The sequence below is a fragment of the Podarcis pityusensis genome (assembly GCF_964106645.2).
Source record: "Podarcis pityusensis genome assembly, chromosome: 2".
Taxonomy (NCBI): domain Eukaryota; kingdom Metazoa; phylum Chordata; class Lepidosauria; order Squamata; family Lacertidae; genus Podarcis; species Podarcis pityusensis.
In genome coordinates this window covers 125,250,417-125,366,632 of record NC_138029.1, presented here as the reverse complement: position 1 = coordinate 125,366,632, position 116,216 = coordinate 125,250,417, and the positions used below count along the sequence as shown (strand labels likewise).

General features: G+C 46.3%; 5 protein-coding genes and 1 long non-coding RNA gene across 16 annotated transcripts; 4 read left to right on the top strand and 2 right to left on the bottom strand.

Moving 5' to 3' along the window:
* Window positions 1-8,004: 8,004 nt before the first annotated feature.
* Window positions 8,005-58,454, top strand: LOC308471938 (uncharacterized protein; the record flags this gene model as incomplete). The annotated part of the gene is made up of 7 exons (XM_080996256.1): window positions 8,005-9,245; window positions 13,718-13,897; window positions 14,024-14,150; window positions 15,311-15,394; window positions 42,142-42,900; window positions 56,949-57,242; window positions 58,420-58,454. The coding sequence occupies exons 2-7, from the start codon at window positions 13,823-13,825 to the stop codon at window positions 58,452-58,454; spliced, it is 1,374 nt and encodes a 457-aa protein (XP_080852382.1). The 5' UTR covers window positions 8,005-9,245; window positions 13,718-13,822.
* On the top strand, window positions 49,366-94,330 carry LOC308469763 (uncharacterized protein). Of its 3 annotated transcripts, none has more exons than XM_080992683.1 (5): window positions 49,366-49,534; window positions 90,589-90,766; window positions 90,926-91,052; window positions 92,193-92,276; window positions 92,875-94,330. In XM_080992683.1, exons 2-5 carry the CDS (start codon window positions 90,692-90,694, stop codon window positions 94,071-94,073), a joined length of 1,485 nt encoding a protein of 494 aa, XP_080848809.1. In that variant the 5' UTR covers window positions 49,366-49,534; window positions 90,589-90,691; the 3' UTR covers window positions 94,074-94,330. The 3 variants fall into 3 exon arrangements, with proteins under 3 accessions (XP_080848809.1, XP_080848810.1, XP_080848808.1); XM_080992684.1 differs by lacking the exon at window positions 49,366-49,534 and adding an exon at window positions 86,531-86,719 and having other exon boundaries at window positions 92,196-92,276; XM_080992682.1 differs by lacking the exon at window positions 49,366-49,534 and adding an exon at window positions 86,531-86,719.
* On the top strand, window positions 63,198-103,318 carry LOC308469846 (uncharacterized protein). Of its 5 annotated transcripts, none has more exons than XM_080992866.1 (4): window positions 63,198-63,237; window positions 100,262-100,442; window positions 100,572-100,698; window positions 101,885-103,318. In XM_080992866.1, the coding sequence occupies exons 2-4, from the start codon at window positions 100,368-100,370 to the stop codon at window positions 103,054-103,056; spliced, it is 1,374 nt and encodes a 457-aa protein (XP_080848992.1). In that variant the 5' UTR covers window positions 63,198-63,237; window positions 100,262-100,367; the 3' UTR covers window positions 103,057-103,318. The 5 variants fall into 5 exon arrangements, with proteins under 5 accessions (XP_080848992.1, XP_080848996.1, XP_080848994.1 ...); XM_080992870.1 differs by lacking the exon at window positions 63,198-63,237 and adding an exon at window positions 64,332-64,351; XM_080992868.1 differs by lacking the exon at window positions 63,198-63,237 and adding an exon at window positions 76,729-76,743.
* On the top strand, window positions 65,415-80,829 carry LOC308469960 (uncharacterized protein). Of its 2 annotated transcripts, none has more exons than XM_080993113.1 (3): window positions 65,415-65,534; window positions 78,849-78,975; window positions 79,795-80,829. In XM_080993113.1, the coding sequence occupies exons 1-3, from the start codon at window positions 65,460-65,462 to the stop codon at window positions 80,649-80,651; spliced, it is 1,059 nt and encodes a 352-aa protein (XP_080849239.1). In that variant the 5' UTR covers window positions 65,415-65,459; the 3' UTR covers window positions 80,652-80,829. The 2 variants fall into 2 exon arrangements, with proteins under 2 accessions (XP_080849239.1, XP_080849238.1); XM_080993112.1 differs by lacking the exon at window positions 65,415-65,534 and adding an exon at window positions 77,854-78,011.
* On the bottom strand, window positions 80,974-83,576 carry LOC308470235. Its single transcript, XR_013982288.1, has 3 exons — window positions 82,961-83,576; window positions 81,905-82,872; window positions 80,974-81,729 (listed from the first exon to the last, which is right to left on the bottom strand). It is a non-coding gene; the product is annotated as an uncharacterized lncRNA (long non-coding RNA).
* A 3,901-nt stretch (window positions 103,319-107,219) lies between the features above and the next one.
* LOC308469788 (zinc finger and SCAN domain-containing protein 23-like) lies at window positions 107,220-114,936 on the bottom strand. 4 transcript variants are annotated; one of them, XM_080992732.1, is made up of 6 exons: window positions 114,816-114,936; window positions 112,446-113,008; window positions 110,651-110,777; window positions 110,128-110,231; window positions 109,785-109,911; window positions 107,220-108,102 (listed from the first exon to the last, which is right to left on the bottom strand). In XM_080992732.1, exons 2-6 carry the CDS (start codon window positions 112,815-112,817, stop codon window positions 107,375-107,377), a joined length of 1,458 nt encoding a protein of 485 aa, XP_080848858.1. In that variant the 5' UTR covers window positions 112,818-113,008; window positions 114,816-114,936; the 3' UTR covers window positions 107,220-107,374. The 4 variants fall into 4 exon arrangements, with proteins under 4 accessions (XP_080848858.1, XP_080848861.1, XP_080848860.1 ...); XM_080992735.1 differs by having other exon boundaries at window positions 107,220-108,090; XM_080992734.1 differs by lacking the exon at window positions 114,816-114,936 and adding an exon at window positions 114,778-114,797.
* Window positions 114,937-116,216: the final 1,280 nt, after the last annotated feature.

Genomic DNA, 116,216 nt, shown 5'->3' with positions numbered 1-116,216 from the left:
ACTGGGCGATGGGCTTCGTGGGGTGGTGAATGCTTCCCTCCGTGAGGGAGCCTTCCCAGACCCGCTGAAAGAGGCGGTTATTAAACCGCTTCTTAAAAAACCATCTTTAGATGCGGCCACGATGGCCAACTATCGCCCAGTCTCAAATCTTCCATTCCTGGGCAAGGTGATTGAGCGAGCGGTTGCCGAACAACTCCAGGCACGCCTGGAAGAAGCGGACCATTTGGATCCCTTCCAGTCGGGATTCAGGCCTCATCATGGGACTGAAACTGCCTTGGTCGCACTGGTTGATGATCTCCGGCGGGCTAGGGACAAAGGTGAGAGCTGTTTCCTAGTTCTGCTGGATCTCTCAGCGGCGTTTGATACCATCGACCATAGCATCCTTCTGGACCGTCTTGAGGGGCTGGGAGCTGGGGGCACTGTTATACAGTGGTTCCGCTCCTTCCTCCTGGGCCGTGTTCAGAAAGTGGTGGTGGGGGATGAGTGTTCAGACCCCTGGGCTCTCACTTGTGGGGTGCCTCAGGGTTCTGTCCTCTCCCCCATGCTTTTCAACATTTACATGCAGCCGCTGGGAGAGATCATCAGGAGGTTTGGGCTGGGTGTTCATCAGTATGCGGATGATACCCAGCTCTACCTCTCTTTTAAATCAGAACCAGTGAAGGCGGTGAAGGTCCTGCGTGAGTGTCTGGAGGCGGTTGGAAGATGGATGGCGGCTAACAGATTGAGGTTGAATCCTGACAAGACAGAAATACTGTTTTTGGGGGACAGGAGGCGGGCAGGTGTGGAGGATTCCCTGGTCCTGAATGGGGTAACTGTGCCCCTGAAGGACCAGGTGCGCAGCCTGGGAGTCATTTTGGACTCACAGCTGTCCATGGAGGCACAGGTTAAATCTGTGTCCAGGGCAGCTGTTTACCAGCTCCATCTGGTACGTAGGCTGAGACCCTATCTGCCTGCGGACTGTCTCGCCAGAGTGGTGCATGCTCTGGTTATCTCCCGCTTGGACTACTGCAATGCACTCTACGTGGGGCTACCTTTGAAGGTGACTCGGAAACTACAATTAATCCAGAATGCGGCAGCTAGACTGGTGACTGGGGGCGGCCGCCGAGACCATATAACACCGGTCTTGAAAGACCTACATTGGCTCCCAGTACGTTTCCGAGCACAATTCAAAGTGTTGGTGCTGACCTTTAAAGCCCTAAACGGCCTCGGTCCAGTATACCTGAAGGAGCGTCTCCACCCCCATCGTTCTGCCCGGACGCTGAGGTCCAGCGCCGAGGGCCTTCTGGCGGTTTCCTCATTGCGAGAAGCAAAGCTACAGGGAACCAGGCAGAGGGCCTTCTCGGTAGTGGCGCCCGCCCTGTGGAACGCCCTTCCAGCAGATGTCAAAACGATAAACAACTACCTGACATTCAGAAGACATCTTAAGGCAGCCCTGTTCAGGGAAGTTTTTAACGTGTGATATTTTACTGTATTTTTGGTTTTTATGGAAGCCGCCCAGAGTGGCTGGGGACACCCAGCCAGATGGGCGGGGTATAAATAATAAATTATTATTATTATTATTATTAGAGTCCAACCACATCTGGAGGGCCATAGATACCTAACCTCAGCACAGAAGATTTCTCTTGGTGCTCAGTGTTACATGGGAGTTGAAGGTAGAACTGGATACTAAGGGTTCTTCAGGCTATTTTTAGATTTCCTTTCCTTTCCGAAAACTTTAGTACATACGAGAGGGAGGGATGCTGGAAGTGCTAAAATCAGAGAAGGTCTGATTGGTCTTGCTGTGTGTTAAGTCCTCTGGTTCTCTTCCTTGAAGACCTAACAATATTTTATTATCTCCCACTTTAAACCAGGTGATGGAGGAGGCAATCAGAATTTTGAGGGGCCATCTGTGAAGTACTTCAGTTTGAGTGAACACCTTAGCACACAAAATTACACAGGGGAGAAACACTTTAAATGCATGGAGTGCGGAAAGAGCTTCAGTAAAAATGGAAACTTTACTAGACATCAACTAATTCACACAGGGGATAAACCATTTAAATGTTTGGAGTGCGGAAAGAGCTTCAGTTTAAAAGAAAGACTTACTGTACATCAACGAATTCACACCGGGGAGAAACCATTTAAATGTATGCAGTGTGGGAAGAGCTTCAGAAAGTGTTCACACCTTAATATACATCAACGTATTCACACAGGGGAGAAACCATTTAAATGTATGGAGTGTGGGAAGAGCTTCAGTGAAAATGGAAGTCTTACCGTACATCAACGAATTCACACTGGGGAGAAACCATTTAGATGTGTGGATTGTGGGAAGAGCTTCACTCAGTGTTCACACCTTAGTATACATCAACGTATTCACACAGGGGAGAAACCATATAAATGTATGGAGTGTGGAAAGTGCTTCATGTGTAGTTGGGAACTCAGTGTGCACCATCAAAGTCACACTGGGGAGAAACCATTTAATTGTAAGGATTGTGGGAAGGGTTTCAGTAAAGGTACAAAACTTACAATACATCAACGAATTCACACAGGGGAGAAACCATTTAGATGTATGGAGTGTGGAAAGAGCTTCAGTCAGTGTTCACACCTTAGTAGACATCAACGAACTCACACAGGTGAGAAACCATATAAATGTATGGATTGTGGGAAGGGTTTCAGTGAGAGTGGATCTCTTAGAAGACATCAAAGATCTCACAGAGAAGCAGCTGTTTAAATGAAAGGAGTGCGGAAAGTATTTCAATTATAATGAAGTTCTTAAATAACATCTGCTGACGGTCACGGGAGAGAACCCATTTAGTTTTATGGAGTGTGCCATGTTTTTCCCAGAGAGTTCACTTTGTCCCTCATATCAGCAAACTCATATAGGGAAAAATCAATTCTAAATGCATGGAGTAATTTTGATTTTCTGATGTTTGTATGGAAAGGTGTACATATATGTATTAAGGCAATGAAGGTAATGTCTCATAACAGTAAGCATATGAAAGATGCAATGTACTGTTAGACATGTGCAGAATGTGACTCTCGAGGGCTCACTGAGTGTGAACATGTGCTGAGAGTCTGTTGATATTTGGTCTTTGGCAAAGAGAATTGGGAATCCAGAGTTGGGAAAAGTGGAGCACAACTGTGGTGTTTAGGAAGCAGGATTGGCTCTGGAATCCTAGAACTGTGGAGTTGAAAGGGAGTCCAAGGTCTTCTAGTCCAACTCCCAGTTATAAGAAGAGCATAAATTCCATTTTTATAGTTGCCATAAATGGACACTGATAACACAGAAAGACTGGAAAGTAATCCTTAAACTATTCGACCTTGTTTATATTTTATAAATTCATTGTTTTACAATAGCTTCTCTTTTTTATATGTTATTAATTTTTCAAAAATAAGAAAATGAAAACAACCACCATACAAATTCATAAATAAAAATAGAAAAAATGACATTCCCCATGTCCCTTCCCTGGTTCCATTATTTATCATCATCCCACATGTCCATTGTAAATTTTAAAAACCATTGAAATTACTTATTGTCCATTCATAATATCATTACTAGTTCTAGAATCCTGCTGATGTATTAACCTGTGTCCATTGCTTCTGCATATATGCAGTGAAGTCCTTCCAATCTTCCTTAAATTCATTGTCATCTCTTCTTCTTATTTTCAATGTCAGTTTTGCCATTTCAGCTATTCCATTAGCTTGACTTTCCAATCTTCTTTGGCTGAGACATGGATGCCAACAGGGGTCTCTTTGTCTGCCAGGATTGCACCTGGGACCTCCTGCATGCAAAGCATTGAATTCGAGACCTTTTTAAAAAATATATCATTTTTTCAAATACAGTATTTGCCATAATATTACAGGATGATCACTCCAATCCTCAGTCCCACATCACGGTCATGTTGGCTCCCCCAGTCCCCTCAATAGGAACCCAACTACCCATCTGCTTGGCTAGACATTTCCAATCATTATATACCCTCCACAAATACCTCTGTGGTGATGATGATGGTGGTGGTGGCATTAAAGTATTCTGCCCTTCTTCATTCAAGGGAGACCAGATTGTGCCAAAAGTATATTTTTTGGAGATGTCTTTGTTTAGACACAGATGGAGTGTGAGGCGTTCTGTATGGTTCTCCACCTCCTTTTTCATCCTCTCAACCACCATCCTGTGAGGTGGGCTGGGCTGAGATGCAGGGACTGGCCCAAGGTCTCCAGTGACGGGATCTGAACACAGGTCTCCCAGGTGCAACACAGGAGCCACTGCAGCACCTAAGACGTTTTGATGGGCTTCCCAAGTCCAACCTTTTCCTGAAAAGCACACAAAAGCGGCCCGAGTGCACAGGAAGGCGCTTTCTAGTGCTGTCAGATAGATCTTTGGTCCACTGAGGTCAGGTTTGTCCTCACTGACAAACATGAACTTTGCTCTGGTTTTGGGGACAACCCATATTTGTAATGATTTTGGGTGGTCTCTCAGTTACCACGTCTGAAGTTTTAAAAGGGCTCCTGTCCTCCTTCGCTTTTCAGTGAAAAGCGAAACCTTACCTCTGTTCTTATCCTAAAACTGTTCTTAACCTGTGCCGCTGGAGCACGATTTCTGTTCTCATCCCGAAGCAAAGTTCTTAACCTGAGGTACTATTTCTGGGTTAGCAGAGTCTGTAACCTGAAGCGTATTGTTGCTGGAGACCCCCCCCCTCTCTCTCTTACACACTCACACGTGTTGCATAAACACTACACCCATACACGCACACACCTTCCCCTCCCCTACCCTAGAGACGTCTCTTTAGAGGGTCGTCTCCTATGTAGAAAAGCCTTCCGTAGATAAGGAAGCGCTGCCATATAACTTGCCCAGGAGACGGGGTTCCCCGTTTTTGGGTATTCTTATTATGGGTAGATCGGGCGTCCGAACTCTGGGTCACCCGGCTGCCGTCTCAACCAATCAGTATTACCAAACAGCGCCCCTAGCGGCAGCTACACAGGTACTGCAGCCGGCATCCACTACTTTCCCGCTTTGACAGCTCGCTGATACAATGTTTCCGAATTAAATCGACCGTGACTGATTTAATCAAGTCTTGCTACATTGTTTCCGAAGCTTCGAAATACTTCAGACTTCAAAGCCCTTTTCTTTAGAAATTCACCAAAAACCAGCCGTTGCTCGGATTTTCATCGGACCACTTTTATTTCGCTCCATGGAACAAGGACTATCAAAGGGGGGTGACCTGGCACCAACCAGCCATAATCCCCTAACCGAGCAAGCACGTACTCAGCGCCTCCTCCCAACTAACCTGTTTACCCTGATGACCTGCTTGATGGGTCCAGACAGCAAACGGCAGTGGACACAATAGACTGCACGAGATAGTGTATTCTGACTCGACCAGGACAAAAGGAACTGTGACCAGATTTCCCCAGGGGGCAGGAAACTGCGCCCTTTCCCTTTGTCTCCCAAGATGACTCACAGGATGGCAGGAGAGAGGCACTGACCAGGTGTTGGGGTATTCGAATTACCTGCCCAATCCCTCCCCTAACTCCTCCTGTTTATAATATAATCATGATGTAAATATGATGTAATTCTGAGGGTGTAGCTAAGGGGATTAGCAACTAATAAAAGTTAGGGTCTTCTTTTGTTCGGGGCTTCCATTTTGCTTCACTTCGTGGGCGGTGGGAGTCCTGTCGCGACAGTCTTTTCCTAAATAAAGACCAAGCCTACTGGCTGCTGTTTTGCTCTGAATTGCTCTGGTTGGTGTCTTTGTTTCGTCCAAGGGAGCCCTCGGATTTTCCGGTAACAGTTTGTAACCTGAAGCGTATGTAACCCGAGGTACCACTGTAATAGTATCCCTTCTCATGTAACCAAGCCAGCCGAAATACAGCCCCACTTAGGCTCTTTTCTGCTCCAAAGGAAATTTCCAGTCATGCCTCACTGTACACATGCAGGCACATTATAGAGGGTCACCCCCCCCCCCAATTTCAGTGTACATTAAACAATTAACAGGAAAGAGACCTTTCTTGGTCTCTTTCCTGTAGCAAAATATCTTCGCCCTGCTTTCTCCCACCCAATGTGAGGCTGGTTGATTTCCTTGCTTCAAAGAGGATCTTGAAATGCAAATGTTTAGAGGAGGGGGAGACACCCCCCCCCCCCGTCTGCAGCTGGATTCCCTGGATCCACCTGCCCAACACTGCAGATCCCCAGAGGTAAGGTGTGGGGAGGGGAGACTTTTCATGTCTTCATCTCATCCCCCCCTCCCAACCAAATCCTTTCCTTTCCTCCCCTTCCTTCTGGTGGTTGAATGCTGTGAAACTTTACACCCCTCCCCTCTTTATCATTGCACCCAGAGGCCCTCCCACCCCCCTTTCGCCTCTGCTGTGGGGAGGAAGCCACTGTGAATTATTAATAGCAGCAGCAGTTCCCTCTCTGAACTGGCCGGCAGAGACTCTTTGCCTCATAGTGGGGGGGGGGGGGCTCTCCAATTTCTGGTAACGCGGTGGATTTCTTAATAAAAACTATAAAGGAAACATGCACTATGTAGCAAAATATTTAAATAGCTACCTTTCTACTGGCAGGACAGGGGGCGGGGAGCACAGGTCGGGAGGTTGCCATGGTCGGAAAAAGGCTGAGGGACATTGGGCTCCTTGGGGGGGTGGGTCCCTTCCCACTATATTTCTAGGTCTCTGCTTGCAGGGAGGGGGCAATCTCCTGCCCCACCCCCGTCCCCCTCGGTCAATGAACTCGCTTCCTAGAGAGGCAGGAAGGGACGGAGGAGGGGGGGTAGAGGCAATGTTGGAGGGGGCGGGGTCTCCATGCACGTCCCGGAAGAATCATAGAATCATAGAGTTGGAAGAGACCACAAGGGCCATCGAGTCCAGCCCCCTGCCAAGCAGGAAACACCATCAGAGCACTCCTGACATATGGTTGTCAAGCCTCTGCTTAAAGACCTCCAAAGAAGGAGACTCCACCACACTCCTTGGCAGCAAATTCCACTGTCGAGGGAAGAGAAGGAGGCCTGCAAAGGAGGAGGAAAAAGGTACAACATTTCGGGAGGGGGGGTGATTTGGGGTGCAGGGAGGGAGAAGAATTTGCTTTCCCTCCCCCTGAACCTACAAACAGGGCAGCAGGGAGGGGGGAAGGATGAAGGGGGGTGAAAGAAGGAAGGGCTCCCCCTTTCCCTCTGCAAGTGGCTGTGGGGGTGGGGTCCTCTCCCCCAAACAAGGTTTGCATTGGAGGATGAACCCCAGAATCCTAATCTGCCGCCCCCTGCCTCAGTCGGGATCATGAAAGAATAGGAGCCAACTCATAGGGGCCCAAGGGGTCTTCTCCCCCGCCCCCATAAGGTGTTTGGACGAGCTGCCCCCATTATTTTATTCAAGTTGGCATCCGTGTATGGGGAGGGGGGAGATATGGAGGGTGGGAGGGAGTCTAACTTGGTGCAGGGGAAGCAGCTGTGAAGCCTTATTGCCCCAGGGAATCGTTTGCCCACGTCCCCAGGACCGAAGAAAGAGTAAAATAACACCAGGAAAGTTTCTTCTTTGGAGAAAAGGGTTTAATCTGTGCACAGAGACAGCCAGCAGAATAGTTTCTGAAATCTGGCTGCAAAGCAATACACATCAGCAAACTTTCTTATACTTTGAGAACATTCACCCACCTCCCAGACCTCCCCCAAACTTCCCCAATCAGCTGGCAAGTTTTCACTTATTCCCTTTTAGGGCATATCTATATTGCTGGCTAAGCACTGCTGGCTAAGCACTCCCTCCTCTTACCCCTGTACGTGTGCCTTTCTGCTGGCTAAGCACTCCCTCCCCTCTCCTTCGTACACGTGTCTTTTCTTATCTTGCATTACTGAAGCAGGAAGCGCAAGGCAGGAAACGACCCCTCAGCCTGTCTGGTAGCTGGCTTAACCACAATTGCAGAAGTAAGCTTAGTGCAAAGACTCACTATGTACAGATAATATGAAGATTAACCCTTCAGCTGGAGAACAGAGTCGCCTCTGGAGTGGGAGAGAGGGGGGAGATTTCGAATTGGGTGTGGGGGGGTGAGAGATGGACAGTGTCAAGGGAAAATTGGCCTCCGGAGCTTCCTGAGTAAGAAAGAGGCTGATGGGAGAAGGAAGGGGGCAGACCCCCAGCTCCCCTTTCAGAAATCCCAGTCTGGCTGGCTGAGGTTGCTTTGGCACAAAGGAAAGAGCCTTGTTGGGTTTCCCATGTTGGGGGTGGGGGTTGCTGTGCTGCTTTTGTGCCCCAAAACTGGAGGGAAGAGGCGCATTTTCCATTTCCTGAAGCATGAAAAAGCACCTTGTCAGTTGCCCTCCTGCTTGGCAAGGGAAATGGGCCCATGGATGGCAGGATTTGAAAGTGATCAAGGTCTCAGGAGCCCTTTAAATATGTTTATGGCAAAGATTGGAGGAATTAAATAAATGCCCCCTCCCCAGCTGGACTTGGGGAAAGGAGAAGGGAGAACAGTTTTTCATGCTTTTTCTTTCCAAAGAGAGGCTTCTCCAGATATCCTCTTGGGACTGTAATGCTTTCTGCAAAGCTTCATTAAGAGTTTGGGATTTGATCCTAGAACTTTACAAACCCCTAAAGACTGAGGCAACTTACTATTATAAAGTTCCTGTAGAAAGAATTACATCCTTCCAGTTCCCTGCCTTTGTAATTAGAATTTATGAGCATTAGTTTATGAGTATTGATATTGAATGAATGGGTTTATGTGCAGTCAGTTTGAAACTAACCCAAAATCCCCATTTTTCCTCCCCCATTTCTAAAATGCTCTAACTTGAGCTCTTCAGCCAAAACCCAGCTGTATAAACAAGTGCTCAAAGAGCTCTCCTTTATCAGTCTGTGGCAGCCTTGGCTGTTCCAGTGTCTATCTTATCTTACATCCTTGCCACACTCTGACGCACAGACTTAGTCCGGGAATGGTGCCAGGAGTTGGTGACCTCTTGCTCCGAGATAAGAGATTAGGAACAGGAATAGGAACACCCTTTTATGGTCAAGAGTACTGGAGCAGGAACATCTGTGATGTATAAGCTGACGTGGCTGGATTCCTGCGGAAGGGGGGGCAGGGTGCCTGGAGGATATATTTACTGCATGAAATGTCTCATTTCTTTGGACTTGCTGTGGACTGACCACGCAAGTGCCTTCTGCTATCCGGAAAGCAGAATAAACTCTTTCTCTGAATCAACCTCAGTGTCATTTGATTTCCTCCCTCCCTCCCGGGAGCAACGCAAACCCCACCAGTTGGTGAAGTATAATAAGGCTACAATATTTATAATTTGTAAAAGGTATGCTATCTGTGTTTTAAAATGTCCTCAAGCAGTCGGTGGCATTTTAAATTTTTATTTCTTTTTATCCTTTTTTCCTTTGTTGGGGGTGGGTGGAATGGATATTTGGTTGGGGATTAATTTTACTATAATTGTTCTGTTTTTGTTTTTTGTTGTTTTATGGGTTGTGTATAGTTTGTGTTTTATTTTTAAGGGGTGGGATCAGGGCTGCCTGGGAGTGGGGCCCCAGCCAACACAATGGCTTGGACAAGTTCCACGGGGGGGCGGGGGGAGCACTGGGACATCCTATCTTGGTGATCATGGGCAGGAGAAGGAGTTACGCTAAGACCAGACCATGTCATTATCAATGAGGCAGGTTTACTCGTTGTTTGAAGACTATCCCTGCCTCCAGGTTTGGCCTTGACCGGATGGATACTGGAATCAACAGGGGAAACCCACATGACCTGAAGGTGTTGCTGTGTAATGCCAGGTCAATGATGAATAAAACCACTGCCATCCACGACTTGATTGTGGATGGAGGATTTGACCTGGCATGTGTGACAGAGACGTGGTTGGATGAAGCAGATGGGCCTGTCCTTGCCGCTGCTTGCCCACCGGGTTTCTCTTACGCACAGCAACCCAGGTCATGTGGGTGGGGAGGGGGGGTTGCAGTGATTTTTAGGAAGTCATTAGCTTGCATCAGGCGTCCTACTGGGAAGACCCAGTTCTCTGAGTGCATGTTCTGGAAGTTGGGCAATAGGGGCGGTACAGGATTCCTTTTGGTGTACCGACCTCCCCACTGCACCAAGGATTCCCTGTCTGAGCTGCTTCAGGTCATGGCGGATGTTCTCCTGGAGACACCTAGTTTGGTTGTCCTAGGGGATTTTAACATCCATGCCGACATGACCTTACAGGGGGCCGCTCGGGACTTCGTGGAAAGCATGGCCTCCATGGGGCTGTCCCTGAATAGGTTTGGCCCAACTCAAAGTCATGGACATGCCTTAGACCTGGTGTTCACCTCTAGTAACGTGGGTGATCTGACACTAAGTAAAAGTGAAACAAAAGAAGTGCCATGGTCAGATCACCTCCTGGTGCAACTGGACTTCTCCGCGACCCTTCCCCTCTGCAGGGTGGTGGGACCAATTTGGATGGTCCGCCCCCGCCACTTAATGGGTCCAAATGGTTTCCAGAGAGTGGTAGGGGATGCTTTATCCCATGTTGATGATTCCCTGGTGGCCCACTGCAATGCGAAGTTAACCAGGGCTATTGACTGTCTGGCTCCGAAGCGCCCTATCTGATTGCATGGAGCCCAGGCAGCCCCGTGGTTTTCTTTGGAGCTGAGGGCAATGAAACAATCGCTGAGATGGCTAGAGCATCGGTGCCAGAAAACTCATTCCAAATCTGACCGGACACAGGTTAGAGCTCAACGTTGAGCCTACCAAGTGGCGATAGCGACGGCGAAGAAGACTTTCTTCACCGCCTCTGTTGCATCTGCAGAAAATAGTAGCAGGAGACTCTTTCAGGTGGTTTGCAATTTAACGGAACCACCTTTACCACCGGGGCCTTGTAAAGAACCCAAGATCTCCTGCAACGATTTTGCAAAGTTTTTTGCAGATAAAATCACTCATATTTGGAAGGAACTAGACACCACCATGGGAGCAGGGCTGGGGCCGGAGAGTGCTAGAGCCTTCTCTGGTTAAGTTGCATGGAATCAGTTTCAATTCATTACCCCTGAGGATGTGGACAGGCTGCTTGGACGCATGAAACCAACCACCTGTCTCCTTGATCCTTGCCCATCCTGGCTAATAAAAGCAAGCTGGGAAGGAGTGGGCGATGGGCTTTGTGGGGTGGTGAATGCTTCCCTCTGTGAGGGAGCCTTCCCAGACCCGCTGAAAGAGGCGGTTATTAAACCGCTTCTTAAAAAACCATCTTTAGATGCGGCCACAATGGCCAACTATCGCCCAGTCTCAAATCTTCCATTCTTGGGTAAGGTGATTGAGCGAGTGGTTGCTGAACAACTCCAGGCATGCCTGGAGGATGCGGACCATTTGGATCCCTTCCAGTCGGGATTCAGGCCTCATCATGGGACTAAAACTGCCTTGGTCGCGCTGGGTGATGATCTCCAGCGAGCTAGGGACAAAGGTGAGAGCTGTTTCCTAGTTCTGCTGGATCTCTCAGCGGCCTTCGATACAATCGACCATAACATCCTTTTGGACCGTCTAAAGGGGCTGGAAGCTGGGGGCACTGTTATACAGTGGTTTCGCTCCTTCCTCCTGGGCCGTGTTCAGAAAGTGGGGGGGGGGGATGAGTGTTCAGACCCCTGGGTCCTCATTTGTGGGGTGCCTCAGGGTTCCGTCCTCTCCCCCATGCTTTTTAACATCTACAGTGGTACCCTGCAAGACGAATGCCTCGCAAGACGGAAAACCCGCAAGACGAAAGGGTTTTCTGTTTTGGAGGCGCTTCGCAAGACGAATTTCCCTATGGGCTTGCTTCGCAAGACGAAAGCCCATAGGGAAATCTCCGGGGACCTCTTTTAAATGCTGGTGGTGGGGAGCAAAGCCTTTCCCCCCCTCCGGCCTTCAGAAGAGGTCCAGGAAGGCCGGCAGGGGGCCGAAAGGCTTTGCTCCCCACCGCCAGCATTTTAAAAGCAGTCCGGGATAGCAGGGAAGAGCTTCCCGCTATCGCGGACGGCTTTTGAAGGCAGGCGGGGGGGGCAAAGACTTTCGCCCCCCGCCCGCCTTCAGAAGAGGTCCAGGACCTCTTCTGAAGGCGGGCGGGGGGCGAAAGTCTTTGCTCCCCCCTGCCTGCCTTCCCGGGAGAGCGGAGAAAGGCAGCGCCTTTCTCCGCTGTTCCGGACGGCTTTTGAAGGCAGGCGGGGGGGCAAAGACTTTCGCCCCCCGCCCGCCTTCAGAAGAGGTCCAGGACCTCTTCTGAAGGCGGGCGGGGGGCAAAAGTCTTTGTCCCCCCTGCCTGCCTTCCCAGGGGCTTTTACATCGCCCCGGACAGCGGAGAAGTCCTCCGCTGTCCCGGGCGATTTTAAAATGCCGCCCGCCAGCATTTTAAGATCGCCCCGGACAGCGGAGAAGTCCTCCGCTGTCCCGGGGTTTTTTAAAATGCTGGGGGTGGGAAGAAAAGCCCTTGTTTCCCCCCCCCCAGCCTTCAGAAGAGGTCGGGGGACAGACTGTCCCCGGACCTGGTCTGAAGGCGGTTTCCCTAGGAACGCATTAATTGATTTTCAATGCATTCCTATGGGAAACCATGCATCGCAAGACGAAAAACTCGCAAGAAGAAAAAACTTGCGGAACGAATTAATTTCGTCTTGCGAGGCACCACTGTATATGAAGCCGCTGGGAGAGATCATCAGGGGGTTTGGACTGGGTGTCCATCAATATGCAGATGATACCCAGCTCTACCTCTCTTTCAAATCAGAACCAGTGAAGGCGGTGAAGGTCCTGTGTGAGTGCCTGGAGGCGGTTGGAGGTTGGATGGCGGCTAATGGATTGAGGTTGAATCCTGACAAGACAGAAGTACTGTTTTGGGGGGACAGGGGGCGGGCTGGTGTGGAGGACTCCCTGGTCCCGCATGGGGTAACTGTGCCCCTGAAGGACCAGGTGCACAGCGTGGGAGTCATTTTGGACTCACAGCTGTCCATGGAGGTGCAGGTCAATTCTGTATCCAGGGCAGCTGTCTACCAACTCCACCTGGTACGCAGGCTGAGACCCTACCTGCTCGTGGACTGTCTCTCCAGAGTGGTGCATGCTCTAGTTATCTCCCGCTTGGACTACTGCAATGCGCTCTACATGGGGCTACCTTTGAAGGTGACCCGGAAACTACAACTAATCCAGAATGCGACAGCTAGACTGGTGACTGGGGGCGGCCGCCGAGACCACATAACACAGGTCTTGAAAGACCTACATTGGCTCCCAGTACGTTTCCGAGCACAATTCAAAGTGTTGGTGTTGACCTTTAAACCCCTAAACAGCCTCGGCCCAGTATACCTGAAGGAACGTCTCCACCCCCATCGTTCTGCCCGGGCGCTGAGGTCCAGCGCCGAGGGCCTTATGGCAGTTCCCTCCCTGCGAAAAGCAAAGTTACAGGGAACCAGGCAGAGGGCCTTCTCGGTAGTGGCGCCCGCTCTATGGAACACCCTCCCATCAGATGTCAAAGCGATAAACAACTACCTAACATTCAGAAGACATCTTAAGGCAGCCCTGTTCAGGGAAGTTTTTAATATGTGACATTTTAGTGTATTTTTGGTCTCTGTGGAAGCCGCCCAGAGTGTCTGGGGAAACCCAGCCAGATGGGCGGGGTACAAATAATTTATTATTGTTGTTGTTGTTGTTGTTGTTGTTGTTGTTGTTGTTGTTTTATTATAAATGTCTCCCTAAAAAAATTCACTTTTCTGTGAACTGCCCATAGACCTCCTGGAATAGGGCGGTATATAGATTAAATCAATAATAATAATAATAATTTCTGCATTGTTCTCCTTAAAGAGCTGCTCCCTGCTTTGAAGTGCATCTTGGCAACAGCTGAGAGAGTCCCAGAAGTGCCCGGTTTATGATTCCTCCTCCTCCTCCGTCTTTTCCACTGGCAGCGCAATGGCCTCTGAGACCCCCTCTGAACGGTCTCTTCTTAAAGGTGGAGTGGAAAGAGGAGCCAGGCAGCTTCCTCAGGTAGGGAAAGAGCAATGGGAGCAGGGAGGAGGAAAGAGGCACAGATGGGACCACCCAGCCTCCCTCTGTGTTGAGTGGGGATGATGGGGATCTAAGAGAAGATCTGTTTTCTTCCTCTTCTTCCAGGCTCTGGTGACCTTTGAGGATGTTGCTGTCTTTTTCACGGAGGAGGAGTGGGCTCTGCTGGATCCAGGCCAAAGAGCTCTGCACAAGGAAGTCATGGAGGAGAATTATGAGATGGTGGCCTCTCTAGGTAAGGGCAGGTTTTTATTCCTCCTGGCTGTTAGACATTGAAGGTGTGAATCTCCTGTTTGAGCCATTTGTTCATGTCATGTCTTCCTCTTTGGTGACCACTCATAGCCGAGTAAGATTGTCTTCCATGAACATGATCTTAATGGTGTGTCCGTGAGTCCAATTCTGGATCCGCACATCATTCCGCAGTGGGGACACAGGTTTCCGGTCAGGAATTAATCACTGCGAGAGTTTGCCAAACATGCTTTCCTCTTAGCTTGTTTCTCCCTTTTGGCCTGAGTTTGTGTTTCTTCAAAGTCCATTACACCTTTGGTAAAGGGTGGTTGGCGCTGTGGGTTAAACCACAGAGCCTAGGACTTGCCGATCAGACAGTCGGCGGTTCGAATCCCCTCAACGGGGTGAGGTCCCGTTGTTCGGTCCCTGCTCCTGCCAACCTAGCAGTTCTAAAGGACGTCAAAGTGCAAGTAGATAAATAGGTACCGCTCCGGCGGGAAGGTAAATGGCGTTTCCGTGTGCTGCTCTGATTTGCCAGAAGCAGCTTAGTCATGCTGGTCACATGGCCCGGAAGCTGTACGCCGGCTCCCTCAGCCAATAAAGCGAGATGTGCGCCGCAGCCCCAGAGTCAGCCACGACTGGACCTAATGGTCAGGCTTCCCTTTACCTTTACCTTTATTCTCCAATGGGAGCGCTCGCAGGCCAATGTTTCCCAATTTTATGAGATTATACTGCATTTTTTAAAATTTCCTTTGAGAGCGTCTTGAAACCTCTTTTGTTGTACTCCGTTATTTCTCTTTCCATTCTTAAATTGGGAATAGAGTGGTTTCTTTTGAAGGCAATAATCAGGCATCCGAACAACATGACCAGCCCAATGAAGTTGATGTTGAAGATTGTAGTTTATAGCAACACTGTACTTTTGTCAGTAGGTAACTCTTCGTAAGCTGATATTGTGGTATGAATTTCCGCACAAAACCTATGTAAAAACTACAAAGAGGCTCACAGGGTAATAATGGTGGCATGAGGTTTGCTGGTCAGTGTCGTTTATCAACTTTTAATGGGCCACCAGATACTTTGCTGTCTTTGTTTCACAAGATTAATATTTTTGAATATTTTTACAGTCACATATGACATAAACAGCTCTTCTGATTTTCTTATTCCACATAGCAGAGACTCTGACACTCAGGTCTGAGCTCATCTTGTCGCTTGGAACTGAAAAATACAGGGATGTTGTCCTGGACCAATTGAGAGGTACATACTTCCACTTTGCTGTGAGGCTGTACCTTTGTATTCTCCTTTCAGTGTGTACAAATATAAAAAGAGCCCTTTTGGATCAGAGCAAGGGACCATTTTTTCCAGCATCCTGGTGCAGGTGTAGGTGATGTGTACAGCTGGTTGGAATGTATCAGTGAGATATTACAGATCATGGAGGAAGGAGAAAACTGAATACAGAGGCATAGCATTTTCACAGGAGGGGGGAAGATGTGTCCCTCCAGAGGTTGCTGCACTACAACTCCCATCATCCCTGATCATTGGCCATCTTTCCTTGGGTTGAGGGTACTTAGAGTCCAACCACAACTGAAGGGCCATAGATGCCTCGCCTCAGCACAGAAGGTTCTCTTGGTGCTCAGTGTTACATGGGGGAGTTGAAGGTAGAACTGGATACTAAGGGTTATTGAGATTATTTTCAGATTTCCTTTCCTTTCCAAAAACTTTAGTACATAGGAGAGGGAGGGATGCTGGAAGTGTTAAAATCAGAGAAGGTCTGATTGGTCTTGCTGTGTGTTAAGTCCTCTGGTTCTATTCCTTGAAGACCTAACAATATTTTCTTATCTCCCACTTTAAACCAGGTGATGGAGGAGGCAATCAGAATTTTGAGGGGCCATCTGTGAAGTGCTTCATTTTGACTGAACACCTTAGCACACATATACAAAACACAGAGGAGAAACCCTTTAAATGTATGGAGAATGGAAAGAGCTTCAGTAAAAATGGAAACTTTACTAGACATCAACGAATTCACACAGGGGATAAACCATTTAAATGTATGGAGTGTGGGAAAAGTTTCGCTTATAGTAGCAGCCTTAGAATTCATCAACGGACTCACACAGGGGAAAAACCATATAAATGTATAAAGTGTGGAAAGAGCTTCAGACAGTGTTCACACCTTACTGTACATCTACGAACTCACACACGGGAGAAACCTTTTAAATGTATGGAGTGTGGAAAGAGCTTTAGGGATAGGGAAATACTTACTGTACATCAACGAATTCACACTGGGGAGAAACCATTTAGATGCAAGGATTGTGGGAAAGGTTTCAGTGAAGGTAGAAAACTTACAATACATCTACGAACTCACACAGGGGAGAAACCATTTAAATGCATGGAGTGTGGAAAGAGCTTCAGTAAAAATGGAAACTTTACTAGACATCAACTAATTCACACAGGGGAGGAACCATTTAAATGTCTGGAGTGTGGGAAAAGTTTCGCTAATAGTAGCAGACTTAGAATTCATCAACGGACTCACACAGGGGAAAAACCATATAAATGTTTGGAGTGTGGAAAGTGCTTCATGTGTAGTTGGCAACTCAATGTGCACCATCAAAGTCACACAGGGGAGAAACCATTTAAATGCATGGAGTGTGGAAAGAGCTTCAGCAATAATGGAAACTTTACTAGACATCAACGAATTCACACAGGGGAGAAACCATTTAAATGTTTGGAGTGCGGAAAGAGCTTCAGTTTAAATGAAAGACTTACTGTACATCAACGAATTCACACCGGGGAGAAACCATTTAAATGTCTGGAGTGTGGGAAGAGCTTCAGTGAAAAGCGAAACCTTACCTCACATCAACGAAGTCACACCGGGGAGAAACCATTTAAATGTATGGAATGTGGGAAGAGCTTCAGTGAAAAGCGAAACCTTACCTCACATCAACGTATTCACACAGGGGAGAAACCTTTTAAATGTCTGGAGTGCGGAAAGAGCTTCAGTACAAATGGAAATTTTACTATACATCAACGTATTCACACAGGGGAGAAACCATATAAATGTTTGGAGTGCGGAAAGAGCTTCAGTTTAAATGAAAGACTTACTGTACATCAACGAATTCACACCGGGGAGAAACCATTTAAATGTATGGAGTGTGGGAAGAGCTTCAGTGAAAAGCGAAACCTTACCTCACATCAACGAAGTCACACCGGGGAGAAACCATTTAAATGTATGGAATGTGGGAAGAGCTTCAGTGAAAAGCGAAACCTTACCTCACATCAACGTATTCACACAGGGGAGAAACCTTTTAAATGTCTGGAGTGCGGAAAGAGCTTCAGTACAAATGGAAATTTTACTATACATCAACGTATTCACACAGGGGAGAAACCATATAAATGTTTGGAGTGCGGAAAGAGCTTCAGTTTAAATGAAAGACTTACTGTACATCAACGAATTCACACCGGGGAGAAACCATTTAAATGTATGGAATGTGGGAAGAGCTTCAGTGAAAAGCGAAACCTTACCTCACATCAACGTATTCACACAGGAGAAACTATATAAATGTTTGGAGTGTGGAAAGTGCTTCATGTGTAGTTGGCAACTCAATGTGCACCATCAAAGTCACACCGGGGAGAAACCATTTAATTGTAAGGATTGTGGGAAGGGTTTCAGTGATTGTATAAAACTTACAGTACATCAACGAATTCACACAGGGGAGAAATCATTTAGATGTATGGAGTGTGGAAAGACCTTCATTCAGAGTTCACACCTTAGTAGACATCAACGAACTCACACAGGGGAGAAACCATATAAGTGTATGGAGTGTGGGAAGGGTTTCAGTCAGAGTGGATCTCTTAGAAAACATCAAAAATCTCACAGAGAAGCAATTGCTTAAATGAAAGGCATGTGAAACGTGTTTCAATTACAGTGGAGTTCTTAAATAACACCTGCTGACAGTCACGGGGGAGAACCCATTTAGTTTTACGGAGTATGCCACGTTTTCCCCACAGAGTTCACTTTGTACCTCATATCGACAAACTCATAGGGAACAATAAATTGTAAATGCATGGAGTGTATTTGATGTTCTGGTGTTTGTATGGAAAGTTGTACATACATGTATTAAAGCAAATAAAATGTCTCATAATAGTAAGTATGATGAAAGCTATAATGTACCAGTTACAGATAGGTAGCCGTGTTGGTCTGCCATAGTCAAAATAAAAAAATTCCTTCCAGTAGCACCTTAAAGACCAACTAAGTTAGTTCTTGGTATGAGCTTTCGTGTGCATGCACACTTCTTCAGATACACTGAAACAGAAGTTGCCAGATCCTTCTCTATAGTGAGAAGGTGGGGAGGGGTATTACTCAGAAGGGTGGTGGGAATGGGTGATTGGCAGATAGCTGAGATGAGCCTATTGACGGCTCTTAACGACTGCAATAGGTCTTACAGGAAAAGGCAAGGGGTGAGAAGGTGAAAAATGGCTTAGTCATGTATAATGAGATAAGAATCCAATAGTCAAAAATAAAAAAACTCCTTCCAGTAGCACCTTAAAGACCAACTAAGTTAGTTCTTGGTATGAGCTTTCGTGTGCATGCACACTTCTCACACGATGAGCAATTAAATAGTCCCGAGATGGTATGTGTGATGTTGTTGGGGCCAGTAATGGTGTTGTCCGGGTGTATGTGGCAGCAAAGTTGGCATCTGGGTTTATTGCAGGCTCTGGTGCCAGTGTCCGTGTTAAGTCTGGTTGTAATCTTAAACAACTCCTAAACCACAATAATACTACAATTATTGCTCATTTAATTTAATTGCTCATCGTCTAACATTGTGTATGCCATCAAATGCCAACAGTGTCCTTCAGCTCTCTATATTGGACAAACAGGCCAAACCTTACGCCAAAGAATAAACGGACATAAATCTGAGTCCAGTTGGTGGCACTGGCTCAAGGGCGATGTTGACATCGGTTATGGGCCCAGTCATTGTTCCAGTCGTCTGACCAGTCATTGTTCCCGTCGTACCAGTCGTCCCAGTCGCCAGAGGTTTCTGTTGCTGATTGCCGGACGGTGGAACGGAGGCTGCATGCTGGACTGATTTGTGGTGCCCAGAAGCAGAGCTGTTTTGGAGCAGAGTGTTCAAGCTGCCGCTGTTGTTGTTGCTGCTGCTTGATTTATGGTGGTATGTTGCTGACTGCCAAAGAGAAGAAGATAGCATCCCTGTTTGCCTGTTAATTGCGCTTTGAGTGGGAGAGAGAGTGGCTGAAGGAGTCCAAGGCTCTATCTGTGTTGCACGAGGGAAGTGTCTTGCTCTAAGTAATATCAGACATGGCCTGTGCACATTCTGGCCAGATGGCTCTGTCCTTCCCTCTCCTCACGCCTGAGACCTATGCAGTTTGGCAAGTTAAGATGAAAGTGCTTTTACAGAGGGAAAAGCTATTTCACACGATAGAAGATGACCCTCCCGAGAAGGATGATGATGATTGGGCTGAGTGGCATGCTGCAGATATGAAAGCCCGAGGGACAATTGTTTTGAGTGTTTCAGACCACTTGTTGGTGAATTTAGAGGGTCAAGAGACTGCACAAGCTGTTTGGCATAAGTTGAGAGATATGCATTTGAGGCAGAATGCCGGTTCCAGTGTGATTTTCTTCAAGAAGCTGTGCAGGCTGCAGTTGGAGAAAGGTGGTGATTTGCCTAGCCATCTATCTCAGTTAAAGCGTCTCAGACAGGACCTTGTTCAGCGAGACCTGGCTATTTCAGAGGCTGTGTTTGCAATGCTAATGATCAATAGCCTAGATGAGTCTTATGATGGAGTAGCTGCCCAGATTTCTATGATGCCTTCAGACCGACTAACAGAAGATTATGTGTCTAGCGTGCTCTTGAATGAGTGGGATCGCAGACAGGCTGTTAGAGAAAGCCGGGACAATGGTGCTGTTAAAAATGTGCTTGAAAATGTGCCTAAGTCTTCAGCAGGGGAAAGTGAAAGTGAAACTGCTGCTGTTAAAGCACTAAAGTTGAGACGGTGCTTTTCGTGTGGAGCACAAGGTCATTTGAGTTTCCAGTGCAATAAATCTTCAAAGAAGAAGGGAAACTTCAGAGGCAGAGGAGGAGGAGGACAAAATCCCCAAGCACCTGCTACTTCAAAGGCTTTGATCTCTCGCTGCTCCAATCAACATGGGCGGAGTTTCTTCGTGATCGACTCTGGCTGTACCAATCACATGACCAATGATAAGGATCTCTTTGTTCAGCTTGAGAAGCAAGAGAAAGCAATTAATCAAGCAGATGGGACTGTTCTCACTAGTTTGGCTAAGGGAACTGTGTTTTTAAAGAGCCTGAATGCAACAATTAAGAATGTCCTGTATGCACCTGATATTCAGGACAATTTGTTGAGTGTTTCCCAGCTTGATCGTCAAGGGTTTAAGGTGGTGTTTGCTAAATCTCGCTGTGAAATTCGTCGAGATGGCAAGCTCATTCTATATGCAAAATGTGTTAATGGTTTGTCCCAATTGCCTTTTGTTTCAGGTACAGGTACTGCAGAAGCAACTGAGAAAGAGTGTTGCAATTTATCTGTTGAAAAGAATGAGAAGTTGCATGACCAATGTATCCATTATTACCACCGTGTTTATGGTCATTTGAATTTCCAGGCTGTGGCAAAAATGCCTGATTTGGTTCAGGGTATGAAGTTGAAAGAATGTCCCTACCACATGAAATGTGTATCTTGTGCTGAGAGTAAGGCAAGTCAAGCTCCCAAAGGTACAGAGTCTGGGAGAGAGGCCAAGAAACCATACGAAGTCATTTATGCAGACTTAGTGGGGCCTCTAGCGCTCTCTAGAGGCAATTCAAGGTTTTTTATGGTTTTGATAGATGCCTATTCTAGATATGTATGGGTCTATATGCTGCAGAAAAAGTCTGAAGCCTTTACCAAGTTTCGCCAATTTTGTAAATGGCTCAGAAATGTACATGAGAATGTACGTTGTATTTTCACTGACAGGGGTGGAGAGTTTTGTTCAGAGGAGTTTGAGGCTTTTCTTTCTGAACAGGGCATTGAGCATAGGACGGCCACGCCCAGATCACCCTGGCAGAATGGTTTATGTGAGAGAGTAAGCCAGACCCTGCAGCAAGGAATCAGAACACTATTACATGATTCGGGGCTGCCCAATCCCTATTGGGCCGAAGCTCTTTCGTTTTTCTGTCACGTGTATAGCAGGAGGTACCAGTCTGCAGTAAATTGCACCCCGTATGAGATGCTTCATGGAAGGAAGCCATGTGTGAAGCACTTTAAAATTTTTGGGTCAGAGGTTTGGGTGCACACCTCGCAGGGTGACTAAGCAAGTGTGGAGAACATGGTGTTTTCCTAGGATATGAGAAAGGGTCTTATCGTGTCCTGATCACAGACACAAAAACAATCAGGCTGACCAGGAGTATTGAGGACAATCCACAATGGGACAGAGTTGGCGTTTTTCAGTGCTATCCCATTTGTGATGATGGTGCAAAAGGGGCAAAGACAGTTAAGAGGGAGGCAAGTTCTGATGTGATTGATAATCCTGATGCCGATGTAGATCCAGATGATGGCACAGATTATCAGAGCCCAAAAACCTCTGAAGAGTCTGACGCAGATTCAGATTTAGCAGCTTCATATACTTTAGCTCCCCATTCTCCCAAAGAGGAGGAAGCACCAGAACAAGAAGATCAGAGAGTTTTGCGCAGATCCGAGAGAACAACCAAGGGTGTACCACCGAAAAGGTTTTCTGAAGAGTTTGCAAAGACTGCGGTCACATGCAACTCTGGTGGGGGTTTTAAACCAGGCATGAAGTGTGCTGATAGTAGTAGCACAAAATGCTGCATTTATTTCCTTACCTGATATTTGAAGGAAAGCGTGTGTTTGAGTATTGAAAATGGTTTGTTCAAATCTGCCCAATGAGCAATGTCAATTTGTATCTGAGAGGAAGAAACATGTATGAAGATTTTTCTAGAAGCTGCTTATTCATTTGTATTGTCACAATGTGTATTTTGTGTGAGTTACAGGTTGAGGTTTATGTTTTAACTCTTTCCTAATGGACACAGAGTGGTTACAGTGATTGTTTAATGGTATTGTTAAAGTGTCTTAGATAAAGGGGGAGAGAGATACCTGCATATGTAAACCAAGGTTGTAAGCAGAGAACAACTTTTGGAGTGTGTGTGTGTAAATTGCAGTTATGTAAAAGATTCTTGAAATGGTCGGATGAAATGGGGGAGGATGAGGAGATTTCACCCCTCCCATATCCAAGAATCTCCTGATGATCTCTGCTGACTCTCAGAGAGGAGGCGGCGTGTTCTGCTATCTACTTATTCTACTCCAGCAAAGAGTCAGTCAGTCAGTCAGTGTGTCGGAGAGAAAGAGAGACTGAGTGCTACAGATCGTGTCTAGAGATAAGGTTGCTGCTAAGAGCAGCTGCAGACACTCAGTGTAGTGTAGCATTCTTTATGCTTAGAGAACCCATTAAGCTCTGTGTATAGTTGTATAGTAGTTGTAGATAGAATAAAGAAGATATTCTACAGAGCTGCTCTCCGAGTCATTTATAGACTCTGCTAGACTCTGCTATACTCTGCTGTGCGACGACTGTCTTCTTGTGGAAGTGAATCCGGTGCTCACAACTCTAAGCTGTGAGTCCACAGCACTTTGACCTGTTCCTGTCCAGAAGGTGGTCTCTGGAAGTGCTACCCAGCTCGCCTAGCCCAGTCGGGGCTGAAGTGTATGAGTCCAGTTGGTGGCACTGGCTCAAGGGCGATGCTGACAGGGGTCTCCATCCTCATTCCCGGAAAGAGAAGCGGACTTGGAGAAGAGGAGAAAGAGGTGCCGCATATTTGGGGGTTATTTGGGGAGGGGGGGTGGGAGAAGGATTTGCTTTGCCTCTCCCTGAATCTACAAACAGGGCAGCTGGGAAAGGAGGCGGGAGGATTGGGCAGGGGTGTAGGAAGGAAAGCAGGGAGGGGCTCCGTCCTTTCCCTGTGGGAATCATGGGGGGGGGGCTGGATGCAGGACATCCTGTGGGTTCCCCCTCCCCCAACATGGTTTGCATTGCTAGATCCTTTTTGAAGTGCAGAGATCAAGCCGGGCTCCCATGGTGTGGGGAGGGGAGGGGGGCGAAGACACTTGAGACGAACCACAAAAAGGTGCCCCCACCAGAGCAACTTAACTACAACGGGATTTGCAGCCCCACCCTGTGCATATTGACTCAGAAGTCAGTCCTCCGTTCAGAGGGGTGTCAGCCCCATTCCACCTAATGATGCTCCTATCTGTTTAACACCCTCCATCTCCCTTCTCACTGCTGCCCCCCCATCGCTTCCCCCAGGCTCTGCCTCCTGCGTCAGGGGAGGGCTGAGCTCCTCCAGACCCTGATCTGCCCCCCCCAAATCTGCCGCTGAAGCCCCTGCCTCAGTGGGGCGGAGATGGGGGGCAAGCAGGGGAGAGGAAGTGAAGCAGCTGGAGAATAGAGTCGCCTCTGGATTGGGGGAGATTTTGAGTTGGACAGTGTCAAGGGAAATCGGCCTGCAGCTTCCTGAAATTGGCCATGGATGACAGGATTTAAATCTAATCAAGGTCTTAAGAAGCCTTTAAAAATCTTCAAGGCAAGGATTGGAGGAATTAAAGAAATGCCCCCTCCCCAGCTGGACTTGGGCGGGGGGGTGGGTGAGTTTTTGATGCTGTTTCTTTCCAACAAAAAGCTTCTCCAGATATCCTCTTGGGACTTTGTCGGGAAGGAGAATCAAAGCTCCAAGCGGTGGGAGATCTGGTCTGTCCTGCAGGATTGGCCCAGCGCAGAGGTGCTGAGGGACTTTCTCTGCCGGTGCTGCCAGCCTGACTCCTGCCTGGCCTCGTCCCCTTCCAGGTTGCCAGGAGGGCCTTCTAACACTAAAGGTCTTCTAAAGCCCACCACCTGGGCAATGCTCACACAAGAACCCTGCAAGGCGGGCCAGGATGACAGCCAGATTGATGGGCGGGACAGAGGACAGAGTTGGTGGGGCTATGGGGCTGACTCTGAGCTTTGTCCAGGAGCTGCCTGCCTTCCAGGGATTTTTTCAACCCACACAAAAGCCCCCCAGGAGGCAGCTGGGAAGTGATGGAAAGAGGGTGTGGCGCTGGGGAAATTCCTGAGGGCCAGAGAGAGAGACAGAGGTGACTTGAGGGCCAATTCAGCCCTTGGGTCTGAGGTTCCCCACCCTGCAGTTTGGGTGCTGGGCTTCCACCAGGGAGACCCTGTCTCCCATCCCCCTGCTCAGGAGGGATGCCCTGTGCCCAGTTTGGACCCCCTGATTATTTCTCCTCCTGTCCTTCCTCACAGTGTAGGGAAGATAAAAGGGGACACACACACACACACACAGAGAGAGAGAGAGAGAGAGAGAGAGAGAGAGGTTCCTAAGAGGAAGGACTAGGGGGCCATAAGCCACTGAACTCTCCGGCAATATCTCTGTCCCCTAAACTACAATCCATGTTAGCGCATAGAGGGCTCTACATATTTCCATCTGCTCCGCTTGGATGGAGCTTTTTCACCCTGGTTTCCCTTATTTTCTTCATTCTAAATGTATCAAAGGGTCAGAAAGTAGTTTCCTGGATGGCTGTTTGGAGGAAAGGAAAAGTTAGGTCTATTGACCATAATGCTTTTTGCGAAGCTTCATTAAGAGTTTTGGATTTGATCCTAGAACTTTCCAAACCAAAGCTGAATGTCCCCTAAAGACTGAGGCAGCTTATAGTATTATAAAGTTCCTGTAGAAAGGATTACATCCTTCCAGTTCCCTGCCTTTGTAGTTAGAATTTATGAGTATTACTTTATGAGTATTGATATTTGTAATTTGTAACAGGTATGCTATCTGTGTAAATGTATCCCGCCCTAATTAAATCCATCTTTCTGTGAACCGCCCTGGGACCTCCGGGTATAGGGCGGTATATAAATTCAAATACTTCTTCATTGTTCTCCTAAAAGAGCTTCTCCCTGCATTGAAGTGCATCGTGGCAACAGCTGAGAGAGTCCCAGAAGTGGCCCAGTTTACGCCTCCTCCAAATCGCCTACAGACAGCGTAATGGCCTCTGAGGCACTGCTTGGACCGTCTCTTCTTAGAGGTGGAGTGGAAAGAGGAGCCATGCAGCTTCCTCAGGTAGGGAAAGAGCATGGGAAATCAGGGAGGAGGGAAGAGGCACAGATGGGATCACCCAGCCTCCCTCTGTGTTGAGTGGGGATGATGGGGATCTAAGAGAAGCTCTGTTTTCTTCTTCTTCCAGGTCCTCTTGATCTTTGAGGAGGTGGCTGTGTTTTTCACGGAGGAGGAGTGGGCTCTGCTGGATCCAGGCCAAAGAGCTCTGCACAAGGAAGTCATGGAGGAGTTGACCTTCTTCGGACTTCCGGAACGCCGCAGCCACGGGAAGGAGCGCGAGCCTGCCCTCCGGGGGAGTCTCGAGCAACACGGAGGTCTAGAGGGGTCACGAAGGCTCCTTGAACCTCGTAACCCCAGGAGGATTATCCTGAGGGTCAAGGTACCCAGCGACGCTGCTCAAGCTCCCCTGTATTGTCGGCGTTTAGCAGGGTTTGAGCTGCAGCACGAAGGGGATGTAACAGACACCGTGTTGTGAAGCCTCAGGCTCCGTGTGAAAGCGGTGATCCTCCGACAACAGTCATAAAACTGGGAAAAAGCAAACCAACTAAGCTGATGGAAAGATTAACTAAAGAACCCAGCGTAAAAGGATTACGAGAGGCAAAAGGCGAAGGAATCCACTACCGGCGGTAAGAGAAAATGGAGTACAACGTAAGGCTGGGAGAGAGGGAAAAATAAAAAAAGCTGCCGCTAAGTGGTTGTAGAAGAGAGACCTCAGATACAAACTATAAGGACTCTGAGGCAAAGTAACAAATGAAAATATCTTAAGGGACTAGAAAGAAGTGAAAGGAACTTTTCTGTTCAACTTGGCGAGATAGCAGCACTAACGACCGGGAGGAGATTGCAGGGGCGGTTTCTTGGCAATTAACCCCTTTGCATGCCGTCTGTGAACATGGTCTGAGTCAAGCAGCATACGCTTAGAGATTTTTATTATTTACACCTCTTTGTTACTCACACCTCTCATATTGGAAAAAAGGATAGAAACTGCTATTTTACTCGGAGCAGTTAAAAGAGTGAAAAACAGATCGGCAGCAGGAGGAGGGAAGACGCGGAGAGGCAGCGCCCTTCCAGTGACGTTTGGGAGGAAAAAGAGATTTGTTTGTTTGGAGAAAGCACTGAGCTTCCGTACCAGCACCTCACTTCTTGTTCTTCTCCCCGACATAAAGAGCTATAACCTAATATTTTGGCTGAAGAAGAGGGGGTTTACTTTCTAGATTAATTTACTGCTACAGCGGAAAGAGACTGAGAACTTTTGGAAAGGTGGAAAGTGTAATCAGGACGGTGGGTCAGGACTTTTTGCTATATATAAAAGCTTCTTCCCTCAGGAGACGTCCTAATTTGGTCCTGCCCCACACCCATGTGCCTGCTTTTGGATGAAGACTCTCCCCACACTCTGTTTAAGTTCCAGGGACTATTGGTCGCTGGGATTCAAGCCAATGGTTTCAGCAACTTTGGCGGTTATTTCTGTGTCTCTTATACAGCTCTTCTATGAACTCTGCAAGTTCTTTTTTTTTGCTCTGTGCCACTTGCTGATATTTTGGTCACCCTCTGCCTCTCCCCATTGTTTGATTACCTTCTTTACCTTGATCGCTTTTCCCTATCCTCCCAATAGGCTTCTTCCTTTTCTTTGGTACGGTACCTCCTTATTCTTAGCCCCCCCCCAACAGCTGATAACCAGTAACCTATGAGAACAGTTGTTGTGTGGCGCGGGGAGAGAGACAACTGGCCGTGAGACCCTACGGAAGATAATAGATCTAGGACTTGGAAAGTTTACAAGGCGCCACCCTGTGAGAGCGGTGGGGACTATTTCGGAAGGAATCTACGGGAAGAACAGAGAAAGCCCTCCCTGCCAGGGGAGGGAGAGTTTTCAACATGAAAAAGGGGGTGGGAACACCATCAGAAAGGAGGCCATCCAGACAAGAAGATGGGAAGGAGGGGAGGGAAATTAAGGACTATGACAGTTTAATGGTTGAGATAAGGAAGGAATTTAAGCATAATGAGCAATATATTGAAAGAAAACTACTGGAAGTACAAGATACATTGGACAAAAGATTGGAGGGGGTGGTGGGAAAATTAACAGGAAAAGTTAAAGATCTATCAGTAAGAGCCAAGGTGCTTGAGGACTCAATGAAAAGGGTGCAAAAAGACACAAAGGATAGTAAGAGGGACTTGGACAGGATTAAAGTAGAAGTTAAGGAGATAGGTAAAGTACAGGAAGAATTGTTGGATAGTATGGCAATGACCCAGATGAGACAGAATCAAGTAAACTTGAAATTTAGAGGAATCCCAGAGGAGACAAATGAGAACATAAGATTTAAAATGGTGAAAGAGCTGGCAATCTGGTTAGATAGAAAGGAAGAAGAGATAAGCTACTCGTTGGCAAATATTTTTCGGATAAAAACAAAATCAGCTAAAGCCAAGGGGAAAAGACTGCCAGGAGATGTATTAGTTATGTTCAATTCGATGGATATGAGAAACGAAATACTGAAACAGAATTATAACAAAAGGTTATATATTGGAGGAAATCCAATTATCATATACAAAGAGATTCCTTCGAGGTTTCTTCGAAGGAGAGATGCCTACAAAAAATTAACTAACCAACTGAAGAAAAATGGGATCCTATATAGATGGGAATTTCCGGAAGGAATTTCATTCTATTTTAAGGAAAAAAGATTCAAACTGTCCAACCCTTCAGAATTAGAAAAATTTGCAAGAAGATATGAGAAAGAACTTGGAAAGATGGTGGGGGGGGGAGGAGGATGGTGAACAATCGGGGAGTGGGGATGGAGGCAGAGAGAGTGGAGAAGGAGAGAGGGAGACAAATTCAGGAGAAGAGAGGGAAGGAGAAGAGATAGACGATAAAAAACAGTAGATTTAATCTAGACTTGTTATCTTATTATTTGCATACAAGTGTGTTGCTGCCAAGAGGGCCAAATGGAGTCCTGCAGGCTTCCGTGTGCGACCCTGCTCCCTCCGTTCCGGCAACGCTTCTGACCTCCTTGGCTGGCTTAGCAGAGTAATCGCAGCGGCAGAAACAAATGCAGTGTGTGGGTAAATAAAGGTCAGACTTGACTCAGCCTGTCTTGCTTATCTCCAAGTCTTTATTCGTGTAGTAAAACAGCTCATAAATCTCCTGGTGAGACAGCGCACATTTTTCTCTCTCGCCTTTCTTCCGAGCAAAACACAGACTGAAACACCCAGAGCAAAACCACTCCCCGAATGTGTCTGTAACCACGCCTCTGGAATGTGAGACATCATTCAGAACTCTTTAACCCTGTAAGTTCTGAATCCCTTAACAAAGTGATGGCTCTAAAAGTTCTGACTTGGAACGTGAACGGACTCAACAATAAAAATAAAAGGAACCAGATTGCACATATTTTACTAAAAAAGAACCTCTACTTAATTTGCCTACAAGAGACTCATGTAATAAGAAAGCATAAGGGAATTTTAAGCAATAAGAGATTAGGATTGGATTTTGTGGCTTCAGATAGAGTTAAGAAACGAGGAGTGGTGCTATATATAAAGGAAAAACCTGATCCAAAATTATTGTATAAAGATGAACAAGGGAGAATGATTGTAGTACAGATTATGTTTCAAGGAGTAAAGATTATTGTCGTCAGACTATACGCACCTAATGACAGAAAAGCAGTCTTTTTCTCTGAATTAGGTATTAAGTTAACAGAGTGGATGGATCAAAAAATGATAGTGATGGGTGACTTTAATGGGGTGGTGTCACCAAACCTGGATAGATCAACAAGAAAACAAGAGATTAAGGAAGGCAAGTTACCGCGGACATTTTTTGATTTGGTTGATAATATGGGACTAATTGATGCGTGGAGATTCAAAAACCCTACTGTAAAACAATACACTTTCTTCTCAAACCCTAACCAGAGTTGGGGGAGAATAGATAGTATCTGGATTACTAAGGAATTGATACAGAACTTAATCAAATCGGAAATTCTCCCACAGACTATATCGGATCATAACCCAGTATATCTAGAGTTAAAGGGTAAAGAGGTTAGAGTACTTAGATGGAGAATGAACGAACCTCTATTTAATGATCAAAAGATAGTGATTAAGGCAAAAGAAACAATTGAAGAGTGCTTCAAGTGGAATTTAAATAAAGGGACAGCTTTAGAAACGGTTTGGGACGCAGGGAAAGCCGTCATGAGGGGCTTTCTAATTCAGAAAAACAGCCATCAAAGAAAAGAAAAAGAGAAAAAGAAGGAGGAGATTTTAGTACAGTTAATGGAGAATGAAAGACAATTAACTATTAAGCCAGGTGATGAGACTATAAAACAAAAGATAAAGTTATTACAAGCCCAATTTTCTATGATAGTAAACCAGGAGATTGAGTGGAAAGTTAAAATGTTGAAACAGAAGAGTTTTGAATCTGCTAATAAAATAGGGAAATATTTGGCCTGGCAACTAAGAGAAAGGAAAAAACAAAATACGATCTGTAGGATAAGGGATGGAGACAAGATAGTGGAAGACCCAAATGAAATAAAAAGGTTGTTTCAGAAATACTATAAGGATTTATATAAAAGAGGTAAGGAGACAGGCTATGATATAGAACGCTATCTGAAAGAACATCATTTACAACAGATACCAACCGAAGAAAAAGAATTACTAAATCAGCTGATTACAGAGGAGGAGGTAAGGAAGGCAATATCAAAGATGAAAATTGGTAAAGCGCCGGGGCCAGATGGTCTGTCAGCCAAATATTATAAAGTATTAAGTGATCAAATAAGCCCAACCCTATGTGAAGTGATGAACAATATTTTAAAAGGGAAGACCCCGAACACCTGGAAGGAAGCCTATATTACATTAATTCCTAAAAAAGATGTGGATGCCTTAGAGGTGAAAAATTATAGGCCGATTTCGTTATTAAATAACGACTATAAACTGTTTGCGGATGTAATGGCAGAAAGATTAAATAAAAAGTATTAAATAACAGAATCCATAAAGATCAAACGGGCTTCCTTCCAGGTTGACAATTGAAGGACAACGTAAGAAATGTGATAGATATCATAGAATATTTGGAAACCAGAATAGACAAACAAGCCGCTTTGATTTTCATTGATGCCGAAAAGGCCTTCGATAACGTTTCTTGGTGCTTCCTGAAAGAAAATCTAAAAACGATGGGGCTGGGTGAAAGATTTAGAAAAGGTATAGAAGCTATCTATAATGAACAAAAAGCTAAGCTAATAATAAATAACTCGACATCAGAATTTTTTGACATATCTAAAGGGACTAGACAAGGCTGCCCTCTGTTCCCTCTGTTATTTATAACAGTACTTGAAGTACTTACTAAGAGACTGAGAGAGGCAGCGGAAGTGAAAGGGATTAAGGTAGGGACTAAAGAACATAAGATAAAAGCTTTCGCAGATGATATTGTATTAACTCTATTTTTTAAAAAAATATATTAATTGAAATTTTCCGCTTTAATACATTAAAACAACAAAAAAAATTAAAAACACATAGTTTGCAATCCTTATTTTCCTGTAACATATTTCCTTGACTTCCCCACACCTCCCCTTCTTATATTCCAATTCAAATTTGTTAATTCAACAAGTTCTTATCCCAATTTTTAACCTTTTTATATTTAATTCATTTAAAAAAACCAATTTTATCTTATAAACCTCAATGTTTGTACATCAGTTCTCAATCTTAAAACTTTTTTCTAAAGTCGACCCAAATTCCCTTCCACGAATTCCCCAATTTTCATACTAATAACATGACAAAAATAAAAAGAAAGAAAAAAAAAGAAAAAAACAGATTATAATTATACACCCTTTGGATTCCCAAACCCCACCCCTCCCCTTTCCCGGTTTCAATCCCCAACAAATGTCCATCAGTCTTAGTCTACTATCAGCCTGGAGATCTCACGTCCGAGGCTCTTAATTCTCTCTCAATTCCTCTCTGCCGGTTTTTTTGATAGTCCTTAGTATTAAGCACCAGATCTCGGAGGAGCTCTGGCCCTATAGGATCCATGTTTCGACTTCCGGGTTAGCGCGATCGGTTAATGGCGGATTCCCTCTGAGCTCCGGAGGGAATCGGCTCTACTGAGGACGGGTCCTGCCGCCGCGGCGACGCGGGGACCCTCAGAAACCACAGGCGCGGAAGCCTGTGGACTTGGTGACTCGGTGGGCACCATTTGCGCCCCCCGACCCACAAAGAAGCCTTTTTAAAGGCTTTGGAGAGGGTGCGGAGAGCGGCGTGGTGCTGTGAGTAGACCGCTACTTCAGTGGAGTGAAGCCGCGAGCCATGGCCGGAGAGTGCTGACTTTTTTCCTTGAACATTTGGGCTGAAAAAGAAATAACCCGTGAGTAGTACGGAATTTGGATTTAAAAATCTTCTTTTCTTTGAATTTGGAACGATCGGGGGAGTGCTAAAAGGAAGTCCGCCCCCCTTTCATGCAGACACTTAAAGCAAGAATTGGATAACTAAGGTGGAGAGACCATCTCTCTCTTTGTGAGACAAAAGTTATTAATTTCACGATTGGCATAAGAAGTTTTGTGCTGGAGGATGAGAACTGAATCTTAGAAGTTGATGTGAAACCCCCCCCCCCCGATCCGGGAGCAATCCGTGAGCGAGCCTGCTGAGGAGACATAAGGAGTTTGACAGCTGTCAAAGGAGCTGTCAAACGAGCTTTCAACGCTAGAAAGATTTGTTATCTACTATCTTTGAGGACTAGATGAGTTACATTTGATCTCAAGTTGTTGGAAACAAAGAAGAAATAAATAAATAAATAAAGTTACCGACTGTTGGAGAAGGACTACTAAGTAACCAGAATCCCTCTAGGGGGGATTCTGAGACATTACAATGGCTGCAGATGGAAAATTACGGGCCGAGCTAGAAAAAATGTTTCTTCTCGTGGGAATGTTACAAGACCAGAGCACAGCTATGGCTACAAAGCTTGCGACCTTGAATCTTAAAGTAAATAATCCTGTTGACTGTGTTAAGGACTTGACAAAAAAATAATTCTGCAGCTGAGTCAGAAGAGATATTTTCAGAACTAGAGGAGAGAGAAGGAGGAGCGGAAATATTGCTGGTGGAAAGGGCCAACCAGAAGCCTACAATTGTGGAATATAAAGAAAACAAGGAAATTGTGGATTACAAAGAAAACAAGATTCGGATTATGGGAATCTGGACTGAAATTAAGAATGAAGTAGGGAGTGATCCCTTTATGGGAGGATCGGAAGAATTACGGATTGCAAATTTGTTCAAGATGAAAGGGGAAGCCTTTGGGACACTTGGAACATTTGGACTTAAAAGAAGCAAGAAATATGATTGGGGCTCCGTTTTGGAATATGGAGGACTGGCTGGAAGAAACTTGGATTTTACTGGGATAGAGCTCCTTCGAGACCCGATGCCCAACATAAAGGACTATCAACAAAACCGGCGGAGAGGGACTGATGGAGATTTGAAGGCCTCGGACGTGAGAAATCCAGGCTAAGAACTGATATTGTGGATATTTTCTGTTCTGGGGGATCGAAACCGGGAAAGAGGGGGGGTGAGCTTTGGAATCCAAAAGGAGGACAATTGTATGATTTTTAAGTTTAGGTAGTGTGTTCAGTAACTAATATTTAAAATTGGGAAATTTGTGGAAGGGAACTTAGGTCGACCTTAGAAAAGGATGTAAAGTTTATAATTGATGTAAAAGTTAAAATTGGTTAATTAAGAAGAACTAAATTAAAAAAGGATTACAATAATATTGTGAAGATGAGAGTAAGAACTTGCTGAGCCAACTATTGGAATTAGGATGTATGAAGGGGTGGTGCGGGGAAGTCAGAGAATGTGGTTAAGAAAGTAAGGATTTGAAATTATACATGTTTGTCTTTGTCTTTGTGTGTTTGTGATGTCACTATAAAATGTGAAAACCCAATAATTTTTTTTTAAAAAAAAATATAGGATCCATGTTTCTTCCAGCCATACCTCCATACTTAAAAGTGGAGCCCAAATCTTGTTTCTTGCTCCTTTCAAATCCAAATGTCCCCAAAGCTCCAACTTCCACCTTAATCAATTTTATAATCCTTGGGTCTTCAGATCCGCACTTGATGAGATCTCTCCATTCTTCAATCTCCAATTCAAACCAGATTTTCATCAACAAGTTCTTATTTTCCTTTATAGCCATCATGTCAGACCCCTGGCTCTCCTTTGTCATCTGCGACATTACGTCTCCTCCTTCCTTTTCCTCAGAAACAACATATATCTCTTTTTCCACACTCTCAAAGCTCTCGTTTCTCCTCTTGTCCAGCTGCATGAACTTCCTGAATCAAGTCCTTATCAAATTCAATGAGTTTGTTTACTGTTAAGTCCAGAGTTGTAACATTAGTAGCCAAAACATCAATTTGGCCTTGTAACTTTCCCAAGAGAAGAAAAACTCTGTCCAGTTTAGCTTGAATTTCCCCTCCTTCAGCCATTGTTGTAATGTCCCAAAAACCCCTCTAGAGGGATTTTGGTTACTTAGTGTTCCTTCCAGTTCAAATCTAAAAATCAAGTTAGTTTGTATCAGTTCTTCCTTGTTTTCAACAAATTGTAACAAAAATTGTAACAGATATAACCAGCAGAAGCAGCAGAAACAAAGTTCTCTTTTCCCGTCTTGACAGCTAATTTGACAGCTGTCAAACTCTTTAGTACCTCTTCAACAGGCTCTCTCACGGATCACCGGGTCCGGGGGGGTGGCACTTCAGCTCCCAAAATTAACTCTTATCCTCTAGTAGAATTACTTATACTGCCAAATCGTGAAATTAATATCTTTTACCCAATAAAAGGAAAAAAGTTCTCTCGACCTTAGTTAGCTGGTCCTTGCTTTAGATTATTTATAAGACGGGGAGACGGACTTCCTATTTGCGCCTTCCCCGATCGTGCCTGATTCAAAAAATTTTTTTCTTTACAAGTCCAATTTCCGTACTACTCACGGGTTGTTGCTTTAGAGTCCAATTGTTCACAAGAAGATGTCAGCGCTCTCCGACCATGGCATGCGGCTTCACTCCGTAGGAGAAGCAGTCGACTCTCAGCACCGCGCTGCTCACCCCGTCCCCCGTTCCGAAGCCTTTAAAAAGGCTCCTTCGCAGGTTGGGGGGGCGCAAATGGTGCCCGTTGAGTAACCAGGTTCACAGGCTTCCCTGCCTGTGATTTTTGAGGGTCGCCGCGTCGCCGCAGCGGCAAGACCCAAATCCTACGAAGCTGATTCCCTCCGGAGCTCAGAGGAAATCCGCCATTAGCCGATGGCGCTAACCCGGAAGTCCGATATTGTATTAACTCTAGAAGACCCGAAAAATAGTATGAAAGAAGCCTTGCAAAAATTTGAAGAGTTTGGAGCGGTGTCAGGCCTCAAGATTAATAAAAATAAGACTAAAATGTTGACTAAAAATCTAACTAAGGAAGATATTGTAGAACTAGAACAAAAGACGGGAATTATGACAGCAAAGAAAGTGAAATACCTTGGAGTGTGGATATCAGCGAAAAATATTAACCTATATAAGGATAATTATGAAGTCACTTGGAAGAATATTAAGAAAGATCTTGAAATCTGGGAGAGATTGAGGTTATCTTTTCTGGGGAGGATAGCAGTTATCAAAATGAACGTTCTCCCCAGAATGTTATTTTTGTTCCAAACCATTCTGGTACTAAAAGGTCTAAAGCAGTGTAAAGAGTGGCAAAGAGCCTTAGCGAGATACATCTGGCAAGGCAAAAGACCACGAATAAAAATGAAAATATTGGTAGACAAAAAAGAAAGAGGGGGATTCTCTCTACCGGATCTAAGTTTATATTATGAAGCGGCGTGTTTATTGTGGCTGAAGGATTGGATAAGATTGGAAAATAGGGACATCTTGGACTTGGAAGGTTTCGATAACAGGTACGGGTGGCACTCGTACCTGTGGTACGAAAAGGTGAAAGTTCATAGAGGCTTTCTAAATCATATTTTTAGGGGACCACTATTCCAAGTATGGGAAAGAAATAAAAATATATTGGAAAGGAAGACACCTTGGTGGATTTCACCAATAGATGTGTTAACTATAAAAAAAATAAACATGGAAGGGAAGAATGCCACCTATGAAGAACTAACTTGGAAGACAGATCAAGGGATTAAACTTAGACCATATGAAGAGATCAAAAATTTATTTACAGGGTGGTTGCAATACCACCAAGTAAATGACCTGCTAAAAGAAGACAAAAAGAAAGTAGGATTTGAAGATAAAAAATCTAAATTTAATGTAGAAGTTATAGAAGGTAAGAACAAAACACTGTCAAGGATGTATGATATTTTGCTGGAGTGGTATACAAAAGATGAGGAGGTGAAGGAGGCCATGACTAAGTGGGCGATAGACATTGGATATAACATCGACTTTGAGAGGTGGTTAGAACTATGGAACAAGAATATGAGATTTACGGCATGCACGGCACTAAAGGAAAACCTGTGGAAAATGATCTACAGGTGGTATCACACACCAGTGAAATTAGTGAAGATTTATAAGTTGAAGGATAAAAGATGCTGGAAATGTAGAGAGGTAGAAGGTGACCTCTACCATATGTGGTGGTCGTGTAGCAAAGTGAGAGGCTTTTGGGAATTGGTTTATAATGAACTTAAAAAAATCTTGAAATATACATTTCCCAAAAAGCCAGAAGCTTTTTTGTTAGGAATGGTCGGTAAAGAAATTAAAAAAGAAGACAAGATCTTGTTTCTATATGCTACGACAGCTGCAAGAATTATGTTAGCACAAAATTGGAAATTAGAAGTAATACCCAACATAAGTGATTGGCAGGTTAAAATGATAAATTATGCTGAGCTTGATAGAATATCAGGAAGATTAAGGGACCAAGACGAACAGAAATTTCATGATAATTGGAAGAAATATTTAATGTATATGGAATCTAAATCTCAGGTGACACTGGCGGGGTTGAAATAACTCTAACAGCAGGAAAGGCCTATGTAAAAGAGTTAAAAAGTATGCGACTATATAATTTATTCAATACTTACCAAAGGAGTGGAGGGAAGTCAAAGGCTCAGTTGAGACTAACTCAGTTATATATTTTATTTATGATTTGTGAAGTGGATATAATTTGTATAAGGTATGTGGTGGATTTTTTGTTTATGTTTTTCCTGTATATATGTGCAAATATGAATAAAAATTTACAAAGGAAAAAAAAAAGGAGAGGCAACGTGCAATCGGTTGCAGATGGAAGGGGCGTCCTCTCCCCCAAACAAGGATTGCATTGCAGGATCCTCTTGGAAGCGGAGATCAACCAGACTCCGAAGTGGGGGAGACATTTTGCTTCCCGAGACGAACTAGAGAAGGGCTCTCCCCCCACCCAGCCTGATTGGAACAGGGAACCAGTTGTGCCAGTTTCACCCCACGACCGTGGGTCCCCGGGGCTGTGGGTGCCATTCAGTATGCATGGCCCTGGCACCGAAATTTGTGGGTGCCCGGCCCCTTCATGGGGAAATGGGTGGGTGCTCAGGGACCCAGGGAGCTGGCACCTATGCACTGTAAGGCACCAGGTGACATTCCCCTCCCCCATTTTAGACCCAGCCTCCTAACCCGTTTTTACGTATTTCTTCACACTCAGCCTGGAACACCCCCCTCCCTTAGCCTCCTGCGTCAGGGAGCCAGTCTGCCCCCCTCCCCAGCTCCCCTTTCAGAAATCCTAGTCTGAGAGGCTGAGGTTGATTTGGCACAAAGGAAAGAGCCTTGTTGGGTTTCCCATGTTGGGGGTGGGGGTTGCTGTGCTGCTTTTGTGTCCCAAAACTGGAGGGAAGAGGCGCATTTTTCATTTCCTGAAGCATGAAAAAGCACCTGTCAGTTTTCCTCCTGCTTGGCAAGGGAAATGGGCCCATGGATGGCAGGATTTGAAACTGATCGAGGTCTGAGAAGCCCTTCAAATATGTTCAAGGCAAAGACTGGAGGAATTAAAGAAATGCCCCCTCCCCAGCTGGACTTGGGGAAAGGAGAAGGGAGAACAGTTTTTCATGCTTTTTCTTTCCAAAGAGAGGCTTCTCCTGATTTCCTCTTGGGACTGTAATGCTTTCTGCAAAGCTTCATTAAGAGTTTGGGATTTGATCCTATAACTTTACAAACCAAAGACTGAGGCAGCTTACAGTATTATAAAGTTCCTGTCAGTTCCTGCCTTTGTAATTAGAATTTATGAGTACTGTATTAATTTATTGGTATTAATATTTGCAGTTTGTAACAGGTATGCTATCTGTGTAAATGTATCCCACCCTAATTAAATCCATCTGTCTGTGCACCGCCCTGAGACCTCCAGGTATAGGGCAGTATATAAATTCAATTTATTATTATTACTATTATTATTTCTTCATTGTTCTCCTAAAAGAGCTGCTCCCTGCATTGAAGTGCATCGTGGCAACAGCTGAGAGGGTCGCAGAAGTGGCAGCGCAATGGCCTCAGGGGCACCATCGTTTGCACTGTCTCTTCTTAAAGGTGGAGTGGAAAGAGGAGCCATGCAGCTTCCTCAGGTAGGGAAAGAGCAACGGGAGCAGGGAGGAGGGAAGAGGCACAGATCATAGAATCATAGAGTTGGAAGAGACCACAAGGGCCATCGAGTCCAACCCCCTGCCAAGCAGGAAACACCATCAGAGCACTCCTGACATATGGTTGTCAAGCCTCTGCTTAAAGACCTCCAAAGAAGGAGACTCCACCACACTCCTTGGCAGCAAATTCCACTGTCGAACAGCTCTTACTGTCAGGAAGTTCTTCTTAATGTTTAGGTGGAATCTTCTTTCTTGTAGTTTGGAACCATTGCTCCGTGTCCGCTTCTCTGGAGCAGCAGAAAACAACCTTTCTCCCTCCTCTATGTGACATCCTTTTATATATTTGAACATGGCTATCATATCACCCCTTAACCTCCTCTTCTCCAGGCTAAACATGCCCAGCTCCCTTAGTCATTCCTCATAAGGCATCGTTTCCAGGCCTTTGACCATTTTGGTTACCCTCCTCTGGACACGTTCCAGTTTGTCAATGTCCTTCTTGAACTGTGGTGCCCAGAACTGGACACAGTACTCCAGGTGAGGTTTGACCAGAGCAGAATACAGTGGCACTATTACTTCCCTTGATCTAGATGCTATACTCCTATTGATGCAGCCCAGAATTGCATTGGCTTTTTTAGCTGCCGCGTCACACTGTTGGCTCATGTCAAGTTTGTGGTCAACCAAGACTCCTAGATCCTTTTCACATGTACTGCTCTCAAGCCAGGTGTCACCCATCTTGTATGGGACCACCCAGCTTCCCTCTGTGTTGAGTGGGGATGATGGGGATCTAAGAGCAGCTCTGTCTTCTTCCTCCTCTTCTTCCAGGCCCTCTTGACCTTTGAGGAGGTGGCTGTGTTTTTCACGGAGGAGGAGTGGGCTCTGCTGGATCCTGGCCAACGAGCTCTGCACAAGGAAGTCATGGAGGAGAATTATGAGATGGTGGCCTCTCTAGGTAAGGGCAGATTTTTATTCCTCCTGGCTGTTCAATGTTGTGAATCTCCTGTTTGAGCCATTTATTCATGTTGTGTCTTCTTCTTTGGCGATTCCTCGTAGCCGAGTAAGATTGTCTTCCATGAACATGATCTTACCAGTGTGTCCGTAAGGGACACTGGAGTTCAGTTCTAGATCCACACATCCTTCCACAGTGGGGACATAGGTTTCCGAGGAGATGTTAATCACAGCGAGGGTTTGCCAAACGTGTTTTCCTCTTAGCTTGTTTCTCCCTTTTGGCCTGAGTTTGTGCTTCTTCAAAGTCCATAATGCCTTTGGTAAAGGTTATTCTCCAATTGGAGTTCGCGCTGGCCAGTGTTTCCCAATTTTCTATGCTTATACTGCATTTTTTTAGATTTGCCTTGAGAGCATTCTGAAACCTCATTTTTGTCCTCCGGTATTTCTCTTTCCATTCTTAAGTTGGGAATAGAGTAGTTGCTTTCAAAGACGATAATCAGGCATCTGATACTTGGCCATCCTGTCTTGAGGATACCCTCCCCGCTGCACCAAGGATTCCCTGCCCGAGCTGCTTCAGGTCGTGGCAGATGTTCTCCTGGAGACACCTAGCTTGGTCGTCCTAGGGGATTTTAACATCCATGCCGACACGACCTTACAAGGGGCCGCTTGGGACTTCGTGGAAAGCATGGCATGCATGGGGCTGTCCCTGAATAAGTCTGGCCCAACCCATAGCCGTGGACATGCCTTGGACCTGGTGTTTACCTCTATGGATGTTGGTGATCTGACACTAAGTAAAAGCGAAACGAAAGAAGTGCCATGGTCAGATCACTTCCTGGTGCAACTGGACTTCTCTGCGACCCATCCCCTCTGCAGGGAGGTGGGACCAATTCGGATGGTCCGCCCCCGCCACTTAATGGATCCAAATGGTTTCCAGAGAGTGGTAGGGGATGCTTTATCCCATGTTGATGGCCTTTCAGCTGATTCCCTGGTGGCCCGCTGGAATGTGGAGTTAACCAGGGCTATTGACTGTTTGGCTCCGAAGCGCCCTCTCCGATTGCATGGAGCCCGGACAGCCCCGTGGTTTTCCACGGATCTGAGGGCAATGAAACAATCGTTGAGACGGCTAGAGCGCCGGTGGCGGATAACTCATTCCGAATCTGACCGGACACAGGTTAGAGCTCAACGTCGAGCCTACCAAGTGGCGATAGCGACGGCGAAGAAGAATTTCTTCACCGCCTCTATTGCATCTGCAGAAAACAGCAGCAGGAGACTTTTCCAGGTGGTTCACAATTTAGCAGAACCACCTGCAACATCGGGGCCCAGTACGGGCCACATGTTCTCCTGCAATGATTTTGCAAAGTTTTTTGCAGATAAAATCGCTCAGATTCGGGAAGAAGTAGACTCCACCGTGGGAGCAGGACCGGGGCGGGAGAGTGCTAGAGTTCTGTCTAGTCAAGTTGAGTGGGATCAATTCCAATCTGTTACCTCCGAGGATGTGGACAGGCTGCTTGGACGAGTGAAACCAACCACCTGTCTCTTGGATCCTTGCCCATCCTGGCTTATAAAAGCTAGCCGGGAAGGACTGGGCGATGGGCTTCGTGGGGTGGTGAATGCTTCCCTCCGTGAGGGAGCCTTCCCAGACCCGCTGAAAGAGGCGGTTATTAAACCGCTTCTTAAAAAACCATCTTTAGATGCGGCCACGATGGCCAACTATCGCCCAGTCTCAAATCTTCCATTCCTGGGCAAGGTGATTGAGCGAGCGGTTGCCGAACAACTCCAGGCACGCCTGGAAGAAGCGGACCATTTGGATCCCTTCCAGTCGGGATTCAGGCCTCATCATGGGACTGAAACTGCCTTGGTCGCACTGGTTGATGATCTCCGGCGGGCTAGGGACAAAGGTGAGAGCTGTTTCCTAGTTCTGCTGGATCTCTCAGCGGCGTTTGATACCATCGACCATAGCATCCTTCTGGACCGTCTTGAGGGGCTGGGAGCTGGGGGCACTGTTATACAGTGGTTCCGCTCCTTCCTCCTGGGCCGTGTTCAGAAAGTGGTGGTGGGGGATGAGTGTTCAGACCCCTGGGCTCTCACTTGTGGGGTGCCTCAGGGTTCTGTCCTCTCCCCCATGCTTTTCAACATTTACATGCAGCCGCTGGGAGAGATCATCAGGAGGTTTGGGCTGGGTGTTCATCAGTATGCGGATGATACCCAGCTCTACCTCTCTTTTAAATCAGAACCAGTGAAGGCGGTGAAGGTCCTGCGTGAGTGTCTGGAGGCGGTTGGAAGATGGATGGCGGCTAACAGATTGAGGTTGAATCCTGACAAGACAGAAATACTGTTTTTGGGGGACAGGAGGCGGGCAGGTGTGGAGGATTCCCTGGTCCTGAATGGGGTAACTGTGCCCCTGAAGGACCAGGTGCGCAGCCTGGGAGTCATTTTGGACTCACAGCTGTCCATGGAGGCACAGGTTAAATCTGTGTCCAGGGCAGCTGTTTACCAGCTCCATCTGGTACGTAGGCTGAGACCCTATCTGCCTGCGGACTGTCTCGCCAGAGTGGTGCATGCTCTGGTTATCTCCCGCTTGGACTACTGCAATGCACTCTACGTGGGGCTACCTTTGAAGGTGACTCGGAAACTACAATTAATCCAGAATGCGGCAGCTAGACTGGTGACTGGGGGCGGCCGCCGAGACCATATAACACCGGTCTTGAAAGACCTACATTGGCTCCCAGTACGTTTCCGAGCACAATTCAAAGTGTTGGTGCTGACCTTTAAAGCCCTAAACGGCCTCGGTCCAGTATACCTGAAGGAGCGTCTCCACCCCCATCGTTCTGCCCGGACGCTGAGGTCCAGCGCCGAGGGCCTTCTGGCGGTTCCCTCATTGCGAGAAGCAAAGCTACAGGGAACCAGGCAGAGGGCCTTCTCGGTAGTGGCGCCCGCCCTGTGGAACGCCCTTCCAGCAGATGTCAAAACGATAAACAACTACCTGACATTCAGAAGACATCTTAAGGCAGCCCTGTTCAGGGAAGTTTTTAACGTGTGATATTTTACTGTATTTTTGGTTTTTATGGAAGCCGCCCAGAGTGGCTGGGGACACCCAGCCAGATGGGCGGGGTATAAATAATAAATTATTATTATTATTATTATTATTATTATTATTATTAGAGTCCAACCACATCTGGAGGGCCATAGATACCTAACCTCAGCACAGAAGATTTCTCTTGGTGCTCAGTGTTACATGGGAGTTGAAGGTAGAACTGGATACTAAGGGTTCTTCAGGCTATTTTTAGATTTCCTTTCCTTTCCGAAAACTTTAGTACATACGAGAGGGAGGGATGCTGGAAGTGCTAAAATCAGAGAAGGTCTGATTGGTCTTGCTGTGTGTTAAGTCCTCTGGTTCTCTTCCTTGAAGACCTAACAATATTTTATTATCTCCCACTTTAAACCAGGTGATGGAGGAGGCAATCAGAATTTTGAGGGGCCATCTGTGAAGTACTTCAGTTTGAGTGAACACCTTAGCACGCAAAATTACACAGGGGAGAAACACTTTAAATGCATGGAGTGCGGAAAGAGCTTCAGTAAAAATGGAAACTTTACTAGACATCAACTAATTCACACAGGGGATAAACCATTTAAATGTTTGGAGTGCGGAAAGAGCTTCAGTTTAAAAGAAAGACTTACTGTACATCAACGAATTCACACCGGGGAGAAACCATTTAAATGTATGCAGTGTGGGAAGAGCTTCAGAAAGTGTTCACACCTTAATATACATCAACGTATTCACACAGGGGAGAAACCATTTAAATGTATGGAGTGTGGGAAGAGCTTCAGTGAAAATGGAAGTCTTACCGTACATCAACGAATTCACACTGGGGAGAAACCATTTAGATGTGTGGATTGTGGGAAGAGCTTCACTCAGTGTTCACACCTTAGTATACATCAACGTATTCACACAGGGGAGAAACCATATAAATGTATGGAGTGTGGAAAGTGCTTCATGTGTAGTTGGGAACTCAGTGTGCACCATCAAAGTCACACTGGGGAGAAACCATTTAATTGTAAGGATTGTGGGAAGGGTTTCAGTAAAGGTACAAAACTTACAATACATCAACGAATTCACACAGGGGAGAAACCATTTAGATGTATGGAGTGTGGAAAGAGCTTCAGTCAGTGTTCACACCTTAGTAGACATCAACGAACTCACACAGGTGAGAAACCATATAAATGTATGGATTGTGGGAAGGGTTTCAGTGAGAGTGGATCTCTTAGAAGACATCAAAGATCTCACAGAGAAGCAGCTGTTTAAATGAAATGAGTGCGGAAAGTATTTCAATTATAATGAAGTTCTTAAATAACATCTGCTGACGGTCACGGGAGAGTACCCATTTAGTTTTATGGAGTGTGCCATGTTTTTCCCAGAGAGTTCACTTTGTCCCTCATATCAGCAAACTCATATAGGGAAAAATCAATTCTAAATGCATGGAGTAATTTTGATTTTCTGATGTTTGTATGGAAAGGTGTACATATATGTATTAAGGCAATGAAGGTAATGTCTCATAACAGTAAGTATATGAAAGATGCAATGTACTGTTAGACATGTGCAGAATGTGACTCTCGAGGGCTCACTGAGTGTGAACATGTGCTGAGAGTCTGTTGATATTTGGTCTTTGGCAGAGAGAATTGGGAATCCAGAGTTGGGAAAAGTGGAGCACAACTGTGGTGTTTAGGAAGCAGGATTGGCTCTGGAATCCTAGAACTGTGGAGTTGAAAGGGAGTCCAAGGTCTTCTAGTCCAACTCCCAGTTATAAGAAGAGCATAAATTCCATTTTTATAGTTGCCATAAATGGACACTGATAACACAGAAAGACTGGAAAGTAATCCTTAAACTATTCGACCTTGTTTATATTTTATAAATTCATTGTTTTACAATAGCTTCTCTTTTTTATATGTTATTAATTTTTCAAAAATAAGAAAATGAAAACAACCACCATACAAATTCATAAATAAAAATAGAAAAAATGACATTCCCCATGTCCCTTCCCTGGTTCCATTATTTATCATCATCCCACATGTCCATTGTAAATTTTAAAAACCATTGAAATTACTTATTGTCCGTTCATAATATCATTACTAGTTCTAGAATCCTGCTGATGTATTAACCTGTGTCCATTGCTTCTGCATATATGCAGTGAAGTCCTTCCAATCTTCCTTAAATTCATTGTCATCTCTTCTTCTTATTTTCAATGTCAGTTTTGCCATTTCAGCTATTCCATTAGCTTGACTTTCCAATCTTCTTTGGCTGAGACATGGATGCCAACAGGGGTCTCTTTGTCTGCCAGGATTGCACCTGGGACCTCCTGCATGCAAAGCATTGAATTCGAGACCTTTTTAAAAAATATATCATTTTTTCAAATACAGTATTTGCCATAATATTACAGGATGATCACTCCAATCCTCAGTCCCACATCACGGTCATGTTGGCTCCCCCAGTCCCCTCAATAGGAACCCAACTACCCATCTGCTTGGCTAGACATTTCCAATCATTATATACCCTCCACAAATACCTCTGTGGTGATGATGATGGTGGTGGTGGCATTAAAGTATTCTGCCCTTCTTCATTCAAGGGAGACCAGATTGTGCCAAAAGTATATTTTTTGGAGATGTCTTTGTTTAGACACAGATGGAGTGTGAGGCGTTCTGTATGGTTCTCCACCTCCTTTTTCATCCTCTCAACCACCATCCTGTGAGGTGGGCTGGGCTGAGATGCAGGGACTGGCCCAAGGTCTCCAGTGACGGGATCTGAACACAGGTCTCCCAGGTGCAACACAGGAGCCACTGCAGCACCTAAGACGTTTTGATGGGCTTCCCAAGTCCAACCTTTTCCTGAAAAGCACACAAAAGCGGCCCGAGTGCACAGGAAGGCGCTTTCTAGTGCTGTCAGATAGATCTTTGGTCCACTGAGGTCAGGTTTGTCCTCACTGACAAACATGAACTTTGCTCTGGTTTTGGGGACAACCCATATTTGTAATGATTTTGGGTGGTCTCTCAGTTACCACGTCTGAAGCTTTAAAAGGGCTCCTGTCCTCCTTCGCTTTTCAGTGAAAAGCGAAACCTTACCTCTGTTCTTATCCTAAAACTGTTCTTAACCTGTGCCGCTGGAGCACGATTTCTGTTCTCATCCCGAAGCAAAGTTCTTAACCTGAGGTACTATTTCTGGGTTAGCAGAGTCTGTAACCTGAAGCGTATTGTTGCTGGAGACCCCCCCCCTCTCTCTCTTACACACTCACACGTGTTGCATAAACACTACACCCATACACGCACACACCTTCCCCTCCCCTACCCTAGAGACGTCTCTTTAGAGGGTCGTCTCCTATGTAGAAAAGCCTTCCGTAGATAAGGAAGCGCTGCCATATAACTTGCCCAGGAGACGGGGTTCCCCGTTTTTGGGTATTCTTATTATGGGTAGATCGGGCGTCCGAACTCTGGGTCACCCGGCTGCCGTCTCAACCAATCAGTATTACCAAACAGCGCCCCTAGCGGCAGCTACACAGGTACTGCAGCCGGCATCCACTACTTTCCCGCTTTGACAGCTCGCTGATACAATGTTTCCGAATTAAATCGACCGTGACTGATTTAATCAAGTCTTGCTACATTGTTTCCGAAGCTTCGAAATACTTCAGACTTCAAAGCCCTTTTCTTTAGAAATTCACCAAAAACCAGCCGTTGCTCGGATTTTCATCGGACCACTTTTATTTCGCTCCATGGAACAAGGACTATCAAAGGGGGGTGACCTGGCACCAACCAGCCATAATCCCCTAACCGAGCAAGCACGTACTCAGCGCCTCCTCCCAACTAACCTGTTTACCCTGATGACCTGCTTGATGGGTCCAGACAGCAAACGGCAGTGGACGCAATAGACTGCACGAGATAGTGTATTCTGACTCGACCAGGACAAAAGGAACTGTGACCAGATTTCCCCAGGGGGCAGGAAACTGCGCCCTTTCCCTTTGTCTCCCAAGATGACTCACAGGATGGCAGGAGAGGGGCACTGACCAGGTGTTGGGGTATTCGAATTACCTGCCCAATCCCTCCCCTAACTCCTCCTGTTTATAATATAATCATGATGTAAATATGATGTAATTCTGAGGGTGTAGCTAAGGGGATTAGCAACTAATAAAAGTTAGGGTCTTCTTTTGTTCGGGGCTTCCATTTTGCTTCACTTCGTGGGCGGTGGGAGTCCTGTCGCGACAGTCTTTTCCTAAATAAAGACCAAGCCTACTGGCTGCTGTTTTGCTCTGAATTGCTCTGGTTGGTGTCTTTGTTTCGTCCAAGGGAGCCCTCGGATTTTCCGGTAACAGTTTGTAACCTGAAGCGTATGTAACCCGAGGTACCACTGTAATAGTATCCCTTCTCATGTAACCAAGCCAGCCGAAATACAGCCCCACTTAGGCTCTTTTCTGCTCCAAAGGAAATTTCCAGTCATGCCTCACTGTACACATGCAGGCACATTATAGAGGGTCACCCCCCCCCCCCAATTTCAGTGTACATTAAACAATTAACAGGAAAGAGACCTTTCTTGGTCTCTTTCCTGTAGCAAAATATCTTCGCCCTGCTTTCTCCCACCCAATGTGAGGCTGGTTGATTTCCTTGCTTCAAAGAGGATCTTGAAATGCAAATGTTTAGAGGAGGGGGAGACACCCCCCCCCCGTCTGCAGCTGGATTCCCTGGATCCACCTGCCCAACACTGCAGATCCCCAGAGGTAAGGTGTGGGGAGGGGAGACTTTTCATGTCTTCATCTCATCCCCCCCCTCCCAACCAAATCCTTTCCTTTCCTCCCCTTCCTTCTGGTGGTTGAATGCTGTGAAACTTTACACCCCTCCCCTCTTTATCATTGCACCCAGAGGCCCTCCCACCCCCCTTTCGCCTCTGCTGTGGGGAGGAAGCCACTGTGAATTATTAATAGCAGCAGCAGTTCCCTCTCTGAACTGGCCGGCAGAGACTCTTTGCCTCATAGTGGGGGGGGGGGGCTCTCCAATTTCTGGTAACGCGGTGGATTTCTTAATAAAAACTATAAAGGAAACATGCACTATGTAGCAAAATATTTAAATAGCTACCTTTCTACTGGCAGGACAGGGGGCGGGGAGCACAGGTCGGGAGGTTGCCATGGTCGGAAAAAGGCTGAGGGACATTGGGCTCCTTGGGGGGGTGGGTCCCTTCCCACTATATTTCTAGGTCTCTGCTTGCAGGGAGGGGGCAATCTCCTGCCCCACCCCCGTCCCCCTCGGTCAATGAACTCGCTTCCTAGAGAGGCAGGAAGGGACGGAGGAGGGGGGGTAGAGGCAATGTTGGAGGGGGCGGGGTCTCCATGCACGTCCCGGAAGAATCATAGAATCATAGAGTTGGAAGAGACCACAAGGGCCATCGAGTCCAGCCCCCTGCCAAGCAGGAAACACCATCAGAGCACTCCTGACATATGGTTGTCAAGCCTCTGCTTAAAGACCTCCAAAGAAGGAGACTCCACCACACTCCTTGGCAGCAAATTCCACTGTCGAGGGAAGAGAAGGAGGCCTGCAAAGGAGGAGGAAAAAGGTACAACATTTCGGGAGGGGGGGTGATTTGGGGTGCAGGGAGGGAGAAGAATTTGCTTTCCCTCCCCCTGAACCTACAAACAGGGCAGCAGGGAGGGGGGAAGGATGAAGGGGGGTGAAAGAAGGAAGGGCTCCCCCTTTCCCTCTGCAAGTGGCTGTGGGGGTGGGGTCCTCTCCCCCAAACAAGGTTTGCATTGGAGGATGAACCCCAGAATCCTAATCTGCCGCCCCCTGCCTCAGTCGGGATCATGAAAGAATAGGAGCCAACTCATAGGGGCCCAAGGGGTCTTCTCCCCCGCCCCCATAAGATGTTTGGACGAGCTGCCCCCATTATTTTATTCAAGTTGGCATCCGTGTATGGGGAGGGGAGAGATATGGAGGGTGGGAGGGAGTCTAACTTGGTGCAGGGGAAGCAGCTGTGAAGCCTTATTGCCCCAGGGAATCGTTTGCCCGCGTCCCCAGGACCGAAGAAAGAGTAAAATAACACCAGGAAAGTTTCTTCTTTGGAGAAAAGGGTTTAATCTGTGCACAGAGACAGCCAGCAGAATAGTTTCTGAAATCTGGCTGCAAAGCAATACACATCAGCAAACTTTCTTATACTTTGAGAACATTCACCCACCTCCCAGACCTCCCCCAAACTTCCCCAATCAGCTGGCAAGTTTTCACTTATTCCCTTTTAGGGCATATCTATATTGCTGGCTAAGCACTGCTGGCTAAGCACTCCCTCCTCTTACCCCTGTACGTGTGCCTTTCTGCTGGCTAAGCACTCCCTCCCCTCTCCTTCGTACACGTGTCTTTTCTTATCTTGCATTACTGAAGCAGGAAGCGCAAGGCAGGAAACGACCCCTCAGCCTGTCTGGTAGCTGGCTTAACCACAATTGCAGAAGTAAGCTTAGTGCAAAGACTCACTATGTACAGATAATATGAAGATTAACCCTTCAGCTGGAGAACAGAGTCGCCTCTGGAGTGGGAGAGAGGGGGGAGATTTCGAATTGGGTGGGGGGGGTGAGAGATGGACAGTGTCAAGGGAAAATTGGCCTCCGGAGCTTCCTGAGTAAGAAAGAGGCTGATGGGAGAAGGAAGGGGGCAGACCCCCAGCTCCCCTTTCAGAAATCCCAGTCTGGCTGGCTGAGGTTGCTTTGGCACAAAGGAAAGAGCCTTGTTGGGTTTCCCATGTTGGGGGTGGGGGTTGCTGTGCTGCTTTTGTGCCCCAAAACTGGAGGGAAGAGGCGCATTTTCCATTTCCTGAAGCATGAAAAAGCACCTTGTCAGTTGCCCTCCTGCTTGGCAAGGGAAATGGGCCCATGGATGGCAGGATTTGAAAGTGATCAAGGTCTCAGGAGCCCTTTAAATATGTTTATGGCAAAGATTGGAGGAATTAAATAAATGCCCCCTCCCCAGCTGGACTTGGGGAAAGGAGAAGGGAGAACAGTTTTTCATGCTTTTTCTTTCCAAAGAGAGGCTTCTCCAGATATCCTCTTGGGACTGTAATGCTTTCTGCAAAGCTTCATTAAGAGTTTGGGATTTGATCCTAGAACTTTACAAACCCCTAAAGACTGAGGCAACTTACTATTATAAAGTTCCTGTAGAAAGAATTACATCCTTCCAGTTCCCTGCCTTTGTAATTAGAATTTATGAGCATTAGTTTATGAGTATTGATATTGAATGAATGGGTTTATGTGCAGTCAGTTTGAAACTAACCCAAAATCCCCATTTTTCCTCCCCCATTTCTAAAATGCTCTAACTTGAGCTCTTCAGCCAAAACCCAGCTGTATAAACAAGTGCTCAAAGAGCTCTCCTTTATCAGTCTGTGGCAGCCTTGGCTGTTCCAGTGTCTATCTTATCTTACATCCTTGCCACACTCTGACGCACAGACTTAGTCCGGGAATGGTGCCAGGAGTTGGTGACCTCTTGCTCCGAGATAAGAGATTAGGAACAGGAATAGGAACACCCTTTTATGGTCAAGAGTACTGGAGCAGGAACATCTGTGATGTATAAGCTGACGTGGCTGGATTCCTGCGGAAGGGGGGGCAGGGTGCCTGGAGGATATATTTACTGCATGAAATGTCTCATTTCTTTGGACTTGCTGTGGACTGACCACGCAAGTGCCTTCTGCTATCCGGAAAGCAGAATAAACTCTTTCTCTGAATCAACCTCAGTGTCATTTGATTTCCTCCCTCCCTCCCGGGAGCAACGCAAACCCCACCAGTTGGTGAAGTATAATAAGGCTACAATATTTATAATTTGTAAAAGGTATGCTATCTGTGTTTTAAAATGTCCTCAAGCAGTCGGTGGCATTTTAAATTTTTATTTCTTTTTATCCTTTTTTCCTTTGTTGGGGGTGGGTGGAATGGATATTTGGTTGGGGATTAATTTTAGTATAATTGTTCTGTTTTTGTTTTTTGTTGTTTTATGGGTTGTGTATAGTTTGTGTTTTATTTTTAAGGGGTGGGATCAGGGCTGCCTGGGAGTGGGGCCCCAGCCAACACAATGGCTTGGACAAGTTCCACGGGGGGGCGGGGGGAGCACTGGGACATCCTATCTTGGTGATCATGGGCAGGAGAAGGAGTTACGCTAAGACCAGACCATGTCATTATCAATGAGGCAGGTTTACTCGTTGTTTGAAGACTATCCCTGCCTCCAGGTTTGGCCTTGACCGGATGGATACTGGAATCAACAGGGGAAACCCACATGACCTGAAGGTGTTGCTGTGTAATGCCAGGTCAATGATGAATAAAACCACTGCCATCCACGACTTGATTGTGGATGGAGGATTTGACCTGGCATGTGTGACAGAGACGTGGTTGGATGAAGCAGATGGGCCTGTCCTTGCCGCTGCTTGCCCACTGGGTTTCTCTTACGCACAGCAACCCAGGTCATGTGGGTGGGGAGGGGGGGTTGCAGTGATTTTTAGGAAGTCATTAGCTTGCATCAGGCGTCCTACTGGGAAGACCCAGTTCTCTGAGTGCATGTTCTGGAAGTTGGGCAATAGGGGCGGTACAGGATTCCTTTTGGTGTACCGACCTCCCCACTGCACCAAGGATTCCCTGTCTGAGCTGCTTCAGGTCATGGCGGATGTTCTCCTGGAGACACCTAGTTTGGTTGTCCTAGGGGATTTTAACATCCATGCCGACATGACCTTACAGGGGGCCGCTCGGGACTTCGTGGAAAGCATGGCCTCCATGGGGCTGTCCCTGAATAGGTTTGGCCCAACTCAAAGTCATGGACATGCCTTAGACCTGGTGTTCACCTCTAGTAACGTGGGTGATCTGACACTAAGTAAAAGTGAAACAAAAGAAGTGCCATGGTCAGATCACCTCCTGGTGCAACTGGACTTCTCCGCGACCCTTCCCCTCTGCAGGGTGGTGGGACCAATTTGGATGGTCCGCCCCCGCCACTTAATGGGTCCAAATGGTTTCCAGAGAGTGGTAGGGGATGCTTTATCCCATGTTGATGATTCCCTGGTGGCCCACTGCAATGCGAAGTTAACCAGGGCTATTGACTGTCTGGCTCCGAAGCGCCCTATCTGATTGCATGGAGCCCAGACAGCCCCGTGGTTTTCTTTGGAGCTGAGGGCAATGAAACAATCGCTGAGATGGCTAGAGCATCGGTGCCAGAAAACTCATTCCAAATCTGACCGGACACAGGTTAGAGCTCAACGTTGAGCCTACCAAGTGGCGATAGCGACGGCGAAGAAGACTTTCTTCACCGCCTCTGTTGCATCTGCAGAAAATAGTAGCAGGAGACTCTTTCAGGTGGTTTGCAATTTAACGGAACCACCTTTACCACCGGGGCCTTGTAAAGAACCCAAGATCTCCTGCAACAATTTTGCAAAGTTTTTTGCAGATAAAATCACTCATATTTGGAAGGAACTAGACACCACCATGGGAGCAGGGCTGGGGCCGGAGAGTGCTAGAGCCTTCTCTGGTTAAGTTGCATGGAATCAGTTTCAATTCATTACCCCTGAGGATGTGGACAGGCTGCTTGGACGCATGAAACCAACCACCTGTCTCCTTGATCCTTGCCCATCCTGGCTAATAAAAGCAAGCTGGGAAGGAGTGGGCGATGGGCTTTGTGGGGTGGTGAATGCTTCCCTCTGTGAGGGAGCCTTCCCAGACCCGCTGAAAGAGGCGGTTATTAAACCGCTTCTTAAAAAACCATCTTTAGATGCGGCCACAATGGCCAACTATCGCCCAGTCTCAAATCTTCCATTCTTGGGTAAGGTGACTGAGCGAGTGGTTGCTGAACAACTCCAGGCATGCCTGGAGGATGCGGACCATTTGGATCCCTTCCAGTCGGGATTCAGGCCTCATCATGGGACTAAAACTGCCTTGGTCGCGCTGGGTGATGATATCCGGCGAGCTAGGGACAAAGGTGAGAGCTGTTTCCTAGTTCTGGATCTCTCAGCGGCCTTCGATACAATCGACCATAACATCCTTTTGGACCGTCTAAAGGGGCTGGAAGCTGGGGGCACTGTTATACAGTGGTTTCGCTCCTTCCTCCTGGGCCGTGTTCAGAAAGTGGGGGGGGGATGAGTGTTCAGACCCCTGGGTCCTCATTTGTGGGGTGCCTCAGGGTTCCGTCCTCTCCCCCATGCTTTTTAACATCTACAGTGGTACCCTGCAAGACGAATGCCTCGCAAGACGGAAAACCCGCAAGACGAAAGGGTTTTCTGTTTTGGAGGCGCTTCGCAAGACGAATTTCCCTATGGGCTTGCTTCGCAAGACGAAAGCCCATAGGGAAATCTCCGGGGACCTCTTTTAAATGCTGGTGGTGGGGAGCAAAGCCTTTCCCCCCCTCCGGCCTTCAGAAGAGGTCCAGGAAGGCCGGCAGGGGGCCGAAAGGCTTTGCTCCCCACCGCCAGCATTTTAAAAGCAGTCCGGGATAGCAGGGAAGAGCTTCCCGCTATCGCGGACGGCTTTTGAAGGCAGGCGGGGGGGGCAAAGACTTTCGCCCCCCGCCCGCCTTCAGAAGAGGTCCAGGACCTCTTCTGAAGGCGGGCGGGGGGCGAAAGTCTTTGCTCCCCCCTGCCTGCCTTCCCGGGAGAGCGGAGAAAGGCAGTGCCTTTCTCCGCTGTTCCGGACGGCTTTTGAAGGCAGGCGGGGGGGCAAAGACTTTCGCCCCCCGCCCGCCTTCAGAAGAGGTCCAGGACCTCTTCTGAAGGCGGGCGGGGGGCAAAAGTCTTTGTCCCCCCTGCCTGCCTTCCCAGGGGCTTTTACATCGCCCCGGACAGCGGAGAAGTCCTCCGCTGTCCCGGGCGATTTTAAAATGCCGCCCGCCAGCATTTTAAGATCGCCCCGGACAGCGGAGAAGTCCTCCGCTGTCCCGGGGTTTTTTAAAATGCTGGGGGTGGGAAGAAAAGCCCTTGTTTCCCCCCCCCCCCAGCCTTCAGAAGAGGTCGGGGGACAGACTGTCCCCGGACCTGGTCTGAAGGCGGTTTCCCTAGGAACGCATTAATTGATTTTCAATGCATTCCTATGGGAAACCGTGCATCGCAAGACGAAAAACTCGCAAGAAGAAAAAACTTGCGGAACGAATTAATTTCGTCTTGCGAGGCACCACTGTATATGAAGCCGCTGGGAGAGATCATCAGGGGGTTTGGACTGGGTGTCCATCAATATGCAGATGATACCCAGCTCTACCTCTCTTTCAAATCAGAACCAGTGAAGGCGGTGAAGGTCCTGTGTGAGTGCCTGGAGGCGGTTGGAGGTTGGATGGTGGCTAATGGATTGAGGTTGAATCCTGACAAGACAGAAGTACTGTTTTGGGGGGACAGGGGGCGGGCTGGTGTGGAGGACTCCCTGGTCCCGCATGGGGTAACTGTGCCCCTGAAGGACCAGGTGCACAGCGTGGGAGTCATTTTGGACTCACAGCTGTCCATGGAGGTGCAGGTCAATTCTGTATCCAGGGCAGCTGTCTACCAACTCCACCTGGTACGCAGGCTGAGACCCTACCTGCTCGTGGACTGTCTCTCCAGAGTGGTGCATGCTCTAGTTATCTCCCGCTTGGACTACTGCAATGCGCTCTACATGGGGCTACCTTTGAAGGTGACCCGGAAACTACAACTAATCCAGAATGCGACAGCTAGACTGGTGACTGGGGGCGGCCGCCGAGACCACATAACACAGGTCTTGAAAGACCTACATTGGCTCCCAGTACGTTTCCGAGCACAATTCAAAGTGTTGGTGTTGACCTTTAAACCCCTAAACAGCCTCGGCCCAGTATACCTGAAGGAACGTCTCCACCCCCATCGTTCTGCCCGGGCGCTGAGGTCCAGCGCCGAGGGCCTTATGGCAGTTCCCTCCCTGCGAAAAGCAAAGTTACAGGGAACCAGGCAGAGGGCCTTCTCGGTAGTGGCGCCCGCTCTATGGAACACCCTCCCATCAGATGTCAAAGCGATAAACAACTACCTAACATTCAGAAGACATCTTAAGGCAGCCCTGTTCAGGGAAGTTTTTAATATGTGACATTTTAGTGTATTTTTGGTCTCTGTGGAAGCCGCCTAGAGTGTCTGGGGAAACCCAGCCAGATGGGCGGGGTACAAATAATTTATTATTGTTGTTGTTGTTGTTGTTGTTGTTGTTGTTTTATTATAAATGTCTCCCTAAAAAAATTCACTTTTCTGTGAACTGCCCATAGACCTCCTGGAATAGGGCGGTATATAGATTAAATCAATAATAATAATAATAATTTCTGCATTGTTCTCCTTAAAGAGCTGCTCCCTGCTTTGAAGTGCATCTTGGCAACAGCTGAGAGAGTCCCAGAAGTGCCCGGTTTATGATTCCTCCTCCTCCTCCGTCTTTTCCACTGGCAGCGCAATGGCCTCTGAGACCCCCTCTGAACGGTCTCTTCTTAAAGGTGGAGTGGAAAGAGGAGCCAGGCAGCTTCCTCAGGTAGGGAAAGAGCAATGGGAGCAGGGAGGAGGAAAGAGGCACAGATGGGACCACCCAGCCTCCCTCTGTGTTGAGTGGGGATGATGGGGATCTAAGAGAAGATCTGTTTTCTTCCTCTTCTTCCAGGCTCTGGTGACCTTTGAGGATGTTGCTGTCTTTTTCACGGAGGAGGAGTGGGCTCTGCTGGATCCAGGCCAAAGAGCTCTGCACAAGGAAGTCATGGAGGAGAATTATGAGATGGTGGCCTCTCTAGGTAAGGGCAGGTTTTTATTCCTCCTGGCTGTTAGACATTGAAGGTGTGAATCTCCTGTTTGAGCCATTTGTTCATGTCATGTCTTCCTCTTTGGTGACCACTCATAGCCGAGTAAGATTGTCTTCCATGAACATGATCTTAATGGTGTGTCCGTGAGTCCAATTCTGGATCCGCACATCATTCCGCAGTGGGGACACAGGTTTCCGGTCAGGAATTAATCACTGCGAGAGTTTGCCAAACATGCTTTCCTCTTAGCTTGTTTCTCCCTTTTGGCCTGAGTTTGTGTTTCTTCAAAGTCCATTACACCTTTGGTAAAGGGTGGTTGGCGCTGTGGGTTAAACCACAGAGCCTAGGACTTGCCGATCAGACAGTCGGCGGTTCGAATCCCCTCAACGGGGTGAGGTCCCGTTGTTCGGTCCCTGCTCCTGCCAACCTAGCAGTTCTAAAGGACGTCAAAGTGCAAGTAGATAAATAGGTACCGCTCCGGCGGGAAGGTAAATGGCGTTTCCGTGTGCTGCTCTGATTTGCCAGAAGCAGCTTAGTCATGCTGGTCACATGGCCCGGAAGCTGTACGCCGGCTCCCTCAGCCAATAAAGCGAGATGTGCGCCGCAGCCCCAGAGTCAGCCACGACTGGACCTAATGGTCAGGCTTCCCTTTACCTTTACCTTTATTCTCCAATGGGAGCGCTCGCAGGCCAATGTTTCCCAATTTTATGAGATTATACTGCATTTTTTAAAATTTCCTTTGAGAGCGTCTTGAAACCTCTTTTGTTGTACTCCGTTATTTCTCTTTCCATTCTTAAATTGGGAATAGAGTGGTTTCTTTTGAAGGCAATAATCAGGCATCCGAACAACATGACCAGCCCAATGAAGTTGATGTTGAAGATTGTAGTTTATAGCAACACTGTACTTTTGTCAGTAGGTAACTCTTCGTAAGCTGATATTGTGGTATGAATTTCCGCACAAAACCTATGTAAAAACTACAAAGAGGCTCACAGGGTAATAATGGTGGCATGAGGTTTGCTGGTCAGTGTCGTTTATCAACTTTTAATGGGCCACCAGATACTTTGCTGTCTTTGTTTCACAAGATTAATATTTTTGAATATTTTTACAGTCACATATGACATAAACAGCTCTTCTGATTTTCTTATTCCACATAGCAGAGACTCTGACACTCAGGTCTGAGCTCATCTTGTCGCTTGGAACTGAAAAATACAGGGATGTTGTCCTGGACCAATTGAGAGGTACATACTTCCACTTTGCTGTGAGGCTGTACCTTTGTATTCTCCTTTCAGTGTGTACAAATATAAAAAGAGCCCTTTTGGATCAGAGCAAGGGACCATTTTTTCCAGCATCCTGGTGCAGGTGTAGGTGATGTGTACAGCTGGTTGGAATGTATCAGTGAGATATTACAGATCATGGAGGAAGGAGAAAACTGAATACAGAGGCATAGCATTTTCACAGGAGGGGGGAAGATGTGTCCCTCCAGAGGTTGCTGCACTACAACTCCCATCATCCCTGATCATTGGCCATCTTTCCTTGGGTTGAGGGTACTTAGAGTCCAACCACAACTGAAGGGCCATAGATGCCTCGCCTCAGCACAGAAGGTTCTCTTGGTGCTCAGTGTTACATGGGGGAGTTGAAGGTAGAACTGGATACTAAGGGTTATTGAGATTATTTTCAGATTTCCTTTCCTTTCCAAAAACTTTAGTACATAGGAGAGGGAGGGATGCTGGAAGTGTTAAAATCAGAGAAGGTCTGATTGGTCTTGCTGTGTGTTAAGTCCTCTGGTTCTATTCCTTGAAGACCTAACAATATTTTCTTATCTCCCACTTTAAACCAGGTGATGGAGGAGGCAATCAGAATTTTGAGGGGCCATCTGTGAAGTGCTTCATTTTGACTGAACACCTTAGCACACATATACAAAACACAGAGGAGAAACCCTTTAAATGTATGGAGAATGGAAAGAGCTTCAGTAAAAATGGAAACTTTACTAGACATCAACGAATTCACACAGGGGATAAACCATTTAAATGTATGGAGTGTGGGAAAAGTTTCGCTTATAGTAGCAGCCTTAGAATTCATCAACGGACTCACACAGGGGAAAAACCATATAAATGTATAAAGTGTGGAAAGAGCTTCAGACAGTGTTCACACCTTACTGTACATCTACGAACTCACACACGGGAGAAACCTTTTAAATGTATGGAGTGTGGAAAGAGCTTTAGGGATAGGGAAATACTTACTGTACATCAACGAATTCACACTGGGGAGAAACCATTTAGATGCAAGGATTGTGGGAAAGGTTTCAGTGAAGGTAGAAAACTTACAATACATCTACGAACTCACACAGGGGAGAAACCATTTAAATGCATGGAGTGTGGAAAGAGCTTCAGTAAAAATGGAAACTTTACTAGACATCAACTAATTCACACAGGGGAGGAACCATTTAAATGTCTGGAGTGTGGGAAAAGTTTCGCTAATAGTAGCAGACTTAGAATTCATCAACGGACTCACACAGGGGAAAAACCATATAAATGTTTGGAGTGTGGAAAGTGCTTCATGTGTAGTTGGCAACTCAATGTGCACCATCAAAGTCACACAGGGGAGAAACCATTTAAATGCATGGAGTGTGGAAAGAGCTTCAGCAATAATGGAAACTTTACTAGACATCAACGAATTCACACAGGGGAGAAACCATTTAAATGTTTGGAGTGCGGAAAGAGCTTCAGTTTAAATGAAAGACTTACTGTACATCAACGAATTCACACCGGGGAGAAACCATTTAAATGTCTGGAGTGTGGGAAGAGCTTCAGTGAAAAGCGAAACCTTACCTCACATCAACGAAGTCACACCGGGGAGAAACCATTTAAATGTATGGAATGTGGGAAGAGCTTCAGTGAAAAGCGAAACCTTACCTCACATCAACGTATTCACACAGGGGAGAAACCTTTTAAATGTCTGGAGTGCGGAAAGAGCTTCAGTACAAATGGAAATTTTACTATACATCAACGTATTCACACAGGGGAGAAACCATATAAATGTTTGGAGTGCGGAAAGAGCTTCAGTTTAAATGAAAGACTTACTGTACATCAACGAATTCACACCGGGGAGAAACCATTTAAATGTATGGAGTGTGGGAAGAGCTTCAGTGAAAAGCGAAACCTTACCTCACATCAACGAAGTCACACCGGGGAGAAACCATTTAAATGTATGGAATGTGGGAAGAGCTTCAGTGAAAAGCGAAACCTTACCTCACATCAACGTATTCACACAGGGGAGAAACCTTTTAAATGTCTGGAGTGCGGAAAGAGCTTCAGTACAAATGGAAATTTTACTATACATCAACGTATTCACACAGGGGAGAAACCATATAAATGTTTGGAGTGCGGAAAGAGCTTCAGTTTAAATGAAAGACTTACTGTACATCAACGAATTCACACCGGGGAGAAACCATTTAAATGTATGGAATGTGGGAAGAGCTTCAGTGAAAAGCGAAACCTTACCTCACATCAACGTATTCACACAGGAGAAACTATATAAATGTTTGGAGTGTGGAAAGTGCTTCATGTGTAGTTGGCAACTCAATGTGCACCATCAAAGTCACACCGGGGAGAAACCATTTAATTGTAAGGATTGTGGGAAGGGTTTCAGTGATTGTATAAAACTTACAGTACATCAACGAATTCACACAGGGGAGAAATCATTTAGATGTATGGAGTGTGGAAAGACCTTCATTCAGAGTTCACACCTTAGTAGACATCAACGAACTCACACAGGGGAGAAACCATATAAGTGTATGGAGTGTGGGAAGGGTTTCAGTCAGAGTGGATCTCTTAGAAAACATCAAAAATCTCACAGAGAAGCAATTGCTTAAATGAAAGGCATGTGAAACGTGTTTCAATTACAGTGGAGTTCTTAAATAACACCTGCTGACAGTCACGGGGGAGAACCCATTTAGTTTTACGGAGTATGCCACGTTTTCCCCACAGAGTTCACTTTGTACCTCATATCGACAAACTCATAGGGAACAATAAATTGTAAATGCATGGAGTGTATTTGATGTTCTGGTGTTTGTATGGAAAGTTGTACATACATGTATTAAAGCAAATAAAATGTCTCATAATAGTAAGTATGATGAAAGCTATAATGTACCAGTTACAGATAGGTAGCCGTGTTGGTCTGCCATAGTCAAAATAAAAAAATTCCTTCCAGTAGCACCTTAAAGACCAACTAAGTTAGTTCTTGGTATGAGCTTTCGTGTGCATGCACACTTCTTCAGATACACTGAAACAGAAGTTGCCAGATCCTTCTCTATAGTGAGAAGGTGGGGAGGGGTATTACTCAGAAGGGTGGTGGGAATGGGTGATTGGCAGATAGCTGAGATGAGCCTATTGACGGCTCTTAACGACTGCAATAGGTCTTACAGGAAAAGGCAAGGGGTGAGAAGGTGAAAAATGGCTTAGTCATGTATAATGAGATAAGAATCCAATAGTCAAAAATAAAAAAACTCCTTCCAGTAGCACCTTAAAGACCAACTAAGTTAGTTCTTGGTATGAGCTTTCGTGTGCATGCACACTTCTCACACGATGAGCAATTAAATAGTCCCGAGATGGTATGTGTGATGTTGTTGGGGCCAGTAATGGTGTTGTCCGGGTGTATGTGGCAGCAAAGTTGGCATCTGGGTTTATTGCAGGCTCTGGTGCCAGTGTCCGTGTTAAGTCTGGTTGTAATCTTAAACAACTCCTAAACCACAATAATACTACAATTATTGCTCATTTAATTTAATTGCTCATCGTCTAACATTGTGTATGCCATCAAATGCCAACAGTGTCCTTCAGCTCTCTATATTGGACAAACAGGCCAAACCTTACGCCAAAGAATAAACGGACATAAATCTGAGTCCAGTTGGTGGCACTGGCTCAAGGGCGATGTTGACATCGGTTATGGGCCCAGTCATTGTTCCAGTCGTCTGACCAGTCATTGTTCCTGTCGTACCAGTCGTCCCAGTCGCCAGAGGTTTCTGTTGCTGATTGCCGGACGGTGGAACGGAGGCTGCATGCTGGACTGATTTGTGGTGCCCAGAAGCAGAGCTGTTTTGGAGCAGAGTGTTCAAGCTGCCGCTGTTGTTGTTGCTGCTGCTTGATTTATGGTGGTATGTTGCTGACTGCCAAAGAGAAGAAGATAGCATCCCTGTTTGCCTGTTAATTGCGCTTTGAGTGGGAGAGAGAGTGGCTGAAGGAGTCCAAGGCTCTATCTGTGTTGCACGAGGGAAGTGTCTTGCTCTAAGTAATATCAGACATGGCCTGTGCACATTCTGGCCAGATGGCTCTGTCCTTCCCTCTCCTCACGCCTGAGACCTATGCAGTTTGGCAAGTTAAGATGAAAGTGCTTTTACAGAGGGAAAAGCTATTTCACACGATAGAAGATGACCCTCCCGAGAAGGATGATGATGATTGGGCTGAGTGGCATGCTGCAGATATGAAAGCCCGAGGGACAATTGTTTTGAGTGTTTCAGACCACTTGTTGGTGAATTTAGAGGGTCAAGAGACTGCACAAGCTGTTTGGCATAAGTTGAGAGATATGCATTTGAGGCAGAATGCCGGTTCCAGTGTGATTTTCTTCAAGAAGCTGTGCAGGCTGCAGTTGGAGAAAGGTGGTGATTTGCCTAGCCATCTATCTCAGTTAAAGCGTCTCAGACAGGACCTTGTTCAGCGAGACCTGGCTATTTCAGAGGCTGTGTTTGCAATGCTAATGATCAATAGCCTAGATGAGTCTTATGATGGAGTAGCTGCCCAGATTTCTATGATGCCTTCAGACCGACTAACAGAAGATTATGTGTCTAGCGTGCTCTTGAATGAGTGGGATCGCAGACAGGCTGTTAGAGAAAGCCGGGACAATGGTGCTGTTAAAAATGTGCTTGAAAATGTGCCTAAGTCTTCAGCAGGGGAAAGTGAAAGTGAAACTGCTGCTGTTAAAGCACTAAAGTTGAGACGGTGCTTTTCGTGTGGAGCACAAGGTCATTTGAGTTTCCAGTGCAATAAATCTTCAAAGAAGAAGGGAAACTTCAGAGGCAGAGGAGGAGGAGGACAAAATCCCCAAGCACCTGCTACTTCAAAGGCTTTGATCTCTCGCTGCTCCAATCAACATGGGCGGAGTTTCTTCGTGATCGACTCTGGCTGTACCAATCACATGACCAATGATAAGGATCTCTTTGTTCAGCTTGAGAAGCAAGAGAAAGCAATTAATCAAGCAGATGGGACTGTTCTCACTAGTTTGGCTAAGGGAACTGTGTTTTTAAAGAGCCTGAATGCAACAATTAAGAATGTCCTGTATGCACCTGATATTCAGGACAATTTGTTGAGTGTTTCCCAGCTTGATCGTCAAGGGTTTAAGGTGGTGTTTGCTAAATCTCGCTGTGAAATTCGTCGAGATGGCAAGCTCATTCTATATGCAAAATGTGTTAATGGTTTGTCCCAATTGCCTTTTGTTTCAGGTACAGGTACTGCAGAAGCAACTGAGAAAGAGTGTTGCAATTTATCTGTTGAAAAGAATGAGAAGTTGCATGACCAATGTATCCATTATTACCACCGTGTTTATGGTCATTTGAATTTCCAGGCTGCGGCAAAAATGCCTGATTTGGTTCAGGGTATGAAGTTGAAAGAATGTCCCTACCACATGAAATGTGTATCTTGTGCTGAGAGTAAGGCAAGTCAAGCTCCCAAAGGTACAGAGTCTGGGAGAGAGGCCAAGAAACCATACGAAGTCATTTATGCAGACTTAGTGGGGCCTCTAGCGCTCTCTAGAGGCAATTCAAGGTTTTTTATGGTTTTGATAGATGCCTATTCTAGATATGTATGGGTCTATATGCTGCAGAAAAAGTCTGAAGCCTTTACCAAGTTTCGCCAATTTTGTAAATGGCTCAGAAATGTACATAATGAGAATGTACGTTGTATTTTCACTGACAGGGGTGGAGAGTTTTGTTCAGAGGAGTTTGAGGCTTTTCTTTCTGAACAGGGCATTGAGCATAGGACGGCCACGCCCAGATCACCCTGGCAGAATGGTTTATGTGAGAGAGTAAGCCAGACCCTGCAGCAAGGAATCAGAACACTATTACATGATTCGGGGCTGCCCAATCCCTATTGGGCCGAAGCTCTTTCGTTTTTCTGTCACGTGTATAGCAGGAGGTACCAGTCTGCAGTAAATTGCACCCCGTATGAGATGCTTCATGGAAGGAAGCCATGTGTGAAGCACTTTAAAATTTTTGGGTCAGAGGTTTGGGTGCACACCTCGCAGGGTGACTAAGCAAGTGTGGAGAACATGGTGTTTTCCTAGGATATGAGAAAGGGTCTTATCGTGTCCTGATCACAGACACAAAAACAATCAGGCTGACCAGGAGTATTGAGGACAATCCACAATGGGACAGAGTTGGCGTTTTTCAGTGCTATCCCATTTGTGATGATGGTGCAAAAGGGGCAAAGACAGTTAAGAGGGAGGCAAGTTCTGATGTGATTGATAATCCTGATGCCGATGTAGATCCAGATGATGGCACAGATTATCAGAGCCCAAAAACCTCTGAAGAGTCTGACGCAGATTCAGATTTAGCAGCTTCATATACTTTAGCTCCCCATTCTCCCAAAGAGGAGGAAGCACCAGAACAAGAAGATCAGAGAGTTTTGCGCAGATCCGAGAGAACAACCAAGGGTGTACCACCGAAAAGGTTTTCTGAAGAGTTTGCAAAGACTGCGGTCACATGCAACTCTGGTGGGGGTTTTAAACCAGGCATGAAGTGTGCTGATAGTAGTAGCACAAAATGCTGCATTTATTTCCTTACCTGATATTTGAAGGAAAGCGTGTGTTTGAGTATTGAAAATGGTTTGTTCAAATCTGCCCAATGAGCAATGTCAATTTGTATCTGAGAGGAAGAAACATGTATGAAGATTTTTCTAGAAGCTGCTTATTCATTTGTATTGTCACAATGTGTATTTTGTGTGAGTTACAGGTTGAGGTTTATGTTTTAACTCTTTCCTAATGGACACAGAGTGGTTACAGTGATTGTTTAATGGTATTGTTAAAGTGTCTTAGATAAAGGGGGAGAGAGATACCTGCATATGTAAACCAAGGTTGTAAGCAGAGAACAACTTTTGGAGTGTGTGTGTGTAAATTGCAGTTATGTAAAAGATTCTTGAAATGGTCGGATGAAATGGGGGAGGATGAGGAGATTTCACCCCTCCCATATCCAAGAATCTCCTGATGATCTCTGCTGACTCTCAGAGAGGAGGCGGCGTGTTCTGCTATCTACTTATTCTACTCCAGCAAAGAGTCAGTCAGTCAGTCAGTGTGTCGGAGAGAAAGAGAGACTGAGTGCTACAGATCGTGTCTAGAGATAAGGTTGCTGCTAAGAGCAGCTGCAGACACTCAGTGTAGTGTAGCATTCTTTATGCTTAGAGAACCCATTAAGCTCTGTGTATAGTTGTATAGTAGTTGTAGATAGAATAAAGAAGATATTCTACAGAGCTGCTCTCCGAGTCATTTATAGACTCTGCTAGACTCTGCTATACTCTGCTGTGCGACGACTGTCTTCTTGTGGAAGTGAATCCGGTGCTCACAACTCTAAGCTGTGAGTCCACAGCACTTTGACCTGTTCCTGTCCAGAAGGTGGTCTCTGGAAGTGCTACCCAGCTCGCCTAGCCCAGTCGGGGCTGAAGTGTATGAGTCCAGTTGGTGGCACTGGCTCAAGGGCGATGCTGACAGGGGTCTCCATCCTCATTCCCGGAAAGAGAAGCGGACTTGGAGAAGAGGAGAAAGAGGTGCCGCATATTTGGGGGTTATTTGGGGAGGGGGGGTGGGAGAAGGATTTGCTTTGCCTCTCCCTGAATCTACAAACAGGGCAGCTGGGAAAGGAGGCGGGAGGATTGGGCAGGGGTGTAGGAAGGAAAGCAGGGAGGGGCTCCGTCCTTTCCCTGTGGGAATCATGGGGGGGGGCTGGATGCAGGACATCCTGTGGGTTCCCCCTCCCCCAACATGGTTTGCATTGCTAGATCCTTTTTGAAGTGCAGAGATCAAGCCGGGCTCCCATGGTGTGGGGAGGGGAGGGGGGCGAAGACACTTGAGACGAACCACAAAAAGGTGCCCCCACCAGAGCAACTTAACTACAACGGGATTTGCAGCCCCACCCTGTGCATATTGACTCAGAAGTCAGTCCTCCGTTCAGAGGGGTGTCAGCCCCATTCCACCTAATGATGCTCCTATCTGTTTAACACCCTCCATCTCCCTTCTCACTGCTGCCCCCCCATCGCTTCCCCCAGGCTCTGCCTCCTGCGTCAGGGGAGGGCTGAGCTCCTCCAGACCCTGATCTGCCCCCCCCAAATCTGCCGCTGAAGCCCCTGCCTCAGTGGGGCGGAGATGGGGGGCAAGCAGGGGAGAGGAAGTGAAGCAGCTGGAGAATAGAGTCGCCTCTGGATTGGGGGAGATTTTGAGTTGGACAGTGTCAAGGGAAATCGGCCTGCAGCTTCCTGAAATTGGCCATGGATGACAGGATTTAAATCTAATCAAGGTCTTAGGAAGCCTTTAAAAATCTTCAAGGCAAGGATTGGAGGAATTAAAGAAATGCCCCCTCCCCAGCTGGACTTGGGCGGGGGGGTGGGTGAGTTTTTGATGCTGTTTCTTTCCAACAAAAAGCTTCTCCAGATATCCTCTTGGGACTTTGTCGGGAAGGAGAATCAAAGCTCCAAGCGGTGGGAGATCTGGTCTGTCCTGCAGGATTGGCCCAGCGCAGAGGTGCTGAGGGACTTTCTCTGCCGGTGCTGCCAGCCTGACTCCTGCCTGGCCTCGTCCCCTTCCAGGTTGCCAGGAGGGCCTTCTAACACTAAAGGTCTTCTAAAGCCCACCACCTGGGCAATGCTCACACAAGAACCCTGCAAGGTGGGCCAGGATGACAGCCAGATTGATGGGCGGGACAGAGGACAGAGTTGGTGGGGCTATGGGGCTGACTCTGAGCTTTGTCCAGGAGCTGCCTGCCTTCCAGGGATTTTTTCAACCCACACAAAAGCCCCCCAGGAGGCAGCTGGGAAGTGATGGAAAGAGGGTGTGGCGCTGGGGAAATTCCTGAGGGCCAGAGAGAGAGACAGAGGTGACTTGAGGGCCAATTCAGCCCTTGGGTCTGAGGTTCCCCACCCTGCAGTTTGGGTGCTGGGCTTCCACCAGGGAGACCCTGTCTCCCATCCCCCTGCTCAGGAGGGATGCCCTGTGCCCAGTTTGGACCCCCTGATTATTTCTCCTCCTGTCCTTCCTCACAGTGTAGGGAAGATAAAAGGGGACACACACACACACACACAGAGAGAGAGAGAGAGAGAGAGAGAGAGAGGTTCCTAAGAGGAAGGACTAGGGGGCCATAAGCCACTGAACTCTCCGGCAATATCTCTGTCCCCTAAACTACAATCCATGTTAGCGCATAGAGGGCTCTACATATTTCCATCTGCTCCGCTTGGATGGAGCTTTTTCACCCTGGTTTCCCTTATTTTCTTCATTCTAAATGTATCAAAGGGTCAGAAAGTAGTTTCCTGGATGGCTGTTTGGAGGAAAGGAAAAGTTAGGTCTATTGACCATAATGCTTTTTGCGAAGCTTCATTAAGAGTTTTGGATTTGATCCTAGAACTTTCCAAACCAAAGCTGAATGTCCCCTAAAGACTGAGGCAACTTATAGTATTATAAAGTTCCTGTAGAAAGGATTACATCCTTCCAGTTCCCTGCCTTTGTAGTTAGAATTTATGAGTATTACTTTATGAGTATTGATATTTGTAATTTGTAACAGGTATGCTATCTGTGTAAATGTATCCCGCCCTAATTAAATCCATCTTTCTGTGAACCGCCCTGGGACCTCCGGGTATAGGGCGGTATATAAATTCAAACACTTCTTCATTGTTCTCCTAAAAGAGCTTCTCCCTGCATTGAAGTGCATCGTGGCAACAGCTGAGAGAGTCCAAGAAGTGGCCCAGTTTACGCCTCCTCCAAATCGCCTACAGACAGCGTAATGGCCTCTGAGGCACTGCTTGGACCGTCTCTTCTTAGAGGTGGAGTGGAAAGAGGAGCCATGCAGCTTCCTCAGGTAGGGAAAGAGCATGGGAAATCAGGGAGGAGGGAAGAGGCACAGATGGGATCAGCCAGCCTCCCTCTGTGTTGAGTGGGGATGATGGGGATCTAAGAGAAGCTCTGTTTTCTTCTTCTTCCAGGTCCTCTTGATCTTTGAGGAGGTGGCTGTGTTTTTCACGGAGGAGGAGTGGGCTCTGCTGGATCCAGGCCAAAGAGCTCTGCACAAGGAAGTCATGGAGGAGTTGACCTTCTTCGGACTTCCGGAACGCCGCAGCCACGGGAAGGAGCGCGAGCCTGCCCTTCGGGGGAGTCTCGAGCAACACGGAGGTCTAGAGGGGTCACGAAGGCTCCTTGAACCTCGTAACCCCAGGAGGATTATCCTGAGGGTCAAGGTACCCAGCGACGCTGCTCAAGCTCCCCTGTATTGTCGGCGTTTAGCAGGGTTTGAGCTGCAGCACGAAGGGGATGTAACAGACACCGTGTTGTGAAGCCTCAGGCTCCGTGTGAAAGCGGTGATCCTCCGACAACAGTCATAAAACTGGGAAAAAGCAAACCAACTAAGCTGATGGAAAGATTAACTAAAGAACCCAGCGTAAAAGGATTACGAGAGGCAAAAGGCGAAGGAATCCACTACCGGCGGTAAGAGAAAATGGAGTACAACGTAAGGCTGGGAGAGAGGGAAAAATAAAAAAAGCTGCTGCTAAGTGGTTGTAGAAGAGAGACCTCAGATACAAACTATAAGGACTCTGAGGCAAAGTAACAAATGAAAATATCTTAAGGGACTAGAAAGAAGTGAAAGGAACTTTTCTGTTCAACTTGGCGAGATAGCAGCACTAACGACCGGGAGGAGATTGCAGGGGCGGTTTCTTGGCAATTAACCCCTTTGCATGCCGTCTGTGAACATGGTCTGAGTCAAGCAGCATACGCTTAGAGATTTTTATTATTTACACCTCTTTGTTACTCACACCTCTCATATTGGAAAAAAGGATAGAAACTGCTATTTTACTCGGAGCAGTTAAAAGAGTGAAAAACAGATCGGCAGCAGGAGGAGGGAAGACGCGGAGAGGCAGCGCCCTTCCAGTGACGTTTGGGAGGAAAAAGAGATTTGTTTGTTTGGAGAAAGCACTGAGCTTCCGTACCAGCACCTCACTTCTTGTTCTTCTCCCCGACATAAAGAGCTATAACCTAATATTTTGGCTGAAGAAGAGGGGGTTTACTTTCTAGATTAATTTACTGCTACAGCGGAAAGAGACTGAGAACTTTTGGAAAGGTGGAAAGTGTAATCAGGACGGTGGGTCAGGACTTTTTGCTATATATAAAAGCTTCTTCCCTCAGGAGACGTCCTAATTTGGTCCTGCCCCACACCCATGTGCCTGCTTTTGGATGAAGACTCTCCCCACACTCTGTTTAAGTTCCAGGGACTATTGGTCGCTGGGATTCAAGCCAATGGTTTCAGCAACTTTGGCGGTTATTTCTGTGTCTCTTATACAGCTCTTCTATGAACTCTGCAAGTTCTTTTTTTTTGCTCTGTGCCACTTGCTGATATTTTGGTCACCCTCTGCCTCTCCCCATTGTTTGATTACCTTCTTTACCTTGATCGCTTTTCCCTATCCTCCCAATAGGCTTCTTCCTTTTCTTTGGTACGGTACCTCCTTATTCTTAGCCCCCCCCCAACAGCTGATAACCAGTAACCTATGAGAACAGTTGTTGTGTGGCGCGGGGAGAGAGACAACTGGCCGTGAGACCCTACGGAAGATAATAGATCTAGGACTTGGAAAGTTTACAAGGCGCCACCCTGTGAGAGCGGTGGGGACTATTTCGGAAGGAATCTACGGGAAGAACAGAGAAAGCCCTCCCTGCCAGGGGAGGGAGAGTTTTCAACATGAAAAAGGGGGTGGGAACACCATCAGAAAGGAGGCCATCCAGACAAGAAGATGGGAAGGAGGGGAGGGAAATTAAGGACTATGACAGTTTAATGGTTGAGATAAGGAAGGAATTTAAGCATAATGAGCAATATATTGAAAGAAAACTACTGGAAGTACAAGATACATTGGACAAAAGATTGGAGGGGGTGGTGGGAAAATTAACAGGAAAAGTTAAAGATCTATCAGTAAGAGCCAAGGTGCTTGAGGACTCAATGAAAAGGGTGCAAAAAGACACAAAGGATAGTAAGAGGGACTTGGACAGGATTAAAGTAGAAGTTAAGGAGATAGGTAAAGTACAGGAAGAATTGTTGGATAGTATGGCAATGACCCAGATGAGACAGAATCAAGTAAACTTGAAATTTAGAGGAATCCCAGAGGAGACAAATGAGAACATAAGATTTAAAATGGTGAAAGAGCTGGCAATCTGGTTAGATAGAAAGGAAGAAGAGATAAGCTACTCGTTGGCAAATATTTTTCGGATAAAAACAAAATCAGCTAAAGCCAAGGGGAAAAGACTGCCAGGAGATGTATTAGTTATGTTCAATTCGATGGATATGAGAAACGAAATACTGAAACAGAATTATAACAAAAGGTTATATATTGGAGGAAATCCAATTATCATATACAAAGAGATTCCTTCGAGGTTTCTTCGAAGGAGAGATGCCTACAAAAAATTAACTAACCAACTGAAGAAAAATGGGATCCTATATAGATGGGAATTTCCGGAAGGAATTTCATTCTATTTTAAGGAAAAAAGATTCAAACTGTCCAACCCTTCAGAATTAGAAAAATTTGCAAGAAGATATGAGAAAGAACTTGGAAAGATGGTGGGGGGGGGAGGAGGATGGTGAACAATCGGGGAGTGGGGATGGAGGCAGAGAGAGTGGAGAAGGAGAGAGGGAGACAAATTCAGGAGAAGAGAGGGAAGGAGAAGAGATAGACGATAAAAAACAGTAGATTTAATCTAGACTTGTTATCTTATTATTTGCATACAAGTGTGTTGCTGCCAAGAGGGCCAAATGGAGTCCTGCAGGCTTCCGTGTGCGACCCTGCTCCCTCCGTTCCGGCAACGCTTCTGACCTCCTTGGCTGGCTTAGCAGAGTAATCGCAGCGGCAGAAACAAATGCAGTGTGTGGGTAAATAAAGGTCAGACTTGACTCAGCCTGTCTTGCTTATCTCCAAGTCTTTATTCGTGTAGTAAAACAGCTCATAAATCTCCTGGTGAGACAGCGCACATTTTTCTCTCTCGCCTTTCTTCCGAGCAAAACACAGACTGAAACACCCAGAGCAAAACCACTCCCCGAATGTGTCTGTAACCACGCCTCTGGAATGTGAGACATCATTCAGAACTCTTTAACCCTGTAAGTTCTGAATCCCTTAACAAAGTGATGGCTCTAAAAGTTCTGACTTGGAACGTGAACGGACTCAACAATAAAAATAAAAGGAACCAGATTGCACATATTTTACTAAAAAAGAACCTCTACTTAATTTGCCTACAAGAGACTCATGTAATAAGAAAGCATAAGGGAATTTTAAGCAATAAGAGATTAGGATTGGATTTTGTGGCTTCAGATAGAGTTAAGAAACGAGGAGTGGTGCTATATATAAAGGAAAAACCTGATCCAAAATTATTGTATAAAGATGAACAAGGGAGAATGATTGTAGTACAGATTATGTTTCAAGGAGTAAAGATTATTGTCGTCAGACTATACGCACCTAATGACAGAAAAGCAGTCTTTTTCTCTGAATTAGGTATTAAGTTAACAGAGTGGATGGATCAAAAAATGATAGTGATGGGTGACTTTAATGGGGTGGTGTCACCAAACCTGGATAGATCAACAAGAAAACAAGAGATTAAGGAAGGCAAGTTACCGCGGACATTTTTTGATTTGGTTGATAATATGGGACTAATTGATGCGTGGAGATTCAAAAACCCTACTGTAAAACAATACACTTTCTTCTCAAACCCTAACCAGAGTTGGGGGAGAATAGATAGTATCTGGATTACTAAGGAATTGATACAGAACTTAATCAAATCGGAAATTCTCCCACAGACTATATCGGATCATAACCCAGTATATCTAGAGTTAAAGGGTAAAGAGGTTAGAGTACTTAGATGGAGAATGAACGAACCTCTATTTAATGATCAAAAGATAGTGATTAAGGCAAAAGAAACAATTGAAGAGTGCTTCAAGTGGAATTTAAATAAAGGGACAGCTTTAGAAACGGTTTGGGACGCAGGGAAAGCCGTCATGAGGGGCTTTCTAATTCAGAAAAACAGCCATCAAAGAAAAGAAAAAGAGAAAAAGAAGGAGGAGATTTTAGTACAGTTAATGGAGAATGAAAGACAATTAACTATTAAGCCAGGTGATGAGACTATAAAACAAAAGATAAAGTTATTACAAGCCCAATTTTCTATGATAGTAAACCAGGAGATTGAGTGGAAAGTTAAAATGTTGAAACAGAAGAGTTTTGAATCTGCTAATAAAATAGGGAAATATTTGGCCTGGCAACTAAGAGAAAGGAAAAAACAAAATACGATCTGTAGGATAAGGGATGGAGACAAGATAGTGGAAGACCCAAATGAAATAAAAAGGTTGTTTCAGAAATACTATAAGGATTTATATAAAAGAGGTAAGGAGACAGGCTATGATATAGAACGCTATCTGAAAGAACATCATTTACAACAGATACCAACCGAAGAAAAAGAATTACTAAATCAGCTGATTACAGAGGAGGAGGTAAGGAAGGCAATATCAAAGATGAAAATTGGTAAAGCGCCGGGGCCAGATGGTCTGTCAGCCAAATATTATAAAGTATTAAGTGATCAAATAAGCCCAACCCTATGTGAAGTGATGAACAATATTTTAAAAGGGAAGACCCCGAACACCTAGAAGGAAGCCTATATTACATTAATTCCTAAAAAAGATGTGGATGCCTTAGAGGTGAAAAATTATAGGCCGATTTCGTTATTAAATAACGACTATAAACTGTTTGCGGATGTAATGGCAGAAAGATTAAATAAAAAGTATTAAATAACAGAATCCATAAAGATCAAACGGGCTTCCTTCCAGGTTGACAATTGAAGGACAACGTAAGAAATGTGATAGATATCATAGAATATTTGGAAACCAGAATAGACAAACAAGCCGCTTTGATTTTCATTGATGCCGAAAAGGCCTTCGATAACGTTTCTTGGTGCTTCCTGAAAGAAAATCTAAAAACGATGGGGCTGGGTGAAAGATTTAGACAAGGTATAGAAGCTATCTATAATGAACAAAAAGCTAAGCTAATAATAAATAACTCGACATCAGAATTTTTTGACATATCTAAAGGGACTAGACAAGGCTGCCCTCTGTTCCCTCTGTTATTTATAACAGTACTTGAAGTACTTACTAAGAGACTGAGAGAGGCAGCGGAAGTGAAAGGGATTAAGGTAGGGACTAAAGAACATAAGATAAAAGCTTTCGCAGATGATATTGTATTAACTCTATTTTTTAAAAAAATATATTAATTGAAATTTTCCGCTTTAATACATTAAAACAACAAAAAAAATTAAAAACACATAGTTTGCAATCCTTATTTTCCTGTAACATATTTCCTTGACTTCCCCACACCTCCCCTTCTTATATTCCAATTCAAATTTGTTAATTCAACAAGTTCTTATCCCAATTTTTAATCTTTTTATATTTAATTCATTTAAAAAAACCAATTTTATCTTATAAACCTCAATGTTTGTACATCAGTTCTCAATCTTAAAACTTTTTTCTAAAGTCGACCCAAATTCCCTTCCACGAATTCCCCAATTTTCATACTAATAACATGACAAAAATAAAAAGAAAGAAAAAAAAAGAAAAAAACAGATTATAATTATACACCCTTTGGATTCCCAAACCCCACCCCTCCCCTTTCCCGGTTTCAATCCCCAACAAATGTCCATCAGTCTTAGTCTACTATCAGCCTGGAGATCTCACGTCCGAGGCTCTTAATTCTCTCTCAATTCCTCTCTGCCGGTTTTTTTGATAGTCCTTAGTATTAAGCACCAGATCTCGGAGGAGCTCTGGCCCTATAGGATCCATGTTTCGACTTCCGGGTTAGCGCGATCGGTTAATGGCGGATTCCCTCTGAGCTCCGGAGGGAATCGGCTCTACTGAGGACGGGTCCTGCCGCGGCGGCGACGCGGGGACCCTCAGAAACCACAGGCGCGGAAGCCTGTGGACTTGGTGACTCGGTGGGCACCATTTGCGCCCCCCGACCCACAAAGAAGCCTTTTTAAAGGCTTTGGAGAGGGTGCGGAGAGCGGCGTGGTGCTGTGAGTAGACCGCTACTTCAGTGGAGTGAAGCCGCGAGCCATGGCCGGAGAGTGCTGACTTTTTTCCTTGAACATTTGGGCTGAAAAAGAAATAACCCGTGAGTAGTACGGAATTTGGATTTAAAAATCTTCTTTTCTTTGAATTTGGAACGATCGGGGGAGTGCTAAAAGGAAGTCCGCCCCCCTTTCATGCAGACACTTAAAGCAAGAATTGGATAACTAAGGTGGAGAGACCATCTCTCTCTTTGTGAGACAAAAGTTATTAATTTCACGATTGGCATAAGAAGTTTTGTGCTGGAGGATGAGAACTGAATCTTAGAAGTTGATGTGAAACCCCCCCCCCCGATCCGGGAGCAATCCGTGAGCGAGCCTGCTGAGGAGACATAAGGAGTTTGACAGCTGTCAAAGGAGCTGTCAAACGAGCTTTCAACGCTAGAAAGATTTGTTATCTACTATCTTTGAGGACTAGATGAGTTACATTTGATCTCAAGTTGTTGGAAACAAAGAAGAAATAAATAAATAAATAAAGTTACCGACTGTTGGAGAAGGACTACTAAGTAACCAGAATCCCTCTAGGGGGGATTCTGAGACATTACAATGGCTGCAGATGGAAAATTACGGGCCGAGCTAGAAAAAATGTTTCTTCTCGTGGGAATGTTACAAGACCAGAGCACAGCTATGGCTACAAAGCTTGCGACCTTGAATCTTAAAGTAAATAATCCTGTTGACTGTGTTAAGGACTTGACAAAAAAATAATTCTGCAGCTGAGTCAGAAGAGATATTTTCAGAACTAGAGGAGAGAGAAGGAGGAGCGGAAATATTGCTGGTGGAAAGGGCCAACCAGAAGCCTACAATTGTGGAATATAAAGAAAACAAGGAAATTGTGGATTACAAAGAAAACAAGATTCGGATTATGGGAATCTGGACTGAAATTAAGAATGAAGTAGGGAGTGATCCCTTTATGGGAGGATCGGAAGAATTACGGATTGCAAATTTGTTCAAGATGAAAGGGGAAGCCTTTGGGACACTTGGAACATTTGGACTTAAAAGAAGCAAGAAATATGATTGGGGCTCCGTTTTGGAATATGGAGGACTGGCTGGAAGAAACTTGGATTTTACTGGGATAGAGCTCCTTCGAGACCCGATGCCCAACATAAAGGACTATCAACAAAACCGGCGGAGAGGGACTGATGGAGATTTGAAGGCCTCGGACGTGAGAAATCCAGGCTAAGAACTGATATTGTGGATATTTTCTGTTCTGGGGGATCGAAACCGGGAAAGAGGGGGGGTGAGCTTTGGAATCCAAAAGGAGGACAATTGTATGATTTTTAAGTTTAGGTAGTGTGTTCAGTAACTAATATTTAAAATTGGGAAATTTGTGGAAGGGAACTTAGGTCGACCTTAGAAAAGGATGTAAAGTTTATAATTGATGTAAAAGTTAAAATTGGTTAATTAAGAAGAACTAAATTAAAAAAGGATTACAATAATATTGTGAAGATGAGAGTAAGAACTTGCTGAGCCAACTATTGGAATTAGGATGTATGAAGGGGTGGTGCGGGGAAGTCAGAGAATGTGGTTAAGAAAGTAAGGATTTGAAATTATACATGTTTGTCTTTGTCTTTGTGTGTTTGTGATGTCACTATAAAATGTGAAAACCCAATAATTTTTTTTTTAAAAAAAATATAGGATCCATGTTTCTTCCAGCCATACCTCCATACTTAAAAGTGGAGCCCAAATCTTGTTTCTTGCTCCTTTCAAATCCAAATGTCCCCAAAGCTCCAACTTCCACCTTAATCAATTTTATAATCCTTGGGTCTTCAGATCCGCACTTGATGAGATCTCTCCATTCTTCAATCTCCAATTCAAACCAGATTTTCGTCAACAAGTTCTTATTTTCCTTTATAGCCATCATGTCAGACCCCTGGCTCTCCTTTGTCATCTGCGACATTACGTCTCCTCCTTCCTTTTCCTCAGAAACAACATATATCTCTTTTTCCACACTCTCAAAGCTCTCGTTTCTCCTCTTGTCCAGCTGCATGAACTTCCTGAATCAAGTCCTTATCAAATTCAATGAGTTTGTTTACTGTTAAGTCCAGAGTTGTAACATTAGTAGCCAAAACATCAATTTGGCCTTGTAACTTTCCCAAGAGAAGAAAAACTCTGTCCAGTTTAGCTTGAATTTCCCCTCCTTCAGCCATTGTTGTAATGTCCCAAAAACCCCTCTAGAGGGATTTTGGTTACTTAGTGTTCCTTCCAGTTCAAATCTAAAAATCAAGTTAGTTTGTATCAGTTCTTCCTTGTTTTCAACAAATTGTAACAAAAATTGTAACAGATATAACCAGCAGAAGCAGCAGAAACAAAGTTCTCTTTTCCCGTCTTGACAGCTAATTTGACAGCTGTCAAACTCTTTAGTACCTCTTCAACAGGCTCTCTCACGGATCACCGGGTCCGGGGGGGTGGCACTTCAGCTCCCAAAATTAACTCTTATCCTCTAGTAGAATTACTTATACTGCCAAATCGTGAAATTAATATCTTTTACCCAATAAAAGGAAAAAAGTTCTCTCGACCTTAGTTAGCTGGTCCTTGCTTTAGATTATTTATAAGACGGGGAGACGGACTTCCTATTTGCGCCTTCCCCGATCGTGCCTGATTCAAAAATTTTTTTTCTTTACAAGTCCAATTTCCGTACTACTCACGGGTTGTTGCTTTAGAGTCCAATTGTTCACAAGAAGATGTCAGCGCTCTCCGACCATGGCATGCGGCTTCACTCCGTAGGAGAAGCAGTCGACTCTCAGCACCGCGCTGCTCACCCCGTCCCCCGTTCCGAAGCCTTTAAAAAGGCTCCTTCGCAGGTTGGGGGGGCGCAAATGGTGCCCGTTGAGTAACCAGGTTCACAGGCTTCCCTGCCTGTGATTTTTGAGGGTCGCCGCGTCGCCGCAGCGGCAAGACCCAAATCCTACGAAGCTGATTCCCTCCGGAGCTCAGAGGAAATCCGCCATTAGCCGATGGCGCTAACCCGGAAGTCCGATATTGTATTAACTCTAGAAGACCCGAAAAATAGTATGAAAGAAGCCTTGCAAAAATTTGAAGAGTTTGGAGCGGTGTCAGGCCTCAAGATTAATAAAAATAAGACTAAAATGTTGACTAAAAATCTAACTAAGGAAGATATTGTAGAACTAGAACAAAAGACGGGAATTATGACAGCAAAGAAAGTGAAATACCTTGGAGTGTGGATATCAGCGAAAAATATTAACCTATATAAGGATAATTATGAAGTCACTTGGAAGAATATTAAGAAAGATCTTGAAATCTGGGAGAGATTGAGGTTATCTTTTCTGGGGAGGATAGCAGTTATCAAAATGAACGTTCTCCCCAGAATGTTATTTTTGTTCCAAACCATTCTGGTACTAAAAGGTCTAAAGCAGTGTAAAGAGTGGCAAAGAGCCTTAGCGAGATACATCTGGCAAGGCAAAAGACCACGAATAAAAATGAAAATATTGGTAGACAAAAAAGAAAGAGGGGGATTCTCTCTACCGGATCTAAGTTTATATTATGAAGCGGCGTGTTTATTGTGGCTGAAGGATTGGATAAGATTGGAAAATAGGGACATCTTGGACTTGGAAGGTTTCGATAACAGGTACGGGTGGCACTCGTACCTGTGGTACGAAAAGGTGAAAGTTCATAGAGGCTTTCTAAATCATATTTTTAGGGGACCACTATTCCAAGTATGGGAAAGAAATAAAAATATATTGGAAAGGAAGACACCTTGGTGGATTTCACCAATAGATGTGTTAACTATAAAAAAAATAAACATGGAAGGGAAGAATGCCACCTATGAAGAACTAACTTGGAAGACAGATCAAGGGATTAAACTTAGACCATATGAAGAGATCAAAAATTTATTTACAGGGTGGTTGCAATACCACCAAGTAAATGACCTGCTAAAAGAAGACAAAAAGAAAGTAGGATTTGAAGATAAAAAATCTAAATTTAATGTAGAAGTTATAGAAGGTAAGAACAAAACACTGTCAAGGATGTATGATATTTTGCTGGAGTGGTATACAAAAGATGAGGAGGTGAAGGAGGCCATGACTAAGTGGGCGATAGACATTGGATATAACATCGACTTTGAGAGGTGGTTAGAACTATGGAACAAGAATATGAGATTTACGGCATGCACGGCACTAAAGGAAAACCTGTGGAAAATGATCTACAGGTGGTATCACACACCAGTGAAATTAGTGAAGATTTATAAGTTGAAGGATAAAAGATGCTGGAAATGTAGAGAGGTAGAAGGTGACCTCTACCATATGTGGTGGTCGTGTAGCAAAGTGAGAGGCTTTTGGGAATTGGTTTATAATGAACTTAAAAAAATCTTGAAATATACATTTCCCAAAAAGCCAGAAGCTTTTTTGTTAGGAATGGTCGGTAAAGAAATTAAAAAAGAAGACAAGATCTTGTTTCTATATGCTACGACAGCTGCAAGAATTATGTTAGCACAAAATTGGAAATTAGAAGTAATACCCAACATAAGTGATTGGCAGGTTAAAATGATAAATTATGCTGAGCTTGATAGAATATGAGGAAGATTAAGGGACCAAGACGAACAGAAATTTCATGATAATTGGAAGAAATATTTAATGTATATGGAATCTAAATCTCAGGTGACACTGGCGGGGTTGAAATAACTCTAACAGCAGGAAAGGCCTATGTAAAAGAGTTAAAAAGTATGCGACTATATAATTTATTCAATACTTACCAAAGGAGTGGAGGGAAGTCAAAGGCTCAGTTGAGACTAACTCAGTTATATATTTTATTTATGATTTGTGAAGTGGATATAATTTGTATAAGGTATGTGGTGGATTTTTTGTTTATGTTTTTCCTGTATATATGTGCAAATATGAATAAAAATTTACAAAGGAAAAAAAAAAGGAGAGGCAACGTGCAATCGGTTGCAGATGGAAGGGGCGTCCTCTCCCCCAAACAAGGTTTGCATTGCAGGATCCTCTTGGAAGCGGAGATCAACCAGACTCCGAAGTGGGGGAGACATTTTGCTTCCCGAGACGAACTAGAGAAGGGCTCTCCCCCCACCCAGCCTGATTGGAACAGGGAACCAGTTGTGCCAGTTTCACCCCACGACCGTGGGTCCCCAGGGCTGTGGGTGCCATTCAGTATGCATGGCCCTGGCACCGAAATTTGTGGGTGCCCGGCCCCTTCATGGGGAAATGGGTGGGTGCTCGGGGACCCAGGGAGCTGGCACCTATGCACTGTAAGGCACCAGGTGACATTCCCCTCCCCCATTTTAGACCCAGCCTCCTAACCCGTTTTTACGTATTTCTTCACACTCAGCCTGGAACACCCCCCTCCCTTAGCCTCCTGCGTCAGGGAGCCAGTCTGCCCCCCTCCCCAGCTCCCCTTTCAGAAATCCTAGTCTGAGAGGCTGAGGTTGATTTGGCACAAAGGAAAGAGCCTTGTTGGGTTTCCCATGTTGGGGGTGGGGGTTGCTGTGCTGCTTTTGTGTCCCAAAACTGGAGGGAAGAGGCGCATTTTTCATTTCTTGAAGCATGAAAAAGCACCTGTCAGTTTTCCTCCTGCTTGGCAAGGGAAATGGGCCCATGGTTGGCAGGATTTGAAACTGATCAAGGTCTGAGAAGCCCTTCAAATATGTTCAAGGCAAAGACTGGAGGAATTAAAGAAATGCCCCCTCCCCAGCTGGACTTGGGGAAAGGAGAAGGGAGAACAGTTTTTCATGCTTTTTCTTTCCAAAGAGAGGCTTCTCCTGATTTCCTCTTGGGACTGTAATGCTTTCTGCAAAGCTTCATTAAGAGTTTGGGATTTGATCCTATAACTTTACAAACCAAAGACTGAGGCAGCTTACAGTATTATAAAGTTCCTGTCAGTTCCTGCCTTTGTAATTAGAATTTATGAGTACTGTATTAATTTATTGGTATTAATATTTGCAGTTTGTAACAGGTATGCTATCTGTGTAAATGTATCCCACCCTAATTAAATCCATCTGTCTGTGCACCGCCCTGAGACCTCCGGGTATAGGGCAGTATATAAATTCAATTTATTATTATTACTATTATTATTTCTTCATTGTTCTCCTAAAAGAACTGCTCCCTGCATTGAAGTGCATCGTGGCAACAGCTGAGAGGGTCGCAGAAGTGGCAGCGCAATGGCCTCAGGGGCACCATCGTTTGCACTGTCTCTTCTTAAAGGTGGAGTGGAAAGAGGAGCCATGCAGCTTCCTCAGGTAGGGAAAGAGCAACGGGAGCAGGGAGGAGGGAAGAGGCACAGATCATAGAATCATAGAGTTGGAAGAGACCACAAGGGCCATCGAGTCCAACCCCCTGCCAAGCAGGAAACACCATCAGAGCACTCCTGACATATGGTTGTCAAGCCTCTGCTTAAAGACCTCCAAAGAAGGAGACTCCACCACACTCCTTGGCAGCAAATTCCACTGTCGAACAGCTCTTACTGTCAGGAAGTTCTTCCTAATGTTTAGGTGGAATCTTCTTTCTTGTAGTTTGGAACCATTGCTCCGTGTCCGCTTCTCTGGAGCAGCAGAAAACAACCTTTCTCCCTCCTCTATGTGACATCCTTTTATATATTTGAACATGGCTATCATATCACCCCTTAACCTCCTCTTCTCCAGGCTAAACATGCCCAGCTCCCTTAGCCGTTCCTCATAAGGCATCGTTTCCAGGCCTTTGACCATTTTGGTTACCCTCCTCTGGACACGTTCCAGTTTGTCAGTGTCCTTCTTGAACTGTGGTGCCCAGAACTGGACACAGTACTCCAGATGAGGTTTGACCAGAGCAGAATACAGTGGCACTATTACTTCCCTTGATCTAGATGCTATACTCCTATTGATGCAGCCCAGAATTGCATTGGCTTTTTTAGCTGCCGCGTCACACTGTTGGCTCATGTCAAGTTTGTGGTCAACCAAGACTCCTAGATCCTTTTCACATGTACTGCTCTCAAGCCAGGTGTCACCCATCTTGTATGGGACCACCCAGCTTCCCTCTGTGTTGAGTGGGGATGATGGGGATCTAAGATCAGCTTTGTCTTCTTCCTCTTCTTCTTCCAGGCCCTCTTGACCTTTGAGGAGGTGGCTGTGTTTTTCACGGAGGAGGAGTGGGCTCTGCTGGATCCTGGCCAACGAGCTCTGCACAAGGAAGTCATGGAGGAGAATTATGAGATGGTGGCCTCTCTAGGTAAGGGCAGATTTTTATTCCTCCTGGCTGTTCAATGTTGTGAATCTCCTGTTTGAGCCATTTATTCATGTTGTGTCTTCTTCTTTGGCGATTCCTCGTCGCCGAGTAAGATTGTCTTCCATGAACATGATCTTACCAGTGTGTCCGTAAGGGACACTGGAGTTCAGTTCTAGATCCACACATCCTTCCACAGTGGGGACATAGGTTTCCGAGGAGATGTTAATCACAGCGAGGGTTTGCCAAACGTGTTTTCCTCTTAGCTTGTTTCTCCCTTTTGGCCTGAGTTTGTGCTTCTTCAAAGTCCATAATGCCTTTGGTAAAGGTTATTCTCCAATTGGAGTTCGCGCTGGCCAGTGTTTCCCAATTTTCTATGCTTATACTGCATTTTTTTAGATTTGCCTTGAGAGCATTCTGAAACCTCATTTTTGTCCTCCGGTATTTCTCTTTCCATTCTTAAGTTGGGAATAGAGTAGTTGCTTTCAAAGACGATAATCAGGCATCTGATACTTGGCCATCTTGTCTTGAGGATACTTAGAGTCCAACCACATCTGGAGGGCCATAGATACCTAACCTCAGCACAGAAGATTTCTCTTGGTGCTCAGTGTTACATGGGAGTGGAAGGTAGAACTGGATACTAAGGGTTCTTCAGGCTATTTTTAGATTTCCTTTCCTTTCCGAAAACTTTAGTACATACGAGAGGGAGGGATGCTGGAAGTGTTAAAATCAGAGAAGGTCTGATTGGTCTTGCTGTGTGTTAAGTCCTCTGGTTCTCTTCCTTGAAGACCTAACAATATTTTATTATCTCCCACTTTAAACCAGGTGATGGAGGAGGCAATCAGAATTTTGAGGGGCCATCTGTGAAGTACTTCAGTTTGAGTGAACACCTTAGCACACAAAATTACACAGGGGAGAAACACTTTAAATGCATGGAGTGCGGAAAGAGCTTCAGTAAAAATGGAAACTTTACTAGACATCAACTAATTCACACAGGGGATAAACCATTTAAATGTTTGGAGTGCGGAAAGAGCTTCAGTTTAAAAGAAAGACTTACTGTACATCAACGAATTCACACCGGGGAGAAACCATTTAAATGTATGCAGTGTGGGAAGAGCTTCAGAAAGTGTTCACACCTTAATATACATCAACGTATTCACACAGGGGAGAAACCATTTAAATGTATGGAGTGTGGGAAGAGCTTCAGTGAAAATGGAAGTCTTACCGTACATCAACGAATTCACACTGGGGAGAAACCATTTAGATGTGTGGATTGTGGGAAGAGCTTCACTCAGTGTTCACACCTTAGTATACATCAACGTATTCACACAGGGGAGAAACCATATAAATGTATGGAGTGTGGAAAGTGCTTCATGTGTAGTTGGGAACTCAGTGTGCACCATCAAAGTCACACTGGGGAGAAACCATTTAATTGTAAGGATTGTGGGAAGGGTTTCAGTAAAGGTTCAAAACTTACAATACATCAACGAATTCACACAGGGGAGAAACCATTTAGATGTATGGAGTGTGGAAAGAGCTTCAGTCAGTGTTCACACCTTAGTAGACATCAACGAACTCACACAGGTGAGAAACCATATAAATGTATGGATTGTGGGAAGGGTTTCAGTGAGAGTGGATCTCTTAGAAGACATCAAAGATCTCACAGAGAAGCAGCTGTTTAAATGAAAGGAGTGCGGAAAGTATTTCAATTATAATGAAGTTCTTAAATAACATCTGCTGACGGTCACGGGAGAGAACCCATTTAGTTTTATGGAGTGTGCCATGTTTTTCCCAGAGAGTTCACTTTGTCCCTCATATCAGCAAACTCATATAGGGAAAAATCAATTCTAAATGCATGGAGTAATTTTGATTTTCTGATGTTTGTATGGAAAGGTGTACATATATGTATTAAGGCAATGAAGGTAATGTCTCATAACAATAAGTATATGAAAGATGCAATGTACTGTTAGACATGTGCAGAATGTGACTCTCGAGGGCTCACTGAGTGTGAACATGTGCTGAGAGTCCGTTGATATTTGGTCTTTGGCAGAGAGAATTGGGAATCCAGAGTTGGGAAAAGTGGAGCACAACTGTGGTGTTTAGGAAGCAGGATTGGCTCTGGAATCCTAGAACTGTGGAGTTGAAAGGGAGTCCAAGGTCTTCTAGTCCAACTCCCAGTTATAAGAAGAGCATAAATTCCATTTTTATAGTTGCCATAAATGGACACTGATAACACAGAAAGACTGGAAAGTAATCCTTAAACTATTCGACCTTGTTTATATTTTATAAATTCATTGTTTTACAATAGCTTCTCTTTTTTATATGTTATTAATTTTTCAAAAATAAGAAAATGAAAACAACCACCATACAAATTCATAAACAAAAATAGAAAAAATGACATTCCCCATGTCCCTTCCCTGGTTCCATTATTTATCATCATCCCACATGTCCATTGTAAATTTTAAAAACCATTGAAATTACTTATTGTCCATTCATAATATCATTACTAGTTCTAGAATCCTGCTAATGTATTAACCTGTGTCCATTGCTTCTGCATATATGCAGTGAAGTCCTTCCAATCTTCCTTAAATTCATTGTCATCTCTTCTTCTTATTTTCAATGTCAATTTTACCATTTCAGCATATTCCATTAGTTTGACTTTCCAATCTTCTTTGGCTGGGACATGGATGCCAACAGGGTCTCTTTGTCTGCCAGGATTGCACCTGGGACCTCCTGCATGCAAAGCATTGAATTCAAGACCTTTAAAAAAAATATATCATTTTTTTCAAATACTGTATTTGCCATAATATTACAGGATGATCACTCCAATCCTCAATCCCACATCACGGTCATGTTGGCTCCCCCAGTCCCCTCAATAGGAACCCAACTACCCATCTGCTTGGCTAGACATTTCCAATCATTATATACCCTTCACAAATACCTCTGTGATGCTGAAGATGATGGTGGTGGCATTAAAGTATTCTGCCCTTCTTCATTCAAGGGAGACCAGATTGTGCCAAAAGTATATTTTTTGGAGATGTCTTTGTTTAGACACAGATGGAGTGTGAGGCGTTCTGTATGGTTCTCCACCTCCTTTTTCATCCTCTCAACCACCATCCTGTGAGGTGGGCTGGGCTGAGATGCAGCGACTGGCCCAAGGTCTCCAGTGACGGGATCTGAACACAGGTCTCCCAGGTGCAACACAGGAGACACTGCAGCACCTTGACTTGTGATTAAGACGTTTTGATGGGCTTCCCAAGTCCAACCTTTTCCTGAAAAGCACACAACAGCGGCCCCAGTGCACAGGAAGACGCTTTCTAGTGCTATCAGATCTTTGGTCCACTGAGGTCAGGTTTGTCCTCACTGACAAACATGAACTTTGTGCATGCTCTGGTTTTGGGGACAACCCATATTTGTAATGATTTTGGGTGGTCTCTCAGTTACCACGTCTGAAGTTTTAAAGGGGCTCCTGTCCTCCTTGCAAGGGGCAGAAAGACTCTGCTTGCAACTGATGCAATGAAGACCAACTTGCCTTGTTTCCTGCTGACCCATAGCAGACCTTTCTAGGGGGTTTGGCTGCAAAGCCAACCCAAACCTTTTACAACAACAGCCTGTACAGTGGTACCTTGGGTTAAGTACTTACTTTGTTCTGGAGGTCTGTCCTTAACCTGAAACTGTTCTTAACCTGAAGCACCACTTTAGCTAATGGGGCCTCCTGCTGCTGCTGTGCTGCCGGAGCACGATTTCTGTTCTTATCCTGAAGCAAAGTTCTTAACCCGAGGTACTATTTCTGGGTTAGCGGAGTCTGTAACCTGAAGCGTATGTAACCCAATGTACCACTGAAATAGTATCCCTTCTCATGTGACCAAGCCAGCCGAAATACAGCCCCACTTAGGCTCTTTTCTGCTCCAAAGGAAATTTCCAGTCATGCCTCACTGTACACATGCAGGCACATTATAGAGGGTCACCCCCCCCCCCAATTTCAGTGTACATTAAACAATTAACAGGAAAGAGACCTTTCTTGGTCCCTCTCCTGTAGCAAAATATCTTCGCCCTGCTTTCTCCCACCCAACGTGAGGCTGGGTTGATTTCCTTGCTTCAAAGAGGATCTTGAAATGCAAATGTTTAGAGGAGGGGGAGAAACCCCCGTCTGCAGCTGGATTCCCTGGATCCACCTGCCCAACACTGCAGATCCCCAGAGGTAAGGTGTGGGGAGGGGAGACTTTTCATGTCTTCATCTCATCCCCCCCTCCCAACCAAATCCTTTCCTTTCCTCCCCTTCCTTCTGGTGGTTGAATGCTGTGCAACTTTACTCCCCTCCCCTCTTTATCATTGCACCCAGGGCCCCCCATACCTCCCACCCTCCTTTCGCCTCTCTGCTGTGGGGAGGAGGCCACTGTGAATTATTAATATCAGCAGCAGCAGTTCCCGCTCTGATCTGGCCGGCAGAGACTCGGGGGGGGGGGCTCTCCAATTTCTGGTAACGCAGTGGATTTCTTAATAAAAACTATAAAGGAAACATGCACTATGTACAAGCAAAATATTTAAATAGCTACGTTTCTACTGGCAAGACAGGGGGCGGGGAGCACAGGAAGGAAATAAGGTCGGGAGGTTGCCATGGTCGGAAAAAGGCTGAGGGACATTGGGCTTGTCGCCGGAAACCCCCCCCCCCCATCTCCTTGACACGTGTTGCACAAGCACCACACTCACACATGCACACATCTCCCCTTCCTGACCCTAGGGATGTCCCTTTTAGAGGGCCATCCCTTAAAGCCTTCCGTAAATAAGGAAGCGCTGATCTTCTTAAAAAATAGCATTTATTTCTATATTTCTTCCACGTTCCGCTCTGCCCTATCTTTAGTACGAGTAGACCAGGCGCATAAACTCCAGGTCAGCCGGCAGCCGTTTCAGCCAATCAGTGTTACCGAACAGCGCCCCTTGTGGCGGCCACGCTGGTACTGCAGGCAGCAGGCCCTCGCTTCTCTGTCTTTGACAGCTTCCTAATACAAAGTTTCCGGGTTCAATTGACCGTGACTGATTTAATCAAAATGTAGCAACCACTTCCTGAGGAGTGAAAGTGCTTGAACTTCAGCAACGGTATTCTTCATAAATTCACCATAAATCAACCGTACGTCGGATTCTCATCGGACCACTTTTATTTTACTCCATATTACAAGGACTTTCAAAGGGGGGTGGCTTGTCGCCAATCAGCCATGATCCCTTGACCGAGCAGGCACGTACTCTGCAACCCTCCCCCTGTTGACACAGCAACCTTGATAGTCGCCTTGATGGACTCAGACGGAAGACTATCAAGGACACAATGAACTGCATATGCTAGTGTATTCAGCACGGACTATGACAAAGGGACTGTGACCCGAGTCCCCTCAGGGGGCAGGAAATCGCGCCCTTCCCTTTTGTTCTCCGAAAAGGCTTATGGCAAGGAGGGGAAGGGGGCCCCGCCAGGTGTCAGGATACTCGGATTACCTGTGCGACCCCTCCTCTGGCTCCTCCTGTTTTTTAACGTAGTCATGATGTAAATATGATGTATTTCTAGGGGTGTAACTTAGAGGATTAGGAACTAATAAAAGTTGGGGTCTTCCTTTGTTCGGGGCTTCCATCTTGCTTCACCTTGTGGGCGGTGGGAGTCCTGTCGCGACAGTCTTTTCCTAAATAAAGACCGGGCCTACTGGCTGCTGTTTTGCTCTGACTTGCTCTGGCTGGTGTCTTTGCTTTTTGTCCAAGGGAGCCCTCAGATTTTCCGTTAACAGGCTCCTTGGGGGGGTGGGTCCCTTCCCATTACATTTCTAGGTCTCCGCTTGCAGGGAGGGGGCAATCTCCTGCCCCAACCCCGTCCCCCTCGGTCAATGAACTCGCTTCCTAGAGAGGCAGGAAGGGACGGAGGAGGGCGGGGGGGGTAGAGGCAATGTTGAGGGGTGGGGTCTCCATGCACATCCTCGGAAGAGAAGGAGGCCTGCAAAGGAGGAGGGGAAAGGTGCAACATTTCGGGAGGGGGTGATTTGGGGTGCAGGGAGGGAGAAGAATTTGCTTTCCCTCCCCCTGAACCTACAAACAGGGCAGCAGGGAGGGGGGAAGGATGAAGGGGGGTGAAAGAAGGAAGGGCTCCCCCTTTCCCTCTGCAAGTGGCTGCGGGGGTGGGGTCCTCTCCCCCAAACAAGGTTTGCCTTGCAGGATGAACCCCAGAACCCTGAACTGCCGCCCCCTGCCTCAGTCGGGATCATGAAAGGATAGGAGCCAACTCATAGGAGCCCGAGGGGTCTTTTCCCCTCCCCATAAGATATTTGAGAGGGCTGCCCCCACTATTTTATTCAAGTTGGCATCCCTGTATGGGGCGGGGAGGGGATATGGAGGGTGGGAGGGAGTCTAACTTGGTGCGGGGGAAGCAGCTGGAGAACAGAGTCGCCTCTGGAGCGGGAGAGAGGGGGGAGATTTCGAATTGGGTGGGGGGGGTGAGAGATAGACAATGTCAAGGGGAAATCGGCCTCCGGAGCTTCCTGAGTAAGAAAGAGGCTGATGTGAGAAGGAAGGGGGAAGCCCCCCCAGCTCCCCTTTCAGAAATCCTAGTCTGGCCAGCTGAGGTTGCTTTGGCACAAAGGAAAGAGCCTTGTTGGCTTTCCCATGTTGGGGGGTGCAGTTGGGGAGGGGTTGCTGTGCTGCTTTTGTGCCCCAAAACTGGAGGGACGATGCACATTTTCCATTTCCTGAAGCGTGAAAAAGCACCTTGTCAGTTTCCCTCCTGCTTGGCAAGGGAAAGGGGCCTATGGATGACAGGATTTAAATCTAATCAAGGTCTCAGGAGCCCTTTAAAAAGCTTCAAGGCAAAGACTGGAGCAATTAAAAAAATGTCCCCTCCTCAGCTGGACTTGGGGGAAAGAGGAGGGGGGATCCGTTTTTCATGCTTTTTCTTTCCAAAGAGAGGCTTCTCCTGATTTCCTCTTGGGGCTGTAATGCTTTCTGCAAAGCTTCATTAAGAGTTTGGGATTTGATTCTAGAACTTTACAAACCAAAGCTGAAGGTCCCCTAAAGACTGAGGCAACTTACTATTATAAAGTTCCTGTAGAAAGAATTACATCCTTCCAGTTCCCTGCCTTTGTAATTAGAATTTATGAGCATTAGTTTATGAGTATTGATATTGAATGAATGGGTTTATGTGCAGTCAGTTTGAAACTAACCCAAAATCCCCATTTTTCCTCCCCCATTTCTAAAATGCTCTAACTTGAGCTCTTCAGCCAAAACCCAGCTGTATAAACAAGTGCTCAAAGAGCTCTCCTTTATCAGTCTGTGGCAGCCTTGGCTGTTCCAGTGTCTATCTTATCTTACATCCTTGCCACACTCTGACGCACAGACTGCACAGACTTAGTCCGGGAATGGCGCCAGGAGTTGGTGACCTCTTGCTCCGAGATAAGAGAATAGGAACAGGAATAGGAACACCCTTTTATGGTCAAGAGTACTGGAGCAGGAACATCTGTGATGTATAAGCTGACGTGGCTGGATTCCTGCGGAAGGGGGGGAGGGGGCCTGGAGGATATATTTACTGCATGAAATGTCTCATTTCTTTGGACTTGCTGTGGACTGACCACGCAAGTGCCTTCTGCTATCCGGAGAGCAGAATAAACACTTTCTCTGAATCAACCTTGGTGTCATTTGATTTCCTTCCTCCCTCCTGGGAGCAACGCAGACCCCACCAGTCGGTGAAGTCTAATAAGGCTGCAATATTTATAATTTGTAAAAGGTATGCTATCTGTGTTTTAAAATGTCCTCAAGCAGTTGGTGGCATTTTAAATTTTTATTTCTTTTTTTCCTTTTTTCCTTTGTTGGGGGTGGGTGGGATGGATATTTGGTTGGGGATTAATTTTAGTATAATTGTTCTGTTTTTGTTTTTTGTTGTTTTATTGGTTGTGTATAGTTTGTGTTTTATTTTTAAGGGGTGGGATCAGGGCTGCCTGGGAGTGGGGCCCCAGCCAACACAATGGCTGGGACAAGTTCCATGGGGGGGCGGGGAGCACTGGGACATCCGATCTTGGTGATCATGGGCAGGAGGAGGAGTTACGCTAAGACCAGACCATGTCATTACCGAGGAGGCAGGTTTAGTCGTTGTTTGAAGACTATCCCTGCCTCCAGGTCTGGCCTTGACCGGATGGATACTGCAATCAACAGGGGAAACCCACATGACCTGAAGGTGTTGCTGTGTAATGCCAGGTCAATGATGAATAAAATCACTGCCATCCACGACTTGATTGTGGATGGAGGACTTGCCCTGGCATGTGTGACAAAGACCTGGTTGGATGAAGCAGATGGGCCTGTCCTTGCCGCTGCTTGCCCACCAGGTTTCTCTTATGCACAGCAACCCAGGTCATGTGGGTGGGGAGGGGGGGTTGCAGTGATTTTTAGGAAGTCATTAGCTTGCATCAGGCATCCTACTGGGAAGACCCAGTTCTCTGAGTGCATGTTCTGGAAGTTGGGCAATAGGGGCAGTACAGGATTCCTTTTGGTGTACCGACCTCCCCACTGCACCAAGGATTCCCTGTCTGAGCTGCTTCAGGTCGTGGCGGATGTTCTCCTGGAGACACCTAGTTTGGTTGTCCTAGGGGATTTTAACATCCATGCCGACATGACCTTACAGGGGGCCGCTCGGGACTTCGTGGAAAGCATGGCCTCCATGGGGCTGTCCCTGAATAAGTTTGGCCCAACTCATAGTCATGGACATGCCTTAGACCTGGTGTTCACCTCTAGTGACGTGAGTGATCCGACACTAAGTAAAAGTGAAACAAAAGAAGTGCCATGGTCAGATCACCTCCTGGTGCAACTGGACTTTTCCGCGACCCTTCCCCTCTGCAGGGAGGTGGGACCAATTTGGATGGTCCGCCCCTGCCACTTAATGGGTCCAAATGGTTTCCAGAGAGTGGTAGGGCATGCTTTATCCCATGTTGATGGCCTTTCAGCTGATTCCCTGGTGGCCCACTGGAATGTGGAGTTAACCAGGGCTATTGACTGTCTGGCTCCGAAGCGCCCTCTCCAATTGCATGGAGCCCAGACAGCCCCATGGTTTTCTTCAGAGCTGAGGACAATGAAACAATCGCTGAGACGGCTAGAGTGTCGGTGCCAGAAAACTCATTCCAAATCTGACCGGACACAGGTTAGAGCTCAACGTCGAGCCTACCAAATGGCGATAGCGATGGCGAAGAAGACTTTCTTCACCGCCTCTATTACATCTGCAGAAAATAGTAGCAGGAGACTCTTTCAGGTGGTCTGCAATTTAACGGAACCACCTTTACCACCGGGACCTTGTAAAGATCTCCTGCAATGATTTTGCAAAGTTTTTTTTTGCAGATAAAATAAAAAAATTCCTTCCAGTAGCACCTTAAAGACCAACTAAGTTAGTTCTTGGTATGAGCTTTCGTGTGCATGCACACTTCTTCAGATACACTGAAGCAGAAGTTGCCAGATCCTTCTATATAGTGAGAAGGTGGGGAGGGGTATTACTCAGAAGGGTGGTGGGAATGGGTGATTGGCAGATAGCTGAGATGAGCCTGTTGACGACTCTTAACGACTGCAATAGGTCTTACAGGAAAAGGCAAGGGGTGAGAAGGTGAAAAATAGCTAGTCATGTATAATGAGATAAGAATCCAATGTCTCTGTTGAGACCAGGTCTCTCCATGGTTTTAAGTTTGGTAATGAGTTGCAAGATAAATGAGTTGCAGATAAAATCACTCATATTTGGAAGGAGCTAGACACCACCATGGGAGCAGGGCTGGGGCGGGAGAGTGCTAGAGCCCTGTCTGGTCACGTTGCATGGAATCAATTTCAATCCGTTACCCCCGAGGATGTGGACAGGCTGCTTGGACGCGTGAAACCAACCACCTGTCTCCTTGATCCTTGCCCATCCTGGCTAATAAAAGCAAGCTGGGAAGGGCTGGGCGATGGGCGTTGCGGGGTGGTGAATGCTTCCCTCTGTGAGGGAAAGTTCCCAGATCTGCTGAAAGAGGCGGTCATTAAACCGCTTCTTAAAAAAACATCTTTAGACCCAGTCAGTATGGCCAACTATCACCCAGTCTCAAATCTTCCATTCTTGCGCAAGCTGATTGAGCGAGTGGTTGCTGAACAACTCCAGGCATGGCTGGAGGATGCGGACGATTTGGATCCCTTCCAATCAGGATTCAGGCCTCATCATGGGATTAAAACAGCCTTGGTCGCACTAGTTGCTGATCTCCGGCGAGCTAGGGAGAAAGGTGAGAGCTGTTTCCTAGTTCTGCTGGATCTCTCAGCGGCCTTTGATACAATCGACCATAACATCCTTCTGGACTGTCTAGAGGGACTGGGAGCTGAGGGCACTGTTATACAGTGGTTTCGCTCCTTCCTCCTGGGCCGTGTTCAGAAAGTGGTGGTGGGGGATGAGTGTTCAGACCCCTGGGTTCCATCCTTCCCCCATGCTTTTTAACATCTATATGAAGCTGCTGGGAGAGATCAGGGGGTTTGGACTGGGTGTTCATCAGTATGCGGATGATACCCAGCTCTACCTCTCTTTCAAATCAGAACCAGTGAAGGCAGTGAAGGTCCTGTGTGAGTGCCTGGAGGCAGTTGGAGGATGGATGGCGGCTAAATGGATTGAGGTTGAATCCTGTCAAGACAGAAGTACTGTTTTGGGCGGACAGGGGGTGGGCTGGTGTGGAGGACTCCCTGGTCCTGAATGGGGTAACTGCCCCTGAAGGACCAGGAGCACAGCCTGGGAGTCATTTTGGACTCACAGCTGTCCATGGAGGTGCAGGTCAATTCTGTATCCAGGGCAGCTGTCTACCATCTCCACCTGGTACGCAGGCTGAGACCCTACCTGATCGCGGACTGTCTCTTCAGAGTGGTGCATGCTCTAGTAATCTCCCGCTTGTACTAGTGCAATGCGCTCTACATGGGGATACCTTTGAAGATGACCTGGAAACTACAACTAATCCAGAATGCGGCAGCTAGACTGGTGACTGGGGGCGGCCGCCGAGACCACATAACACAGGTCTTGAAAGACCTACATTGGCTCCCAGTACGTTTCCGAGCACAATTCAAAGTGTTGGTGTTGACCTTGAAAGCCCTAAACGGTCTCGGTCCTGTATACCTGAAGGAGCGTCTCCATCCCCATCGTTCTGCCCGGACGCTGAGGTCCAGCACCAAGGGCCTTCTGGCGGTTCCCTCCCTGCGAGAAGCAAAGCTACAGGGACCCAGACAGAGGGCCTTCTCGGTAGTGGCGCCTGCCCTATGAAACGCCCTCCCATCAGATGTCAAAGCGATAAACAACTACCTGACATTCAGAAGACATCTTAAGGCAGCCCTGTTCAGGGAAGTTTTTAATGTGTGACATTTTAGTGTATTTTTGGTCTCTGTGGAAGCCGCCCAGAGTGGCTGGGGAAACCCAGCCAGATGGGCGGGGTACAAATAAATTATTATTATTATTATTATTATTATTATTATTATTATTATAAATGTCTCCCTAAAAAAAACCTGCTTTTCTGTGAACCGCCCATAGAACTCCTGGAATAGGGCGGTATATAGATTAAATCAATAATAATAATAATAATAATAATAATAATAATAATTTCTGCATTGTTCTCCTTAAAGAGCTGCTCCCTGCTTTGAAGTGCATCTTGGCAACAGCTAAGAGAGTCCCAGAAGTGGCCCAGTTTACGCCTCCTCCTCCTCCGTCCTTTCCACTGGCAACGCAATGGCCTCCGAGACCCCCTCTGAACGGCCTCTTCTCAGAGGTGGAGTGAAAAGAGGAGCCAGGCAGCTTCCTCAGGTAGGGAAAGAGCAACGGGAGCAGGGAGGAGGGAAGAGGCACAGGTGGAACCACCCAGCCTCCCTCTGTGTTGAGTGGGGATGATGGGGATCTAAGAGTAGCTCTGTCTTCTTCCTCTTCGTCTTCTTCCTCTTCTTCCTCCTCTTCCTCCTCTTCCAGGCCCTCTTGACCTTTGAGGAGGTGGCTGTGTTTTTCACGGAGGAGGAGTGGGCTCTGCTGGATCCAGGCCAAAGAGCTCTGCACAAGGAAGTCATGGAGGAGAATTATGAGATGGTGGCCTCTCTAGGTAAGGGCAGATTTTTATTCCTCCTGGCTGTTAGACATTGAAGGTGTGAATCTCCTGTTTGAGCCATTTGTTCATGTCATGTCTTCCTCTTTGGTGACCACTCATAGCCGAGTAAGATTCTCTTCCATGAACATGATCTTAATGGTGTGTCCGTAAGTGAGTCCAATTCTGGATCCGCACATCATTCCGCAGTGGGGACATAGGTTTCCAGTCAGGAATTAATCACTGCGAGAGTTTGCCAAACATGCTTTCCTCTTAGCTTGTTTCTCCCTTTTGGCCTGAGTTTGTGTTTCTTCAAAGTCCATTACACCTTTGGTAAAGGGTGGGTGGTGCTGTGGGTTAAACCACAGAGCCTAGGACTTGCCGATCAGACGGTCGGTGGTTCGAATCCCCTCAACGGGGTGAGGTCCCATTGTTCGGTCCCTGCTCCTGCCAACCTAGCAGTTCGAAAGGATGTCAAAGTGCAAGTAGAAGGTAAACGGCGTTTCCATGTGCTGCTCTGGTTCGCCAGAAGCGGCTTAGTCATGCTGGTCACATGACCCAGAAGCTGTATGGCGGCTCCCTCGGCCAATAAAGCGAGATGAGAGCCGCAGCCCCAGAGTCGGCCACGACTGGACCTAATGGTCAGGGGTCCATTTACCTTTACCTTTATTCTCCAATGGGAGCGCTCGCAGGCCAATGTTTCCCAATTTTATGAGATTATACTGCATTTTTTAAAATTTCCCTTGAGAGCATCTTGAAACGTCTTTTGTTGTCCTCCGTTATTTCTCTTTCCATTCTTAAATTGGGAATTGAGTGGTTTCTTTTGAAGGCAATAATCAGGAATCCGAACAACATGACCAGCCCAATAAAGTTGATGTTGAAGATTGTAGTTTATAGCAACTCTGTACTTTTGTCAGTAGGTAACTCTTCGTAAGCTCATATTGTGGTATGAATTTCCCCCTAAAACCTATGTAAAATCTACAAAGAGGCTCACAGGGTAATAATGGTGGCATGAAGTTTGCTGGTCAGTGTCATTTATCAACTTTTAATGGGCCACCAGATACTTTGCTGTCTTTGTTTCACAAGATTAATATTTTTAAATATTTTTACAGTCACATATGACATAAACAGTTCTTCTGATTTTCTTATTCCACATAGCAGAGACTCTGATACTCAAGTCTGAGCTCATCTCCTCACTTGGAACAGAAAAATACAGGGATGTTGTCCTGGACCAATTGAGAGGTACATATTTCCACTTTGCTGTGAGGCTGTACCTTTGTATGTCTCCTTTCAGTGTGTACAAATATAAAAAGAGCCCTTTTGGATCAGAGCAAGGGCCCATCTTTCCCAGCATCCTGGTGCAGGTTTAGGCGATGTGTACAGTTGGTTGGAATGTATCAGTGAGATATTACAGATCATGGAGGAAGGAGAAAACTGAATACAGAGGCATAGCATTTTCACAGGAGGGGGAAGATGTGTCCCTCCAGAGGTTGCTGCACTACAACTCCCATCATCCCTGGTCATTGGCCATCTTTGCTTAGGTTGAGGGTACTTAGAGTCCAACCAAATCTGGAGGGCCATAGATGCCTCATCTCAGCACAGAAGGTTCTCTTGGTGCTCAGTGTTACATGCGAGTTGAAGGTAGAACTGGATACTAAGGGTTCTTGAAATTATTTTCAGATTTCCTTTCCTTTCCGAAAACTTTAGTACATAGAAGAGGGAAGGATGCTGGAGGTGTTAAGTTAAGAGAAGGTGCTGATTGGTCTTGCTGTGTGTTAAGTTCTCTGGTTCTCTTCCTTGAATACCCAACAATATTTCTTTATCCCCCACTTTAAACCAGGTGATGAAGAAGGCAATCAGAATTTTGAGGGGCCATCTGTAAAGTACTTCAGCATGAGTGATCACCTTAGCACACATCTACAAACTAACACAGGGAAGAAACACTTTAAATGTATGGAGAGTGGAAAGAGCTTCAGTAAAAATGGAAACTTCACTAGACATCAACGAATTCACACAGGGGATAAACCATTTAGATGTTTGGAGTGTGGAAAGAGCTTCAGTCAGAGTGCAAGCCTTACTAGACATCAACGAACTCACACAGGGGAGAAACCATATAAATGTATGGAGTGTGGGAAGAGCTTCAGTGAAAGTGGAAAATTTACTAGACATCAACAAATTCACACTGGGGAGAAACCATTTAAATGTATGGAGTGTGGGAAGAGCTTCAGTCAGTGTTCATACCTTAATATACATCAACGTATTCACACAGGGGAGAAACCATATAAATGTATGGAATGTGGGAAGAGCTTCAGTGAAAATAGAAACCTTACCTTACATCAACGAATTCACACTGGGGAGAAACCATTTAGATGTATGGATTGTGGGAAGAGCTTCAGTCATGGTCCACACCTTACTGTACACCAACGTATTCACAAAGGGGAGAAACCTTTTAAATGTCTGGAGTGCGGAAAGAGCTTCAGTACAAATGGAAACTTTACTAGACATCAAGGAATTCACAAAGGGGAAAAACCATTTAAATGTCTGGATTGCGGAATGAGCTTCACTGAGAATGGATCTCTTGCTAGACATCAACGAATTCACACAGGGGAGAAACCATTTAGATGTATGGAGTGTGGAAAGAGCTTCATTCAGTGTTCACACCTTAGTAGACATCAACGAACTCACACAGGTGAGAAACCATATAAATGTATGGAGTGTGGAAAGTGCTTCATGTGTAGTTGGCAACTCAATGTGCACCATCAAAGTCACACCGGGGAGAAACCATTTAATTGTAAGGATTGTGGGAAGGGTTTCAGTGATTGTATAAAACTTACAATACATCAACGAATTCACACAGGGGAGAAACCATTTAGATGTATGGAGTGTGGAAAGAGCTTCATTCAGAGTTCACACCTTAGTAGACATCAACAAACTCACACAGGGGAGAAACCATATAAATGTATGGAGTGTGGGAAGGGTTTCAGTCAGAGTGGATCTCTTAGAAAACATCAAAAATCTCACAGAGAAGCAATTGCTTAAATGAAAGGCGTGTGAAACGAGTTTCAATTACAATGGAGTTCTTAAATAACGCCTGCTGACGGTCACGGGAGAGAACCCATTTAGTTTTATGGAGTATGCCACGTTTTCCCCACAGAGTTCACTTTGTACCTCATATCGACAAACTCATATAGGGAACAATAAATTGTAAATGCATGGAGTATATTTGATGTTCTGGTGTTTGTATGGAAAGTTGTACATACATGTATTAAAGCAAATAAAATGTCTCATAATAGTAAGTATGATGAAAGCTATAATGTACCGTTAGGGATGTGCAGAATGTGATTCTGGAGTGCTCCTTGTGAGTGAACATGTGCTGAGAGTCCGTTGATATTTGGTCTTTGGCAGATAGAGTTGGGAATGGAGAGTTGTGGAAAGTGGAGTGTGACGGAAAGTGTGTTTTGCTGGGCAGGTGGGCTCACCAAGTGTTTTCTTTTTCCCTGCCAGCAAATGGTTAACAAATGACTGCTTCTGATTGGCCAGGGTTCCAGGAGAGGGAGTTGAAAAGGAGAGGTTTTGGAGAGACAGGTTTCAGGCTGGGAGATAGGTTGGGGATAGGTAATGAGAGGAGAGAGAGTTGGTTTTGGGTAGAAACATCGACTCTGAGGAATATATCACAAGCTAGAGAAAGAAGTCTCTGAGCTTAGGGTGAAGGACAGTGTGTGGTGTCCTGTGAGAGTAACAGGCCAGGAATTAACTGGGAGGCTGAGTCAGGAGAAGTAGAAGCTGGAAAGAGACAGTCTACTTAGGTCTCATTCCAGTCAGGAGGGGAGAGATTCTTCTAGAAAAAGAGAAGTGTCCCAAACCAGTTAAGAGGGGTGTGGAGATGCCTTGGGTCTGTTGCTTGGAGTACCTCAGGAAAAGGGTTGTCAAAGGGGTGTGTAACTCACAGGAAGTCCCACCTTGTTAAGGGAGAGAAAGAAAGACCTGAGTCAGATAAGGCCCTGCACATGTGGGAGAGCAGTACTGTAGTAGTACATCTTGCATTCTTTTACTAAACTACTTATGGTATTCTGGAACTTTGGGAGTGTCGCAGGAAAACCCACCCCCCAATCATTCAGTTTGTACAAACTTCACACACACTCACACTCACACACGACATATGCTACACTTCTGTTATAAATTCATAGAAAATCAACCATACATCGGATCTGCACCGTTTCACTTTTATTTTACTCCATGAAGGAAGGACTACAAAAAGGGGAAAGTTTGATACAGAGCAGCCATAATCCCTTGAGCGTACCAACACGTACACAGGAGCCCTGCCCAGTCGCTATGCCAACCCTGATGGTCCTAGACAGAAGACCATCAAGGTCACAAAGAACTTGCATATAGGAGTGGATTCAGCACAGAATGGAACAAAGGACAATGATCAGCTCTCCCCTCTGGGGGCAGGAAACTGCAAACTCCCCTTTGTCACCTGGAAAGTACTCATGGGGAGGGGGAAAGGGGGAACTAGCCAGGTGACAGGACACTCAGATTACCACCACAACTCCTCCCTCAACCCCTCCTTTTTGTGATGTATCAATGATGTAGTTGTGATGTAGTTTTAGGGGTGTAGTTTTGGGGATTAGTTACTAATAAAAGTTGGGGTCTTCTTTTCTTCTGGACTTTCATCTTGTTGTGGGTGGGAGTCCTGTCACGGCAGTCTCCAATAAAGGCCAAGCCTACAGGCTGCTGTTTTGCTTCAAATTGTCCTGGTTGGGGTCTTTGTTTTTTGTCCAAGGGAGCCCTCGGATTCCTCTGTTAACAGGAGAAATGTTCTCTCAGTGAGGGTCTATGCTTTGCACTTGGCAGGAAAGTCCCATAACACAGTGGTACCTCGGGTTAAGAACTTAATTCATTCTAGAGCAGTGTTTCCCAACCTTTTTTGGGCAAAGGCACACTTGTTTCATGAAAAAAATCTCGAGGCACACCACCATTACAGCCCCGTGACGTCAGCGCGCAGCGTCACGCCGGGAGGGACGCACGAAAGTGTAAGATTCAATTTTTCCCCTCCCCCTTGCCTTCCTTCTGTGCCAACCGCCAAAAAGCCAAGAATCGCGGGACCGCCGGCGGAGGGGGGGAGGGCGAGCGGAGGCAGCGGCGAGCCCCGTTCCTCCCCATCCGCCCCATTCCGTGCAAGGAGCGCGAACAGGTGTGAGAAGGGGGTCAAACCTGCGGGTCGGCGCCGGGGAACCTCCAAGCTTTGGGGGTGGGGGGGAGGAGGCAGCAAAGCGAGGCAGGAAGGAGAGCGCGGCTTGGCGAAGTACTCGGCGGCGAAGGCCAGCAGGTCCGGCGGCCGGTGCCGCAGCACCTCCACCGTGTAGCCCTGCAGCAGCTCAGTCAGACCCAGCGGGATCTCGATGCTCATCTTGTAGCCGAGGCGCGCGGGAGACTCAACGGACGGGCCCGGGAGAGAGAGAGAGAGACACGACGGAGAGAGAGCGGGAGTCCCTGCTCGCCGTCGCCGCCGCTACAACTACTGTGGCGGTTGGTCGTGGTCGCCGCCGCCGCCGCCGCCCACCTCTATCTCTCTCTCCCCCTCAGCTTTCCACGCGGGCCTGGAGCCGGAGGTGGGGGGTGGCCGCCGCCGCTTTCTCCGCCTCCACGTCCTGCCTCCTCCTCCTCGAGCCCTCCGTCAGCCCTGAGGGAACCGCCGCGCTCGCGCCGCCGCTCTCTGACACGCGAGAAAGAGAAAGGAACGGAGTGGCGGGGTAGTCGGGGGAAGGAGGGGCCGGAACGGAAGCGCGAGGCGAGCTGCGCATGCCCAGCAGGAAGCGGCGGAGAGCGCCACAGAGAGAGAGAGAGAAGCAAGGGAGGGCGGGGAGTGGGCGGGAACACGCTTCATGCGTCACAATAACGGACAAGAGGCGCTCGAGGGATAGATTAGGACCTAATTTGACTTTTACAAAAAAAAAAAAAATCTTTCGAATTTTTTAATTTTTCCCACGGCACACCAGGCAACATCTCACGGCACACTAGTGTGCCGCGGAACAGTGGTTGAAAAACACTGTTCTAGAGCTCTGTTCTTAACCTGAAACTGTTAGCTAATGGGGCCTCCTGCTGCCGCCGCTGCCGCACAATTTCTGTTCTCATCCTGAAGCAAAGTTCTTAACCCGAGGTACTATTTCTGGGTTAGCGGAGCCTGTAACCTGAAGCGTATGTAACCCGAAGTACCACTGTAATTGAGATGTGCATTTTGTTTTGTTCTGCCTTTGTTGTGTTCTCAAGTGTCAAAGTTAGCTCTCCTCTGGTCCTTCGACATACCATAGCAACCACCCCTCAAAATGCACCCCTGGGCTTTCACTGAATGACCATGAGCAATATCTAGGCAGCTAGGAGGTGACCCTCCCTGGAGAGAAATGCCCCATCTTGCCCATCTTTGGGGGTTTGGCTTTGCTCCTGCGGCCAAGGGTCCTGTTCGCTGCCGGGAATACATGAATTTCTCCCTAAATAAATGGGAATATAGAGCATGGGTAGGCAAACTAAGGCCCAGGGGCAGGATTCGGCCCAATTGCCTTCTAGATCCAGCCCATGGACTGTCCGGGAATCAGCGTGTTTTTACATAAGTAGAATGTGTGGTCTTATTTAAAATGCATCTCTGGGTTTTTTGTGGGGCATAGGAATTCGTTCATTCCCCCCCCCCCCCAAAAAAAAATATATAGTCCGGTGCCCCCACAAGGTCTGAAGGACAGTGGACTGGCCCCCTGCTGAAAAAGTTTTCCTACCCCTGATATAGAGCTTGCCTGCTAGGAAGGGCATTTCTGCTTGCAGGGAGGGGGAGGCGAATCTCTTGCCCCTCCCCCTCCCTCTGGGTCAATGAGCTCCGCTTCCTAGAGAGGCAGGAAATTTTTTTGGAGGGGGAGAGGCTATTTGGAGGGGAGGGGTCTCCATCCTCATTCACGGAAGAGAAGCGGGATTGGAGAAGAGGAAAAAGAGGTGCCGCATATAGGGGGATTATTTGGGGAGGGGGCGAGTAGGATTTGCTTTCCCTCTCCCTGAATCTACAAATGGCAGCTGGGAAAGGAGGCGGGAGGATTGCGGGGGGGGTGCGCAAAGAAAGCAGGGAGGGGCTCCGCTCTTTCGCTGTGGGAATCGGGGGGGGCGGGCCTGGATGCAGGCCATCCTGTTGTAAAGTGGGGTGTTCCCCCCCCCCAACAGGGTTTGCATTGCAAGATCTTCTCTGAAGCGCAGAGATCAAGCCAGGCTCCCATGGTGGGGGGAGAGGAGAGTGGCGAAGGCACTTGAGACGAACCACAAAAGGGTGCCCCCCAGTGCAACAAAGGGATTTGCAGCCCCACCCTGTGCATGTTGACTCAGAAGTCAGTCCTTCGTTCAAAGGGGGGGCAGCCCCATTCCACCTAGTGATGCTCCTCTCTGCTTAACACCCTCCATTTCCCTTCTCACGGCTGCCCCACTCCTGCCCCCCATCGCTCCCCCCGCGCCCTGCCTCCTGCGTCAGGGAGCCGGTCTGAGCAGGGAGGGGCAGAGCTCCTCCAGGACCCTGATCTGCTCCCCCCTCCGAAATCTGCTGCTGAAGCCCCTGCCTCAGTGGGTCGGAGATCCGGAGGGCAAGCAGGGGAGAGGAAGTGGAAGCAGCTGGAGAACAGAGTCACCTCTGGATGGGAGAGAGGAGGGAGATTTCGAATTGGGGGGGGGGGGTGAGAGATGGACAGTGTCAAGGGAAATCGGCCTCTGCAGCTTCCTGAAATGGGCCATGGATCACAGGATTTAAATCTAATCAAGGCCTTAGGAGCCCTTTAAAAAGCTTCAAGGCAAGGATTGGAGGAATTAAAGAAACGCCCCCTCCCCAGCTGGCCTTGGGGGAAAGAGGAGGGGGAATGAGTTTTTGATGCTGTTTCTTTCCAAAAAGAGGCTTCTCCAGATATCCTCTTGGGACTTTGTCGGAAAGGAGAATCAAAGCCCCCAGGGGTGGGAGATCTGGCCTGTCTTGCAGGATTGGCCCAGCGCAGAGGTGCTGAGGGACTTTCTCTGCCGGTGCTGCCAGCCTCGCTCCTGCCTGGCCTCGTCCCCATCCAGGTTGCCAGGAGGGACTTGTAATACTGTAGGTGATCTAAAACCCACCACCTGGGCAATGCTCACACCAGAACCCTGCAAGGTGGGCCAGGATGGCAGCCAGATTGATGGGCGGGACAGAGGACAGAGTTGGTGGGGCTATGGGGCTGACTCTGAGCTTTGTCCAGGAGCTGCCTGCCTTCCAGGGATTTTTCCCAGCCAAACAAAAGCCCCTCAAGAGGCAGCTGGGAAGCGTTGGAAAGAGGGTGTGGCACTGGAGAAATTCCTGAGGGCCAGAGAGAGAGACAGAGGTGACTTGAGGGCCAGTTCAGCCCTTGGGTCTGAGGTTCCCCACCCTGCAGTTCGGGTGCTGGGCTTCCACCAGGGAGACCCAGTCTCCCATCCCCCTGCTCAGGAGGGATGCCCTGTGCCCAGTTTGGACCCCCTGATTATTTCTCCTCCTGTCCTTCCTCACAGTGTAGGGAAGATAAAAGGACACACACACACACACACACACACACACACACAGAGACACAGGTTCCTAAGAGGAAGGACTAGGGGGCCATAAGCCACAGAACTTCATATCTCTGTCCCCTAAACTACAGTCCATGTTAGCGCATAGAGGGCTCTACATATTTCCATCTGCTCCGCTTCTGCACCCTGGTGCCCCCCAGGTGTTGGTTTTCCTCTGGCTGCAAATTCTGCCCATAATTTAGGAGTTTCCCTTACTTTCTTTATTCTAAATGTATCAAAAGGTCAGAAACTGGTTTCCTAGATGGCTGTTCGGAGGAAAGGAAAAGCGACCTCTGCTACTGACCATAATGCTTTTTGCAAAGCTTCATTAAGAGTTTTGGATTTAATCCTAGAACTTTCCAAACCAAAGCTGAATGTCCCCTAAAGACTGAGGCAGCTTATAGTATTATAAAGTTCCTGTAGAAAGGAGTAGGTTTTTCCAGTTCCCTGCCTTTGTAGTTAGAATTTGTGAGCATTAGTTTATGAGTATTGATATTTGTAATTTGTAACAGGTATGCTATCTGTGTAAATGTATCCCGCCCTAATTAAATCCATCTTTCTGTGAACCACCCTGAGACCTCCGGGTGTAGGGTGGTATATAAATTCAATCAGTAATAGTAATAATAATAATAATAATTTCTGCATTGTTCTCCTTAAAGAGCTGCTCCCTGCATTGAAGTGCATCGTGGCAACAGCTGAGAGAGTTGCAGAAGTGGCCCTGTTTCCGCCTCCTCCTCCTCCTCCATCCTTTCCACTGGCAAGGCAATGGCCTTCGAGACCCCCTCTGAACGGCCTCTTCTCAGAGGTGGAGTGGAAAGAGGAGCCAGGCAGCTTCCTCAGGTAGGGAAAGAGCAACGGGAGCAGGGAGGAGGGAAGAGGCACAGATGGGACCACCCAGCCTCCCTCTGTGTTGAGTGGGGATGATGGGCATCTAAGAGCAGCTCTGTCATCTTCCTCTTCTTCTTCCAGGCCCTCTTGACCTTTGAGGAGGTGGCTGTGTTTTTCACGGAGGAGGAGTGGGCTTTGCTGGATCCAGGCCAAAGAGCTCTGCACAAGGAAGTCATGGAGGAGAATTATGAGATGGTGGCCTCTTTAGGTGAGGGCAGATTTTTATTCCTCTTTTATTCCTAGACGTTGAAGGTGTGAATCTCTCCTGTTTGAGCCATTTATTCATGCCGTGTCTTCAAATTTGGCCACCCCTCATAGCTGACTAAGATTCTCTTCCATCAACATGGTCTTAACGGTGTGTCCATAAGTGACTGTGGAGTCCAATTCTGGATCCACACATCCTTCCACAGTGGGGACATAGGTTTCCGAGCGGGATTTAATTACAGTGAGGGTTTGCAAACATACTTTCATTTTAGCTTGTTTTCCCTTTTCGTCCAGTGTGGTGTAGTGGTTAAGAGCGGTAGACTCGTAATCTGGTAAACTGGGTTCGCGTCTCCGCTCCTCCACATGCAGCTGCTGGGTGACCTTGGGCTAGTCACACTTCTCTGAAGTCTCTCAGCCCCACTCACCTCACAGAGTGTTTGTTGTGGAGGAGGAAGGGAAAGGAGAATGTTAGCCGCTTTGAGACTCCTTTGGGTAGTGATAAAGCGGGATATCAAATCCAAACTCTTCTTCTTCTTCCTGAGTTTGTGCCTGCGAGTGCTCCCTCACTGCGAAATGTGAGGTTACAGGGAACCAGGCAGAGGGCCTTCTCAGTAGTGGCGCCCACCCGGTTGAACACCCTCCCATCAGATGTCAAGGAAATAAACAACTATCTGACTTTTAGAAGTCATCTGAAGGCAGCCCTGTTTAGGGAAGTTTTTAATGTTTAATGCTATGTTTTTTATTTGGTTGGATGCCACCCAGAGTGGCTGGGGAAACCCAGCCAGATGGGTGGGGTATAATAATAATAATAATAATAATAATAATAATAATTATACATCAAGGGAGGAAGGAGAAAGCTGAATACAGAGGAGTAGCATTTCCACAGGAAGGGGAAGATGGGGAAAGTGTGTCCCTACAGATGTTGCTACACTACAACTCCCATCATCCCTGGTCATTGGCCATCTTTGCTTGATTGAGTTGATGGTACTTAGAGTCCAACCACGTGTGGATGGCCATAGATGCCTCGCCTCAGCACAGAAGGTTCTCTTGGTGCTCAGTGTTACATGGGAGTTGAAGGTAGAATTGGATACTAGGGGTTATTGAGGCTATTTTCAGACCTTTCCTTTCTCTTTTAAATTCTCTTCCTTGAATACCTTAACAATATTTTCTTATCCCCCACTTTAAACCAGGTGATGGAGAAGGCAATCAGAATACTGTAAAGTACTTCAGTGTGAGTGAACACGTTAGCACACATCTACAAACTAACATAGGGGAGAAATCCTCTAGATGCATGGAATGCGGAAAGAGCTTCAATCAGAGTGCAAGCCTTACTAGACATCAACAAATTAACACCGGGGAGAAACCATTTGGATGTATGGATTTTTGGAAGAGCTTCAGTCAGTGTTCACACCTTACTATACATCAATGTATTCACACAGGGGGGAAACCATATAAATGTATAGAGTGCGGAAGAAGCTTTAGAGAAAATGGAAGTCTTACTGTACATCAACGAACTCACACGGGTGAGAAACCATTTAAATGTTTGGAGTGTGGGAAAGATTTCATTGAGAGTGGAGCTCTAAAAAAACATCAACGAATTCACACAGGGGAGAAACCATTTAAATGTATGGAATGTGGGAAGGGTTTCATTGAGAGTGGAGCTCTAACGAAACATCAACGAATTCACACAGGGGAGAAACCATATAAATGTTTGAAGTGTGGAAAGAGCTTCATTTGTAGTGGGAAACTCACTCTACACGAACAAAGTCACACAGGGGAGAAACCATTTAAATGTATTTGTGGGAAAGGTTTCATTGAGAGTGGAGCTCTTAGAAGACATCAACGAACTCACACAGGAGAGAAACCATTTAAATGCCTGGAGTGTGGAAAGAGCTTCAGTGAAGCTTCAAAACTGACCATACATCTACGAGGTCACACAGGGGAGAAACCTTTTAAATGTATAGAGTGTGGACACAGTTTCAGTCACAATGGAACACTTACTAGACATCAAAGAACTCACACGGGTGAGAAACCATATAAGTGTATGTTTTGTGGAAAGTGCTTCAGACAGTGTTCAGACCTTACTCTACATCAACGAACTCATACAGGAGAGAAACCCTTTAAATGTAAGGATTGTGGGAAGGGTTTCAGTGAAGGTAGAAAACTTACAATACATAAACGAACTCACACAGGGGAGAAACCATTTAGATGTTTGGAGTGTGGAAAGAGCTTCAGTCAGAGTGCAAGCCTTACTAGACATCAACGAACTCACACAGGGGAGAAACCATATAAATGTATGGAGTGCGGGAAGAGCTTCAGTGAAGGTGGAAAACTTACAAGGCATCAAAAATCTCACAGATAAGCAATTGCTTAAATGAGTGTGGAAAGTGTTTCAATTATAACAGTTCTCAATTAACACCTACAGACTGTCACAGGTGGAACCAATTTAGTTTTATGGAATGTGCCAAGTTTTTCCTCACAGAGTTCACTTTGTCCCTCACATCAACAAACTCATATAGGGAACCATCAAGTGTAAATGCATGGAGTGTATTTGATGTTCTGGTGTTTGTATGGAAAGTTGTACATACATGTATTAAAGCAAATAAAATGTCTCATAATAGTAAGTATGATGAAAGATATAATGTACCGTTAGGGATGTGCAGAATGTGATTCTGGAATGCTCATTGTGAGTGAACATGTGCTGAGAGTCCGTTGATATTTGGTCTTTGGCAGAGAGAGGTGGGAATGGAGAGTTGTGGAAAGTGGAGTGTGACGGAAAGTTTGTTTTGCTGGGCAGGTGGGCTCACCAAGTGTTTTCTTTTTCCCTGCCAGCAAATGGTTAACAAATGACTGCTTCTGATTGGCCGGGGTTCCAGGAGAGGGAGTTGAAAAGGACAGGTTTTGGAGAGATGGGTTTCAGGCTGGGGATAGGGAATGAGAGGAGAGTGAGTTGGTTCTGGGTAGAAACATCGACTGAGGAATATATCACAAGCTAGAGAAAGAAGTCTCTGAGCTTAGGATGAAGGACAGTGTTTCGTGTGCTGTAAGAGTAATAGGCCAGCAATTAACTGGGAGGCTGAGCCAGGAGAAGTGGAAGCTGGAAAGATACAGTCTACTTAGGTCTCATTCCAGTCATAGAATCATAGAGTTGGAATAGACCACAAGGGCCATCGAGTCCAACCCCCTGCCAAGCAGGAAACACCATCAGAGCACTCCTGACATATGGTTGTCAAGCCTCTGCTTAAAGACCTCCAAAGAAGGAGACTCCACCACACTCCCTGGCAGCAAATTCCACTGTCGAACAGCTCTTACTGTCAGGAAGTTCTTCCTAATGTTTAGGTGGAATCTTTTTTCTTGTAGTTTGGATCCATTGCTCCGTGTCCGCTTCTCTGGAGCAGCAGAAAACAACCTTTCTCCCTCCTCTATGTGACATCCTTTTATATATTTGAACATGGCTATCATATCACCCCTTAACCTCCTCTTCTCCAGGCTAAACATGCCCAGCTCCCTTAGCCATTCCTCATAAGCCATCGTTTCCAGGCCTTTGACCATTTTGGTTGCCCTCCTCTGGACACGTTCCAGTTTGTCAGTGTCTTCTTGAACTGTGGTGCCCAGAACTGGACACAGTACTCCAGGTGAGGTCTGACCAGAGCAGAATACAGTGGCACTATTACTTCCCTTGATCTAGATGCTATACTCCTATTGATGCAGCCCAGAATTGCATTGGCTTTTTTAGCTGCCGTGTCACACAGTCAGGAGGGGAGAGATTCTTCTAGAAAAAGAGAAGTGTCCCAAACCAGTTAAGAGGGGTGTGGAGATGCCTTGGGTCTGTTGCTTGGAGTACCTCAGGAAAAGGGTTGTCAAAGGGGTGTGTAACTCACAGGAAGTCCCACCTTGTTTAAGAACCAAAGTACATAAGTCCAAATAAACCAAAGGTTGGATTTAGACAAGAGAGAAGGCCTGGCAAAAGAAACATCTAAATTTGAAAAAGAGCTCACTCATAATAAAGAATGGGAAGTGAAAGAAGAGTAAGTTAAAGCTGCAACGGTGAGATGGGCACAAGACCTTGGATATAATATCTAAATGGAACAATGGGAAAGATGGAAGGAGGATATCAGATTCACAGCGTGCTATAATCTCAGGGAAATCCTTATGAAAATGCTATATAGCTGGCACCACACTCCAGCAAAACTTGCTAAAATGTACAAAGGTAGATCGCCAACTTGCTGGAGATGTAAAAAAGATACAGGATTATTATCTGCACATGTGGTGGAACTGTATAGTTCTCTCTGAATTTTGGGATAAACTATATAATGAATTTAAATAATTATTGAAATTTAGATTTAAAAAAAACACCAAAAGCCTTCCTCTTAGGAATAATGTCAATGGAAATTAAAAAAGATATAAGACCACTGTTCATGTATGGGACAATGGCAGCCAGAATATTAGTGGCAAGGAACTAGAAAAATGAAACAGCACCCACTATAACAGAATGGCAGACGCTTAGGATAGAATACCTCCAGCTGGCTAAGATGACGGGGAGAGTAAGAGGGCTTTCAAATCAGAAAGTATATAAAGAATGGAGTATATTCAAACATTATAAAACATTATAAAACCTGTGACATCTACCTGAAGTGAAGTAACCGAACATAAGCAACTGAAGTTTATAAGAAGCTGTGCTTGATTAGAAGTCCATAACATCAGATTTAGTATAAATATTATTAGGTGAACGGTTACCTGAAATAACATCATAACCTGAAGTAACCTTTGTTTTACCCACTTTGTGTCATAAACTTCCTTTGTTTAATAAAACCTTTATTGTTTGTTTGAGCAAATGCTGAGACTCCAAATCATTAAGCTTTCCCTCACACAAATCCCCCACTAGATAATCTAGGGTAATTTGTAGAAATTCATGTTACTGGTATACTATGAGGTGGTCGCACTCTATTTAAGTGAGGACCGGCCCAACAAGGCCAGGGTGAAAAGTGCTGTTGCGGCGTCACATGGAGCACGGCAGTGGTGTTTAGGAAGCAGGATTGGCTCTGGAATCCTAGAAATGTGGAGTTGAAAGGGACTCCAAGGGTCATCTAGTCCATCTCCCTGTTATAAATTCATTGTTTTACCTTTCCTTCTCATTCATGGCTACATTAACAGCAAAGTGGATCAAATCCCTGGTGGCAGCCGGAACAATGGAGGTGCTGAGGGGAACAACCAACATGGGGAGGGAAGGTGGCACAGGGAAATGTGGGCATTGCCAGTGGTTTCAGGAGAGTCATCTCCCTGCGGAGAGAGGGATCTCTGTGCCCAAGTAATTGGCCCATCTTTCAGAAATCTGTAGAAAGCTGGCAGTACAGGAGGCTGAAAGCAGAGTTCATATGGAGCTGCTACTCCCTCTGCTGGCATTGAGCATTTGCCCATGACATGATGAAGTGACAGCAGGTGCTGCAAGCTGCCCACAGTTGGACTTCACCCCCAAAGGCCCAGCTCCTGCCAACCTAGCAGTTCTAAAGCACACCAGTGCAAGTAGATAAACAGGTACTGCTGTGGTGAGAAGGTACACGGCGTTTCCTTGCATTCTGGCTTCCGCCATATGACCCGGATAGCTGTCGGCGGACAATGCCAGCTCCCTCGGCCTGAAAGCAACCCCATAGTCGCCTTTGTCTAGACTTAACTGTCCAGGGGTCAGTGTGGTGTAGTGGTTAAGAGCGGTAGACTCGTAATCTGGTGAACTGGGTTCGCGTTTCCGCTCCTCCACATGCAGCTGCTGGGTGACCTTGGGCTAGTCACACTTCTGTGAAGTCTCTCAGTCCCACTCACCTCACAGAGCGTTTGTTGTGGGGGAAGAAGGGAAAGGAGAATGTTAGCTGCTTTGAGACTCCTTCAGGTAGTGATAAAGCGGGATATCAAATCCAAACTCTTCTTTATCTTTTACATATGCAAATATTTCAATGGGTTTTACACATGTGACTCTCCCAGGCAAAATTTGTTGCATTGTGAGTCGCTTTGGAATGCCTGACGATAAATGAATTAGAAAAGAATTCATAATTCAGCCCCCTACCCCTGCAACCGTTTGCACCATTAATTATATGGAGTCATTAATAGGCCCATCCCCTGCCCCAATGTACCTGGAAGCCTCCCCAGCCAGTGCAGACCATACTAGATGAATCACTCAGCCCGCTTCCGCTTCCTGTGTCTGCATGCACTCAGAGGCCCAAGACGGGCTGAGGAGCGATTTTTGAGAAAGATTTGGCTGCAGAAGCAGACGACATCACATGGTTTAATTCAGCATTATTGCACAAAACTGACAACGCAGAGAGGTGCCATTTTGGTTTTTTGTTTTAGTTAAAAGGAAATGCTCTTGAAGCAGACTTTTAAGCCACCTGTAATTTAAATTGGTTTTTTTTAATTTTCCTTCCCCAATTATGTTTTTACTGTGATTTTATTGGTGTTTGCCGCCATGAACCCAGCTCTGGCTGGGGAGGGCGGGGTATAAATAACATTTATTTTTATTTTTATTATTATTAGATGATGATTTCTGGGGTCCCTTCCAACTCTAAACTTCTGTTTATTTAATTAGTTCATCTGTAGTTCTCTGGCAGGTTCAACGACATCAATTATAGGGAGCCATGTGCTTTTCTCCCAAAACGAAGCAAGGGGTTGGGTTCAGGACTCGCAGGATCCTACCCCGTGTTGATGATCTGGTGCCGTTTAAGCTGGATGCTCTGATAGACGGGATCCTGACCCGTGTGGACGATCTGGTGCCTCTTCAGCTGGATGCTCTGATTGAAGCACACCCCGCACTGGGAGCACTTGTACGGCTTCTCTCCCGTGTGGATTCTCTGATGTTTGATAAGGTTGGAGCACTGGCTGAAGCTCCTCCCGCACTCGGAGCAGCCGAAGGGCTTCTCCCCAGTGTGGATCCTCAGGTGCACTTTGAGGCTCCTGCTGTGGCTGAAGCTCTTGGGGCACACCGAGCACTTGTAGGACTTCTGGCCCGTGTGGATTATCTGATGTGAGTTGAGGCTCCTGCCGTGGCTGAAGGTCTTCCCACACTGCAGGCACTTGTAGGGTTTCTCCCCCGTGTGGATCTTCTGGTGGGAGCTGAGGTAGGAGCTGTGGCTGAACTGCTTCCCGCACTCGGCACACCGGTAGGTTTCCTCCACCATGTGGGTCCTCTGGTGTTTGAGGAGGTGGACCTGGTGGTTGAAGCTCTTCCCGCACTCGGAGCATTTCAAGGGCTTCTCTCTGCCGTGGACGTACCGGCGCTTCCCTGCAGGACGTTCCTCCACGATCGGAATCTCATCCGCCTCGCCCCCTTCGAACACAAAGGCTTTGGTCCCCCACTTCTGCGTCTCCTCAGCCGCCCTTCTCTGCCCTCCGCCCTGCTGGCGATCCTCTTGCCCGTTACCTGAGGGAACCAAAACCAGAAATTCAATTAGGGAAGAGAGCTGATGCTCAACACTGTTTAGATCAACAGAGCAGAAAATATTTAATGGGGAGGCAAACTCTTCCAAATAAAGGGAGAAGGTCATAGAATTGTGGAGTTCTATGAGCAAGACGGTTTGAGCATATTACACCGATCCTGGTCTGACTGTACTGGACTAATTCAAAGGGCTGGTTTTGACCTATAAATCCATAAATCGCAAGGACTGCCTCTTCCCATATGAACATACCCGGACCCTGAGATCATCTTCAGAGGCCCTTCTTCATGTGCCTCCTCCTCAAGAGGCCTGGAGGGTCGCAACATGAGAACGGGGCCTTCTCTGCAGTGGCTCCCCATCTGTGGAATGCGCTCCCCAGGGAAGTTCACCCGGCGCCTTCATTACACACCTTTAGGCACCAGGCAAAAACGTTCCTTTTTAACCAGGCCTTTGGTTGATCTGTTTCACATACAACACCCTTTTAGAATGTGGCTTGGGGGCAGGGCGGGTTATTGTTTTCGGTTTGTTTTTATATGTTGTGGTCTTGTTTGTGAACCGCCCTGAGACCTCCGGGTATAGGGCGGTTGTCAGCAAAGCTCAGGTGCTGACAGGAGAAGAAGAAGCAGGCATAGAGAGAGAACAGTTAACAACGGAAGGCTGAGAGCAGCTGTAATCTGAGCTCTGAACAAAGGGGAGACGAAAGACAGGGCAAGAGTGACAGGCGTTGTGTGAGAGCTCCAATAGTGAGTCAGATGTTGGAATGCAGGAATAACAGCGGTGTATAAATCGAATTAATAATAGAAGAAGAAGAAACAAGCTTTCTCCATCTTCCGTGTGACAGGCCTTGAGATGCTTGAATCATACAGATAGTTCATCTGGTAGAGCATAAGACCCCCTCAATCTCAGGGTCACGTGTTTGAGTCCCATGCTGGGTGAAAGAGTCCTGCCTTGCAGGGGGTTGGACTAGATGACCCTTGCAGCCACCTCCAACTCTACAATTCTATTATGCTATGGTCTCCTCTTTTCCAGGCTCATAGCTCAGTGATCAGGGCACCTGTTCGGCATGCAGCAGGTCCCAGGATCAATCCCCAAGGACATATCCACGGAAGGGCAGGGAGACACTCCCAACCTGAAATCCTGTTTGAGGGTTTCCCAGAGCCACCTGGTTGGTCACTGGGAGAACATGATGCTGGAGTACCTGGGCCACTGGCCTGATCCGATTTCAGGTCTCTTCTTATGTTCCTATGCATTCGTCATTCATGGAAGTCGAAGACATTATTGAAGCAGAGCTTCCTTTTGCAGAAGCCGTGCTGATTCATCTGCAAGACTTGTCCTTCAATGTGCCTGGTAGAAATTATTTTTCCTCCATTCCTCAAAGTCCATTCCTAAGACTGAAAAGCTTAGTCCTGAAAGCAGCAGGGCCCATCTCACAAACGGATTGAGATTTTCCAATCTCAGCGAGAGACTTTGAGAATCTGGGGCAAATAATGTTATATTGTGCTTGCAGAAGGGCCAGTCTTGCTGATGAATCAACGCGGCTTCTGCAGAAGTAATTCCTGCCCCGCTATCGACATCTACGAACAGCAAATATATCAGAACATAAATGGGGGCTTGAAAGTTGGTCAGTGAATGAACTGGATCAGTGAACAAGGCAAAGAAGGAGCCTCACCCAGAAAGACCAGATCCCCAGTGTTCTCCTCCGCAGATCCCCTGTGCAAAGACGCCTGGCCTGGTTCTGGAAGAGTCCTCTTCTCCTCCATGAAGTGAACAGACATCTTCTCAAAGGGTGCCAGACCCTGATTTAAAAAGAGAGAAAGGAAGAAATTCAGAAGAAAATGCAATTGCCTACAAACAGATAGCAAAGGTGGAGGCCAGCTGAATTTTCTCCTGCAGGATCTGTGCTTTCAAAGAAAGACAATGCTATTTCCTCCAGGCCCAGAAGGGTGTGAGGAGACTAGGGTGAGAGGGTGTCCTCGCCCCCTTCCCCCCCCCAAATCCCGCCCCATACCTACCTGTCCTGGTAACACAGGAGCCACTTCCAGCTGGCTGCAAAGAGAAGGCGTCAGAGGAGGAACCCCCAGCGCCGTCTCCCCATCTCTGAGGACTGTTGCACTTTCTACGAGGAAGACGTTAAAACGTTAGAGCCTAAGGATGGCGTCCTGTTCTCACAGCAAGCGCCCCTGCCTGGAACCTGGGAGAGACGCTGCCAGACCGTGCAGACACTACTGAATTAGATGGACCAAGTCAGGATAAGACAGCTTCCGTTTTTTTCTATTTGGGAAGGCTCAGTGAGAGAGCATCTGTTTGCATGTGGGAGGCCCAAGGTCTGATCCATGACTGCGGGAAAGTTCCCTAAAACCACCAAGAGTTGCTGGCAGTCAGAGTAGACAGTTCTGACCAGGGGGAATTCGGAAGGAGGCAGCTTTGCGCGTTCGACAGAACCGTCTCACCTCCTACGAAAATCAAGGGGAGCGTTCGTACCAGTTCATGTGAGTCAGGAACAACCATGGGGGGGTCCTCCATGGGGGTCCTTACCCAGGGAGGGGGGCCCTCCGTCCCCCTCCTGCTTGATCCACCTGAAGAGCAGCCTCTGCGTAGCCTCCGGCGGATGCTCCTTGGCCCCTGGGAAATCTGTGGCCCCTTTGGCTAGCAAGCCCTGCAACTGAAAAAGGCAACGAGCCCGGGGAGAGAGAAGGGAGGGGAGAGAGATTTGGAAAGGGGAAAAAAAATATTTAGTTATTTATGAAAAATATGTATCCACCACCACTATTGATCAGAGCAGGTTACAAGAATTGCACGTCAAACCATAATGAAAATGCTGAAATCAGCTAACTATCGTAGAAGTCCGTATTCTTAGTTTGCCTTCCTAGGCCTGGCGGAATAGAGGATTTTCAGGCAAACGTTTTAAGAGTTGAAATGGGAAGCAGCCTGCTGAATCTCCAGTGACAGAGAGTTCCACAGGCACTCATCCGGCGACACTAAGTGTTTTTGTTGTTTTGAAATGAGCCTCGCCAACTGGAGGGACGACCAGCGATGCTGCTGCAGATGATGTCAGTGATGCAGCTGAGATATAAGGGTTCAGAAGGTGATCTCTGAGGTTCCCTTGGACCTAAGTTTGGGCTTTGTAAATTAACACAGGGAACTTGAACCTGCCTTGGTAGTAGATGGGCAGCCAATACTCACAGAATGGTGGCGTTGGAAGGGACCTTGAGGGCCGTGTAGTCTCCCCTGCAGTGCAGGAATCTCAACAAATGGTTCCCCATCCAATTTGAAACCATGCCGGACCCTGCTTAGCTTTGCAAATGTGCTAGCAGATTTCTTCCGGCGCCACTGAGGATTTTATTATTATTAAAAGGAATGACACGCTGTCTTTCAAATATACAGACTGTTAAGTATGACATTCAGGCAGGGTGAGGAGAAAATACTTGTTCTTTATTATCAATTGCAATTCATATTTATTATTATTACAGTGGTACCTCGGGTTAAGTACTTAATTCGTTCCGGAGGTCCGTTCTTAACCTGAAACTGTTCTTAACCTGAAGCACCACTTTAACTAATGGGGCCTCCTGCTGCCACCGCGCTGCCGGAGCACAATTTCTGTTCTCATCCTGAAGCAAAGTTCTTAACCCGAGGTACTATTTCTGGGTTAGCGGAGTCTGTAACCTGAAGCGTATGTAACCTGAAGCGTATGTAACCCGAGGTACCACTTTATATGAAAACCACCCTGAGATCTTTTGATGAAGGGTGGTATAAATAATAATTTTTTTTTGAATATACTTTTCAAATTTATACATTTCATTAGTTTTACAATCCATTTAACATTTCAAAAATTGACTTCCTTCCCCCCTCTTTCCATGGTTCCTTAAATTTATTTTTTAATATCATCTGCATATCCAAATTCATTTAACTTGTTCATTTAATTATCTACTGTAAACATATACTTTTAGATAACTGCAAGTTATTGCAATAATCCTGCTAATGTTTTTATCTGTTTACAATTTATCTTTAAATAGTAGACCATTTCCACTCCTTAATTAAAAAGTTTGTTATCTTGCTTTCTTATTCTTCCGGCAAAGTTTAGCCATTTCTGCTATTCCCATAAGTTTCTGTATCCATTCTTCCTTTACTGGGACTTCTGCTTCTTTCCATTTGGGGGCAAGTAACATTCTTGCTGCTGTAGTTGCATGCATAATTAAATTTCTGTACAATTTAGGTAGTTCTGTCCCTATAATTATCAAAAGAAAAACTTCTTGTTTTTTAAAGAAAAGTTATTTTGAACATCCTTTTCAATTCATTATATATCATTTCCCCTTCCAGCCACAAGCCTCACCTGCATGTCTTCCTGCTTTCTGTCCTCTGCCTGGCTCAGGATGAAACCTTCTGCCAGGGCCACCGCCTGGGAACTGGTCTCCGCTCCACACTCCCTGACCCAGCTCTCCATCTCCGGGGGGAGGACAGCCAGGAACTGCTCCAGGATCACCAGGTCCAGCATCTGGGCTTTTGTGTTCCTTTCCGGCTTCAGCCACTGATAGCACAGTGAGCGGAGCTGGCCGCAGATCTCTCTTGGACCCTCAGCTTCCTGGTAGCACAACTCCCGGAAGCACTTCTGTGGCAAGTCCCCCCAGATGGCCCCACTGCTCCCAATCTGGACGATGTGGGGACCTTCTCCCGCCTCAGGCCCAGCTGAGTCTTGCTCCTCCATCCTTGAGCTCCACAACAGCTTGGCCTCCAGCACAGAACCTCTACCACCGCCTTCTTTCTGAAGGGTAGGAGCGTGTGACTTTGGGACAGGGTGAGGAGGAGATTAGGATCTTGCAAAGGTCCCCCCCCCCCCACTCTGGCAAAACTGGAAGATGCCTTCAAAGAAGCAGAGGAGGAAACTGGGTCTGCAGTCTGCAAGGAGAAGCAGGTGAGATTTAGGGAACAGGACACCAGGGGGAAGCTGAGAAGTAGGGACTTCCTTCTCCTAGGAGGCAGAGACCCAAATCTGCACCAAGACAAGGGGATGGAGGATCTCTAGCTAGGGATCAACCCAAGCTCCTCCTGCCCCCTGACCAGAAAAGTCATGTCTGTTCCACCCTCCCCCACAAAAAAAGCCCACTCTGAGATTCCTTTTCCTCTCGCTCTCCAATCTTGAAAGGGCAAACTCCTATTACGCAAAGGTGGGCTACGGAACGTCTAACAAAATTTTGCTTTAGAAAAGAAATAATTGTGGTGGTTCCCTCATAAGTGAGGTTCATAGACCACAGAATTACAAAGTTGGAAGGGAACAAGTCCAACTCCCTGCAATGCAGGAATATTTTGGCCACGGTGGGGCTGGAACCCACAACCCTGAGAGCCTCGTGCTCTGCCAACTGAGCTATCCCAGGACTCAGATAAAATTCAGCCGGTAGGATTGCACACAGTGAGTCGTAGGGACGCAGGTGGTGCTGTGGTCTAAACCAACCAGAAGGTCGGCGGCCCCAGCTCCTGCCAACCCAGCAGTTCGAAAGCACGCCAGGGCAAGTACCTTTTTACACGGTGAATCAGGAGTGAATGTTTTGTTTGAATATATTACCTCAAGTTATTTGGATGCTTCCAAATGCACTGAACAAGTGGTATAATAATAATAATAATAATAATAATAATAATAATAATAATAAAAATAAATAATAAATATAATAATAATAAATATAATAACAACAACAACAACAACAGCAACAACAATAATTCCCCAGCCACTTCAGGTGGCTTCCAGCAAAATATAAAAACATGACATCAAACATTAAAAACTTCCTGATCCTGCTTCTTTGAGAGAAGCTGAAAATTTAGGATATCAACTTATTATTCTATATGAACTCAACTTATTCTGTATCAACTCAACGACGGGGAACTAGGCAGAGGGCCCGCCCTGTAGAATGCCCTCCCGTCAGATGTCAAGGAAATAAAAATCTTACTTTTAGAACACATATTCTGTTGGGAGCCACCCAGAGTGGCTGGGGCAACCCACTCTAATGGGTGGCATATAAATAAATAATAATAATAATAATAATAATAATAATAATAATAATAATAATATATTTATACCCTGCCCTCCCCAGCCAGAACCGGGCTCAGGGCGGCTAACACCAGTAAAATTACAATAAAAACATAATGGGGGAGAGAGAGAGAGAGAAAACCAATTTAAAATACAGGTGATATAATCATTACTATTATTAAATTATTATGGAAGCCACCTGAGGGGAGAGATGCTCTTGGGATCCAATTCTTCTTTGCAGGCTTGGCCCCCGTAAGGACACAGTGCTGAGATTCCTGTCTTGAAGAGGGGGGGGGGGTGGACTAGATAACTCTCAGGGTCCCTTTTCCAACTCTACGATTCTGTGATTCTAACGCTGGATGCTGGACTAGGTGGGCCGTTGGCCGAATGAAACTACAGGGCTCTTCACGTGCTCTGTGTGTGCATGCAGACACACGTGTGTGCGTGAATGAGAGAGAGAGAGAGAGAGAGAGAGAGAGCGCACCTTTAGGGAGAAACCCCTGTCTCTTCTATGCAACGAGGATGAATCAGCTGCAACCCCCCCCCACCCGACTCGCAGCTTCCCTGCCTGCTCTCTCTCCAACCCCACCCTCAATTCCACGGGTATTGCATTGCATTGAACACACACAAACACACACACACACACCCCGGAACTTGCTGCACCCCAAGGCGCTTTGCACTCACCCGACTCCTTGCAGGGCAAAGGCGGCGCGCGATGGCAGAGGGGGCGGGCCAGCTGTTCCGCTTAAGCCACGCCCCCTTTCCCAAGGGAAGAGGTTGGGCGGAGTGGGGTGGGGGTCAGTATCCAGCATCCCCTTCTCTCTCTTTTTCTCTCTAGCAGCTTGCACTCTCTGGCTTTAACTCTTAAGGCAACTTCGCGCGGGGTGGGGGGGGGGAGGGAGGGGGAGGGATGGAAAGTCCCCCCCCCCCAGCCCCGCCAGGTTTGCAGAAAGCTTCTCTCTCCTTTTGCAAGGCTAGTCTGCGGCAGCGCCCCTGTCCGCCTAGAAAAGGAAACAAAATGCAAAGCCTGCGCTGCTCTTCCTTTCATGTAGGCGGATGTATGTACCGTGCATGCAAAAGCGGGGAGGGGGGGGGAGAAGGGGGCGGTCAGGATAGGAACTGCAGCAGCGGGCTCAGCAGAGGCTTTTCAAGTGGCGAGCGGTTCCCTTGGCCAAGACACGTCTGTTGGGAGAGTCTGAAACGTAGTAAAGCAAAGACCATCTGCCCCTGTGGGGAAGGGGCACTCACTGAGTGCAAATAACATTTGCTTTATAGGGGGGTTGGGCTAGATGACCCTCCCATATCTACAATTCCGCATAGTAATCCCGGGCTGCAGGGTTGGCCGTCTAACAAAACGCACTGATCCCAAGTCCTTTAAAACAGATCCTTTCCTTCAAAGTGAAATAAAAAAATTAAGGTTTTATATATATATATATATACACACACACACACACACACACACACACACATATATATATATATATATGTTCTCTCTCTCTCTCTCTCTCTCTCTCTCTGTGTGTGTGTGTGTGTTCATAAATGTACCAAGCAAACACGTACATAAATATATAAACCACATGTCTGAAGCAGCTCAGGAAAACAGCCCTGAAACCATTTTGACTCCCAAACTGTCCAAATGATTTCTCTGCAAGGTCAAGGAAAATGGAAAAGCCTCCCCATTGTCTTTTCATTCACAAATCCTGTCTTAAGGGTATGTCTGTGTGTGAATAGGGTGATCCTGTGACCTGGCTCAGGAACTAAGTATTTATCATTACAGAAGACTGGCCAGGCTCCCCAGGGTATCCAATCAAGTGAGCATTAACAGGTAACCTGCCAGACAGGAGGTAAACAATGCACTCAGATTTCTCTTGTAGACCACCCTTTCTGTGATATAGGTATGATGTTTCTGGGGGTGGTCTTGGACTCCAGGGCTGGCAATTTAAGATGTCTATATAAGGGCGGGCACACCTTGGTTCTGGGTCCTCCTCCTTTCCTGTGTGTGAAGGGGGCACACTAGCTGCTAGGCTTACTAGCTGCTTTGCTTCTCCGTATTCTCTGGTTGGCCTCTGTTATTTTTTCTCTGAC

Bases quoted from the DNA above. Each gene is read 5' to 3' on its own strand.
- LOC308469846 (XM_080992866.1), top strand. From the start codon at position 100,368: ATGGCCTTCGAGACCCCCTCTGAACGGCCTCTTCTCAGAGGTGGAGTG. The intron at 100,443-100,571 runs GTAGGGAAAGAG...TTCTTCTTCCAG, and splicing joins GAGCCAGGCAGCTTCCTCAG to GCCCTCTTGACCTTTGAGGA. The intron at 100,699-101,884 runs GTGAGGGCAGAT...ACTTTAAACCAG, and splicing joins TGAGATGGTGGCCTCTTTAG to GTGATGGAGAAGGCAATCAG.
- LOC308469960 (XM_080993112.1), top strand. From the start codon at position 77,934: ATGGCCTCAGGGGCACCATCGTTTGCACTGTCTCTTCTTAAAGGTGGA. The intron at 78,012-78,848 runs GTAGGGAAAGAG...TTCTTCTTCCAG, and splicing joins GAGCCATGCAGCTTCCTCAG to GCCCTCTTGACCTTTGAGGA. The intron at 78,976-79,794 runs GTAAGGGCAGAT...ACTTTAAACCAG, and splicing joins TGAGATGGTGGCCTCTCTAG to GTGATGGAGGAGGCAATCAG.
- LOC308469788 (XM_080992732.1), bottom strand. From the start codon at position 112,817: ATGGAGGAGCAAGACTCAGCTGGGCCTGAGGCGGGAGAAGGTCCCCAC. The intron at 110,778-112,445 runs GTGAGGCTTGTG...TGCCTTTTTCAG, and splicing joins GAAAGCAGGAAGACATGCAG to TTGCAGGGCTTGCTAGCCAA. The intron at 108,103-109,784 runs GTGAGGCTCCTT...TGGTTCCCTCAG, and splicing joins TGGGGATCTGGTCTTTCTGG to GTAACGGGCAAGAGGATCGC.
- LOC308469763 (XM_080992683.1), top strand. From the start codon at position 90,692: ATGGCCTCCGAGACCCCCTCTGAACGGCCTCTTCTCAGAGGTGGAGTG. The intron at 90,767-90,925 runs GTAGGGAAAGAG...CTCCTCTTCCAG, and splicing joins GAGCCAGGCAGCTTCCTCAG to GCCCTCTTGACCTTTGAGGA. The intron at 91,053-92,192 runs GTAAGGGCAGAT...TATTCCACATAG, and splicing joins TGAGATGGTGGCCTCTCTAG to CAGAGACTCTGATACTCAAG.